The 144,179-nt window shown below is 40.9% G+C and overlaps 2 protein-coding genes, 1 non-coding gene and 1 pseudogene across 4 annotated transcripts; 1 reads left to right on the forward strand and 3 right to left on the reverse strand.

Annotated features, from left to right (window-relative positions):
* Positions 1–1,426: 1,426 nt before the first annotated feature.
* Positions 1,427–8,365, reverse strand: LOC133075125 (gamma-secretase subunit APH-1B-like; annotated as a pseudogene).
* Positions 8,366–18,346: 9,981 nt separating this feature from the next.
* Positions 18,347–18,453, reverse strand: LOC133076034 (U6 spliceosomal RNA). The gene has a single exon (XR_009697455.1). It is a non-coding gene; the product is annotated as a U6 spliceosomal RNA (small nuclear RNA).
* A 17,184-nt stretch (positions 18,454–35,637) lies between these two features.
* On the forward strand, positions 35,638–96,330 carry B4GALT6 (beta-1,4-galactosyltransferase 6). 2 transcript variants are annotated; one of them, XM_061169735.1, is made up of 9 exons: positions 35,638–35,752; positions 53,706–53,822; positions 60,830–60,943; positions 78,068–78,192; positions 85,039–85,155; positions 91,558–91,745; positions 94,941–95,063; positions 95,355–95,456; positions 95,974–96,330. In XM_061169735.1, the coding sequence occupies exons 1-9, from the start codon at positions 35,638–35,640 to the stop codon at positions 96,119–96,121; spliced, it is 1,149 nt and encodes a 382-aa protein (XP_061025718.1). In that variant the 3' UTR covers positions 96,122–96,330. The 2 variants fall into 2 exon arrangements, with proteins under 2 accessions (XP_061025718.1, XP_061025719.1); XM_061169736.1 differs by lacking the exon at positions 53,706–53,822.
* A 17,535-nt stretch (positions 96,331–113,865) lies between these two features.
* TTR (transthyretin) lies at positions 113,866–122,562 on the reverse strand. The gene is made up of 4 exons (XM_061169967.1): positions 122,494–122,562; positions 121,353–121,483; positions 115,236–115,371; positions 113,866–113,973 (listed from the first exon to the last, which is right to left on the reverse strand). Exons 1-4 carry the CDS (start codon positions 122,560–122,562, stop codon positions 113,866–113,868), a joined length of 444 nt encoding a protein of 147 aa, XP_061025950.1.
* Between the last annotated feature and the right edge of the window lie 21,617 nt (positions 122,563–144,179).

A 144,179-nucleotide genomic window follows, 5' to 3' on the forward strand; every position in this document is an offset into this window, starting at 1 on the left:
TCCTGTAGGACCTTCCTGGGATCCTTGGTCGGTAAGAGAATGCAAAGGGGTGATCCTTAGCTTATTTACTGTCTGCCCTTCTAGACACGCCTGGATTCCCAAGATCCAACAGAGGTCCAAGTTGCACTATTAAACAAAACAAAAACAAAAACAGAAGCACAAAATGAAAAAAAGCCCTATATAATATATCCTGCACTCTAGCCAGTGTTTGCCTCTTTTCTTCTGGGTCCCTGGGAAGCCTGAGAACTGCCTGAAAGGGTGGTCAACCTCCTGGTATATAAATGGGTGGGAAGTAGCACCAGGCTACTGTGAAAGGGCACCAGAAACCTGCTATCTATTGAATATCGATTGAGAACTATTGAGAAGTTCAATACCACCAGGAGGCATGTGGCATGGTAGAAATTCCATACTATAATAAAGTGTGAATAATGGATAAGACTTTCTAGAAAATTGTCTTGTGGCCCAAAAATAATGTAGGAGGCTGACAAGAAAATTTCCATTCTCTCCTTTTAGCACTTTGACCCTTTCTGCTGCTGCATGCCCCTGTTTTTTCAACTTGGCCATATAAAGATGGAAAAAAGGATTTGGGGGAAGAGTATAAAAATTAAGAATTTAAATAAATAAGTCTAATAGATATTATGACAATAAATAAAAATTTAAAATAGATTTAAAAACTGAAAGCCTAACAGGTAAAAGATAAAAGGTAGAACTAGAAAGATAAATTTTAAGATGAAAGCACAGCCTGTGAGATTATAAAGTTAAAAAAGTAAGGCAACCAAAGTTAAGAACAGGAAAAAAGAAAAGAAATACAGGACAAGAATTTTTTTTTTTTATCATAGTAAGTCAGTGCAATTTATTACTGTAGTTAGAAGCACAGCCTACCATGTTCTCATAAAACAGAGTACTAGTGAAGTACGAGAAAACAGTTCACAGAGATGATAGCCCTTTAGCCTTTTGTGACTTCAGAACTTAAAAAGACAAAGGCCAACTAGGACTTCTGTTTGACATTCAGATAGTTACTTGCTCAACACAAACTGAGTTAGGAGATAGCTAAACATCTCATTCTTATCTACTTATGGTGTTCTCAGAAAGTTCCTATTTGGACGTGGATAGTTCTCAACCTGGCTGCACATCAGAGTTTTCTCTAAGAAGCTTTAAAAAATTACCAAATGCCCAGACCAATTAAATCTGGAGGGTGGAGCCCAGAACATTTGTCTTTATGTTTTCCCAGGTGACTCCAACTTGCAGCCAGGCTGCACACCACTGATGCATCCCTTTCAGAAAGCCGTTGCATGAAAGCCATATCGTATCTAGATAGTACTGTTTATTCTAAATTTCACCAGGAAAATGGACTTTTAGAAGAAGACCCAGCTGCGCTTCTTCTGAAGGCGCAGCTTCCTGTTTCAGAAGCGCTGGTCCTTGGAGGTTATCTGGAGCGCTGCTTGAAGAGGAGGGAGCCCTAGTCTTGGCAGAGGAGGCAGAGTTTCAGGCTCCGGCAGAAACGAAGAATGTCCAGACACCCATGAGCACCAGGATGATGTATGCAGACACCAGCTTTAATCCATAACGAGGATTTATGAAGCTCAGGGCTGACACCAGCAGATAAGGGAGAAGAACTATAAGGAGGGCGTACCACTTTTTCTTCTCACAGGCATCCAAACACACAGTGCCCCAGAACACGTGCAGCAATATGATCACCAGCGTCATGAAAGCTGAATTTAGGAAGCACTGGGGAGGGTCTCGATGAATGCCCACCATGCCCGGCCCCAAAGAGTCAGACAAGGTATTTACAAAGGAAAATACTCCACTCATGATTCCAAAGCCCAAACCAGAGACATAAGCCATTAATCGCATAGAGGGTGCTGTCTCACCTGGGTTTATACTCTTCAAGCCCACACGGGCTTTTAAAAAAAAAAAGTTTATAATATGCAAAACGGCACATTTCTTGGATAAGGACTGAGACTAACTCTCCAAAGATCAGCAGATATTTCTGTATTGGTCCATCTTAGGACAAGAATTTTTCATTGGTAAGATTTTGTGTGTTTTTTTTTAATTAAAGCATCTTCTAGAGTTGTTTTATTCCTTTCAAACTAACCATTTTAAAACAAAAGCTTTCATTGTATGTGTGTGTGTGTGTGTGTGTACGTGCATGTGAGTGTATCAAACAAAAGAAAGACACGGGGGATGAGCGCTACCAGCTCCCTCCTCTGGCTTCTGGCTAAAGTCAGAGTTACTCCTTCCGACAAAGCCCAGACACAAGTGGGGACATCTCACTCTGATTCAGTTTCTGAGGAAACCCCGAAAAGGTGCAACACATTTACAAACCACTGCTCAGATACGGAAGCAAATGTAGGCTTCTCAAATATTCAATCACGGACTTAACGGAAAGTGGGCATGGGGACACACGCTTGTCAGTTCACTGATTTCAGTCCTTTTCAATTCAAATAGTCTCTTTCAACTCCATCTTCAAATTTCTTCTTCTCTCCCCATCTCCAAGATGGCATCTATGGGGTTGGGTTGGGGGAGCTTTAAGGGTTCTCATGGTGACAAGGAATTGAGGGACTTCTTATCCACATAGGAGAGAAACAGTCCTTCTGAGCCCTCTCTGGTTCCTGCTCTGGGGTTTGGTGTCCTCTGAAGGGTTAGTGACTGGTAATACCTGGCAGTGTTTGGTATTGTGATGGTGTCCATAGCCAAAATCCACCATTTGCCCATCAGTTTTGAAATGCTTGACATCTCTCTAACCCAGGCCTCAGAAAGTCCACTGGTCATCTCAGTGTTTCTTTGCGACTTCCTAGGGCACACACTAGTGTCTGGATGCACTGCACCCTCCACTCAGGCATGGGCAACCAGGCGTGGTATTTCAGATTCATCTACCTGTTCTCTTCCTGTCACATACGCTACAACCTCTTCTTGGAGGCTCTCAGCTTTCCCAGGTTCTATATGGTGAAGGAAACAACTAGCTCCAAGTTTCCCTCATATTTGTCTAGATACATCTACTTCTTTGTTCCCTCTGGAATTTGGTCTGGAGCAAGTTGCCAGAACACATATATCTTTTGCTCCCCTTTTCTCCTTTCCCTTTCCACCTTCTCTGGGAATGAAAAGTATAGTCTTTAACCTTCCTTTTCACATGGCAGGGATCCCCCTTACAGCATAGCCTTGCTTCTCCCTATCCCTGGCTTAATGGTAAAGTCGGCAAAGTCTGAATCTTGATGTACTAACTGAAGCTTAAAGAATTTAGAAAACCATTTCTCTTCCAATAAACCTTATCTTAGTAATTAATCTCTTGCTGGGGACTCAAAAAAAGGTACTTTGGTCATCAAAAGCCCAATATCTAGCTCTATCTTCTGGGAAGCCGTTGGTTATGAGGGTCCACAGGGAGGTTAGAACTGATCTCCCCCATAAGCAGTGCCTTCCCACAGGCAGGAATGGAGAGGAGCAGAGTGGAAGGTCACACCCACCCTCTTGGCCATTCACCTCTATCTAGGAGGATTCTGCCTGTACAGCTGTGCTCTCCTGACTTGGAAGTTAGGGCTGCCTCTCAGTGGTTTTGCAAGGCTGATTCTACAAGCATCACCCTTCCAGCTCTGTGGAGGCCACGGGGTTAGGTGCAGTACGATGCTGGTTCCCACAGGGATATATGGAGATGTGAATGTGAGGCAACTTCCGAACAGTTTGAAATAGTTCCTTGAGATTTCTGATGTGGGCTAATCATAAGACATTAAGTCAACATAGCATCTTCTCACTACTTCTTTCTTACAAATAGGTCCTGTCTTATTTCCATCTAGGTCAGAGTTTCTCAGTCTCAGCACTATTAACATTTTAGGTCAGATGGTTCTTTTCTGTGAAGGGCTGTCCTGTGCGTTGTAAGATATTAAGCAGCATCTCTGGCATCCATCCACTGTTTGCCAATATCAGCTCTCACCAGTTGTGACGACCAGAAATGTCTGCAGACATTGCTGAACGTGCCCTGGGGAAGCAAAGCAGCCCTGTTGAGAAACACTAATTTAAACCTTGGTCTTATTTTGATGTTGTTGTGATGTTTTAATTGCGTGCTTTTAAAAAATATAGAAATATTTTACTTATTTCTGATTCCTGAAGTAGTAAAACTCATCATAAAATATTTTCCACATAAGTTTTAACATTTTGACAGTTTCATCCATGTGTGACTTTCCCCCCCCATTTGTACCCATACAAATGTTTAAATAATTTTCTTTATAAAAATGGCATTTGCCATTCTGTTTTGAATTTTTCTTTTTTATTTAGTAATACTTGTGTTTCTTATTTTTGACTTGTCTGTTCATATCCTTTGACTTTTTTATGTTGAGGTGTTATATTTTTCTTCTTAACTTGTAAAATATATGTGTGTGTGGCTAAAGAATATCAACTTTTGTTTGTTATGTATGTTTCAAATGTTTCCCAGAATTTAATTTATGTTTTTCTCATATACAGAAATTTTAATTTTAATATAATCAAATTCATCGATATTTTCCTTATTGTTTTAACTTTTTTGGGGTCATGTTTAGGAAAACCTTTCTGATCCCAAGATTCTAAAAATATTCACCTATATTTTCCTCTACCTCCATTTTAGTGTGTTTAAATTTTTTGATTATTATTTTATTCTCCTTTAAATTTTTCTTCATTTCTGTAAATTTTTTGTCTTCTGCTTCTTCTAGCTCATTTTTTATTAAATTAAGGTAATTAATTTATTAAATTATTTTACATCTCTGAGCTTTTGCAGTTTCTGCTTTGTAGTGTTTCTTCATAGAGGCACTTCTCTAAGTTTAAAAATTCATGTTAAATGTTTGCTCACAAATTTCAAGTGCTTCATAGTCATAGTTTTCTGACAAGTGCACTCATCTATTATTGTTTTGTTGTTGTTTTTCACAATTTTTTCCTGTATTAGCTTTGTGTCAATGCTGTGCCCATCCTTCACCCAATAAAAATGGGCTATTTTAGGGCTTCCCTGGTGGCACAGTGGTTAAGAATCTGCCTGCCAATGCAGGGTACGCGTGTTCGAGCCCTGGTCCGGGAGGATGCCACATGCCGCGGAGCAACTGAGCCTGTGCACCACAACTACTGAGCCTGTGCTCTAGAGCCCGTGAGCCACAACTACTGAAGCCCGCGCGCCTAGAGCCCGTGCTCCACAACGTGAGAAGCCACCACAATGAGAAGCCTGTGCACTGCAAGGAAGAGTAGCCTCCGCTTGCTGCAGCTAGAGAAAGCCCGAGCACAGCACCAAAGACCCAATGCAGCCAAAAAATAAATAAATAAAATTTATTACAAAACAAACAAAACAACAAAAAAAGGGTTATTTTATGACCCATCAGTAAATGATTTGAGTTTTCCTAGAAGATAAGTTCCTGGGGGGTAGAGATTGGGCAGAAAGATCAGGCTAGTTGAAGGACTTCTTCGCAGCCTCAGAGAGAGTCCACCTCCTGTAGAGGGGGCCTGTGTGCCCCCATTTGCTGTGCAGCCCTACCCCCTTTCCTTCATTGGACGAGACATGGTTCAGGGAGACTCGGCTACCCCCTTACCCCATCCTCACCCTTTCTCAACCCATTTCCTCCACTTGCTGATGCAAACAAGGGACATGGGCTTTTGCCTCTAAGAGGGGCTCCCCATTTTCAAGAAATGTGTTTTTGCTATGCCCTGTAGCATTCTCCATGCTCTCTTCCCCAACACAGGCATGAGTTCTGGCTGATCTCTGCTGATTTTGGCAGATCTTACATGTTTTAGAGTCTGCATAGTATATCTGACTCCTGGTTTTGCTGAAAATGGAGTTTGTGGAATTTTATTCATTCTCCTTTTTGCTTTTATGTGACTTCCACAAAGTGAACAGGGAAAAATCCTAACTTAGGTAGCCATGTTTATCCTGGAAGTCTTGAGTTTAGTTTCTGGCAATTTTAAAAAGCTGTTATTCAGTCTAGTAGTTGTTAGTACTACTTCCAGATTTTAGAGGAAGCAGTATGTCATCTGCAAATAAAGATAATTTTCTTTTAATCAGAATTTTTTCTTTGGAGTATAGTTGCTTTACAATGTTGTGTTAGTCTCTGCTGTACTGCAAATCATTTTTGTCACTGCCTCTTCAATGTTTATAGCACTTAATTCTTTTCCTTGGTCTGTTGTTTGGCCAAAACATTTTGGAAAATATTGAGCACTATTGGTGATAATTTCCTTCTTTTTCTTATTCCTCACTATAAAAAGAATGCCTTGGGATTTCACCATTAAGTTTGTGTTATATACTAGATGCTTTGTTAGCTTCATGTTTGACCTTATTCTGCGTTCCAGCTCTCTCCCCTCCACACCCATGACAGAGGCACTCATCCATCATGGCACTCATTCCTGCTGAGCCTGATGGGACTTCATAGGTGACACAAAATCTGTTTGCCATCCTTGTTCTAAACAATAAGGCATTTGCATTTCATTTGAAGTAGGTCACCTGACTAAGACAAGGTTCGTGCTTCTAGAAGAAATAACAGTTGGCGAGAAGACTATTACAGCCAATCCCAACACGTATTTTCTTCTTCATCAGCATAGAGTTGGTATCATGACGGTAGACAAAATCACACTGGGCAGTGATTTTTATAAAGAGAGAAGTAAGTATTAAAGCTTGCGAGAAAATAAGTAAGCATGAGTTGGGACAACCTAAAGACTAGCATTTATCTCCAGCAAATATTGGGGCATCTATGCCCAGAGGTTTCTTAGAAGCCCTCCCTCCTTGCCCTTCTGCCTCAGTTCCTGATGCCTACCTCCCTAGAGGGCTATGTCCTCTGTCAGTCCTGTAGGTCTGACCTCTCGCCTGCCAGAGCACACGCTCTGTTACCTGGCAGCTTCGACTGCCACCCCTGAGACTAGCTGGTGACCAGTTGTCAGCATCATTATTATTCTTGGCGCAATATCAGAATGGACCTAGAGGGAAATTTTCCTCAAAAGAGATAACACATTCGTTATTTTCTTTCATCTCCCGTTTATGCCGATTTAGGGGTAGGAACACGTATTTGTTGTTTAAGTGTTTTATTTTGGTAAGTGTACATTTGCTCATGTAATATGGATCTGGAAATGAGTCTGGAAATAACTTCTAAAACTATCTGATCTCTAACCCTTTGATTTCCATGGAAGACTACTGTTAAATCAACTAGCACATAAGCTCATGGACCCATTTTTACCAACTCTGATGGCTTATTAAAAGCAAGAGCATGATGTTTTAAGCCTCAGTCAAAACAGAGAAAATAAGTTTTAGGTTGTTTTCCCTGTTTTTGGAGGAGGTCATTGAGAGGACATGACCGTCGGTTGACCTGCAAGCTGGACCTGGGCAATCAGAGGCTCCTCACCCCCTCCCCATCTTTGGAATGAATGTTCAGCCCACTGTTCCCACAGGGGTAGCTGTTCTGAGGGCACAAATGTGAGAGAGGAAGGTGTTGTTGAGACCATGTGGATGGTATACATCACAGAACCCCATTAAACCCTCTACATAAACTTCTAAGTTCTGGTGGGCAGGTGTGGAGATCTACTCATCTTGCAGTGCCCAAGACAAGCCACATCAGTAAGTTCCCTTGCTTATGAAACCTGCCACCTGCCAGTCTGGATGGTCTGTCTCTCCTTGCCCTCTGTGTACGGGGGCCAGTTTGCAAGCCAACACTTGTCAGGTGCAGAAAACGATGCTTTTAGGCTTCTTGTGCCTCAAACTCTTGGCATGCTTAGAAATTCTCAATCTCATCACCGTGAGGGAGTGAAAAAGAAAGCTGATTGCAAATCTAAGTATGTGGTGCCTTTTGCTGTGTGCAGTATCCATAGTATTATATATAATTCAGGAGCACTGTTTGAGTGCTTTGGAGGTTAATAGAGAAAGGTACTTCCAAAATGATTCTATGTCTGAGCTTTTCTAATAAGGGTCACATGTCTATAATAATAACTCATTCACTCTGCTACAACCTAATAAGGATGAATTGTTTAGTTATTAAGAATATTAATTGAGTTACAACACGGTGCTGAGCGTATGATCTCATCCCATGCTTGGTGTACTGATGGAGCACGATATCCAGCCTTATGTGTCTGTAGTGGGGACCTTTCAATCAAGCGTCAGTATTCAGGGATATTACAAGACTCAGTATATTAATAGCTCATAGAAAAGATTAAACACAAGGCATGTACTAAAATGGATAGATGCTGCTTCAACTCCTCTAATTCTTTTGGAAGTTCACTTTACCAATTGTATTTCTTAGAACTGAATGGATCTCTTCTGGTAGCACATTAATGTTGGATGTCATTGTGGATGTGTGATGACTTGCGGTACCTCCAAGGAATCGCTCTCAACGGCAGAGAGCTCAAGGAGAGGCTCTGGAGGCAGCTCAGTTTTCGCCATCCCCTCCGGGCATTCATTTGGGGTGGGGCAGTTATCTCTCCTATGTTGCCTAAGAGCCTAGGCTCATGGCGTCTCTCTACTTCCTCTCCTTCCCCAGTGGTAACCCCTCTCTGACCCTGTTTATGGCAGTGCAGCCCATAGGGTCAGATCAGGTGCAGAGCTAATCATTATGCTACTGTGAGGAAATTCTAGGGTATGAACTAGGTGGCTGAGGTTAATTGCAAGCTGAGTATCTCATTACTCAGTTCAACAATAGTACTGAGCATAAAACATTCTTTCAGGCATTCTCTGTCATCACTCTCATTGCTAGTCCCAAAGCCAATTTCTAGACCATTTTGATTGTTTTACTCAGTTCTGAATTCTCTCTGAGACCCCTAGATTCCTGGAGACTTGGGACCTTTTGAACTCTGGGTCCCAGGTCGGTCCCTTCAGCCTCCTAGTTGACTGGTGGTTAAGAGAGCTGTGAGTTAAGAGTGGTAACTGGTTAGTTAGCCATACTTTTGATGAAACATTTTCAGAAGCTTCTGTCTGAATTCCTCTCTCTCGCTGTGTCTTGTATTTTTCCCACCCCCTTTCACTCACAGCACTGATGAGTTGAATGAGCGTTGAAATTGGAACCAGAAGACTTGAGGTTGGGTCCTAGGTTTGCCATTTACTAGCAGTTGTGCCTGGGAAATTTCTTTAAGTCTCTGAGCGTCAGTTTTCTCATTGACAAAATGGAGAAACTTTTGCTTTTCTTACTTTGCAGGGTTGTTGTGAGGTCAGATTAGCATAATGAAGGCCACAGTCATATGTAGTTTGATATTTCACCATAGGAGGCTGTGATTCCATTAAAAAGACAGTTCTAAACATGACAGAGATTTGGCTAAGAAATGAAACACTACTGAGAGTCAAGTGAATTGACTATGATCAATGGTTCCTATATCTGAGTGACTTAGAATTAGTGGGGTCAGAAAAACAGTATTTTTATAAGAGCGCCATAGGATTTCCAGATAAAACACGCAATGCATGGCACATGGGACATCTTTATACTAAAAAGTTGGTCATTGTTTATCTGAATCTCAATTTAGCTGGGAATCTTGTATTTTACTTGCTAAAGCTGGTGATCCTACACGGGTAATTCTCATGAGCGAGCTGCTTTTGAAACTACTGACCCACATCCTGCGTAGGGCTTGATTGAAAGTGAGGGAAATGAGCTGACTGCCTCTGTGGAGGATTTCAGATGCTCCCGGGAGAAGATCATGGTCTTTTCTCATGAGAATAAAGACACAGACCTACTAGAGAATGGACTTGAGGATATGGGGAAGGGGAGGGGTAAGATGTGACAGGATGAGAGGGTGGCATGGACATATATACACTACCAAATGTAAAATAGATAGCTAGTGGGAAGCAGCCGCATAGCACAGAGAGATCAGCTTGGTGCTTTGTGACCACCTAGAGGGGTGGGATAGGGAGGGTGGGAGGGAGGGAGATGCAAGAGGGAAGAGATATGGGAACATATGTATACGTATAACTGATTCACTTTGTTATAAAGCAGAAACTAACACACCATTGTAAAGCAATTATACTTCAATGAAGATGTTTAAAAAAAAAAAAATCTAAGGAGGAGAAAGAAAAAAGGAAAAAAAAAAAGAGACTTCTGTTCCCTACCAAAAAAAAAAAAAAAAATGAAACTAAATGTCCACCAACAAGGAAGTTGTTAACTAAGTGGTTCTCAAATTTTGGTCTGTATTAGAATCTCCTCTGAACACTCTTAAAAATATGGATGTTTGAGCCAAACACTAGATCTTCTGAATCTAAATATGTATAGGCTTGGACACTGGCAGCAGGACAATCACCAAACTTCACAGGTGATCCTAATGTAAACTGAAATTTGTTAATTAATACATTAAATTACTTCATGATACAGTCATGAATACTATGACTATACTGCAGAAGGATACTATGCAGCCATCAAAAAAGATAATGTAGATCTATATGAATTGACAGTGATAAATGTCCATAATATGTGAGCGAAAAGGTCAGGTTAAAGAATAATACGTTTAAGATGATTTCATTTATTTTTGTAATAGATATCATACGTGTAATATTTGCAATATGTAGTATATTATGTAATATGTATGTATATAAGTATAATATCTAAAAAAAATAGAGCCAGTGTTCTATGGTGGTATTAAGAGACTTCTACTCTTTGTTCAATATATTTCTGTTTTCAAATTTTTATAATGAGTCTATTATGATCCATGGATAATTGGGGGAGAATATCAAAATAAGAAACTGCCTAGAAGCTCCTGTCCTTAAATGACAATGTCAGGGAGGCTTCTGCAAAGGATTAAGTTAATTAATACCATTTAAATAATTTACTACTGTGAAAAATGTTTTATTCATCTCTTTCCCGGCTTACTCTTTTCAAATATTCTAAATCACGGATAGCACATGTTTAACTTATCCCGTAAATTAACCCTTTCATCTAGAACAGGGAAGAATACAAAATTCTCTGCCCATCTTACTCATTGTGATAAAAGCAAAAACTCTTAATGAGGTCAGTTGATCAGCTTCTATGAGTGAGAAAACAATAAAATGGTCATCTTTCAAGGCAGATACACTGGGTCACAGGCACTAGTGAAGTATTTTACCATGTACTAACACTATAGTATCTTGGAACATGAGTGAATATTTTATTGAAGAGGGAGAAATAGATTCTGTTTTCCTAGGTGGCATTGAATGTTTAAAAAAATTTTTTTAATAAATCAATTGATCATTTCTCATAGATAGAGGTATAGTTAATCATTTTGGGTGCCTGAGTAAAAAGTTTAGGAAAAGTTGATTTACATATTTTTATTTGCAAAGTAAATAGCTTCCCAGACACTTTTCTGTGTTGCCACTCCTATGAAGAGAGGAAAAGTATGGACTAGTAGTGCTTATTTATATTTCTCTGTGCTGTTTCCTCCTGCCTTTTATCCAGCTCCCCTACACACACCAGGGCCACATGAATAAATGTCTGTTCAAGATGGAAGTTCATAAATAAGCGGCTCTCGTGATTTACTCATGTCACATGGTTAGTATTTCTCACGGAGCAGTCAGTGAGCGCCTCTTACTGAATTAGTACAGTTCTCAGACTTATCTTTATGGTACTGCTATTGTTTCTGATTTGTTCTGTTTAAGCACTTTCAGCTCAGGGATATTAAGCCAAAGACAGGCTTGAGTATATTGTTATTGGTTATTAACATTAATATTTTCTAAAAAACATTAAAGTCAGTTATAGTAATATGGAAATATGGAGGTTTCTTAAAAGTTATATAAGGTTCCTGATAGTAAATGTTTTACGTATATGATATATATAATAATATAATAGATGTATAGTATGGATGTATATATACACATACAACACATTTATACACACCATATGTGTGTATATTCCCTCTGTGAATAGTGTTACATTTTTCTTTTACAGGGTATGAAACTTAATAATATCTAATACTTATTGAGCACTTACTATGTTCTAGGTATGTTGTCTCATTTAACCATCATAAATAACTGTCTAAATATAATTTTCAAGAAGCTAAAGACATGATTATCATTCCAATATAGTATGAACACATGCTAAAAGGTTTATTAACTCATTAATGAGAGAGTCAGCAAGATAATAAAGCTGTTCAAGGAGTATTTTGAAGAACTGGGTATTTATAGGCATTTTAGAGGAATGTTAGAATAAGATTGATCAATAGGGCAATTTAAAAACCAAAAAAACCTTTGGGGTCATCTTTTCTACCCAACAGAAATTACTTGTGGTTCTGCTGTACCTACCTTCAAGTTAGCACTTATCTCCGAAGAGTCTAAGATCTTTTTTTTGGTTTGTTTGTTTACAATGACAGATAATTTATTATTTAACAAAAACTGAGGCATAAGGACTCAAGTAAAGAAATTAACAGAAAATATTTTACAAGGGACCTTGAAGACAGAGCCCAACCAAAACAAAATTAATGCTTTACCATATACTACAATAGGGATTGAGAAAACAAATTTTTCCATTCCACAAGGAGTTTAAGATCTTAATTCATGTAAAAATCATGCAAAAAGGGCTGTGCAAAAGTCAAACAAAGGAATGTTACCGTAGATAATGAAATAAACAGTGAGTGGGCTGATTAAACAGTGCCCCAGTATGACACTGAAAGCACATGCTGAACTCTGCCTTACAGACAAGTTTTAGATAATATCTTTCAACACACCCCGTTGTGTAAGTACTCTTATTATCCTCATTAATTTGGTAGAGTTAAGAAGATAAATCAGATTCAAATATGCTAAATCACATCTAATTTATAAGGCAGTAAAACAATCTGTTTTTTGGTTTTTTTTTTGATTGCGTTGGGTCTTCGCTGCTGCACTTGGGCTTTCCCTAGTTGCAGCGAGTGGGGGCTACTCTTTGTTGCAGTGCGCAGGCTTCTTCTTGCAGTGGCTTCTCTTGCTGCAGAGCATGGGCTCTAGGCGCGGGCTTCAGTAGTTGTAGCGCGTGGGCTCAGTAGTTGTGGCGCGTGTGCTTGGTTGCTCTGCAGCATGTGGGATCTTCCTGGACCAGGGTTCAAACCCGTGTCCCCTGCATTGGCAGGTGGCTTATTAACCACTGTGCCACCAGGGAAGCCCACAATCTGAGTCTGAGCAGGTCTGCTCTATTCTATATTCCCATCAATAAATTGAGAATGGCTATAGTCATAGAGTTTCATATTTATTATTTAGCTTTTGTCTTGTTTGTCTTGTTTGACTGATTTTGCATTGTTGTATCTGTGATTTTTTTTTTAACAGAATTGCTTAAACAATGTCATTTATTTATTTATTTATTTATTTATTCATTCATTTATTTATTTGCCGCACCGCACAGCATGCGGGATCTTAGTCCCCTGACCAGGGATGGAACCCATGCTCCCTGCAGCAGAAGCCCAGAGTTTTAACCACTGGACCGCCAGGGAAGTCCCTATCTGTGATTTTTTTTTTTTTTTTGAAAGGTAATTTTTAAATTTATTTATTTATTTATTTATTTATTTTTGGCTGTGTTGGGTCTTCGTTTCTGTGCGAGGGCTTTCTCTAATTGCGGCGAGCGGGGACCACTCTTCATCGCGGTGCGCGGGCCTCTCACTATCGCGGCCTCTCGTTGCCGAGCACAGGCTCCAGATGCGCAGGCTCAGTAGTTGTGGCTCACGGGCCCAGTTGCTCCGCGGCATGTGGGATCTTCCCAGACCAGGGCTCGAACCCGTATCCCCTGCATTGGCAGGCGGATTCTCAACCACTGCACCACCAGGGAAGCCCCCTATCTGTGATTTTTAAATGACAGGCCATGCCAAATTCTTTTGGTGGGTAAACAGAATATTAATATAGAGTTATATCTATAAAGATTTAACTTTGTATGCCTATGTACATTTCTCTAAATATCTCTTTCAAATTGTAAATTAATTACAAATCATGTGGCTCTTTTCACTTCGCCAAAACCCTGGGTCACTTAGCCCAGTTGATTATTTAATGTATTGTATAAATGAGGTCAATAAGGATTGCTTGACTTTAACATGAACAAACTCTTCAATGACCATTGCCTGCATCCCTAAACCGATTGGTTAATTCACAAATATGTATTAGTGGTGAGAAGAGAGCAAAAGCCTACATATAATGTTTTCTAAAGATGCAACCCATCATCACTCTTAGAAAAACAAATCCAGATACCTGACTTTATCAGATTTTATATATTTGGGATAAGGCATGTCAAAAACTGTACTAAGGATGGATACAGGCCTTTTTTGATATGAAAAAGCTCTCTTATGTCCCTTTATAAAAGATCTTGGTTATGCTTACCCACTTCTATGATTCCTATATATCTTTAAGTCCTCAGGGTTCTTCAGATTATTAATTAATTACAAAATTATTATTGATGATGACAATTATTTGTATTTGATGTTCTGATTTACCATTTACTGCAAAACTTGTAGGACTAGATTTTCACATTCAGTTTTCATTGTCATTAATGTTGTTTTTGTTGAAAATAGAGAAATCAAAGAAGGATTAAAGTCCCAGGCCTGGGTACATGATTTATTATGACAGAAAAGTTTTGATAGTTAGTTGTCCTGAATCATAAAGCACTGATTCTCAACTCTCAGAATAGTATTTAAATCTCTTAACCCTGCTGATACGCAAAAAAGCCAGTGCAAATTAGTTGCTCAGAGATTTACATATTTCTCCATATGGATTCTTAGACGTTTGCGGAACATACCTGAGTCAGGTCTGTCCTCAAATACACCTATTTGGCTCTTGTCTAATTCTATTTATATCACACAGCTTCCCCAGGTGTCCTCAGAGCTCTAGCTATTTAGACTCCCTCTTTTCTTAATACTGGCGTGATCTCCGACCTCAAATATGGCGAAAATCAGCATTCCTCCTACACCGATGAAGACTTTCTAGGGGCTTATGCTTTCCAAAGTCAGGTTCTGTCCCAGTTTGTGGTTTAGGATGAAATTCGTTTTTTATGTCTGTCCAATTGTAACTCTTCTTTACTCTCAGGCCTAACAGGAAGCAGGAAGCAGAGCTCCCGCTCCTTTAATCTCTCCCACCCACTCTAACCAGTAGCATAAGCACAAGGTTTTTCTGAAGGATTGGGGTAACACAGAACTGTGTGTACAGAGCCCATTCTTCAATCCTGCGTCGTCCTCATCTTCTTTCTCCTCAAGGCTCAGCTACCCAGCCTTTTCTGGGCCCCTGTATCTCTCCTCAAATTCTTCACTTCTCCCCACTTTCTATCCATTCCTGGGTTCCCTCGCCCTCTCCATTATTCTTAGTTTGTTATGAAAACAATTTTTTCTTTTGCTTTAAATCCTTTTTCTTTCTTTTTTGCTTTTCCAACACCCTTTTCTTCAGCCAGGATGACCTACCAAGAGGCTTTGCTAAACAAGAGTTTTCTGCCTAAATTCTGCCACCAGCTAGTTTTTAAATAATTTAAAAATATATATATATATATATATATATACACACACACACATATATAGTAACAAAAATTTCAACAATAAATAAATATAAAAATTTATGAATAAATTTATAAATTTATTTGTAAATTTATAAATAAAAATAAAATAAATAAATAAAAATTAAATACATAAAAATAAAAATAAAATAAATAAAAATAAAAAGAATGCAGAGAAAGTATGATTTCCTTTTATCCCATACTGCAAAGACCCCTATTCTTATATGATTCTCTTTCCCAAAGGCCCCTCATGGCAGATTTTTGGGTGCTTAAGTATGTGTATAACCCCACTTTTCAAAAAATGGAGCGCTGTGTATCTTCCATTTTCTCCTCCAGATCTACTCTCTACTTTCGTTCCCTGATCAGAGCTCCGTAATGGATTTATCCCTGGACTCCCTCACCTCTGGCTTCAGGTTGGAAGATCTAAGTGGGAGAAGAGAGAGGTGGGCCTCGGCCTGGCTTCCTAAGGTCCCCCTGGTGTCTCTCTCCAACTACCCTCTCCTTCCAGTTCTGGTAACTGGGCCTTTCCTTCACCTCTTCAGGCCTATTTGTGGTTACTATGCCTTGTAGTACTATCTCTAGAGGTTTCTCCACACCCCACCCAGAACTTATAAACAGTTTCCTTTGAAAACTCCTTAGATATTCAGTTTGAGTGTTGCCTCCTAGAATCCTAAAGATGTAAATGGGAGCACCAAATGCACAATTTTCTGGAGCTTTAGATGTCAGGCTGTATCAACTCATATGAAATTTATCTTAGGCCTTTACAAGCATAATTTTCAATTGCACTGATGTGATTTATCTACCCAATCCCTTATTGTTGGCAGTTAGGTTGTTTCCAGTCTTCCTATGTTTATAATGTTGCTGCAAACATATAGCCTTGTGTTTATATCTTTGCACATATGTACAAGTAGGATTGCAAGATAATTTTTTAAATTAGTAATTGCTGTACCAAAAACTATATGCATTTAAAACATTAATAAAATGCTGACAATTGCCCCTTTAGAGGTTTGTACAAGTTTATACTGCCACTGATAGTATCTTGCCAATACAGTTTATTCTTTGCCAAACCAGTAAGTGGAATATGGTATCTCATTGCCATTTTAATTCACATTTTTAAAATTTTGAGTAAAAGATAACAACTTTCTGTTTATTTAAAACTATTTTTTTCCATGAGAACTTCCTTTCCCTGTATCTCTTATTGATATGTAAGTGCTTTTTAATATACTAATAGAATTAATCCTTTGTTTCTTTTGTGCATTTCAAATATTTGTTTTCAGATTGTCCTTGATTTTTAACTTTGCTTATGGAACATTCCAATGGACAAAATTGAAATTTTGTTTAGCAACATTTCTCAATCATTTCTTTTAAAGTCTTAGTTAGAAAGACCTTCCTCATTCTGTGACAATCAAAAATTCACCTTTTTTTTTCTAGTATTTTTTACCATTTCACTTTTTATATTTTTATGTTTAAAACTTTAAACTCTGGAAATTTTTAGTGTAAAACATTAAGTGGGTCTAGTTTCTTCCAGATGTTAGCATTGTTCCTTCTCCATTTAATGACTAATCTTGCCCATTTTCCATGACTTGAAAAATGCTACTTTTATAGGTATTGAATTTCCACTTTCATTTGAGTCTAATTCTGAATTTCTATTTTGTTCCCTTGTTTTGTTAGCCTAAGTTATTAGTTGTAATAGTTTATGTTATGTTGTAATATAAATTATTCTTGAAATATCAGTTGATTAATAAAACAAAGGTTCATTTCTTGCTCAGACTTCATGTCAGTGTGGTTCGGTAGGTTCAGATGGGTGTGGGGTGGGACTTTGCTCCACAAGGTGACTCAGAGATCAAGGCTGATGGATGCACCACCATCTTATGACACCAGAGATAATCTCTGGAGTGTAAAATATGATCAATTTTATAAATGTCCCATAAGCACTTGAAGCAAAACCATATTCTTTATTACAGAGTATGGAGTTTCATATATATACTTTAGTTAAACCTATATTATTAAGTATATCATTTTGTTCCTCTATATTTCTATTCATGTCTACATGACTATCTTAGGCTTAGAAGAGCAAATTAAAGTATTTTTCTTCTCTTCAATTTTTCTTATTTCTTTAGTTTTGGCTGAATAATTTTTTTCAATAATTTTTAATTGAAGTATCGTTGATTTACAATGTTGTGTTAACTTCTGCTGTACAGCAAAGTGATTCAGTAAAATAATTTTTTAAACGTAACTTCTTTAAATTAAAAAAACTATTGAGTTATACATATTGTAAAGCACACACATATTAGGTGTAGAGACTGATGATTCTTTATGTATGTGACCACCAGGATCCCACAAGGCATTTTCTTGACCTCTCTTAATTAGTACCCTGCCAAAAGTAATCCCACTGAAACTAATTTTCCTGACAATCTATCACCACAGATTAATTTTGCCTGTTTTAAAATCTTTATGTAAATGGGATTATATCATTTCTCTTTCTACTTTATCATCTGATTTTGTTTGGCTAAATTATTAATTATTTTAATGATTACCTCTTTTTTGATTATTTTATTTTAAAAATATTTTTATTGGAGTATAGTTGATTTACAATGTTGTGTTGGTTTCTGCTGTACAGCAAAGTGAATCAGTTATACATATACCTATATCCACTCTTTTTTAGATTCTTTTCCCATATAGGCCATTACGGAGTATTGAGTAGAGTTCCCTGTACTATACAGTAGGTCCTTATTAGTTATCCATTTTATATATAGTAGTGTGTATATGTTAATCTCAATCTCCTAATTTATCCCTCGCCCCCCCTTACCCCCGGTAACCATAAGTTTGTTTTCTACATCTGTAACTATTTCTGTTTTGTAGATAAGTTCATTGTACCCTTTTTTTTAAGATCCCATATATAAGCAATATCATATGATATTTGTCTTTCTCTGTCTGACTTACTTCACTCAGTGTGACAATCTGTAGGTCCATCCATGTTGCTGAAAAATATGGAATGCTTCATGAATTTGCATGTCATCCTTGCACAGGGGCCATGCTAATCTTCTCTGCATTGTTCCAATTTTAGCATATGTGCTGCTGAAGTGAGCACAATGATTACCTCTTTATTTTCAAACACACTGGATCTCTATTACTTGATTGAACAGATTTTTTTAAAAATTCCATTTCTTCCCACTGTGAAAGATGGAAAAATGAATATACTTATATAATTACTGCCCATCTTCTCCTTGCTTCCTCCTACCACTTTTATTTAGTTGAGTCATTACAGTATACATCCAGTGGCCATAGTTTCCACAACTGTTTAGCTTTTGTTCTACATTTATATTAATGGTCACATCATTCCTTCCCCATCATTTCTTCATTCAGCTCTTTGATAGCTAAAGTTCCCTGTACAGCAAATTTTTCAAGAAAGAGCTCATGGGAAGTACATTTCTTGACTTCTTCCATATTTGAAGGTATCTCTGTGTTGCCTTTATGCTAAGCAATAATTTGTATGGGTATAAAATTAGTACATGGCATTTTCTTTCCCTGGTGACTTCTGAAAATTATTGAAGAAGTCAGTGTCCCTGTGGAGAAGCCTGGAGCCATTCTTTGAGCTCTTGTATCTTTCTCTATTTATATTCCAGACGTGTGTGTGTGTGTGTGTGTGTGTGTGTGTATATATATATAAACATTCTTTTTAATTAAAAAAATCTATATTGATCTTTCATAGTATAATCTTTCTGGTATGTGGTTGTTATCTACCTTTCTCACGCCATGTTCTTTTCCCTCCTGTTTCTCTTGTGTTTTATGCTGGTCCCTTCTTGATTAATCTTCTTTTGAGTGGAGTTACTCCCAGTCTAGTAGGGGTGAGGGGGCCAGGGCGTGCACCTGAGGAGGAGCTGCATGATGAGGTGCTGCCTTGTGAAAGCGTTCTTATGGGCACTTTGCCCTGTGGCGTGACTCTAACCCAGGTTAGGAGAAGTTGCGCTGCTTTTTCATGAGTCTCCATATAATCTAAGTTCCCCGTATCCTTACTTTTGGCTTAGTTTTCACCACTCTTCAGCTTATAAAAATTGGCAGCTCGGGTCTGCAAGGCATCCAAGGTTTTATCTCCACAGGCCACACTGATAGCCTGCTTCTTAGAGAAATGGTGTGTTTGTACTTGGCTGGTTGAACGCTTCCCCTGCCACGTTGTGAAAGGAGGTCAGAGAGGCTCTCCAGGCAGCCTGGACACCACCTCTCCTTCTGAAGGAGGCTGTTTTGCCCCTCAGGGCTTCAGGCCTCAGAGAACTCTGAGCTCTGACACCTCTGTCACAAATGTGCTAGGCAGGAATTCTCTACCAGCATTTTCTCTGACGGAGGATCATCTTCCCAGGCTTTCTTCAGGTAGGCTTGTTCAGAGTTTTAGGGCTTTTCCAGCAACTGTGAAGATTTTTCTTGTACTCCTTTTTATTTTTGGTTGATTTCAGGCAGGAGAGGTGGCAGAGTGTTTTCATTTTATTGGTTTACACTGGAAACTACTTTCTGCCAGCCTGGCCTTTAATAACAAGTTTTCTTCCTGCTACATGTGTAATGTTTTTATTGTTTCAGCCCCCTTTCTTTGTGGCAGTGGAGAAAGGTTTACCAGAATATTTTTCTTAAAGATAGGAAAAAAGTCACCGCCTACCTCATTTTAATGAAATTTAAATTTCATAGTAGTAATATTCCCTCCCCAAAATATAGCGTGGGTCTTGAGACTTGCCGTACATGATAAAAGCTCCTAGGAGATTTTAATGTTATTTAAAACAGGGTTGAGTCAAGAACTCAATCAAGAGTGTTTAAAATTAAATGTCTATTTATTAATCACCATGAAATTCATACTGGTAAAATTATTCTACCATTTACAATTTAAAGATATATGAGGTCTGGGGATGACTGGATGTAAAATGTGGAGGGGTACAATTTATTTCAGTTGTTTCAGACTATGAATTTACAGTTATGCATATTATTGTGGTAATGTGGGATTTGGGGTTAAGCAAAAACAGGGAGATTTTTTTATTGAAATAAGTTATTCTAAAAAAAAATTTATATCAGGACCAGAACCTAAATCAGCTATAACTCAGTAATAATGGCTAGTTGCTGTGCATATCAATGTGAACAAAAACCCTACAGATGCTTATCGTTTGACTAGGGAAGAAGATCTTACAGCAAAGGACTCTGAAGTCACTCAGGTCCTCTCCTTGGTACTTTGGCTCTTTCAACTCATTGGAAAGTTTGGAGAGACCCTGAGCAATCATTCTCTGTCTAGTACTCTATCCTCCTGAAGAGGTTGGTGTGTTTAAAGATGTCCAGTCTTGCTGGGGATGTATCTGTGCTCTGGGTAAGCAAAGGGGTGTTATGTTTAGTGCAAGCAATAATAATGCTTCCACCTAGGAAGGCAAAGTCTTGTTTTCAAGTGCCGACCCTCTCCTCAGACACCTTAGCTGACTAATTTGGAAATGCTTCCTGTTTACCTTACATCTCCCTGGAGGAAAGACTTCATTTATTTAAAGATAGATTAATCGTCTTTCTCACCCTGACGATAACCATATTTTTCATGCCTTGTCAGATGAACAATACTAGAAACAATTGGTAGTGACTATGAATATTGTTATATTACAGCTAGAGAGTTGTCTCTTGCCTTGGAAGCCTGCTTACTGCTGTGTGTCCTGTCTTAAAGCATCTATTTTTGGATAAGTGATTGTAACTCTCTAAGAGCTTGGTCATTCTCTAACATTCATGGTCACATTTAGGGAAAATCCATATCTTTATAATATTGAATTTCCCATCCTTTCCATTTTCAAGCCTTCTATTTGATCTCCATTTTTTGGGAAGTGAATTAATTTTAATAAAACATCTGATTTTCAACATGAATTAAACTTATTTTTAAATTGGCCCCTTATTTTGAAAGATTTGCTTCTTTTAAAATTGTTTTTTAAGAGCAATTTCAGGTTTGCAGACAAATTGAGATGAAGGTACAGAGACTTCCCCATGTACTTTCAGCTCCCACACTTTCACATCTTCCCCCATCATCAACATCCTCCACCAGAAGTGGTACAATCAATGAACCTACACAATCATTATCACCCAAAGTCCATAGTTTATATTAGGGTTTACTCTTGGTGTTGTAGAGTCTGTGGGTTTGGACAAATGTATAATGACATGTATCCATCATTACAGTATCTTATAGAGTATCTTCACTGCCCTAAAAACCCTCTGTGCTCTACCTATTCATTCCTTCACCTCTCCCCACCCCTGGCAAGCACTGGTTTTTTCACTGTCTTCATAGTTTTGGAATCATACAGTGTGCAGCCTTTTCAGATTGACTTCTTTCATCTAGTAATATGCATTTAAGTTTCCTCCGTGTCTTTTCATGGTTTGATAACTCACTTCCTTTCAGCCTAGAATAATATTCCACTGTCTGGATGGATCACAGTTTATGTATCCATTCACCTATTGAAGGACATCTTAGTTGCTTCTAAGTTTTGGCAATTATAAATAAAGCTGCTGTAAACAGCCGTGTGTTGGTTTTTGTGTTGACATAAGTTTTCAGCTTCTTTGGGTAAATACCAAGGAGTGTGACTGCTGGATCGTATGGTAAAAGTGTGTTTAGTTTTATAAGAAACTGCCCAACTGTCTTCCAAAGTGGCTGTACCATTTTGCATTCCCACCAGCAATGAATTCGAGTTCCTGTTGCTCCACATCCTCATCGGCATTTGGCATTGTCAGTGTTCTGGATTTTGGACATTCTAATAGGTTTGTAGTATTATCTCATTGTTTTTTCAACTTGCATTTCCCTGATGACATATGATGTGGAGCATCTTTGCATATCCTAATTTGCTATCTGTAATCTTCTTTGGAGAGATGTCTGTTAAGGTCTTTGGCCCATTTTTAACTGAGTTGTTTGTTTTCTTATTATTGAGTGTTAAGAGTTCCTTATATAGTTTGGATAACAGTCCTCTATTAGATGTACTTTTGGCAAATATTTTCTCACAGTCTGTGGCTTGTCTTCTCATTCTCTTGACATTGTCTTTTGCAGATCAGATTTTTTTTAACTTTAACGAAATCCGGTTTATTATGTCTTTCATGGATCATGCTTTTGGTGTTGTATCTAAAAAGTCATCACCAAATCCAAGGGCATCTAGTTTTTTTCCCTATGTTATCTTCTAGGAGTTTCATAGTTTTGCATTTTAATTTTATTTATTTATTTATTTATGGCTGTGTTGGGTCTTCGTTTCTGTGCGAGGGCTTTCTCTAGTTGTGGCAAGTGGGGGCCACTCTTCATCGCGGTGCGCGGGCCTCTCACTATTGCGGCCTCTCTTGTTGCGGAGCACAGGCTCCAGACACGCAGGCTCAGTAATTGTGGCTCACGGGCCCAGCTGCTCCGCGGCATGTGGGATCTTCCCAGACCAGGGCTCGAACCCGCGTCCCCTGCATTGGCAGGCAGATTCTTAACCACTGCGCCACCAGGGAAGCCCCCAGTTTTGCATTTTACATTTAGGTCTCTGATCCATTTTGAGTTAATTTTTGTGAAGGGTGTAAGGTCTGTGTCTAGTTTCTTTTTTTTTTTTTTTCACGTGGATGTCTAGTTATTCCAGCATCATTTGTTGAAAAGACTATTTTTGCTCCATTTTATTGTCTTTGCTCCTTTGTCAAATGTCAGTTTGCCTATTCTTTGGCAATTCTTTTCCTATTCTTTGGCAATTTCAAATTGCCTATTCTTTGGCAATTTCAAACTGTCTTGATTATCATAGCTTTATAGCAAGTCTTGAAGTTGGGGAGTATCAGTTCTCCAATTTTGTTCTTCCCCTTCCATATTGTGTTGGCCATTCTGGGTCTTTTGCCTCTTCATATAAACATTAGAATCAGTTTGTTGATAGCCACAAAATAACTTGCTGGGATTTTGATTGGCATTGCATTGAATCTATATATGAAGTTGGGAAGAACTGACATCATAACAATATTGAGTCTTCCAATCCATGAACAAGAAATATCTCTCCATTTATTTAGTTTTTATATTTCATTCATCAGAGTTTTGTAGTTTTCCTCATTCAGATCTTGTACATATTTTGTTAGATTTTATACCCAAGTATTTCATTTTTGGAGATGCTAATGTAAATAATATTATGTTTTTAATTGCAAATTCCACTTGTTCATTGCTGATATACAGTAAAGTGATTGACTTTTTTATATTAACCTTGTACCCTGCAAACTTGTTATAATTGCTGATTAGTTCCAGGAATTCTTTTTTTTTTTTTTTGGTAGATTCTTTCAGATTTTTTTACAACAATGATCATGTCATCTGTAAAAAAGACAGTTATATTTCTGCCTTCCAATCTGTATACGTTTTGTTTCCTTTTTTTGCCTTGTTGTACTAGGTAGAACTTCCAGTATGATGCTGAAAATGGGTGGTGAGAGGGAACACCTTTGCCTTGTTCCTCATCTTAGTGGGAAAGCTTTGAGTTTCTCACCACTAAGTATGATGCTAGATGTAGGTTTTTTTGTAGATAGTCTTTATGAAGTTGAGGAAGTTTTCCTCTATTCTTAGTTTACTATGAAGTTGTTTTTTATTTTTATCATTAATGGGTGTTGGATTTTGTCAAATGCTTTTTCTGTATCTATTGATATCATCAGTAATTTTTATTTTTTAGCCTGTTGATGAGATGGATTACATTAATTTGTTTTAAATATTGAACCAGCCTTGCATACCTGGGATAAATCCCTCTTGGTCATGGTGTATAAATCTCTTTAGACATTGTTGGATTTGATTTGCTAATACTTTGTTGAGGATTTTTGCATCTATGTATGTGAAAGATATTGGTCTGTAATTTTCTTGTTTTGTAATGTCTTTGGTTTTGGTATTAGTATAATGCTGGCCTCATTGTACAAGTTAAGAAGTATTTCCTCTGCTTCTACCCCTTGGAAGAAATTGTACAAAATTGGTGTCATTTCTCCCTTGAAACTTCGGTGGAATTCACCGGTGAACCTATCTGGGCCTGGTGCTTTTTGTTTTGGAAGGTTATTAATTATTAATTCAATTTATTTAATAGATATAAGCTTATTCAGATTGTCTATTTCTTCTTGTGTTTGTTTTGGTAGCAAGTGTCTTTCAAGAAAATGATCCCTTTAATCTAGGTAATCAAATTTGTGGGCATAAAGTTATTCATAGTATTCTTTTATTATCCTTTTAATGTCCATGTCATTTCTGATATTAGTAATTTGTGTTAACATTTTCTAATGGTTGCCTTAGAATTTACCATATACATTTATAACTAATCCAAGTTCACTTTCAAATAACAATATACCACTTCACAGGTTGTGTGAGTACCTTAAAATAATAAAATAATCCAAATTTCTCCCTCCTGTCCCTTGTATCATTGTTGTCATTCATTTCACTTATATATAAGCAATGTAACCAAATACATTGTTGCTATTATTATTTTGAACAAATTTTTATGTGTTAGATCAATTAAGAATAAGAAAAACAAAAGTTTTTATTTTACCTTTACTTATTCCTTCTTTGGTGCTCTTCCTTTCTTTATGTATGTATGGGTTTCTGACCTTTATTATTTTTCTTCTTTCTGAAGAACTCCTTTTAACATTTCTTGCAAGGTAGGTCTACTGGAAACTAATTCCCTCAATTTTTGTTTGTCTGAGAAAGTCTATTTTTTCTTCACTTTGGAAAGATAATTTCACAGGGTAGAGAATTCTAAGTTGATGGGTTTTTTTTTTTTTTTCTCAACATTTTAAATATATCACTCCGCTCTCTTCTTGCTGGCATGGTTTCTGAGCAGAAATCAAATGTGATTCTTAACTTTGTTCCTCTATAGGAAAGGTATTTTTTTCCTCTGGCTCCTTTCAGGATTTTTTCCTTATCTTTGATTTTCTGTAGTTTGAAAATGATATGCCTAGGTGTATTTTTTTTTGGCATTTATCTTGCTTGGTGTTCTCTGAGCTTCCTGGATCTGTGGTTTGGTGTCTGACATTAATTTGGGAGATATTCTCAGTCATTATTGTTTCAAATATTTCTTCTTCTCCTTTCTCTTTTACTTTCCCTTCTGGTATTCTCACTATGTATATGTTGTCCCACAGTCCTTGGATATTCTGGTTTTTTTCAGTCTTAGTTTTCTTTGCTTTTCAGTTTGGGGGGTTTCTATTGACATATCTTCAAGTCTAGAGATTCTTTCCTCAGCTGTGGCCATCCTACTAATAAGCCCATTAAAGGCATTCTTCATTTTTGTCAAAGTGTTTTTTATCTCTAGCATTTCCTTTTGCTTCTTTCTTAGGATTTCCATCTCTCTGCTGACATTGCCCATCTGTTCCTGCATGCCGTCTACTTTATTCAATAGAGCCCTTAGCATATTAATCATAGTTGTTTTAAATCCCCTGTCTGATCATTCCAACATCCGTGCCAGGTCTGTCTCTGATGCTTGCTCTGTCTCTTCAAATTGTGTTTCTTACCTTTTAATATGCCTACTAATTTTTTCTTGATAGCTGGACATGATGTACTGCATAAAAGGAACTGCTATAAGTAGGTTTGTAGTAATGTGGTGGTGAGGTGTGGGGGAAGGAGAAGTGTTCTATAGTCCTATGATTAGCTCTCAGTCTTTTAGTGAGCCTATGCCTCTGGACTGTGAACTTCACAAGTGTTTCTCAGTTTTTTTCCTCCCCCTTAGGTGGGACCAGATGACTAGAGCTGACTGGAGTTGGATAGTTCCTTTCCCCAGGTCAGTTAGGCTCTGATAATGCCCCAACCAGTTAGGCTCTGGTTAACTAGTTTCTCCCGAGGGCAGGCCTTGTTAAGAACAGAATGCTCTCCTGGAATCATGAGGAGATTTTCCTCTGATATTTATTATGAGAACATGTTTGAGCTCCTGGAGATGAAATTCACAAAAGTGTGGGGTCCTCGATGACTGGGTCCCCTGAAGTTTTTAACTCTCAGACTTGTTCATACTGAGCCTCCAGCAATTTGTCAGTTATGGTTCAGGTTCTCCTACTCCAGCACTGATTCCCTTGGTGGTTTCTGTTCACCACTTTCTGCTCTGGGAAGCCGTGGCTATTTCTCCAAACTTGGGGACAGCAGCTTGTCCTGTGTCCTCATCTCTCTTAAGAATCCAATAAGAGTTGTTGACTTTTTCCAGTCTGTTCAATGTTTTACTTGTCTTTGGGACAGAGTAGCAATTTCTAAGCTCCTTATGTGGAAACCAGAAGTCCTGTCTCCAATTTTTTTTGTTTTGTTTTTCTTTCATCTTGGTTTTGTGCATTTCCTTTTCAGTTTATTCATGGGTATTATTTACATATATTTGCTGCTGTTCTTGTGATCTTTTTGTTGTGGTTGTTTATTGTATAATCTCACAGGTTAATGTTTGTGCCAGGTAACTTTATCAAATTTTATCAATTTTGTAATATAATCAGGTAATTTATATCTTCCATTTGCTATATGTCTTATATTTTATTTTATATTAATTAATTAATTGTTTTGGCTGCACCACAAGGCTTGCGAGATCTTAGTTCCCTGACTAGGGATTGAACCAGGGCCCTGGCAGTGAAAGCGCCAAGTCCTAACCACTGGATAGCCAAGGAATTCCCTATCTTTATATTTTAAAAGATAGCATATGCTATATGTATAACAGTGAATTTATATATTGACTATTCTATCATATTACCCTATTACTAGGGTTTTTCTCTATGCTCTGAGTGCCATCATATGTTCGACCCATGAGGTACCAGTGGAATACACTGCTACCAAACATAAACAGTGAGTAATGTCCTAGCCATCCTGAGATGAGTAATTCTATAATGTGTGTTGTTTTCTCTGCTCTAGTTTCTCCTGGGATTTATTTATTTTATAAATTTATTTATTTATTTATTTAATTTTGGCTGCATTGGGTCTTTGTTGCTGTGCATGGGCTTTCTCTAGTTGCGGAGAGTGGGGGCTACTCTTCATTGTGGTGCGTGGGCTTCTCATTGTAGTGGCTTCTCTTGTTGCAGAGCACGGGCTATAGGTGCGTGGGCTTCAGTAGCTGTGGCATGCAGGCTCAGTAGTTGTGGCTCACGGGCTTAGTTGCCCTGCAGCATGTGGGATCTTCCCAGACCAGGGCTCAAACCCGTGTCCCCTGCATTGGCAGGCGGATTCTTAACCACTGCGCCACCAGGGAAGTCCATCCTGGGATTTATTTTGAGTTCTGGTAAATAATTCTGACACGAATTGACTTCCAAAGTTATGGTACCATAGCACTCTACCTACTACAGAGGAAAAGGGTGAAGGACCAGGCACTAGGTTAGAATACAAATTTTCTGGCAACTTGTGATGTTTTTAAGGAAATGCTTTAGGAAGCAGAGGATAAAGAAGATTAGGAGATTGGTAGAAATCTTTTGACATTTTGAAGGACATCCTAAACATTGTTAGAAGCTGAGATGATTGGGCAATTGCTTAAGTACAATGCTTAAAATACTTCTCCATAGGAACTATAGGGCTCTGTATAATTAAGTCCAGTTAGAGCTCTAATTTCTAGGAATGTATCTCCATGCTGAACTATGTATGTATATATATATTTTTGAGTGGCTCTTTATTAATCTCTCCTGTTAGATCTAATGTGTTTTCCAGTTAATGCTCTTTATGGTAATCATAAACTTATAAATAACAATAATTTTTATCACTTTCTTTCCACTATTTTTACCCTTTAATTTTATTTTCCAAGTGCATTGGCTAATTCCTTCCAATCCATATCTTTTTCATGATTCTAATGAGTATGATTCTACATTAATCATACCGATGCAATTTGCTTGAGATAGCTCTTTACAAAATAGAACATATCCTCAACCCTATTTTATGAAGAGTTTCAACATCAGAAATTGTTTAATTGTATCAAATGCTTTTCCAGCCTCTATGGGAGATACTGTATGCCAATAAATTTATGAAAAATTGCTCAATCCCACTAGCCCTCAGGAAAGTGCAAATTAAAACCAAAATGAGACACCATTATATTCTACCTGAAATGCTAATATTAATAAGGTTGACTATACTAAGTGTTGGTGAGGTGAGCATCTTGATCTCTCAAATGCTGCTGCTGAGGTTGTGAACTGGTATAATCATTTTGGGAAATTGTCTGCCATTATCTCTGAAAGCTGATCATGCACATATCATAAAACAGAGAATTTTGACTACTAGGTATATAACCAAAATGAAATTCATAATAAGTTTATAATATTTTTATTCATAATTGAGTCAAGCTGAAAAGCCATGTCCTTTAACAAATAATAAGATAGGTAAATAAATTGTCCTATATTTATACATTTACCTACTTAAAAAAAGACACTTGTTTTTTTTCTTTGACCTAATACGTTATGCTAATAATTTGCCTAATGTTGCCAGGTTCTTGCATTTCTGGGGCATTCCTTACTGTTCGTGGTGAATTGGTATTAATCATACTTTTCAGGCTGAAAATATTTTGGTTTCTTTCTTTCTTTTAGTTAGCTCTGAGGTATCTAAAGTTCTTATGTTTTCATGTCTTGTTACAATAACTTACATCAAGCTTGTGAATATGAACTTGTGGATTTTAGCAAGTCAGGACCTTAGTATTCCAAAATTCCCTTTCCAGACACAGAAACACTGAAATCCTTTGTCAAATTTACCTGAAACCTATTTCTCACTTCAACATTTACCCATTTAAGCTCTGAAACCAGTATTTTTCCCAGAGTGATTTAGTCACAGACTGAGAAAATCCTATGAGACTTATGTTAAATATGAAAATAAATGGATAGAAAATGGCCTACCAATGTCCTTCACTAAAAGCTATTCTATATCATAATTCCATTTCTTAAAATGCTTTTGTCTGCCACAGCTATAGGATTCTTAATGTGATAGAAGAACACTGTCATAGGATACTCCTTTCACCTACATATTTTATCCTCTACTTTTATGAGTCATTCACCTATGAAGATGGCTCTTTTGATAAAATGCTCTGGATGAGATAAGGTGAACTAACTTGTACTCATTGTTACACTAAACCCAAAAGAATATACATAATAGTGTAAAAGTTAAGACTGTGTTAATTAATTCATTCAATAATTATTTACTGCCCTGCTTTTGTACTAAGTTCTGGGAAACTACTATATATCATCAAAATAGAATCCTGTTCAGGAAATGACTTCTTAAAAAATCCAATGACTGAGGGTAGGCTATTTTGATTGTAACAAGCAGATTCTTTTAACTGCATCAAGTAACAGGAGTTTTTTTCCCTTCTTTTTATTATGGATATGTGTATTTATAAGAAAGATCTCTCTCAGAGTTACCTAGGACTAACTGCTGTTTAGAATTCAAGGCTGCTCTAGGAATGTGGATATTTGTTTTGTCTGTTCAGTAGCCAAGTTTATGGGCCTTCTCTCTAGGGTTGAATGGTCCAGCTGGTGTGCACAACACCCGAGGTGCCTGTGTATCTGCGTTACATATGTGCAGAGACTTTGATTTCCCTCAGCTTTCAGGCAGGCTGGATACAGACGAAGCCTCAAGCAAGTCAAGAGGCAGCCTCTCTGTTTACCCTGGAGGGAGCCTGAATAGCATCCTCTCCATGGAAGGCACAGGGCATGTGCCTGGTATGTGAGTCAACTACTCTTTCAATCTCCTATCTCTCCTTTTTATCGTCTTTTCCTCTACCCTCCAACCTCATAGTTTTCCGAACAGATTCTCATTCCATCGCCATTGCGCAGGCTTCTTTTTCCAGGGGGCAAGTCAGTGGCTAGTGCCCGGCAGCTCAGATTCTCTTGAAGGGGAAACTAGCAATCTGTTGAATATACCTAGCATTAAGCTGAGAAAAAGAATGGATGAAGCAAGCACAATCTATTCATTTTCTCATTTTGACTTAACAACTGATGACAAGCAAGAATTAAGACAGTTGGGGTTGTAACTTTATGTACCATGTAGTACAATTTATTTGGTTCCTGATACAGATGTCTGAGACAAAATTGGTAGAGAAAGTTTGAAAAACGGATTGCATGTATTTATTTCTGGAAATATTTAAAATATACACTAAATCAAATATTTGCCCTGATAGGCAAAGGAATCCGTGTGAAAATGAGAGCTGGTGTTGTTTGTGGAAAGGGCACTGAATGAAGCTGATGACATCTTGGTTCTCTCCTCAGCTCTGTTACTGATCACCATGTGACCTGAGGCCAGATATTGTACCTCACTGCGCTTTAGTTTCCTCATGCCCAAATGATATAATAATACTTACCATATCTCCCCCAAAGGGATGTTATGAAATGATAGGAAAGTGGTTTGAATACTTGAAAATGCTACAGGGCATTCTTATGATGTGGAAGAATGATCTTGGATTCAGGATGAAAGGATTAAGGCAATTTAAGGTGAGTATGAAATTTGGGTCAATGGCTGAACTGAGGATTGTTGGCACTACGGTGGTTTTCTTTTTCAAATTTAACTATAATAGAGTATTATTAAGTTCTGGATTATTTCATATATGTAAGATTATTAAAATCTCGCTTTAAGGTGATTATGTTTGATCTCAAATGTAAGAAATTTAAGATTTCTTTAATATAACTTAAACAAGAGATCGGGACCAATATTTTTTTCTCAGCAGAACTCTATATTTATAATGGAAATCAGTGGGAAAATGGGCTTTATTTAAGGGAAGTTTCTGTACCACAACAATATTTTGGAATACATATTCTATTTTATGAATCATGCCAACGTCTAACTCTTATACAATCTACGTTCCAATTATGTAAGTAAAAAAATTCAACTGTCTAAGCACAATCTATCAACCTAACAATATTCTTTAACTGAATCTCAGATGCTGAGACCATGTATTTAAAAATATAAAATTACTATATTTAATCAGTGATTATAATATGGAGGTCGGAGCCCTAAGCAATCATAAAAGTGAGATCTACGTGCTCTTTCATTCTCTTTGTTCCCCAATTCACAAGGAAAAAAAACTTACTGATTTTTATTTTACCAAGGTTACGAGCAAGTCCAAAACACTTAACAGATATTGTTTATCCTAGCCCAGACCAAGTAAAATGTCATCCATCTCATTAAACAAGTACATTTCTCTTTTTTAAAAAAAATTATTTATTTATTTATTTATTTATTTATTTATTTATTTATGGCTGTGCTGGGTCTTCGTTTCTGTGCGAGGGCTTTCTCTAGTTGCAGCAAGTGGGGGCCACTCTTCATCGCGGTGCGCAGGCCTCTCTTGTTGTGGAGCACAGGCTCCAGACGCGCAGCCTCAGTAATTGTGGCTCACGGGCCTAGTTGCTCCGCGGCATGTGGGATCCTCCCAGACCAGGGCTCGAACCCGTGTCCCCTGCATCGGCAGGCAGATTCTCAACCACTGCGCCACCAGTGAAGCCCCCATTTCTCTTTTTTTGTGGTAATTACAATCTCAGTAATGTATTTCTTTTTTAAAAATATTATTTATCTATCTATTTTTTAAATGTTTTGCTGCATTGGGTCTTTGTTGCTGCACGCGGGCTTTCTCTAGTTGTGGCGAGCAGGGGCTACTCTTCGTAGCGGTGCGCGGGCTTCTCATTGCAGTGGCTTCTCTTGTTGCACAGCACGGGCTCTAGGCGTGTGGGCTTCAGTAGTTGTGGCACGCAGGCTCAGTAGTTGTGGCGCACGGGCTTAGATGCTCCGCGGCATGTGGGATCTTCCCGGAACAGGGCTCGAACACGTGTCCCCTGTATTGGCAGATGGATTATTAACCACTGTGCCACCACGGAAGTCTCTCAGTAATATATTTCTGATTAATATAAATAGAAAACCATTAGTTGTAACTTATTCAGTTTGATACCCAAATATTTAAGAGCACGGGGTCTCTAGTGGACAGAAAATAATAAAAGGAATACTTGGTGTTACTAAATGTAGAACAGAGCAGGTAAATGAAATTTACTGTGTTTTGCTACTGTAAGTTACATCTTATGATTTTATGTTTAAGGTCTCTTTGATATAAAATGAAACTTAGTAGATTTCTGTAAGGTCACTCCTCTGCTGTGGGCCTTACCTGGCTCCTGAGGAAGTATCAGGTGATAATCTGGGCTTGAAAAGGTTTGGCTCTGAGTATTTCATTGACCTTTGCTTTACAAATGAACTGAGACCCCGAGGCATCCTTCAGACCGTTAGAGACTGAGACTTCATGGCTGAATCAGTAGGAAATTTGGTTTTTAAATAGGAAGAGACCAGCATAACTTGTTAGTTGGCAGAGAGTGATCTAAAGGAGAGATTAAAAAAAAAAAAAATTAACAAATATTCAAATAGTGCTTACTAGGTACCAGGCTCTCCCAAGCTTTTCAGAAGCATTAACTCATTCAGTTTAATCCTCACAACAACCCTAATAGGCACTATGGTTATCTTCTTTAGCTGATGAGAAAGTGGAGGCACAGGGAGCTTTAAGTAACTTTTGAGGTCACTTGACCTGAGTAACTGGTATCCAACCGCAGGCTGCCTGGCTCTAGAGGCGTGGCTGCCTCTCTCTGTGGCTGGTGAGCAACAATGCTAAAGGGTGCACCGACTAAACTGGTTTTCTGGTACTTGCTTAACTCCAGGGGAGAACTAATCATTTTTAACAAGTACCATGTTAAGAGATACCAATGGCAGTCATCTATGCCAGCCAAGCACATCTGTACACAGACTTCAGATTTCTTAAAATAAGATTAATCATCAATTTCTAAGATGTTAATACTTCCCACTTAGTTTCATAGTAAACTTTCTTTTCAAAAAGCCAATTTTTCCTTAGACGAATTATCCATTGCCAAGCCAGCACAGTGGTATTAGCATTATAAACAACAGTTGAACTGGTGCAAATAGAGATAAAAGTCAGCAGGGTCAGAGGCGGAAGTACTACAACTTTGCTCCCTCATCACTCATGGATTTCTTTCTCTTGCATACGTATTTTTTTTACAAGTGAGTTTTATCTCTTATTTAATATGTTGCTCCATTTTGTATTTCAGCTTTCCCTCAAGCATCTAAAAATGTTACAAAACAGTGTCATTTCCTTTCACATTAAATATCAAATTAGCCAGAGAAGTTCAGTAACCTGTAAGTACTCCAAAAAGCAAAATATTAAGAAATGAAGTTGAACTGGTGATTCCATCCAGTCAACTGTCTAAAGGTAGGTAAGGAAACCTCTTAGGTGCCAGACATCATGTTTAGCATTTTACACAGTTACCCGGTTTAATCCCATAGACTTGAAAGCTGGTATCACACCCACCATTTGAAGGCTGAGAAGAGAGGCTTGCAGAGGGTAGTGGCTTGGCATGAGTTTCACAGTTAATAAAAGGCCTTGGTGGAATTATAAACTCAGGTGTTACAGGCTCCACAAAGCATAGTACTATCTCAGAGACGATGGAAGGCATGGGTCTCTTGCTAAGAAGGTACCATATTTGCTGGCAATCAGGTGGTGTTCAGTACCGCTGCATCTGGAAATACTGAGCAAATAATGGCAGTAGGGGGCATCCAGCCACTTTCTACATGATTAGCTGCAAAAGAAACAACTGCAAACACACGTTGGAAAAATGCGATATAGCTAAGGACCAGCTAGTAGAAAAAAGTAGCTTTTGAACAAAGGGTAGACCACGATCTAGGAGGTGCATTAAAGCAATTTGCCCATTGAAGCTGGCTGGTGCTGCAGCGCTCAAGGGCCTATTGGCTGCACAGAAGTCTTTTCCGCCCCGTCTAAACGGATACAGCTAAAGTAGGGCTACCCAGTGCTCACCTTCAGATGGGAAGGCAAGTCCTATTATAGGAGATATACATAGATCCGTATCACATCCTGACAGTATGTTTCTATAGGAAGTGCGGGATGGGAGGTTCCATTAACCCAGTACTGGAAAACACCTTGTTCCCGGAGCGTGTATTTTGGGAGGAACGCACACCACACCACAGAAGCTTCCTCCTCGAGATACAGACACAGCATCTTTCATTATCGATCCCCAGAGTGGAACGTAACCGAGGCTCAAGACGCGTCCCTCAGCCTCCGGCAGCACTGGGAGCGCCGGGGTCCCCGCCCGGGCGGGGACTGCGGTGACGCAGGAGGCGCCCGGGGCGCCGGTCCCGGCGCGGGGAGGAGGGGGCAGGTTGTTCGGCGCGGTGCGGCGCGGGCCAATCAGGAGGCGCGGTGTTTCGGACGAGGGGAGGGGAAGGGTGGGCTGGAGCCTCCAGGTTTCCTCGGGGCCGGCACAGCGCCGCCTGCAGTTCCGAGCTAGCGCGTGGGGCCGCCGGGGGTCTCCGGTCCCGCCCGCGTGCCCGGTGTTTCTCCGCGGCTCCCCCGCCCTCGCAGGTCCGCCTCTTCTGCGACTCAGACGCGGCTCCGACGGCGTCTGGCCTCCCCGTCTTCGGACTCCTCGGCTCTGCCCGCCGCGCGAGTCGCCCCGCGGCTCTTCGCCTGGTGTCCGCGGGCCGTGCGGGGGCGGCGCCGGCGGGGGCGCCTCACCCCGGGCCGGCGGCGGTAATGCTGCTGCGGTTGCCGCCCTTGCGGCCGGGCGGACAGCTGGCGGAGGCAGGAGCCGGAACCGGAGCGCCTTCGCCGCTGGCCGGGACGCCGCCCTCGCCTAAGCTCGGCTCCCGCGGCCGCCGCGGGACGCCGGGGCCCGGCGCGGCATGAGGAGGAGGCTGCGCGCTGGCGAGCGCCCAGCTCCTCTGCCCCTAGGGCCCCCGCGGGCCCCGGCGCGTTGCGCGCGCCGGCGGCGGCCCCGGCGCCCACGCTAGCCCCGCGCAGGCACGAGACGCCGCGGCCTCGAGGAGGAGGCGGCGCAGGCCTGCCAAGCGCGGGCTGCCCGGACCCTGAGCGCAGGGGCTTCGCGACCTGGACCCCGGCGGGCGCGGGCAGCCGGAGCCGCGGGGAAGCCCGGCGTGCTGCAGTCGGCCGGCCCTCTCCGCAGGGGGGCCGCGGTGCGCAGCCCGCACCTCTCCCCACTTAAAGCCCCTCTCCCGCCGCTACCTGGCGTATCGAACGCGGGTCCTCGCCCTTTCACGGCCTCCTCGGGTCATTTGGTCCCCGGGGCCCCCCGCCCTGCGTCCCCTCCCCCCTTCCCGCGCGTCCTCCCACTCTTCCCCTCCCCCGGCTCCCCCGCCTCTCATTCATTCCGTCTGCTCCCTCCTCTCTCCTCCTTCCCGCTCTGGCCCCTCTATCCCTGATCCTCCCCGCGCGGACCCCGCTGCAGTCTCGGGGTTTTTAGCACATTCATGGAAGTTTAGGGCCTGGACGGTGCCAAGTCCGCCTTGAGAGCGCAGCCCGAGCTGCCGGCCGGGAAGAGGAAGATGTCTGTGCTCAGGCGGATGATGCGGGTCTCCAATCGGTCCCTCCTCGCCTTCATCTTCTTCTTCTCCCTCTCCTCGTCTTGCCTCTACTTCATCTATGTGGCTCCGGGCATCGGTAAGCACCGAGACACACCCTCACTTCCCACGGTCACAGTGAAGGAAACGCAGCATGTTACTTACGGGATTTGGAAGCTATAAACGGGGGCCCGGCAGAAAGCATTTTATTTGAAATGCGATTGCAGACCTGTCACATAAACTGCTTCGGGGCATGGCTTTGGCATGTGAGTTTTGTCAATGCACGTTTAAACAACTTAAAGACTGCGTTACATGGACAGAGCAAAATAAGGTGTGATGGCCCGAGATACCCTGGTCGCTTTCTTGAGTATTCATGACAGCTTTATCCATTTAATATTAAGTTTTTAAGCTTAAACTTAGTAATCGTAATTTTATTCAAACACTCTGAGCTATATTAACTGGTTGTAAAAATACGATGGAGAAATCCACAGTAGGGAATGTGATTGAGTTCAAGACTGTACTGTTCTAGTGTTCTAGGTCGCTTTTTTAGAATGGGGTCAATGAACATTTGTGCCACACTTCAGGAATTTTTAGGCGATGAGTTGTCTAGTAAAAACAATGCTCCATTATTTAGTGTGCTTGGGTCTGCTTTTCAAGGGTAGGTAGCCTCTGCTACCTGTTAGGATGAATTCTGAGATAAAATGATTGAATTAACAATTATGCAAGATAGTTTACAATTTGAACCTATTTACCATTTTTTCTTTTGGTTTCTAGTCCAAAATACACTTTTGTATAATCTGCTTGAATTAGCCTCTTTAGTAAACATCCTGGTTTCTCAGCCCCTCTGGTTGAAAAGGTGCCAGTATGGCATTCTCATGACCGAAAAATCTGAACTTCATATGGATATTAAAACATTGTATTTCCAGAACTTTTCTGAGTTCTTCCGGGTTATTATGTATTTAATGTTAAATTAGTTAGTAACATTGTGTATCTCCTATCATTTCTTCTTAGACATTAATAGTTTTTTGAACCAGTACCATTTCTCCCCTGAGTGAGCTAAAAATGTATGTATGGCCTCTTACAGAGTGAAAACACCTGCAAAATTTTAAGATGGAATTATTATCAGGGCATTGTCTCACATGGTAGTAGATTATTGCAGTGCATTGCAGGGGGGAGGGAAGAAACAGACCTCACCAAACCTCATCAAGACTGTTGTGTTTCCTAAAAATTATGTGACTTTTCTTGATTAAATTTTCAGGTTCAAGTAAGACGTATAAGCTCAGAATGATGCTTGAGAAGGCATAAATTGTCGAAACATTGATATCCCGAAATAGAAGTTTGGGGTTAAAGTTTGAAAAAAATATGAATATTTTAACATATTATTTTCTTTTAATGCAGTTTTTTTCTTTAGGCTAAATTGGATACCTCTTGAAGCCTGTAGTAGAAATGACAGTGATAGCTCAGTGGATTTGAGAGTAGTTAGCCAAAATATTCACCAAGCTTTTTCTTAAAATTCTCTGCCATTTTGGAAGTCTTATCAATTAACTTCTCATTCTACAGCAATTTTTACTTTCTCATGTAGCTCTTTAAAGGTTGGACATCTTTGGGGGATGTTATTTTATCAGATATTTTAACTTTGAGAGATTCTGGAGAAGTTTTTTTTGCACTTAGATAACAATTTTCTTACTTTCTTGGTATTTTGAGTAACATATTAAAATTATGTTACTCCAAAAGCTAACCAAAGGAAATCAGAATTCCAGCTTTCACTTGATAGCCATTTTTTGTTATTGCATTAATATATTATCTGTAGATTCTTAAAATTCAATTGATGTGAGATAGTAATATATCTTTCTTATTTCTATACTTAATGTTTGCCATAGAACAATCACTGACATGGCATAAAAATTTTGGCAGTTGTCTTCTAGGCAATTAGGTTGACATGATTTAAACTACTCTGTTCTTTTGGGTCTTCTAATTTGTAACTTAAAAAAATTGATTGAAGCCAGTAAGAAGAATGAAAACCAAAACTTGTGAAGTGTTAACAGTTTGTTAAACTGAATCTGTTTCTCAAACTAGCGTTATTTAGCAGCAAAAAAACCTCCTTACTTACCTTTTAATTATTGAGAAGCAGTTCTCCAAAACTCAAATTTTTGCTTGAAAGCTTGAATTTTGTCATTGGTAACACATACTGTCAGTTTTTCTTGAAGCGTCAGGCTCATTTTGCTCTTTTTTGGGGAAATGTAGGTCAAATACAGAAGTCTAAATGACCATAGTTTTTCAGTTGTACCTTTAAGTAAAAATGATGTTCCGTGAAAAAAATGTGGCTAGTTCAGCTCACAATGCAATGATCTATTGCACAATTTGATTTTCAAGACAACCACAGTACTTTGGTATGCTGCAGAAATGCCGTATGCATACTTCTCGTTTCATCACAGATTTCTTTTTCTTTTTTCGTTTTTTAATTAATTTTTATTGGCGTATAGTTGATTTACAATGTTGTTTTACTTCTCAGTTATACATATACATTTATCCACTCTTTTTTTAGATTCTTTTCCCATATAGGTCATTACAGAGTATTGAGTAGAGTTCCCTGTGCTGTACAGTAGGCTCTTATTATCTGTTTTATATATAGTAGTGTGTGTATGTCCATCCCAGTCTCCCAGTTTATCCCTCCCCCTGCTTCCCTCTTGGTAACCGTAAGTTTTGTTTTCTACCTCTGCATCACAGATTTCTTATGAATGAGACATACCCCAAACTAATTAGGTTCTTATAACTAGTTTACATGAGATATACATAGAATCTTTCTGAAATAATTCATATTTCAGCCTGAGTTACATCTTGGGGCAGAATTTTCTTATGACTAAAATACATGTTGTGTAAGAGAGCATTTTTTAGTTGATCTTAAATAAATGTTTCAAATCTCTTCTGTTAAAAAATCCATGTTGATCCTATCCACATCAACCTGTTTAGTAGACATCGATTGTATTTTCCTACGTTTTTTGCCCAGAGACCTATTTTTGTCGTGTGTCTTCCCCCAGGCAGTCAGTCCTATCATTTTAGTTACTCGTTAGTCTCCTTCCTCAGTGTCTCCTCTCCCTCTCTTCCTTCTGAGAAGATAGTACCACACAGTTGTAGACAGCAGAATATGTTTAGTTTCCAATGTTTTCTCATGTGGCTCAACAACTTTTTGACTCTTTGGATTTTAATCTGCAATGAATTCCAGCAAACTCAAAGCTCATTATTTTAAGAATAATTTGAAACACTTTCCTTGAAATTTCTAATTCATGCAAGAAACACAGGAACTTTCTTTATATTAGGAACTTTAGTACTAAGGGAAATTGGTCTGCAGACCACCTCCACCCTGGAAATCCATGGACACATTGCTCTAGCCCACCCATTGGAGGCTGGTGCCCTGAATTTTTTCTCATTCTCTTTCTACTTTTGTGCATGTTTGCAGAAAGGTGAGTGCAGTTTTCCCCTAAGGTCTTGCCTTGGCTGAATTGAAAATGGAGTTCCATTTAGTGTGAAACTGTTTTCAGTATAACACAACATAGTCATTTACCTGCTGTTGTATCAAAGGAGTAGGTGAACTGACTTATAGATTCATTCAGCAGACACGAATAGAGCACCTCAGATAGGCTAGACATTGTTTGAGGAAAATAGATGACCAAGACGGAGTTCCTTCCCTCATACGATGGGATGAGCGCCGTGAAGGGGCTGCATCAGGTCCTCAGAAGGCATGCTGTGGGGAGTGAGGGCTGGTTAAGGGTTTACAGAGGAGGTGAGGGATAGGATTTATCTGGACTGAGCAAAGGAACTCTAGTCAGAGGGAACAGCATGAGCAAAGGTGGGTTCCAGAAAATAGGAGTATTTCCATCTGGCTACCATCAAGGGCGTGGGTTGGTCGATGGGCCGGATTGGGAAGAGTCTCGGGTCTCCCCTGCCCAGCCTCGTGTTCTGGCACTTGGGGTCCCTGAACTTCCTGGCCGAGAGCAACTGGCCTTGGTTCACATAGCTTTACTAAAGCTGTCTGTGGTTAAGAGAGAAGTTGATGAGCCTTTAATCAGCGGGGCAGTATTGTGGGGGAGATTGCACAGCTCCCCTGGGAGTGGGAGATTTCACTGTCCATTTGACTCACCGACGGTCCTGACCTTTGCTAGACTTGCTCTCAGGCTGTTTTATTCTTTGCGTAGAGGTGGAGTCCGGTTGGGCCACTTTGGTGTGAATTCCTGTGGGCCCGTTGAGGAATCACCTGGCCACGTGCTTTGCTCTTTTGGGCCTCAAGGAGGTTGGTGCCCTGCTGGGTCAGGTGGATCTGGGGATGGGCGGGCAGGGCGTGGGGGTGTGTTGTGGGAGCGGGTGGCTTGGTAGGTCCTGGCTCAAAGTCTCCCCGACGTTCTGGCTGGGTTTCTCTCAGTTTGCTCAGAGCGTAGCTTGTTAGTTGCCTGCAGCTTTCTTATCGCAGCCCTTTAGCCTCCTGGCTGGGTGAGTCTGGCTGTGCTCTTCTGAGCTGTTACAGTTTGCTTTGTGTTTCAAAGGTCCTTCTGGTTTCTTTCCTCACCAAGTTCTCTGGTCACCGTGGCTCTTTTGGGGGGTTCTTTTGGTTTGGGCCACCGTGTTGGGTATTTCTTTTTTCTGGGCCTCTCTTACTGGTCAGGCTTCCCATGCTAATATTTTTGTCTTGTGAGTAGCAGGAAACATCAGAAGTTCTGAAAAGGGGGGTTGCTGGAATCCTTTGTTTTAGAGCAATTCTTCTGCATGGAGTGTGGGTTACAGAGGGTAGAGCCAGTGGCTGGGAGAACAGGTGGGAAGTTTTTTCAGTAGCTCAGGTGATAGACGATTCAAACCTGATCAAGGTTGTAGTTGGATCACGGCAGAGTGGAGAGGACGTGAATAGTGGGATTGAAGGAAAGGGAGAAGCTTGAAGACAATGCTTGTATTCTGGCTTAGACAACCAGGCTGTGGGTCGTAGGGACTATAGAAAGGCAGGTGCCTTGAGGGGGCAATTTTGGTTTTAGAGATATAGAGTTGGGATGCTTATAGGATAGCCAGGAAGAACTTGTCAGTAGGTAGGCAGATGGACATAAGGGCTTAGAGCCCAGGAGAAATGTCTAACCGGAGAGAGATTTGGGTGTCTTCGGCATATAGGTGAATGATACATATCTGTTTTCCCCCTCACACACCTGAGTTAATAAAACTAACTTGTGCAAGCAGAAGTGACTCACTAAGTTAGTTACTCTTAAATGTGGAATGATAGGGGTTAAATTGGAATATGAAGGAGGCCCAAGTGTAGTTTGAAGGGTTTCCCATGAGGCTCTGTTCCCTTTTTCACTCCCCAGCCCTAAATGGGAAGCAGTGTGATTGACACTGTGGAAAGTTTAGATGGCTACCCAAGGAGAGCTGGTGGAGGCTGAAGACAAGGTAGCCACAGATGAAATCCATCAGCCTAGGGCAAGTGGAGAAATAGGAATAGGAAAATGAAGGGAGAGCGAGATCATGAAAGTGAAGAGAGACCTTCGCAAAAATAAGTAAATAAATAAAAATGATGATCAGCAAAACAAGCATTGCAGTGGGATATATAGTTCAGTGGGGTAAAGTCTGGAAGGAGAATCATGGATTTGGTAAGTAGGAGCTCTGTGACAGCCACTACAGGAGCTGTTTTTGTGGTGTCATAGGGCACCAGCCAGATTGCCTAGCCTTGGATTGGATTGCCTTGGGTTGGATTGTAAATCAGAGGTCAGATGAAAGTGGATCAAAGGAGCCTTATAAGATGGGAAGACCTGAGCTTATGTGGATGCTTAGGGAGTGAGGGCATGGTTTGAAGATTTGAGGAAGGGAACAAATTACAACGTATGATCTAGGAAGACTTAATTCATTTACTTATTCATACATGTTTGTCTGTCTGTGGTTCTGCACTGAGCAGGAGCCACATGGTCCCTGCCTTCATAGAGCTTGTAGCCAGTGGGAAATTCGCGTAGTTGCAGAGCAACTATTCTGGAAAAGAGTGTGGAGTGCAGTTTGCTATGGGGCACCGGATGGGTGGATGGGGGCACTAGACTAGGCGTCAGGGAGAAGAAGGAGGTTAAAGCTGAGGCCAGAAGCTTAAGTTAGGTGATTAAAGGGTGAGCCTGGGGAAAAGTACTTCAGGTAGGAATGGGATATTTGAAGGCTAAGAGATGAGAGAGAAATGGAAAGTTTAACAAAAAAGAAAAAGGGTAGGGGGCTAAAGCATAGAAATCAGAGAGGAGTGTGGGCCGAAGCCAGAGAGAGAAATACGGGTCCAGTCATAGAGAACCTTGTAAGCTGGGTTTGAGAACTTGGACTTCAGCCTGAGGACAATGTCAGACCACTGAGCTTAAATTTTAAGTAGGAGAGTGACATGATCCAGTTTGCATTTTAGAAGTACTTAGGCTGTACTGGTGTGGATGGATTAAAGTCAGCAATTCTGGAATCAGGGAGACCAGGTAGAGGGAGTGGGATCAAGTATATGGGTAGATTAATTTTGGAGATGGGAGAGGAGATAAAGACGTTCATGATAGCAAAAATTAGATGCATGTGGAGAGGGAGGTTGAGGACATGCTTATCTAATAAGGTGGGTGACTGAGCTCTTAGAGTGAGCGGCTCTGTTTTACGTGAACAAATGTTAGTATAAACTGTTTCCTAGACTAGGTTAAGAGATTTGGTTTCTACCTTGGCGCATACTAGAGGCTTAGTGAAGAGTTGTTGAGTGACTGTTTCCGATTAAATCACTTCTCTTGGTATGGCAGCTCCAGTTCATTCTCTTCCCTGCCCACTCATCAATACCATTCTAGTGTTGGATGTTAGACACCTCAGAAGAATGTGGAGGGGCTGGCAGGGAATGAGGAACAGTGGAGAAAATGCCAGGATCGGTCAGTGTATTAGTTATCTATTACTTTGTAACAAATTACTTCCAAACTTAGGGGCTTAAACCAACAAACATGTATTATCTCATAGTTTCTGTGGCCAGGAATCTGGACATGGTTTGGCTGGATGCCTCTGGTTCAAGGTCTCTTACTCGGCTACAGAGTGTAGGTCGGGGCTGTGGTTGGAGGCTCCACTGGGGGAGGATCCACTTCCAAGTTCACCCACATGCATCTGGGCAGGATTCTGTTCCCTGAGGGTTGTTGGACTGAGGACTTTGGTTCTTCGCAGGTTATTGGCTGGAGGCCTCACTCAGTTCCTTGCCCTGGCGCCTCTCCATTGGGCAGCTCCCAGCCCCATTGCTTTCGCCATATTTTCTTTGTCAGAAAAGAGTCTCTAGGTCCAGTGCACACTCAAGGGGCAGGGGAGCCTTCTCAGAGACTGCTTACTGCCGTCAGGTTGCCATTCTTTTATTTTTATTATTTTATTCTCTGGTTGCCATTCTTAAGCGTATATGTTAACTTAGCTATATTGTTTCAGCATGAGTGAATCTAAATCCTATGACCTTGTGGGAAATTAGGTATTTTTGAAGGGGAGATAGATTCATTGAAATCTGACAATGCTAAATACCATTCTCCATGTTACTATTTTATAAGTAAATTTGACGTCTGTTAAACAACGTGGCAGAATGAGGTAGTGATGCATTTATTCTGCAGCATTGTTTATCATTACTGCTTTTTAATGTTTATTAAAGGTAAAAATAGCCGTGTCTGTGGATACCTTAAAAAGAGAAATGCCTAATCTAGGTTTGTCGTCTCTGTATTGGTAGGTATTCCAAATACTATTTGGAATTTGGTTGGGAACAGAATGCATTTTCCTCTCGGGGCAGTGTTACATGTATAGAGGGTGAGTAATTTCCTTACCCATCTTGTGACCAGCCTGTTTATCACAGGATGTACTGTGAAGCTTCTCGGGACACATACGCTTGCGCACATGGCGTTAGGCTCTGGTGGTTGCAGCTGTGGCTAAGCCTCTCCCCACCGGAGCCCCTCTGTCTGAGGGCCCCGGGCCATGGGAACTTTGGACACAGAGGCCTTGGCTCTGGAGCCAGAGCTGTGTGCAGAGAAGCCCCAGGAGCAAGATCCCAGAGGTCTGCTCTTGGAGCTCCACACCCCCTGCCCCATGCTAGGAGAAAGGCCTTGTTGTAAAGAAAGAGAAGGAAAGGCTCCTAAAGATCACCACTTGCCCAGAGTCTCACGCATTGTTGTTAGAAGAACTGAAGTGGATGATTTTTGGAAAAGCTGAACTGTGCCCCTTGGGATTTCTGTGCCTGAGTTGCCCTGGAACATTGAAGATTTGGGGGACATATGACCTCTGTCTTCTTCAGCTTTAAGGAATACCCCATAGAGAAGAGAGGAAACTCTTCTGGATAGTGTGAGAGCAGTGAGCGTAATTACGGGGCAGGTTTTCCGCTCTTTGTAAAGAAGCCAAACCAGACCATTCTAACTGAGCTGTAAACAACGTAATAAACGGCCTGATAAGCGTTCCTTTCATTACCTGTTCTCCAGCCGAGAGTAGATGGCCACTTGTTAAGGCTGGAGAAGGTGCTTTGCTTGGGGGACTGGACAGGCTTCTCACAGCCCCTTGTACTTGTTTTCTCGGTGCTGTGTTCATCTCTGCAGCCCTCTCGCTCTTCCCACTTCTACCCACCTGCCTTTGTGACTCCTTTTCCCTTTCAAGCCTGCCCCTCATGTTTGTCTTAACCTGAGTGAAAATGTGGAGGTGTTGAGAAGGAGGTGGGTTGTGGAGAGATTTTTCTAGAACTTGGATTTCCTAGGTCCTATTTGGGAGTTCTGGCGAATGGAGAGCCCCTCCGGCTTTGTGTGTTTACAGTTTTCTCCTTCCGGTCCATTTTCCTGGCCGCCTTAGACCATGCTGGCTCTTGTCACCACTGCTTGGACTGCACTTTTTTTTTACCAGTTTAATCAGAGCAGCCTGCCCCCAGCTCTTTCCCCCTTGTCTTCTCTTTTTTCTCCTTTTCCATCTGAATCTCTTTCTTTTTCTTTTTTTGATTCCCAGAGGCTCCAGTGATTGAATATTTATAAAGTCTTTTCTTTCCACTTCTGCCTTTTGTCAGGATAATAACAAAGAGAATAATATATGAGTAATATTGTGATTCGAGTTGAAGATTGGGTCCATTGAAGGTTAAAAGGTTTTCTGAGGATACCTACAATGCCATGGAAAATTGTTTACTCTAGTTATTACTAGGTATTTTTACTCATGTCTTGGGCCCACTGGAGAGTTTCAGGTAGCACCCCAATTTTATTTCTCTCTAGCATGTATATCCTATACTGGGCCGACTTAATTTATTCTGTTTCATGGGCATACTTGTTTTCCGTCATAGCAGAACTTGACAGAGTTCAGTTTAAACTACAGCAAAAACCCTCCTCAGTTAAAATAGGAAAGATAGCTTAAAGGATGTTTGTCAGTTTTATTTTTGGCTATGTGGCACAGCAAAATGTTTAGGAAAACATAACTTAGTGATTTTAAATCTCAAATTTGTAATTATTTGTTTTCATGATTAATTTTCTCGAGTTAGTAAAAGTCTTTGGCTCTACGAGGTCTTTGTGTTGTATGTTCGTTAGGGATGAGAAACATAGATTCTTCGTTGTCTGAATGAATTGTTCATAAATTAGAAAGCTATATAAAAGAGGATGTATTTGGTATAAGTTAAACTAATTATGAAAGGAAGCTTCTGCTTTTTTGCTTGTTACAAATGTTAATGATGTTTAGAGAATGGTTTTTCAATTTTCAAACATGAAGGTGCTTAAGCCTTACCTAAGGCAACCCAGGTCTTATCAACAGAGATTCTGATTGCGATCCTGGTTGATTTTTAATTAATACTTCAGGTAATTCTGGACCCTGGGAACTTATTTCTTTTCTTTCTTTTCTTTTTAAATTTATTTATCTTATTTATTTTGTTTTTGGCTGCATTGGGTCTTCATTGCTGCACGCGGGCTTTCTCTAGTTGCAGTGAACGGGGGCTACTCTTCCTTGCGGTGCACGGGCTTCTCGTTGCAGTGGCTTCTCTTGTTGTGGAGCACGGGCTCTAGGCGCGTGGGCTTCAGTAGTTGTGGCACGTGGGCTCAGTAGTTGTGGCTCACAGGCTCTAGAGCACAGGCTCAGTAGTTGTGGTGCACCGGCTTAGTTGCTCTGCAGCATGTGGGATCTTCCTGGACCAGGGCTCGAACCCGTGTCCCCTGCATTGGCAGGTGGATTCTTAAACACTGCGCCACCAGGGAAGCCCCTGGGAACTTATTTCTGACAAACACCCCAAATGGTTGGGAAATAATTTAGTGCTAAATAGTTTTACTTTTTAGACTGGTTATCTCATATCATTTGATCTTTCATAGAACTAATCTTACCTGTTAAAAAACGGATTAATTTGTTTATAACATCATGTTTTACTGGAGACAGAAATGGCTATCACGGTGAAGAATTTTTTTCCTCCAGAATGGAAATGGGCAGAATGGACAGACAGGTTGTTTAAGACAACCAGGATCATGTGTTTCTTTATGAGTCTGCACTGACTATGTGATTGAGTTATAGGTTGATCCTAAATTTGTTATTTAGTGTTTTTAATTATTAGAAAGATACACTGTAATTCACTTAACAAGGTCAGTAAAAGTTATTAAAGTACGTGGCCTTACATGTTAGCCAATGGAAGTAATTTCAAAACAAAAGACTTATAAAAGTCTTTATAATATTTTCATAGCTAAGCAGCTCTGTGAGGTTTGTTACTATACCATGATATCTTAATTGAAATATTATCTCTTTATTTTTAAATATTTGGAGCTTGCTAGTGTTAATAATTCTTTACTGAAATCATGTTATATATGTTGCCTTCTTGGTAATTAAGTTAACGGCTTAGATATTATGACTTCTAATAATAGTGCAATTTCCAGTTTGACTTGGAGGAAGAGAACTTGGACTTTATTTTCATTTGAATCAAGAGACCAATGGTAGGGACTTCCCTGGCAGTCCAGTGGGTAAGACTCTGCACTCCCAACGCAGGGGGCCTGGGTTCGATCCCTGGTCGGGGAGCTAGATCCTGAATGCCACAACTAAGAAGTCTGCATGCAGTGACTAAAAGATCCTGCGTGCTGCAGCTAAGACCCGGCGCAGCCAAAAAATAAAATAAAATAAATAAATAAAAATAAATCTTTAAAAAGAGACCAATGGTAGAGAATGAGAAGATGCCTTGTTTTTTGATTTGAACATATGCTCTAGCTTTGGAAATCTTTGAAATTCATTTCCCATGCTGTGTCCCCTTTCTCCTGCCTGTTATACTTACTTTCATGATTAAGTAAATTGAAATTATGAAAGGTATTTTAATTGTGAAAACACAGGGAAATTGGGGATGGTTGTAAAACATAGTTCAAATAGGTCTCCCTTTTATTTTTTCTCAAGATAGCATTCTTAAGTGGGTAGAGGTTCATTTCGCATTCACTTTAAATGTATTCTGAAATCATTCATTTTCAGCAGATTTATAATGTTTCCAGGATGTGTTTATTTATGGTTTCATCTTTTAGTCTGTAATTTCATTAGGTAAGGTTCCTTACTGATTAGATTAAAAATGTAATTGTCTGCATTTTTCCTTCCCTGATTCCCTCATTTCTTCCTGATTCTACTTTTCTCTAATGTGGTTTATAGCTCAACTCTTCAGGCTCCTGTCACGCTTTAAAGAGGCTCTGTGTTTAAGTGAATAACAGTGAATTAACAAATGACAGTGCTGAGAGCTATCGTGTGTTAGATCATGTGTTCAGAGTCTAGTTTTTGAATTTTCAGCTGTGTTTAAACTAGGCTGAACTGATGATTTGGTTGTTGTAATTCCGATGTTTTAGGCAGTTTATTCTTTTTCAGGATTTTGGTTTTTACAGAGGAACCCCCATGGCTTCTTAGTTTCTGGTACTGCTTGGCAGTTGTTAGTTATTCAACAAATATTTATTGAATAAACACATCTCTACCCTGAACGTTTTAATAAGACTGTTGGAAAAGTCAAATTTTATTCAAAAATATTTAACTTTGATCAGTATTAAAACGCAAGTAATACCCTCAAGTAACTTAAAACTGTTGAACTGCAGAGTGGAAGTGGTAAAAGTACCTGTTGGAAAGAATTTTTTGTTAATTTTTGGTGTCTACATCAGCAAAGCTTGAGCTGTTGGCTAAGATCTGAAATAGATCTGTACTGTATGTGATCATTGTATTCATTATTGCTTGATAAGGTGGATTCTGACCACAGAATTCTTTCATTCTATTTATTAGTCAGCCTGTGACTTACTGGAAAGATAGGGAGGAGGATATTATAGGCTAGTAATTATTTGCTCTGCAGATTTTCTTGAGCCCATACCTGACTTTGAATTATTATCACCATGGTAAGATACTCTGTTTAAATAGTGCTTTGACATAAAGGGAGTCATTTGTTTTACAGCCTGGCACAGCCTAGAAGTCTGTTTTTTTTGTTTTTAACTCAAGCAATACTTTGGTCCTAGGCAAAGTATGAACTATAGTTCACATGTCGTGTGGCCTCATCCTGGGGTTTACAGCATTATTATTAGAGATAATATATTTAGCTTTTACAAACTTGCATGAGTAATGTCTGGAAACTTGTTGCACAAGGGGCTAGATGTGGAAAGAAGGACACTTACAAGCATGTGAAATAGATTATTGTGAGTTCTTAGAAATTCAGAGAATACCTGATTCAGATATCTGTGGTTACTGTCAAGGGATGTCTATATGCAGTGTTTTGCCTTTTTCCATATTGTTTATTTCCTTACATGTTCTGTAGATTATATGGGAAACTGTTTTCTCTCCTGTGACTTTGAAGTACCCCTCTGACTTCCTCCTCGCATTAGTTGAAATCTGTTTATCCCTCCTATTGTCACTTCCCTCATAACTTTTTACATTGAAGATTTTTCTTTTTCTTAGCCCCTCTCTCTCCTCTAGGACTTTCAGCCATTGCTTCTTCCAAATAGCTGTCCCTCAGAGTCATTCAGACCAGTGCTTCAATCTTGATTTTTAAAAATTCCAGCTGTGTAACTTCTGAGTTTGTTTTCTGATCTCATAATGGGGAAAGTTGTACCTGTATCCTGGGGTGGTGTATTCGTTTCCTAGGGCTGCCGTACACATTACCACACTCTGAGTGGCTTAAAGCAGAAATTTATCACCTCACAGTTCAGTTGGCCGGAAATTTGAAATCAAGGAGTTGGCAGGGCTGTGTGCCCTCTGGAGGCTCTAGGGGAGAATCCTTCCTTGTCTCCAGCTTTGGGTGCCTGTTGGCATTCCTTGGCTTCCTAGGCTGGTGGCCAGATCACTCCAATCTCTGCCTCCATCCTCACATTGCTTTCTCGTGTGTGTGTGTGTGTGTGTGTGTGTGTGTAAAAATCTCCCTCTGCCTTTCTCTTGTATGTGCACTTGCCGTTGGATTTAGGGCCAACCCAGATAATCCAGGGTGATCTCCTCATCTCGAGATCCTTAACTTAATTACCTCTGCAAAGACTCCTTTTCCAAGTAAGATAACATTGACAGGTTCTGGGAATTAGGATGTGCACACATCTTTTGGGGGCCTCCATTCAACCTGCTACATAAGAATTAAATGAAATGTAATTATGTGTGTGTTTAAGTATATGTATATATGGCATTTAGCTCAGTGCCTGACGAATGTAGTTACTCAGTCAATGTTAATTCATTTCCCGTCCCTTTAGCAATCTATGCTCTCTAACATTCTGTCCCCCAGGATGCTTTCGGCAGTTATGCTCAATTCAGAGCATTCCTGCTCCACTTTGCCGCCACTGACGTCCTGTGGTGACCATCAGGAAGTCTGCTCCTCGTCTTCCATCTTTCCTTGCTTGGCCATACCTGGGTGTCCTCATGTCTGTGCTGTGCTCTCTCTCCCGACCCCAGTCTTTCTAACCTTCCACATCTGGCACTTTCTCACCTTCATTAATGTTACTTCTCATCTTCACAATGAGCTCTAGTCCCCTCATCTCCTTTCTGTTTTTTCACCCCATTTGTCCATTTGGACCTTTACAACTTATTTTCCATTGCTGCCAACACTATTCAAGTTGGATCGCTTATCCCTGTATATCCTTTGCAGCTGTGCACCTCAGAGCCTCTGCTTATACTGTCCCATCGATGGAAATGTTCTTCTCCCTCCTTCCTCCACCTTCTCTTAGTGCTTTCGCTTTAAATTTCATCTTTCCTCCTTCCACTCAGGCCACAGTCATGCTCAGGTCCCTCCTGTTACAAGAAAACTTCCCTTGACCTTGCTCTCACTTACCTGTTCTAAAACTGGACTGCTTTCACTTTATCCACTCAACTCCTTACTAGTTTCCTTTTGTTTCCATTATTTGGGTGAAACTGCTCTCTTGAAGGTTGACCATGATCTAATAGCATTTTTAAAGGCTAACTGGGATGGTGGTAAAGAGCTGGGTTGCTGGAGCTGACTGCAGGGGGTGAAGTCTAGCTCCACTACTTGCCAATAACTGTGTGACCTTGAGCAAGTCCCTTAACTCCATGCTTCAATTTCCTTATCTGTAAAATGGGAATATTAGTACCTACCTTATAGGGTTGCTTGTAAGGGTTAAATAGATTAGTTTATGTAAAGAACTTCTAAGGATGCCCAGTAGAGTATGCACTAGGTATTAGTTTTTTTTATTTTCTAAGCTATTGTGTTTTAGTCTTTCTTGTTAGCCTCTGTGGTGACATTTGACATGGTTGACCGTTCCCTTTTCTTTTGTCCAGTGACTTCTTCACCATGTTCAAGCTCAGATTAATTCATCTCGGGGTGTTTTATCTTTGTGTTTCCTATTTGTGGTCTGAACTTCACCTTCTTATCTCCTTTCTAGATAGTTTTTCCTGTGGTAATCCACCACCATGGTTCCTACTTTTACTTTTGTGTGAATGTCTCCCCAAATTGTATTTGTACCTTGTCTTTCTTAGCTCCAGCACTGCGTTTATAGCTGCGTGTGAGAATGCCTAACCAACACAGTCTCCCTCACAATCAGCTCTGTAGTTGACTTCTGGTTTTGTTAAAGGACCTGGAGATTGTGGCGATTAGAAACATGGATGTCGGGATCAGAGGGATGTTGTATTTGAGTCCTTCAGTACTCAGGAAGCCTTTCCAGATCACTGCAGACTGCACAGTCTCCTTGGCTTGAATACATAGCGTGCTTTCAATGAGCGAAGCTGCGTGTGGAAAGAGGTAGAGAGACACAGCTTTATGGCAAATGTACTCCTTAGTTTCATTAAGTTGAGAATGAGGCACGTTCATAAATCTTTCCTCACAAACCCAGGGTAGGATGCCTAGAAGCTGTTGTAAACTGTTGATTTTTGAAGTTTTTTTTCCTTAAGTTGTAGTTTTTCCCCCCTGGAAAACAGACTAGGTAAGGAAGTTAAATTTATGTCTCACAATGCAGAGGCAAATAGCAAATGAACTAAATTAGAGAACATGGCATCATTTTAATTAACCAGTGGTAGTTTTTAGTGTGTTTCTGAGTTGTCTTGAGACCAAAGGGCAAGGATGGGAAAGATTTCCCTATTTGTTTTCTGAAACGTAGTCTCTTGTAAGTTGGAATAGAAATTTTAGACAAGCATTTCCTGGCTTGCCAATACGATATTATATTTTATAGTAATGATAATTAGCAGGCAAGTATAGTTATTTGAGTGTGGGTTACTGTACTTTTATGATGTTTGGTAATCAGACAGTCTGGACCATTCAGTGCTGGTTTCTTGTGCCTTGAAACACTGACACATGGCCTTCCTCCTGTTAACAATGCCTCTGTTTAAACACAGCTTCATTCCTTAATGGGTTTTGATCTTTAGGGATTAAACCCGTGAGGACTATTAACCTAAGGAATGTAACTCAATTAGCTGTGAATGATTTAAAATAAACTAATAGATTTCCATTTGGAGAGCTTGGTGTCTCACTTTCCTTTATTTTTTCTCCATCCATCTAATGAATAGTAAATGCAGTCTTTTGGTAAATGATTCACCTTTGTCACAGGTGCCATCAGTAATACATTTTCTTAACAGTTTTGTTACCTGATATTTTGAAAGTTTTTAGGAAAATTTGACTTTGATTATCCTTTTCTATACTGGATATTTTCCTTGTTTCTTAAATTTGACTTGGTTTCAAGATTCAAACCATTTTCTTTATAAGAGTAGGTGTGTTAATTAAAAGTAAAAGCTATATAGTTTTTAAAAGTTCTGTTTCCAGGACAGACAGTGAGGCACATGTGTTCTCACCTAGTATATCCTTGCTTAGGCCAGTACTGTTTCTTCCAAGTCTGGGAATCAGTACTGGTCTTGGCTTAATAACCCTTGGCTCGGTCCTGCTTCTCCATGACAGGTCTTTTTTTTTTTTTTTCAGTTTGGTGCATAACAAATATTTAGGATATTTACACCACTGATAACAGATTTTGTGTATAACTTTAGGATTAAATGATCCGAGAGATTGTAAATCAATTGGCATTCATAATCTATTTCATTTTTTTTTTCCTGCATCATTTCACTTGAACTTGAGATCTTGGTTTAGGTAGAGTTGCTAATGTTACTTTGGCTTTTCTTGAACATTTTCCCACATTTTTGGTTGGCTGTTCTCTTTGTTTTCATTCTTCACATTGTCTCGTTTGTCTTTTAAAGTCCATTAGAAAGCAAAAATATAATAAAAACTTGTGGGGCTTGTAACCCTGGTATAATAAATTCAAGCCGAAACGAGTTAAATCTAATTATAGGACTGCTTTCTAGAGAGGATGTGGACAGTCTTCTAAAAATGATTGAGGTAAAGCTTATGTGAAACCTGGATTTCTGTTTCTCTCTCTTTTATGGCTTGAAGGTGAGAGACTGTTAATTCACTCTGCTTCTCTGCTCTCGTTACCTATTTTCTGTTCATTGGTACTTTGAGCAAGTTCAAATTTCAAAAAATGGGAAAGGAGGTAGCAAACGTTTTGCTCATCTCTCTGTACCATGTCGAAGAAGCAGAACTGCGCCCAGAAAATGAGTCGGCATTTTTGATTTTTTCATTCGGCATTCATTTTTCGAGAGTGTCATTACTGTGTTGGGAGACAGCTTATCTTAAAATTGAAAGAGCCATTAACTGAGCCTTGCAGTTTCTTGGTTTTGCCATGAATATGAGCTTCCTTCTCTTGTCTGAATGGAGTTTATGATTTTTAGCTTCATGCTTGGAGAAGTTAGGGTAGAAGGGGCTTTAGAGAAATCTAGTGCGGTACTGCCAGTTTTAGGTGAGGAAACTGAGATCCAGTGAGCTGCCCATGGTAGCAGAATCAGGACCAAAAAAGAAAAGGTCTTTTGACTTGACTTCTGTGCCTGTCTGAGGAGGCTTGCCATCTCAAAAGTCAGGGATTTTTGTAATCTTTGTCAAATTACCAGTTTCTCCCAAAGGAGGAGATTAGAAATTATTTTTGAAGCACTTACTCTGGAGAATTAAATTAACAGCTTGAAAATGCCACATTGATTTTGATTTTATCTGCTTTTACAGTCCTGGTAGGTAGATTTGTGATTGAAAGGGAGTGTAAAAGTTCAGCTATTTAAGAGAAATTACCAAAAGTGATATTGATTCTAGATCATTCTACACTATGCCCCACCAACGCCTTGAGAATTTGCAAGATCCATACCCATACTAGATATGGTGATTTATGATATATTTATGATTCAAGAAGGAATCCTTACCTTTGTGGAGTCTTTGGTTTGAGGGAATTAATATAGAATTAGAGAAAGTGAATTTTAGGAGTTATGTGGTTGAATACTTATAAAAAATGCCTCTTCGAAATTTCTAAGTATATTTTATAGTAGAAAATCATCTATGGATAAAGGAATTACGATATTTCAGTTTGTTCATTTAGTCTCATTCTGTTTGATGGATGGATGTTACTACTTTAATTTTTTCATTTTATTGTGTTTTTAAAAGAGTTGGTTTTTGTAAGTTTTTGATAATGGGAAATAGTCATTTTATATTTCTGTTTTCCCTTTGGACGTACTAATTGAGTCAGTTTGGGTCTATTGGGCAGTTCCTCAATTCTGAATATTATTTTTTAAAATTTTAAAAAAGTTTATTGAGTCATGATATTCTCTCTTTTTTTTTTCTTTTATAGCCAACACATATCTCTTTATGGTACAAGCTCGAGGAATAATGTTGAGAGAGAATGTAAAAACAATAGGACATATGATCAGGCTGTACACAAATAAAAACACTACACTCAATGGTACAGGTAAGACTGCTTCCTGTTTAATTTTGCTTTGCTTCCACTTCTTACCGTTAGAGTCATAAATCAGTAAACCAAATCTCTTCAGCTCTGGTTCTGCCTCCAAGTAACTTCCTGTTAAAGATGAAGGTCTCCTACTAAGTGCACTGGGAGGGTCTTTCACTGCTTGAGTTGGGACTGTCATGTATTCTAGGATATATAAGGGTATGATCACCAAGGTGATGAGGGTTTTGTATAAAGATACTTAAGTTAATTCTTGAAAACATAACTTAAACAAAATATTAAACACAGCTTGTACTTTTTCAATTTGCCTACTGTGTTGAAAAGAAATTAACCACAAAGAGAGTAATTTATTCATCTTAGCCATACTGCCATCTTCTTTATGCCCATTCTAATTCCTAAGATGGTTTTCCAGCTATGTCTAGAAAATACTTGTTTTTAGTTATAGAAGAGTCTTAATAATTGTATGGCCTTTTTAGGGGCTAACGGGAGAAATCATATAAAATTGGAAATCAATAGCTGCTCTTGTCTTTTTAAAATATAATCTGGAAGAAGAATCTCCATCAGAATCACATGAGGTTAAAACCTATGTAATAGGCCAAACTAATGATTTAATGATGTAAATAGATTCAACTGCTGTGGGAGGATGCTTAGTGCTCCTCTCTGGCAGTGTTTCCACATTGTCTTCCTGAAGTAGAATTGGGTGTTATTTTAAAGGGTTCAGTAGCTGATTATCAGTTGTTGCATCCACTGTATTCTCATTTTAAACAGTTAAAATGAAAGACTTATGTCAACAGTTCTTCATTCACTGTGCCACTGTAAATCACACACACATATCCCCACACCCTAATAGGAAGTCCCTGTCTCCCAACCATAGGTATATTTTCTTAAAATGGGTGTTAAGATGGGTAATACTTTTAGACCCTTCTAAAAATTCAAGACTGTGACATATTGATTCTTAATTTAATGTCACACATGCTTCTGCAAAATCTGTCCTAGGCATTTGCCTAATTTGTGTTATGATGCCGCCAATCAAACACTCTTAATTTTCTTCTTCCTTTTAACTTTAAAGAAATTTCCTTTAGAAAGACTGTCTCATCTGAGCTGATATTTTAATAGTATGGTAAAAGTCTCATGAACTGGTCTTCTGCATTAATTGGTCTTCTGAACAGTAGGTCAATTTTAGGAGAAGTTTAAACATTTTAAAAGCTTCGCTAGGACTTGTCCTGGTTGAATAAGTTGATGTGAAGGTATTCATTAAAAGTTCATTCAGCTGAAGTATTAAGCATCTTTAAGTTACTGTATTTGTATAAGTGAGTGCTAATAAAATCTGTGCCTAATCAGGTTCTTTTCCTGGAGTATGAATAAGTTTATATGTGTGAATGTTGCGTTTTTGATTAAGAGAACTGGTTACTTGGGCAAGACAGCCCTGCCCTCAACCCCACTGCAGCATCCCATAGCTGAAAAAAAGGAAATCCTCTCTTCCCCTCACCGAGTCATAGTTTCAGTGAAGACCGAACAACCAGTGCATCCTTTGATGAAAGTTTGCTTTTTATGAACCTTTGGAAGTTTTTCACATGGTTCCTTTACTGATGGTGCAACTCTTCTCAGGAGACCGTCAGTTATTGTATCAGTTAGGAATTAGGTTTGGTTGTAAGAGAAACCTGCCTGCAGTGGTTTAAACCCATGAGGCTTCTTGTACAAAAGAAGTCTGGATGGAGGACTGTTTCTGTTGTGGAGAAAGTCTTCACACGCTTTCCCACTTCTGCTCTGTCATGTAGCTTCACAGGCTAAGATGGCTGTGGGTCTCCAGTCTCTATGTTTGCCCTTGGGTCATTAGAAGGAGCGATGGAAGGGAGAGAAGAAGAAGAAATAGAGTGCCCCCTTTGTAAGGACCCTTCCCGGAAGTCCCACGTAGTAGTTCCGCTTACGTCTCACTATCCAGAACTTAGTTGTAAGGGCACCTGGGAATGATAGTCTTTGAGCTGGGCTCCCTGCTGCCCTGAATGAAATTGGGGTTCTGTTACCGAGGAAGAAAGGGAAAATGGAGTTTGAATAGGCAACTGTGAGGTTCTGCCTTGTTCATTTATCTTGAGTAGTTAGTGTAGGTATACTTAGCTAGATATTAGAGATACAAGATGAAGAAAAACATCCTCCTGAAACTGTGCCTTTAAACAGCATAGTCTTTCTTCCACGTTGTCACATTACCTCTTTTAGGGAAAATAATCTTGGAACTTTAGAACTAGAAGGACCATTAGAGATCACCTACTTCAACCCCGTTATTATACAGCTGGGAAAACTGAGGGCCCAGACGAAGTGATTGACCCACGGCTGCACAGCTAGGAACTAGTCAGCCAGGACTCGAGCTTGTCTTTCAGACTTCTGATGATCTCTGGTTTAGGGGTCAGAAGACTCTGGGTCTAGTACTTGTTCTTACACCACCTAGCTATTGTATATTTAAAAGATTCAGCAACCTTTTTATGACCCGCTTTTTCATCTACCCTGTTTCCTAGAACTATTAGAATAAAATGAAGATCTGGCATTTAGCATTCATTGTAAAAGGCAAATAGTACTATTCAAAAATAAAGGATTCCTACCAAAAGAAAAAAAAAAAATCCTCCCTTTACATGGAGATCTCTAGGTTTCTGAGAGAGACGGAAATGTAAATAGCTACTTATAATGCAGTGATTTATTTCTGCACAGACTTGTACAGATGAAATCTGCCAAAAAGGAGATAATGGACACTAAGGTTTATAAAGAGCTAATTGAGCTCCAGGGGAGAGTTGATGAACATGTATTGACTCATTTAAAATTTATCACTTGGACTTCCCTGGCGGTCCAGTGGTTGAGACTCTGTACTTCCAGTGCAGGGGGCGTGGGTTCGATCCCTTGTCGGGGAACTAGGATCCCAGATGCCACTTGGCACGGCCAAAAATAAAAAGAAAACTATCACTTAGATTAGATCTTAAAAATTCTCATCACAAGAAAAAAAACTGTAACCATGTGAAGTGATGGATGTTAATTAGCCTTGTGGTAATCATTTCACAATATATACATGTATCAAATCATTATGTTGTACACCTTAAACTAATACAGTGTTATATGCCAATGAAAATAGTTTGCAAAAAACATAATATTTAACACTTAGTGGCAAATTGTGATATTTCTAAGTACATTTGATTCCAAAAAGGAGTTTTTAACCCTGTGCCTGAACGTTCTGAAGCACCAAGTGTAAAGAGATGTATGTAGAATTTTTGTAAAGAAACCATGTTCTTTTATAATCAAATGGTGCCTTGCCTTGTAGCCCATGGAGTCAGTCAAATTAAGAAAACAAAATGTATTCAGTGAGCAGTTATCAAAACAGATGACAAGGGTCACGCACTGTTAGAGCTGGTAGGTTTGTTAGAAATAACCCAGCACACTTCCTCATTTGGTGGGTGCATGGTCGGAGGCCCTCAGACATCGCCAGACTGACACGACAGGCTAGCAGTAAATAGACTGGAACACTCATTGAGTTTCTATTACCTGCTTTAAGCCGCCTTCTGCAGGGAAACCAAAGCCCTGGAGAGGTCTCCTTTGGTCCTCTTCTCCTAAGGTCCAGTGAGAGCTGAAGAGGGGACTTGTCCAGCAGTTTTCATTCTGTATTTCCTTTTCGTTTGGTGTGGCTCTGGAAGGAAGAAGGCAGGGGCCAGGTCTCACTGTGTTTTCATCCATTCTCTAGATGAAATAATGTCTACATTTTACAGCAGTTGTGGTGGATCAGCCTTCAGTGCATCTGTCACGCATCACCTTTTAAAACTCCTGATTTTGAAAGCAGTGGGGTATACTCCATGGGCCTCACCACTTTTGTAGGAATAACGATTTTGTGGGTTTATTACATCAGAGTCTCCAAAAGTTTAAATCATTGTTGGCTATATTATCAGTTGTGAAGTGTTTATTTGCAGTAAGTTTCTACTATGTTGTAGGTCCTTTATTAGATGCTAGAAATCAAAGGCAATTTGATTTCAATTAAAAGAGGTTTATAGACTCATGGCAAGGGGGTGGATAGCCTTATATACATAATACTTTGGGATGACGTAACTACCACGGGACACAGTACTCAAGGGATACAGATGTTTTTATTAGTCTGGCAATAAGTTGAGCTCCTATGATCATTTGTAATGATGTAGCCAAGAATAACATGTTTAGCTCCAAAACTTTGTATTTAAAGGACATGAATATACTGATACTGCATGTCTTTAAGTTTTGTTTTGTTTTGTTTTTTTAACATTAGTTCTTTGAAAACTGATGAAAGTGATCCATGGGTTCTTTTGTAAAAAAAAAAATTCAATCATTTTAGCATGAGACTAAAAAGTGAAACAGTCCTCCAGCCCTGCTGTTGCCATGAGACTCCCCAAAGGGAGCTGCTGTTAACAGTTTGTGTTGCAGAGATGTCTGGAGAGCTTAAAATCTCTGTGAGTTAGGTGTGGATTTATAGAGTCATAGTGTGTGGCTAAGAGAAGGGGCCTAAGCTTTAATGACAAGAATTAATAAATTATGTACAGTAAGAAAATACGCTTATTTAAATTTACGTGACATTAAGAAATTAGGAATGCGTGAGTGTTAATGTTTATCTTCTTCAGGATTATATGAAAATGAGCACACACACTGCATTTGGAACACATAAAGGCAATGCACTCCCAGGGACAAGCTTATCTATCTTCTATTTTCAGCTCCTACAAATGCATTGTGTAGAGTAGATGCTTGGCTAACATAGTGGGAATCCCCATAAAAGCAGAACTTTTTTTTTTTTTTTACTATAACTTGAAATTTGACATATATCTAGATATATATTTTTAAAGGGATTTTGAAAAAAGAACCAGAACTTTATTGGACTTCCTTACACTTATTTTATGTTTAGTATCTTTAAATCTTTCAGATATCTATGGGTGAGATACAGAGTATGGGCTCCTAGAGGGGTTTCCGTGGTCTTAGTCCGTCCCTGTGTGTCTTGGCATACAAAACAGCTAATGTCCACTGAATCCCTCCCCCTCCTTTGTCTTAGAGGATTTACCTTATCAAAGGCTTTCCAGGGCTCCTCTGGAGAAAGGCATTGGGGAGGATTCTGTTACTGGGGCGTTCTCACTTCCTGGTGGAATAGGCCTTAGCCATTGTACCATCATTGGTCCCTATTTATCATGTTGGGGTTTTCTGGTAACACACTTACCTTAAAGCCTTACTGATGCCTTTCCAAATTCATAAGGTGTTTCCACTTATTCATAAGGGGTTCTGCTCTGCAAGGCCCCTTCCAGAAGGTGGGCCTGAAGGTGGGGTGTTGTCTCTTTGCTCCAAAGCGCCGTCCTGGCTCCCAGGCTGCATCCCCATCTACTGTATTTTTTTTTTTTTAAAGAATTTCTTCAGTTTACTTTATTATTTATTTATTTGTTTGTCACACCACATGGCTTGCAGGATCTTAGTTCCCCGACCAGGGACTGAACCCAGGCCCTTCGCAGTGGAAGTGTAGAGACCCAACCACTGGACTGCTAGGGAATTCCTGTCATCTACTGTATTTGATGATGAGTGAATATTTATGTTAGGCCAAGCCATGGACGGGAGGTGTTTAGTTTTCTTTGACTCTTCTCACATGCTTCATATTCAATTTCCAGGATTCTACGGTGAGAGGGTTTAGCTTTTACAGTTCAGTAAGGCTGTGATTTTGACCTTCAGCCTTTTGCTTGCTGGTCTCTGGCTGACAGGCCTCTCTTCTAAGTCATATGCCCGTTCTCCCCTTTTCTAACTCTTCATGCAGGCCAGTTCTGATAGGAATACCTCTCTTATCAGAGCAGATTACTGAAGACTAAAAGTCTTCACATTTTCCTCAAGTGTCTACTAGAACTTCATTTTCTGTGGGTACAGGGTTTGTGATCCAGAAGACAGACGGTAGTTTAATCAGCGGTTTCCATTTCTCATCTCTTACTCACTACATGTTGGTCTCATTCTCTCAGACCAGCTTCCTCTTACATAGCAGGAAGCTGGCAGGTCATGGTTCCCAGATTTGCATCTCAGAACTTTGTTCCAGAAAGGGACTGAAATGTGAGCTCCTTGGTTCCAAGTTTAAAATTCCCAAGGCTCTGACTGTTCCAGGTTGAGTCAGGGGCTTATTTCTAAAGCAGTCACTCATAGCTGAAGTTCCTGAATATGCATATGGGCTAGGGATTGTTCTGAGCACTTTGTACACTTATCTTTCTGAAATCTGAAAACGACAGTGTGAGGTAGGCGCAGATGAGAAACTTTGTTCTCTTGCTTTGTACCACAAAGCTAGTGCGTGTTGGGGCAGGATTTGAACTCAGCACTTGACTTTGGCGCTGTAAACCGTACCCTCGGTGTTCCATAATTTGCTGACTCTAAAGATAATGGACCTAATGTAATAACAGCTCCAGGGCTCTCCAGAAACTGCAGCCCACGGGTTGGGAATGACTAATTTAAGGATTTTAAATGGGCTGTATTACAAAAGTCAGTTGAGTGGGTAAATCGCAGTTTCTCAAGTGTGAGGTGGTGAGAAAACATTACTCCCACCCTCTGCTCTGTGGCTGTGGAAGCAGTGTGCTGTGGCTGTGTGGCTGTCCAGAACACCTTGGGCTGCTTGATACTGGCGAGGATCCCCTGGTGTACTTTCACTACCTCTTTCGAAGTGGCTCAGCTGGGGGAAGGGTGGGAGCACCTGTTCTCTTACAGTCGCAAATGGGCCTGCTCTGTGTGTACGCACGGATCAGGCCTTGCTGCTCCCCAAACTTGTCCCAGGTTTCCCCGGGGAAATCATGCTGAGAGGTCCCGTCTGGCAGCGGTGAAGGGTGAATGGGAGAGTAGTCACGACAGCTGTATTTTGCTTTTCTCTAGTTCTTTATAGATAATTGCTTTTAAGTACGGCTGCAGATTGCAGATTGTAGTCTTTACACAGTGACGGTGACACATTTCATACCAGGAGCAAAGCAAAAGGCAATTTTTTGGTTGTAACTTTTCTCTCTCTCTCTAAGATTATCCTGAAGGCAATAATTCAAGTGATTATCTTGTTCAAGCAACAACGTATCTTCCGGGAAACTTCACATATTCGCCATACCTCCCCTGCCCAGAAAAGCTGCCTTACATGCGTAAGTTTCATCTACTTTTGACTTAACTATTTGCTTGTATTATAATAAAATAAAATCGCATGGTTTGAGCACATCACCCTCAGGCCATTATTGGGGGAGCTCATATTCATATCACGTAGCATGTTATTTGACTTTTTTTTGAGAGGGGTGCAAAGCAGTTTTTTGGGAGGGGGAGGAGGATAGAAAAGCTAAAGAGAAAGCTTATGCCTTACCCAGAAGTAACCTCACCCCTATTGTGAGTTTGATGTGTATTCTTAAAATTATCCTTAAAATGATTTTAACATTATCTTTTACATAGATAGGAAATTAGAATGTTTCAAAGGTTTTAAGAAATTATATAAATGATTTTAAAATTACATTTCATTCTGTAACTTGCTTTCTTAATTATTTTTTGAGAATTGTCCATGCTGATACATAGAGATCAGTTTATTTCCCTTAGCTGTTCTATAGTGTATCTTTGAATAATTGAATAAATGTACCACATTTCATTTACCTTTTTCTCTGCTGATGGAAATTTAGGTTGTTTCCACTCTTTTGTTACCACAAAGCAGTGCTGTAAGGAACAGCATACAGATTTCCCTGTGCATGTGTGCTTGAGGGTTCATGCCTAAAAGTGGAATTGCTAGGTAGGCTGGCGTGATTGCACTCCACAGCAGCGGTACCAGTTTATATCCCCAGGGGCAAAGCATGAATGCACCACTTTGATATTGATGGACTTTAAAAATTTTGCTATTCTTATAGATAAAACACTTTTTGCTCTTATGACAAATCAAAAAAAGTATCTTGTTTCAGTTCTTACTTTCTTCATTACTGGTGGGTTTGAGTGACTTTTCCTGTGTTTGTGAGTAGTTTTGAGTTTTCTCTCCTGTGACTCAGTTACCGTTTTATCGGTTCCTTACTGGTTAATTAGATTTTTGTATTGATCAGTGGGAGTTCTTTATATATATTCCAGCAGTGACCTATTGCCTGCTATATGTGTTGCAATTGGCTAGTCTTTTCATTTTGTTTATGGAGTCTTTTATTTTATAGACGTTTAAAATTATGTTTCTAAGTGTATCAATCACATTATTTAAGGTTTTTGCTTGTTTTGGTCTTAAGAAAGCTTTCCTTATTACCCGAAAGCCATACGAATACTCTTTTATTTCCTTCCAATAATTTTACAATTTTGTTTTGAATTTTTGTGTATAATATGAGGAAGGGATCAAGATACTGTATTTTAAACATATTTTTTTCAAAATTATGAAGATAATACATTATCGTTTAAAAAAACCTCTATAATCACTCAGAAGCCACACGGCTGTTATTTTGCAGTTTTTTATTGTTTGTGTCTCCCTCCTCTGATTTTAAGCATACTTTGTACATATAAGTTAGTATCTTGATTTTTATGTAATTAAAATTCAAATAAACGTTATTTTGAATTGCTTATTTATCCACGTGTCTTAATGTCCTCAGTGTCTAAGGTGTGTTTTTTATGTCTTTATGTAACTTTTCTTTACTGAGGAAGTTCGTCTTTGCCTGTCATGTTTGTAGGATTTTTTCAGTATGTTGTTGATAGATATATCTGTAATAAAAAGTACGATTCACCTTTTATTATCACCTAAGGCCATGGTTCTCACGCTTTAGGGTACATGGGAATCACTGGACAGCCTTATAAAGCACACATTGCTGGACCCACCTTCAGAGTTTCAGAGTCAGTAGATGTGGAGTGGGGTCTGAGAATTTTCATTTCTTACAAGTTCCCAGGTCATGCCGATGTTGGTGATCCTTGGGCCACAGACCCACTGATCTAGAATTGATCCTGGCTGCACTGTAGCTTTCATAATTCTTGGACCCAACCCCTAAGTTTCTGATTTTATTAATTGGATGCAGGGCCTGAGTATTTAAAAAAAAAAAAAATCCTCAGCTGATTCTAATATTGTTATCTCCTTGCTGTCCCATAATAGAGAATGAAGCTATGGTTTTTGTGGCTATGTATTTGTCGTTACTTTGTCACTGCAGCCTTGGCTTTCTAAAAATGAATGTTTTTGTCTGTGTAGTACTGAAACCACTGGGTGTAATGTTCTGTTTATTGATTACAGTAATTTCATTTTTATAATTTGCATATTCAAGGATTTATAGTTTTAGGAAATCTTTCTGTTCTTGGTTTAGTTGCCATTTTCTTAATTAGTGCTTTGTGGGTACTAATTAAAGTCTGTTTCAGAGCATGTGCCTGCCAGGCCTTCCTGCTTGCCCTCCTCTCCCCCAGCCCCGTAACTCGTAAATGCTCCCATCACATGCTTGAAAGATTGTGTCACGGCTGCTCCTCACTGCCTTTCGCTGAATGTCTTGGTTCTCCTGCTTCTTCTCTCTGCTTCCATCAGTCTTGCATTCTTCTGCAAGAGAGGATCACACCCGTTTGGCCAGCTACCTTTTCACAGAAGGCCTCCTCATGGCTCTGCCGGCTTTGGGTCCAGCACCAATCCCTTGTCCAATTAGCTGTGGCCAGCCTGATGGGATTGTTTAGTAGAAAATATGCCCACATACAGGTAACTCCTTAGGAAGGGGCCTGGCACGAGCCATCCTGGAGAGCCCCCTCACTAGTCCTGTGACCACTGCAGAGTAGAGCCTCAGTTTGCCGATCTGTAAAATCTGGGATTATATGCCAGCTTCACAGTGTTGGGAGGATAAAGAGAAGCACAGTGCTTGAAGCTTGGTAGACGTTAATTTGCTGTTCCCTTTCCTTTTCCTCATTTCTTTGAATGATGGAGCCAGATTTTACAATGATCAAGGGAGTGAGAAACCTAGGAGAAATGTGTGGAGTTAAGGCATTTTTTACTTAGCTACGCATCCTTAATTTGTTTTTAATTAACAGAATTGTTTCCGATTGATGAAAGAGAACAGAATAATAAAATACCTAAGTATAAAAATCTTATTGTCATATCACACAAAATAATTAAATACCGTACCTCCCCAAATAATAGTCAAGGAGAGTCTGTGTAAGAAGATGATCTACTTAGATGAAAACCATTCAAGTATGTACGATACTGAATTCCTATAATCACCAGAAGTGAAGTTAAGGCCTAAAATTGTTGTTTGATTATCTAGCTGTAACTTCTTTTTGATTTTTGCTGGCACTGGATTACCATAAAGATGAAGTTTGAACTTCTCCAGTTGGAATTCACATAAAGTTGATTTCATGGATTTCAGCATTATTTCACATTCAATCAATTACAGTATAAAATCTATTTTAAATGTTATTTGTACAATATGAGTGAATACTTCTTTGTTACTGTTAGTATTTATAGATTCTCTGGAGGGCAAATCCACTTTCAGTGTTATTATATTTATGTGACACTCTCCGTGCTAACAGTTCACTTTATCTAGAGCTGAAAAATAATAAGTGCTTAGCATGGATGTTTTGATTTTCTGGATGAGGTTAGAGATGGAAAATGTCAGTTGTGCACTTTGCATTAAAATGAAGATGGACTTACCTGTAGATTTCCTATCTTTAATTCGCATTCAAATAGAGTGCATTCGTAATGACTTTTATATATTTTGTCCTTAGCATTTTTGGAGTAGTTGCCTTTGCGGTTTAACCCTGATAGTTTCTATAGTTGCTAGCCTTAGGAGCATAACAAAAGCTACAAGGACTTTTTGAGATGAATTTGTAAACTTCAGAGAAGCTCAGGTAATGCTTAATGTAACAAACCATCATGCCCACATTCATTGTAGAAAAGAGTGATGGGAGCCATTGTAGAGTAACCGAGCAGTCGTGACCCACCTGCAGCCGCCCCTGTGTTGTTCGCAGGGGCAGGCGGGGAGAAACACAGCTGAGTACGTGCCTGCCGGCTGGAGCCGGTGACACATTCGGAGGAAGGGCTGTTATGTGACGAAAGGGAGACAGCAGTTTCCTTCTGGAAGGAAAGAGAGACTTCAGAGAGAGGGGACATTGGAAGTGGGTCTTGCAGGACGGTTCAGCAGGTAGCTGAGGGGGCAGTGTCCTAGCACAGGAGGCCCTGTGTTCTGAGAATGGGGAGTGGTCCGCTGTGACTGGGGTGGGTGTGTAGTGGGATGTGTGCTGCGTAGGGAGGTGAAGGGCCCTGTGTAAAGGACTCACCAGCCCGAGGGCTGCCTGGGTTCCATGAATCTGTCGGCGTCTGTGAGGTGGGCATCAGAGGGAACGGAGCCCCTGAGAGTGTGTGCAGAGGGTTGATTTACAGCCCGGTGTGTATCTCTCTAAGATAAGGGCACATGGTTTTCCAAGGGTCTAGGGACAAAAAAGGGTAAAAACAAAAACAGAAAACACTGCTTTTTAAAAATAATTAATTAATTAATTTATTTTTGGCTGCGTTGGGTCTTCGTTGCTGCGTACGGGCTTTTCTCTAGTTGCGGCGAGCGGGGGCTACTCTTCGTTGCGGTGCTCGTGCTTCTCATTGCGGTGGCTTCTCTTGTTGTAGAGCACGGGCTCTAAGCACGCGAGCTTCAGTAGTTGTGGCACATGGGCTCAGTAGTTGTGGCTCGCGGGCTCTAGCGTGCAGGCTCAGTAGTTGTGGCGCATGGGCTTAGTTGCTCCGTGGCATGTGGGATCTTCCCGGACCAGGGCTCAAACCCGTGTCCCCTGCATTGGCAGGAGGATTCTTAACCGCTGCGCCACCAGGGAAGCCCCAGAAAACACTGCTTTAGGGAATGTAACCTTCATCTGCTTTAGGTAGATACATGGTGTGACGAGGACGGTAGTTTGGAAAGAAGATCCTGATGAGAAGTTGAAAATGGATGAGCATGGGGAAGTGCCGGGATCTGGAGGGGCCGTGAGGAGCTTCCTGCACGGGCCCCAGAGGAACAACGGGCACGTGCTGGGGCTGTGGCGCCGAAGAGAAGCGACGTGGTGACCAGCTGAGGGATCAGGGTTGCTTTCCAGGTTTCTGGCTCGGTGGCCGTTAACTGAAACATGTAATGCGGGGTAAACCTCACATTTGGAGAACGGGGAAGTGAATGAGTTCAGTGTTGGGCCTGTTCTGTTTAAAGCTCAGGGGAGTTCTTTTGGGGTCCGAATTTCTTCAGAGGGATCTGGGCTGGAGGTGAGAGGAGGTGAGGTCCTACGAGTGGACCCCTGGAGAACATCCGTGTCCGAGGGGCGAGGGGTGGTCAGCAAAGAAGGGAAGGCAGCCAGGGACATAGGGGAGTCAGGGGACGGTGTTCCAGAGGACAGCAAGGAGAGGGCTCCACCTTGTCACATACCTCAGAGCAGGTAGAATGAGGGACTGTGAAAGGCCATTGAATTGGGCACGAAGAACACTCACGGAACCACAGTCAGCACAATTCCAGTGGGGCGGCAGCGTGAGAAGCAAGATACACTGTCCTGAGAAGTGACTCAGAAGTCTGTAAAAACTAGTTGGTTTAAAACAAGGACGTTTGGGACTTCCCTGGTTGTCCAGTGGTTAGGACTCTGCCTTCCACTGCAGGGGGCCCAGGCTCCATCCCTGGTCGGGGAACTAAGATCCCTGCAAGCTGCATGGCGTGGCCAAATAATAATAATAAATGAATAAAACAAAGAAGTTTGGTGGGAAAAGGAAGGAGACTGGGGGGAAGGAATCTGTGGAGGAGGTGGGGTTAAGGGGAGAACGTTTTAGGAAGAGATGGACTTAAGTGAATTTTAAGCGCTGCGGGCATGGAGGGGAAGACTCTGGACGGATGGGGAGTGAAGGGAGGAGAAGGGAAGCATCCAGGGAGCCTGGATCCTGGAGAAAGTGACAGGACACAGAATGTGCTCAGGTCGAAGAACTGGCCTTGGAAAGTAGTAGGGACACCTCCTGCCCTGAGGCAGGAGTGACGTTCATTTGGAGATGAGGTGGGGAAAGTTAAGGGGGTTCAGGCCTGTTGCTTCTGTGTTCCTAATAAAGTAGGAGAGGCCACATATGTGTGAGGGGGCGGCCAAGAAGGATGGAGCAGCTTGTAAAGGAGGAGTAGATATTTTGAACGTTGTAGGGCATGCAAAGTGGAGTCAAGCAATCATACATGAAAAGGTGCTCACTAACCGGTTAGCCAAGAGAGCCCTCTCCCTACCCCCTGGGGGTCAAAATGTACAAAGAATATAACGCTTGTTTCTGCTGAAAGCTTACTATGTTTAAGGCAGTAAATTAGGTACTGTCACCTCAGTGGTGGGATTATGTGCTTACGTGATTTTCTTCAGTGGTATTTCTTGGGTGAAGAATTTGAGCATGGAAAATTGTTGATCAGGTGTGGCAGGTCAAGAAGGGAGGGAAAATAACAGTGTGTGTGAGTATATGGGTGGGTCTTAGTCTGTTCGGGCTGCTATAGCAAAAATACCATAGACTGGATGGCTTAAACAGCAAATATTTATTTCTCACAGTTCTGGCGGATGGACATCTAAGATTGTGCCAGCAGATTCGGTATTTGGTGAGGGCCTGATTCCTGCTTCATAGATGGCTGGCTTCTTGCTTGTATCCTCACATGGTGGAAGGGGTGAGGGATCTCTCTGGGGTCTCAAGGGCACTAATCCCATTCATGAGGGCTTCATCCTCATGATGTAATCATTCCCCAAAGGCCCCACCTCCTAAAACCATCACATTTGGGGTTAGGATTTCAAAATATGAATTTGGGGGGTGGGGGGAACAAACATTCAGTCCATTGCTGTGATTGGGTGAAACTCGTGGAGCTGGGTTTCTCTAAGTGTGGTCCAGAGATGGTCTACACCAGAAGCCGCGGGGATGCTGGTTAAAAAAACCTGGGTGGCCACGGAGGTCGGTTCAGAGGCTGAGCCACCAGAGCAAGGCCCAGACCACTCTGGGCAGCATCTCCTGTTGCCACTTGGCAGAGATCACAGCTCCGACCAGCCGTGCCCAGAGGTATCACTCCTTAATGCCAGAAGCTTCTGCCAGCACTTTTACTGAAAGGCAGTTTTGCAGAGTGCCCATGTCCTCATGTTCACTTCTGTTTCAGAGTCACCTTCGGGTGCATCTTGTCCCTTGACTGCTTCTCTTTGCTGGAGAGGTTGGGAGAGTGGAGAGGTAGCATCTTCCTCTGGGAGGCAGGACTCAGTGGCGGGGAGTTCAAGCCCCTGAAATGTGTTCAGGTAAAGCTGGGTGCCTATAAACGTGACCCACGCATGTCTACTGACACAGGGGCTTTGAGAATGGGCCCGGGACTTCCATTCTCAACAGGCAGTCCTGGTGATTCTTAGCCACTCCACCAAAATTAATCAGCTGCTTTATTAGGAGACCATAGAGACAGGAAAAATGTGGAGACAGCAGAGAGAAGCTGAAGCCAGAACTGACTGGCTTTCAACTCTGACACTGCCAGTCATTCTAGGTGACGGTGGTGCTCAGGGTGTGAATATGGAGCTGGGTGTTACATGCAGGATGTCCAGGGAGAGGAGCGCACCTCTTGGTGAATGTGGCTGCATATTGGAAGGTGGTTCGGCTGAAAGTTGTAAACTTCAAAGGAGGTAAATTTATGAAAGAAGGAAGTAATTATTTTTTGTGAGGTGTAGGTATGAGTCTGCAGAGTACCTTCTTATATGCCTCACCCCCAAGATTGTGGACCTCAGAAAGTAAGCACTGAGCACAGTTTGAAAGGAAGAATAGTGTTTCACTTAAGATGAGGAATGGAGGTGGTATTCTAGAAAAGACATTGAGATACAGTATATGGAAACTTCTTGGCAACTGAATGGTTCGAGAGAACACATTTGAAAAGGCCAGAGGGGTATGTGATATACCATATTTTCTTGACAAACCACATCATTGATTTCATAATGGCTTCTTGGAAACAAGAAAGAAGCAGTACATTAAATGCACACACTGTAGGGTATGTCCCTAGGTCAGAATGCTAAAACATGAATGACATGTGTCTCAGAACTGAGGAAATATAGTTAAGAGTGGTGGTGGGTTATGACATTAAAGGAGATTGTCATTTTTTCAATAGTCAGGGACTAGAGAACAATTTGGAAAAGTATAATAAAGGGTATGAGGCCTCCAGGTGTGGACCAGAGGTTCATTGGAGGGATTACAAGGCAAAGCTGGGAGCAGATAGCAAAGACTGTTAACTAGAGGTTACAGATAGTCATTCGGACTAAAGCAGTAGAAAACAGTGAGCCAGGGAGGAAACTGGGTGTTAGAACTGTGTGTTGTGGCCAAGATTAGGCGATGAGAACTTGGACTGTCCAGGAGGCTGGGTCATCTACATGTGGGACTTCTTTTGTACGAATGTCTTAAAGGCATATTTTAGCACCTCATGGAGTCAAGGATTGGAAATGCAGGGAGGAAGGAAGCAGAGAGAGAGGTGAGACGGGATTCGACATGGCCAGCTCTGCCATTCCTACTTATCTATTCATGCATCCATTCGTTCATCCATCCATCCATCCATTTATTCATTCACCCATCCTGTGTCCAAGCATTGCCCTTGGCATTGGAGATGTGTGACTAAAAAACCACTCTGTTTAGAATACTAGGATTTGGTCACTTCAAGAATAATTGAGTAAGAAGTTGTTTGTGTAGGTAGATGTTATACAATTCCAGAAGTTGAGAAGCCAAAGGAAAGCATTGGACATGGGCAGTTTCTAGTGGTGGCTTCAAAGGCGGCTGTGTGTGACTGGGGGCAAGATGACTCATGGAACCTTTCAGCCTCTGAGCTGCCCTCGGTCAGCCACCCAGAGGGTGGGGGAAGGGATGTGCCACCTTATCGTAAAAATCGTTTTCTGACTTTGGAAAAGAATTCACCTGAAGGGATATTTCTAGAGGAAATTCAGGGGTTTCTCTGACAACGTCATCAGGTCTTTAGGCTGTGCACACTGGGAACCCTGAGGGTAAAATACTGACAAGAGCCAGAGTATCCAGAATTAGGCTTTAGATACCAAAAAATACAGGTAGGCCCCAAACTGAGTGAAGTAGTCACTGAAACTTGTTGATTTATGGAGAAAACAGCTCTTTGGCTAGAGATGATATGCCTTACATTTTTTTCTTACATTTCAAGTAAAATTTAAATGCAGGTAATTCATATGTATTGAATATTTGCTATTTTAAGAATTACACTTTAATAGAAAAAATAATATCCTAAACCATGTCATGTGATATGTTGTAATCTACACAACCATAAACTTTTGATTTGGGCCTGTGCTGTTCCAAACGAATCCCAGGCCACTCAGGTCCCGCTTCCCAAAGCAGGAGGCATCGTTGCACATCTTGCCAATTCATGCTGAATTGGCATTAGAGTGCATGTGCCATGTAGCCAGTGGTACAACCAAGTTATTCCCTCCCACACAACACAGAAGGGGTTGGCATCCAGGCTTTGGTGTGCAGCCTGAGAGGTAGCTCACCACTGACTGTCTTCTTCCACTTTCCTTCTCGGTAAGTGGCAGCCTCTTGTCTCTTAGGCGTCCAGTTTTCCTGCTCTTTCCTTTCTAACCCTGGCCCCACCTTCCAAAGAGTGAAAATCACTATTTACATTGTTTATATTTGTGTGTTGAATGATTGCACTGCTGGGTAAATAGATTTCAGCCAATAGATAATGTTTTCTGACCTTTTAATTTCTAACTGGGGAGAGAGAGCATGTGTCCCCACTGGAACACCTCAGGTGCAGCACAGAATGGAGGTGGGGATCTGTCCCTGGAGCTCACTGGGTCCTTCCTCTTCAGTTGCCCTTGAAATATCAGCCGGTGAAGTAAAGGGGGCTGGCCTGGCTGATTGCTTACTTCTTTGCGAGTAAAGCAGGATGCCTCCTCTCCTGGCTTTAGAGCACTGGAATGCTTCCTTTTTTTTTTTCTTTGTTAAATTTTTATTTTATGTTGGAGTATAGTTGATTTACAATGTTGTGTTAGTTTCAGGTGTACAGCAAAGTGATTCAGTTATAAATATACATATATCCATTTTTTTTCAGATTCTTTTTCCATGTATGTTAATACAGAATATTGAGCAGAGTTCCCTGTGCTATACAGTGGGTCCTTGTTGATTTTCTATTTTATATATAGTAGTGTGTAAATGTTAATCCCAAACTTCTCATTTATCCTTCCCCCCACCTTTCCCCTTTGGTAACCATAAGTTTGTTTTCTAAGTCTGTGAATCTGTTTCTGTTTTGTAAATAAGTTCATTCGTATCTTTTTTTTTTTTTTTTTTTTAGATTTCACATATAAGTGATATATGATAGTTGTCTTTCTCTGTCTGACTTACTTTACTTAGTATGATAATCTCTAGGTCCATCCATGTTGCTGCAAATGGCATTATTTCATTCTTTTTTATGGCTGAGTAGTATTCCATTGTGTATATATACCACATCTTCTTTATCCATTCCTCTGTCGATGGCCAATAAGATGGTTTCCATGTCTTGGCTGTTGTAAATAGTACTGCAGTAAACATTGGGGTGCATAAGTATCTTTTCAAATTATGTTTTTCTCTGGATACATGCCCGGGAGTGGGATTGCTGGATCATATGATAGCTCTATGTTTAGTTTTTTAAGGAACCTCCATACTGTCCTCCATAATGGTTGTTTACATTCCCACCAACAGTGTAGGAAGGTGAAACACTTTCTTGAGTGAAAGCTGGAGGGGACACCTGGTAGGTAAAGGAGATGAGAGTAGCCTTAGTGGGTGCAGTAGGGAGGAAGGACTTGAGGTCCTGACCACAGGCTCACCTCGAGAGGTTCTTTCCACTGAGGGTAGTTTGGAGACCGTGTCACCACTAGTTCTTCTTCTCCGTGTCTCTTCCTGGCCACTCTCTATAATATGCCCCTTTCCCTTCACTTCCTATGCACAGGAAATAAGTATTCTTTCTAATACCATGTGTTGACTAGCTGGAGCTGGTGTATTAAATTAACAATATGCAGATTATGACCTGTTTGAATAAAGGGGCATGAGCCCCCCACGCACGGTTGGCAGGTAGCTCCCTCAGCATCTGAGCTCCCGCTTTGGGGAAGTGGAACCCACAGGGTTGTTTTGATGGAAGGTGCAGTTTCAATACACCCACACCAAGGAAGTAGAGTCATAAGCTTTCTTACTTACGGATCCTGGGAGCTGGGGAGGAGAGTGCAGAGAGCTGGTGGGAAGGGCAGTCTTCCGTCCCAGGAGATGAGAGCAGGGTACCAAGCACCTGTTTCTTATAAGGTGGTTGGGGCAAAGGTCACAAAGTTTTCTTGGCCTTAATTCTAAGTGGTTGTTTTAAAAGGTGCCTCTGGAAAAGCAAAGTAGGAACTTACGGCGGGAATCCTAAACTCAAGCCCTTATCTAAATGTCCAGACACTGGACGTGAGCAGGGTTATCGCACTGTGAAATGCCTAGGCAGCAACTCAGAAAAACAAAAGTTGTTTTCCTCCTCACAATTGATCCCGTGATGCCTCAGCATTAATCTTCAGGGAAAATCATAGGCACCGTCTGGACGGTGGAGATAGTAAAAGCCCCTGGCAGGGTTTTGATCACCCAGCACACGAAACATTTGAGCAAAGCAGAAATGCCATCAGCAATATCACTAGACAAATGACAATTTGAAATCCCATCTGTAACCACTCTCCCCGCATTAGTTGGGGTCTAGCCAAGAAGATAAATCAAAGCCCTTGGATAAGGTTAAGATAGGTATTTGATTTAAAACTTAGGTGAGATTGTGGAATACTAGTACCACATCTCGGGCCATCTTTCATAAATTTGTCTGAGTTTGTCCAGAACTATTAATATACACACAGCAGGTGGTGCCCCTTACAGCACGTACACCTCCTTCCTGGGCCAGTGAGTAATCTAGAGCTAAGTGGTTACCCAAGCTGTCTGTGCTGAAGAATCACACGGCTGCTGCTGCGCTAAGGCTGGGCTTTGGTCTAACAACCCAGAGTGCTCGGCCGGGGTGGCTCACAGGTTGGGGTTTGCTGTAATGACGTGTTGTTTTATGCTCAGTGCAGGGTCACCTCGAGGTGCCTCAGTCCTGCTGAGGGTAGTAGCAGACCTACTCCCAGTATAATGGGGGTGAATATGGCAGGCTTCGACATGAGGGGGCAGAGAGCTGAATTGGGGGGGATCTGTTCAGTGTTGTGGGTGTTCTCAGGGAGACTGAAGTGCCCTGGTGTGAGCAGACAGGACTCCGGGGTGCGGGGAGGTGGAGGGAAGGAGAAACGCCTGGAGAACCATGTGTGTGACGACACCGGGGCCTGGGACCCACAGTGGGCACAGGCTGCGGGATCAGGGAAGCCAGAGGAGTCAGGGTTCCCCCCCGGGTGGCAGAGCTGCAAGGCCCAAGATGGTGGGGATTATACTCCTTGGGACCAGGTGTGGGACCTGTTCCTCCATGTATGTGGTCAGGGCATCCATACCCATGTCAGGAAAAGGTAGGGTGAAGGGGCCACCACTAAAAGACTTTTAAGAAAGGTTGTTCCAGTAGTGACTTCTGCTATCCTACTTGCTATGCCTTGTAATTTACAGGGTGCCCTTCATTTATGTTTGGAGGGGTTCGGGGAAGCAACGTAATTTGGGCTCCGGTGTCAATGAGAGCATCCCAGTGGATAATTAGGGAAGTGAGCAGGTGATTGTCCCCAAGAGGAGGGACAAGCTCAGGGAACTGCAGGGTCCCTAGGACAGGGGCCTTGGTGGCTGTCACTCTCACAGATCAGGGTGTGGGATCCTGGGTTCTGCTGCTGGGGCGGGAACATTCTGAGAGGTGACAGCATCATCCTTTGGGATGGGACCACAGTCTCCTGAAGAGCCTGCAGCACCTGAACAAAGGCTTCTAATTTGCGTTCAGCTGTCCCGAGATTAAGTCATCAAGGACCCTGATCTCTGGAGCTGCCAGTATGGAGAGCTTGTTGCTCATCTTGTGAGGGAGGCCGAGCTTCTTCCTTCTGTCTCTGTGGGCTCGGAGGCTTGGAGGGGTCTCTTTCTCTGTAAACAAAGCTCGGAACCAGTTCCAAAGACCCCTAAGAACCAATCAGTGCCCTTCTCCCTCTTCTTTTGAACGAATTTTTCTAAAAAACCTTGCATTTCTATCATGGTATAGTTAGGTGTCTCTGTTCCTCATTCACACTGGCCATCGTTGGATGTTTTGGTATGATGGATTGTAACAGGGAAGGCCTGGGACAGAGGTCGCCTCTTCCCTAACTCCTGTGCTGCCACCTCCCATTCTAGGGGGTCCCAGTCAACTGCTGGGGGTCAGGGTCCACCTCCACCTCCACCTCCACTGGTGCAACATTAGCAGATGTATTTGGGCAAACTCCAGGCCCCGAGAATGTAGCCTTCACGACTTGCCATGTAGATATGCCACTGTGCTCCGTAACGCCCAAGCCGTGGGGGTCTCACAGGCTTCTGGTAGTTTTTTAACCTCCTCTGGGGACGTGGGAGGAGCCGGTCCCAAGCGTGTGGGGCCCCACTTTTAGCAGCATGTGATGCACTTGCCTTGCAGCGCTTTGCCTCCTGGCCTCCACGATGGCCCTGCTAGCACTGCCTCCTCAGGGGTTAGGCCGGCTCCCCAGGCTCAGCACCCGGTCCTGACCCGACACAGTGGGCCCAGCAGCTGGCCTGCCCCTCCGGCTCCAGGGCCCTGGGGAGCTCTCCTTGGCTCCCAGTACCTCATAGCCTGCCCCCCAGCCCTGTCCCTGTGTGGGGGAAAGAAGCAGAGCCTGACCGTCCAGGTTAGCTCGCCTTGGCCCAGTGCCCAGACTTGCATATGTGATGGTGCCAATCACCTCCACACCTGACACCGAGTGGGGTCTCCTTTGGAGAATAATGGGAGACAGAGCTGCTTCCGACTGGGGCCTGCTGGCTCGTCTCTGCAGTGGAGTCTGACTTTTTACAGCTCCAGCAGTTTAGGGTGGGGATTCTCAGCAGAGCCTGGCGGCACAACACACAACAGTGCAGCGCAGCGGCACTGACTGCCAGCCAGCCGTGGACCCTCCCAGGGAGACTGAGCGGTCTGGAGGGGGAAGAGAGCCACCCGCAGCTCCAAGGCGTCGGATGGGCGTACAGACTGCACCCACGATCCCATCCTCCTCTTCAACTGTATTGAGCAGCTGAAGCTGGTGTGCTGAATTAAGAACATGCGGATTATGACCTGCCGTGTGAGGGGGCACCAGCCACCCTTACTGGTTGGCAGGTAGCTCCCTCGGCATCCGAGCTCCCACTTTGGGGAAGTGGAGCCCAGCGGGTCATTCTGATGCAAGGTGCAGTTTCAGTACACCCACACAAAGGAAGTAGAGTGTCAGGATTTAGTCACGGATCCCAGAGGGGGCCAGGGCACAGTGAGCGGGGGGAGTGCCGTCCTCCATCCCCCGTCACCAGCCAGCAGGAGATGGAGAGCAGGACAGCAAGCACCTAGGACTTACAAGGTTGCCGGGGTGGGCAGGTCACTGACTTTCTGTGGGCTTAACTCTGAGTGTTTATTTTAAAAGGTTCCCCGGGAGAAGCAGAGCAGGCACTTAAATGGTGGGAATCCTAAACTCAAGTTCTTTATTATTTTTTTTTAAATAAATTAATTTATTTATTTACTTTTGACTGCATTGGGTCTTTGTTGCTGCGCGCGGGCTTTTCTCTAGTTGTGGCAAGCCGGGAGCTGCTCCCCACTGAGGTGCGTGAGCCTCTCACCGCGGCAGCCTCTCCCACTGCGGAGCACGGGCTCTAGGCGCGCGGGCTTCAGCAGCTGTGGCTCACGGGCTCCAGAGTGCAGGCTCAGTAGTTGTGGCGCACGGGCTTAGCTGCTCCGTGGCATGTGGGATCTTCCCGGACCAGGGCTTGAACCCGCGTCGCCCGCACTGGCAGGTGGATTCTTAACCACTGCGCCACCTGGGAAGTCCCTAAACTCAAGTTCTTATCTAAATATCCAGACCCTGGCTGTGAGCAGGGTTATCACACTGTGAAATGCACAGGCAGCAACTCGGAAATAAGTGGTGGTTTTTTCAGAGAAACAAAAGTTGTTTTTCTCATCACACCACCCCGCCGCCACCTCTACCTCCACTAATTAGTGTTTACTTTTCTTTCTCTCTCTTTCTGATCACACACTTGCTGTTTCCAGCGGTGGCGCTGCCTGTCCTGGAGCCTGTCCCCCATCCCTTCATACCCACCCCCAATAGTGATGTTGCTGTTACTCCTGGCGTGACAGCCTCATGCCACTGGGTCATCTTCGGCCTTCAGCCAGTAAGATATTAAGATTTCAGATCAAAGAGCAATAAGCACATAGAAAAGCTGCTAAGGGTCTCTGAGGAATGTGAATGGGGGGGCCAATGGAGAGGGAGGTGAGCTTCGGGTGCCTTGGGCATCAGGGATTGTAAGTGATGGACACCAGAGGCCCTGTCTATTGAGGAGAAAGATACAAGGCCTGCCTCTTAATTTGCTGGCACATGTGTGTTCAAGATGAAAATTAAACTGCAAATGATACTGGAGAAAACTGCTGACAATAATGTTGGTTACAGCTGTTGAAGCTGTAAAGCTGGAAAAAGGCAAAAAAATTGGTTTAAAAGTGCACAAGGAATACCAACTTCAGTTCCTTATATGAACGGCTTATTATTTAGCCTAATTACTATCATTTTAGGAATTATGCATACCATTAAATGCATCAGATTTATTTGTATGAATTTTGTCTTATTACAGTGCTAGAGTCTGTTTTGTCAGCTGAGTCATGGTAATCTGTATTCACATTGACTGATGGATCTTACATTTGATCTATCCTTTCTCTGTAAGTTCCTAGGTTACTCTTTAGGTAAATCTGACCTTTCTAAGATTAGCTACTTTGCATATCTTGTCACACTAAAGGATGGGTATTTGGTTATAAAAGGCAGCAAACATTGTCAGGAGAACAGGCAGACATTAGAAGATGGCAGATTTTTTCCTAGCTTACTCTGTGAAACCTAGGCATTTACATTTTGAAATACCTCTCTCTAGTATGCCTAAGTGCTTAGTGGAAGCCACTGATGGACGTTCCTGCCTACTTAGGATGAAGAGTGGGGATGGGAAGACGAGTGGCTGTGAAACCTTATAGAATATAGAATAGCAGGAAGAGAGGAAAGGAAAGAGGCTCCCTCGAAGAGGAACTGAGTGTTTTACAGTCATCCCTCAGTATCCAAGGGGAATTGGTTCAAGGGCCCCCAGGGTACCAAAATCTGAGGATGCTCAAGTCCCTTTCAGTCAGCCCTCCATATGTGGGCTCTGCATTCACAGATTTCGACCAACCTTGTGGATATGGAGGGCTGACTGTACGTGTGGAATCATGGCCACTGAGCTCAGAAGACTTGAAATGGGAAACCTCAATAGTTGTTGGTTTGTATTTCATGAGACAAGGAGGTGAAAGAACTTAGTTCTGTTAATCCTTAGTTCTCTTAATTCTTAGTTGATTTTGATTGAGGTAATGGAAATGGTTTTCCATCCAAGAGTCATTCCTGTTTCCATGGTATACGTTAGAAAAACTGTTAGTAAAAACATTTCTAGAAATATCATATATTTGTTAATTTGGAGAGTGAGTGCTTAGTAGACCAGGAACATCTTAGAAGTTTATAGTTTTTCAGTTTTGCCTGTCAAGGGGATGCATGGTCAAAATAAATTTGTTGAATTGTGTTTGTGAATTCTCTCTCTGAAGAAATGTCAGTAAAGTAGATGACAGTAATAGTAGCTAAATTTACTGAATGTGTACCTTTGTGCCCGTCGTTGTTTCATCTAATGGATACAACCACAGCGGGAGGCAGGTGTTACCATCTCCTTTTACAGATAAGGAAACTGAGGCACAGAGAAGTTAGATAATTTCCCCAATACATAGAAGCTAAGGTTCAGCTCCCCATCAAACTTAACTGCTTAATTAACTCCTACGTACTGTGTGTTCATTGTCTCCTATGTTGATTATGTTGAAATTAAAAAATAGTTTTTAAATACTTGAATAAATTGGAATAAGCTACATTGTAATGACATGCAAACATTTCCCAAAGAATATTATAATATTCACCATATTACTCAAAAGCAAAAAGTTTAAGTGCTTTGATTTTCTTTGGCTGATTTACCAAAGATAGTAGGATGACCATATAATTTATCATCCAAACTAAAACTGAAAGGTGATATTAACAATTATATGGTGATAACAGGAATAAATGGTACTGTCCCAGCAACTACATTATGCCATCACCCTACTGATTGTTGTTTGTCTGACTTCGTATTAAAACAATTCTTCACATTTTTGACCTTCTAGGGGGATTCCTCAATGTCAATGTAAGTGAAGTCAGTTTTGATGAAATTCATCACCTCTTCTCCAAGGATTTAGATATTGAGCCAGGAGGTCACTGGAGGCCTAAAGACTGTAAACCCAGGTGGAAGGTGAGGTCCATTTTTTCATAAGTAGTGTGACTGTTACTATGCATTTGAGGAAAAGTGTGTTTGATTCAGAATATAGAGTCAAATCCCTTTGTCTTGATAAATTTAAGACATCAAAATGTTTGTGTTTAATGTGTAAGTGTTCACAGTCCAAATGTGAGTTAGTCGTGTTACCTGTGAAGATGAACGGCACCTGTGCATATACAGATACCTGCTCCTGTGTTCAGTCTCTTGGAGATCCTGGTGATAAGTACCTCGCTTGAGATTGGCTTGGAAAACAGATGATTTTTCCTGTTTTGTTTGGAAGAGAGGCTGTGATTTCTTTGCTTCCCGCTGCTGTCCCTAGTGGTTACTGACACCTACAGGCGTAGCCCCACCAAGGCCTGGAAACAGCGGTTTCCAGTTGGGCCCAGCATTGGGGTTCCTGAGTCCCAGCATTCTAAAGACGCTGCTTGGCAGTCACTGCAGGACAGAAAAAGAAGAACTTTGGGCTCTTCTTTGCCTCTGTTTCAGAAGGCAGAGCACAGGCTTTTAATCTTTCTGATATATCAGAATCCTACTTTTAATGTTTTGTTTGAAAAACTATAAGGAAGTGGGCCTGCCCCTGCTGCTTAAAAAAAATTGAAAACCATGGTTTAAATCAGAGTTGTTCTCAGTACTGTGAAATTGGTTAATAAGAGCGTGTTCATGTAATGTTACATTTGAATAGGAAACAGCATTTATGTAATTCAAGTGAAAACTACATATGATTAAATCAGATATTACATCCTGAAGGATTGTGCTGTACCCTTAATCTGGAAACAGTTTTCAGTTCCTCTTTTAAATATCAGTATTTTGCTAAAATATTTGTCTTTTGGTACCAAAAAAAGTCACTCCTGGGAAGGAGAATTGTATGCTGTTAAGCTTATGATAAAAGCCCTCTGACTTAAATGGCCTTGAACTCTTTGTGTTTGGGGATGTTGGGGATGTGTATTATTTACGTCTGCATCCCGAATGTAGAGCTTATCCTCTCTTGTATAAAAGGGAAGCGCTAAACCCAGTTTTGTTGAGTTGAGTTTATGAGACAGATACATGTCTTGTTACAAATTATTAAATAAATGTTTGGGTTTTTTTCCCTCAAACAAGTTGTAAAGCTGCTGAAATGGATTCCAGTACAGATTTCGGCAACACATTCTGTATTGCAGTTGTTTTATACTATTTCCCAGATCAGATTCGGATAATAAATGAATCTTTTCCTATTTCATTATTGAGTTTCCTCACATTTGTATATAAAATATGGCCCAATTTATATAATGTTACTTTAAAAAATGTCCTGGGCAAAATAAATTCTTTTTCTTACTTGGGTGATGAGTATATACGTTGAACACTAACGGAAGAAAAAGCATACTCAATTAATCACAAAGGCTGTGGGGTAGAATGGAGGTTGGTTCTCAGATGTATGTTAATACACGTGATGTATACCTCTCACGTGTGCACTGTGTAGTATAGCAGTAGGATAAGTTGGGATCAGGAAAATTAAGTCTTCTCGTCCTTTCTCCAGTGGTCTATATCAGATGTTGGATTTTAAATTTTAGCGTTTGTTTTTGTCTCATTTTCTAGGGGAGAGGTATATCACACATAAGTAGTTTCTACTTACAGATTTCAGTAGACTGTAAACTCCAGTGAATCAGTAGGTAACAGTATTGAAAGGGAAGTTTCAGGAGCCAGCTAATTCAGGGATCTAAAAATTGGCTTATTTTATTTAGGAACTATATGGTACCGTTGCTCTTATTTCAGTTATGCCCAAACCCTTCTCAGAATATAGTCTCTAGTTCTGAGCTACGCAGCTCAAGGTATGAGAGGGAATTTGGAGATCGTTCAGAGGTGACCTATACCTGCTATACTTAATCAAATAATCTTTCCCCCACCTCACGCCTGCCACCTGTTTACATTCTAATAATGCTCCATTCTAATCTTGGAACTAAGTTGAGAGAGAAGGAAACAAGAAGTAACAAGATTTATGTGAAACATCTGCTGTCAACTTGATTCTGAATATTTGAGGATCTTTTTCTTTTTAAAAAAATACCAACTAAGTTCATCAAAGACCAATTAAGTGGAATTAATCTTCTAAAGTAAGTGATTTCACCAATTCCTAGGTATTTTGAGCATCGCAGGTCGCAGTGGAAGATGGAGGACAGGTCGGATGCCTTGTAGAGGCAAGATTATTTCTAAAAGGGAGGTTGGGATAGGAGGAAAGTGATGCTTTTCAGGTCATTAAAGTGAAGTGTTTACCTGTGATGTTGCCTGTGTTCCATTCAGAGTTCAGGTGGAGGCCTGAACCACTTTGGTCTAAAACCTAAGGCTTTAAAAGAATCAGGCAACTGCTTGATGGGGTTATCTGCTCGGAGCCCTGGAGTTCTGTTTCTAGTCCAAGGTTCCTCAAAGATGGGTCTTAGCCATCTGTTTCAGAGCTACCTGGGGTGTTTGGTAAAAAAGAAGATTCTTGAACTCAGTCCTCAGACATTCTGATTCTGTTGGTGGAAAGGGATGCGAACCTGCAATTTTTATCGTGTGCCTCCTGTTTGAGAAGCTCCTGTACGCACTGGAAGTGAGGGGGAGGGGGAGGGACCTGAAACACTGCAGGAGAATGAAGGCTTGGCAGCTTCTACTCTGTTCTGTCTTAGTCAGTGGCAGACAGCTCGTGCACCCTTAAAGGTAGGCAAGTCTGAAGCCATGTCATTTAGGGACATCGTAGCGGTGGTGTGCTTGAAGTTTGAAACTAGGACAAAATCTTGGTGGGGAAAATTTATGTAGTCAACATTTTTCTTGCTTATCTCTTCATGGTGAGTATAGGAGAAAATGAGCAAGGATGAAAAATAGGTGCATAAATTCAGTAAGATTAGTGGTTTTAAAGTGGGAGCAAAGTGCGTGTGGATAATTTTGCTTGAACAAGAGGTGGCGAGGAGAGATTCATGAAGATGACTCTTGTTTTTCCGAAGGTAACGACCAGATGTTTAGTTCTATCTCCAGTGGAGATGCTTCAACAGGAGAGTGGCTCCAACAGCAAATTAGGGCACATGTAAGAAAGAATGTCCTGAAACAAAGGCTATTAAACCTTGAGATAAATTACCACAGAATACTGAGATCTTCTCTTCCTAGGCAATAAATTGTAAACTGTTGACAGTGACATTCCACAGCCAAAGGAAGGGACATGCCAAATGAATTTTTAGATGCTATTTAGCTTTGTTTTAATAAAAACTTTACTTTAGGCATATTCAAAACCTTTGATAACTGTCTCATTAATATGTGGACATGCATTTGTTGTAAAAACGACAGTTTAGCTTCTTTGAACTTGCCATGACACCGGTCATTTCTTTCTCTTATAATACTCTCAGTTTCCATATAATATTAAGGAAAAATCAACTCAATATTTTAAATGTTTTATTGAAGAAATTACTGTATTAGGGGCCATGACTACCTTTGTTTATTCTTATATGTTCAACTGATTACTCAGCCTCATTGTATTTAATTAATATGGGCTGTCTTTAATATGGACTCTGCAGCTTTTTAATAGCTTCTTTCCTTAAATATCTATAATTCATCTTAACTGCTTTTATAGCCCATTTACATCATAAGCAGCCAACTTGTGGCCAAATTCAAAACCAAGAAGAGCAAGCTCGACCCTAATTTTGCTAGAAGTTATCACACTGATACACTTCAGATAAGGTCAGTGGTAGGGATTTGTACTTGCCATCTAACTCCTTTTTCTCCTTTCACTTTCATAGCAGTTTCCTATCCTAAGAGTAAACTTAGGGGTTCCTGAACTGCTTTGGGAGTTGTATAGATGTGGGAATTCTGTGGCGATGCCAACAATGGATACTGAGGCCTGTCAGCAAGTCTCCTCAGTCAGAAGGGAGTGCTCAGCACCAACCGTGGCCGTTGTGTGGGGTACAGGAGGGACTCTTAGATGTGGGTTCCGTATTGTTCTGTAGCCTCGTGGTCCTCAGGCTCATAAGCCAAGAGGCACCTTATGGAGCAAACCAAAGAAGAATGGGGGCCAGAGTGGGGCTGGCAGAGGCACCAGAGCCTCTTTGGTTCCTACCACTTACCGAATGTGAATCAATGTAGACATGAAAATATCAGCCTCATAACAGCCATTGTCTCTTTCTCTTTTCCACTGTCTCATCATCATTAAGGGAAAGTTAGTGGTGGAGTTTTTAGTTTAGACGTCTTCAGTTTTATGAAACCATGTATTGTTCTCTTTTAAAGTAAAACTATTTTAATAATTTAAAATTTTCTCTCGTGTACGATCCTGGTAATGTAAAATACACAGGTAAATGTTACTATTTTCTATTGACTACATCTAATGTCATGTCCTGATTTTACAAGTAGGATCAGATCCTAAACCTATGCATTGTCAATTATTTGCATTTCATTCATTAGTAAAATTTGGTATAGTTGAAATTTTAATAAGTCCTATGTTTAACGTTGTTACATTATTTTCTGTTTAACCAGTTTATTAGGCTGTATTTAAAAATCCAAAATATAGAATGACACATAGACATTGTTATTAGACATATTTTGACTCTTATGTTCTTTGAAAATCTAATGATTTTGGAATTTATTATTTTTTTGGCATTTTTAATTGAACTATAGTTTATTTACAACATTATGTTAGTTTCAGGTATACAGCAAAGTGATTCATTCAGGTGTACAGCAAAGTGAATATATATATATTCCTTTTCAGATTCTTTTCCATTATAGGTTATTAAAAGATACTGAATATAGTTCCCTGCGCTATGCAGTAAATCCTTGTTGCTTGCCTATTTTATATATAGTAGTGTGAATCTGTTAATCCCATACTCCTAATTTATCCCTCTCCTCCCCTTTCCCCTTTGGTAACCATAAGTTTCTTTTCTACATCTGTGAGTCTGTTTCTATTTTGTATATAGATTCATTTGTATCATTTTTTAGATTCCACATGTAAGTAATATCATATAATATCTGTCTTTGTCTGTCTGATTTACTTCACTTAGTATGATAATCTCTAGGTCCATCCATGTTGCTGCAAATGGCAAATACTTCATTCTTTTTTATGGCTAATATTCAATTGTGTATATATGCCACATCTTCTTTATCCATTCATCTGTTGACGGACACTTAGGTTGCTTCCATGTCTTGGTTGTTGTAAATAGTGCTGCTATGAACATTGGGGTGCATGTATCTTTTTGAATTAGAGTTTTCATCTTTTCCAGATATATGCCCAGGAATGGGATTGCAGGATCATGTGGTAGCTCTATTTTCAGTGTTTTAAGGAACCTCCATAAGGTTTTCCATAGTGGCTGCACCAATTTCCATTCCCACCAACAGTGTAGGAGGGGTCCCTTTTCTCCACATCCTCTCAAGCATTTGTTATTTGTAAACTTTTTGATCACGGCTATTCTGACTGGTGTGAGGTGATACCTCATTGTAGTTTTGATTTGCATTTCTCTAATAATTAGCGATGTTGAGCATCTTTTTATGTGCCTGTTGGCCATCTGTATGTCTTCTTTAGAGAAATGCCTGTTTAGGTCTTCTGATTTTGGAATTTATAATCTGTAGAAAACTTATTTGTTTTAATTTCAGTTTTTAGAAAATTCACAATTATAATAAAGAAATTAGCTCAGAAATTGCTAAGAAAAGCAGTGGTTTAGAAAACATTTTAGCTTTTTCAAGGGCAAAATCTGAATTGTAGGGTCACTTGACTTGGATGATGAAGTTTGGATCCAGGAAATAGAGGACTCGAGTAAGTGATGATTGATCATTATTCATTTATTCCCATATTATAGTAACACACTTTGTAAACAGTGATATTTAGTGTTGATTTTGAGAGTCTTGATCATTTTTTTTCTTATTAGAAGAAGGATTGATCTACTGAGAAACCATTTTAATTCCCGTAAACGTGGTTTGTTTTTTTTTTTTGATTACATAAGAAACACATTTCTTTGGTTTATTTAAGGGATGAATTTCTCTGATGCTTGTGCTTGTATACCGTATCTTTTTTGTTGAGCTTAACATTTTAACATAATTTTATTATCAATTTTAAACTGAATATTATCCTACCACTGAAATAAACATGTAGTGTATCAAAAATTTAATTGTGCATTTTGATTAGATGAAAAATATTATATTAATATAATTATCAAACTTCATTTATATTCCATGATATATCTGTTATATTTTTCAAAAATATCTCCAGACCAGGTGAGCCATGTTAGATACTAGATATTCAGGTGGAATCTCTTTTAAATTCAATTTAAAACCCATAAACTTATTATTTATGATCTACTTTAAAACCTAGAAATCAGTCTCGACGCATCCCTCTCCCTCACTCCTTATATCCATTCCATGAACAAATCCTGTTCATTTACCTCTTCAATGTTTCAAAAATTCATGTACTTCTCTTCTTGTCCTCCACCCCGCCTCTGTTCAAGCTACCATTACCGCTTGTCTTGACTTTGCATTAATTTCTAACCAGCTCCCTGAGCCCACTTTTGGTTTTCTCCAATCTGCTTTACCCTGCTCTTCATAGTAGTGTTTGCCATCACCAAAGCTGATTTTATCACTCTTTTAAAATCTTTCCACGACTTTCATGGTTTTCATAGGATAAGGACCACAATCCCTAGAACGGCCTTCAGAGCCCATTTATACCTCTCCAGGTTCACAAGAGCATAAATGGCACAAAGACAAGGGCCTTGTCTGTTTTCGCCCACTGTTGGATCTCTGGTGAGAAAATTCATGAGTAAGAGAATCTCAAGGGTCAGTTTTTATCTTTTACCTCTAGGGCTTGCTGCTGTATTTATTTACATATGTGACTCTTTTGTTTTAAAGGTGGCAGTTCTCATTCCTTTCCGTAATCGCCATGAACATCTTCCAATTTTTTTCTTGCATCTGATTCCAATGCTCCAAAAACAGCGGCTGGAATTTGCCTTTTATGTCATTGAACAGGTGAGAATATTTTTCAAAATGGTACCTAGGTGTACTAGAACGTAGTAAACTCTTAGATACTGTGTGATTAAAAGTGTGTAGTTTAAGGTTAATCCTTGGTTTTATATTTGGGTAAAATTCCATTTTGGACTGAGCCTGTTAATTGTGTATACCACATTTTGTTAATCCTTTTATCAGTTGATGTGTTCCTGTCATTTTAAATCATCTAATGTCTTACCTATTAAAGTGAAATATATATATAATCATATTATCAGCTAATTTTTTCTCGGTAAATACTTTAATATCAGTATTCCGTATATACAATTTCTTTCAGACTTATTTAAACCCAAATTTGGAGATATTTTCTGTACTTCTGTGTTTTTCTACTTCTGTCATCACCTGCTTTTGTACTTAAGGTGTCATCTTGGATTTCTTCCTTGGTCTCTCCCCAACCCCACTTCCCAAACACTAGGGTCCTTGCTGAATTTTGTCACTGATTGCTGTATAGTATTTCTAAAGTGCATTTTGTTCATGTTTAGAATACACTGTAATTTGGATACTTTTGGTTTTGACATTGATGACCTCATTTTATCCTGATCGGTCCTTCTCTTTACTAAATCTGACTAAAAATGTATTTCCTTATTTATCAGTAGACAGAAAGTGACCTAGCTTATATTAGATGCCTCTGGGATTTTTTTTGTTTGTTTTTGAAATATTAGAAAATATTCAAATTCTCTTCCTAAGATTGTTACAGTTAGTGTGTTTTCCCAAGTCCTTTGTGGCTGATTCTACATCTTTTTTTTTTTTTTTTTTTTTAATTTTATTTTTTCACTCTTAGCTTTTTTGCCTCTATTTTTCCCCCTGGAAGTACTGGGTATTTAATGTAACTTATAGTTCTCTGTGTGTAAACAGACCTTTTAAGGTCTGTTTCCTGTTCATATAATGATGTATTTAGGGCATATGTGCTTTTTAATGCAATCACCTATATTATGAAAATTAACTTTTTTTAACCTGATAGTAAATAAAAAATTTTAGCTACTTTCATGATAGCCATAGTTATAAACTTCTAGATCCGTTTTACCAACTGCTAGTTTCCTTTTTTGAAACTTCAGTCTTCATAATGTGTTGGGGGATGAGATATCTGCCTCTGTGTTTTTAAAGGCATTTTCTCCTGAGAGTCCAACACCGTTGAATTATTTTGTGTATGTGATGAAGAAGTCTGCAGAGCAGCTAAGGTCCATATTTTATAAACGTCTTAAGTCTGAATCTTAGCCTTGATCAATATTAATTCAAGCCTGTATGTTTGATAGTGTGCTGTGGTTTTGAGCTAGTAACATCTTTACCACATATGAAATAGAAGAGTCATTTTCCTGCTGGACTGGTGCCAGAATGGCTAAGCCTTTGACGAGCAGCTCAGAACTCCCAGTTAAATATGGAAGGGGGTACAACATATTTCCCCCTTTTCCTTTCCAGACTCCTAAAATGAATGAAAGAAAAAAACTTTTAATGAGTTATTAAACTATAAAGACAAAGAGATGGAAGTAGTTGAGCGATTTCAGCCCATCTCTGGGAGTCAAGAGGCAGGTGGAGGGCTTCCCTGGTGGCGCAGTGGTTGAGAATCTGCCTGCCAATGCAGGGGACACGGGTTCGAGCCCTGGTCCGGGAAGATCCCACATGCCGCGGAGCAACTGGGCCCGTGGGCCACAACTACTGAGCCTGCGCGTCTAGAGCCTGTGCTCCGCAACAAGAGAGGCCGCGATAGTGAGAGGCCCGCGCACCGCGATGAAGAGTGGCCCCCGCTTGCCACAACTAGAGAAAGCCCTCGCACAGAAACGAAGACCCAACGCAGCCAAAAATAAATTAATTAATTAATTAAAAAAAAAGAGGCAGGTGGAGTCCTGGCACGCCCTCCCTTAGCCCAGCACAGGGGGCTCAGACCCACGTGCTGTCGAGGGGGATGGTGACAAGGACTGAGTCAGTCTGCTGGACAAAAGCCCCCCTGCACATCTCAGCCCTTGAAAGACGAACTGAAGCACTGGGCTAAACTAAGGGATTGTTTAAAAGTTTGATTGCAGAACAGTCAGATCCCTAGTTTCTTAACTTGGCTTGTGCTGCCAGGTGATTACTCTGTTGTATCTTGTAGAAAACGAAAAGTTTCTCCTCGGAGAAACCAGCGCGGGTCCTGCCGGTGCTGATGCAGCCGAACTCTGGCACCTCAGTGCAGAGGCTTGAGTCGGGTTGCCTGCCGACCCCAAGCGCCCTCTGTCCTTCTCCTTGTCTGGCTGTTTGAAGCCTGTCGTTCGGTGTGAATCCCCCCAACCCCTTCACCTGAGGCAGGGCGTGAGCGGCCTCTTCACTAGAGAAGTAGCTTAGCCCCAGGGAGACGATGCCTGGTCTAATGTTGGGAAGTCTCCAGAGGAGGAGGCCAGTTCCTCACTTTATCACCTCCATGAAGCCCGCTTTCATTCATTCAACAAAGGGGAGACAGCAGGGGACAAGCCAACTGAGGCCTCTCGTTCTCGTGAGGGAAGGAGGGCAGTAAATAATCGTGTGGTATGTCAGGTGGTGCCCGGCGCTAAGAGTCGGGGCAGAGAGAGCGGTAGGGGCAGGGAGATGTGCTCTTCCCTTCAGAGTGTTTACGGAAGGCTCTCGGAGGAGGTGAGGCGGGAGCGGCCCTGAACAAAGGAGCAGCCTGTGCTGACGTTCGGGGATGCGTGTTCCAGGCAGGGCAGGAGAGCGCATGGTGTGTCTGTGCAAAGTGGTCAGTGTTGCTGGAGCGACGAGCGAAGAAAGACGTGAGGGAGGAAATCACAGGCGGGAGAGACGCAGGTAATGAAGAACCTGGGGGAGGACTTGGGTTGTCCCGCGTAAGGTGAGAAGGTGCTGGAGGCTTTTGAGTAGAGGAATGGCGTGATCTAATGGACTTTGGAGAAGATGACTGTGCGGACAGTAGACTGAGTGGGAGCTTCTGCCGCGGGCCGGGTAGGAGAAGGTGCTGACTCGGGCTGCGGTGGTGTTGGAGGGAGGAGGTGAGCAGTGGCTGGGTTCGGGCTACATTGCGTTTAGAAGTCAAATTATTTGCTGTTGAAGTGGACGTACGTTGTGAGCAACAGAGAACGGTCAATCAGGACGCAGGGTTTTTGTCTTGAAGGAGAGTGTTGCCATTTTCTGAGCTATGGCACACAGAGCGCTGGCGAGGAGGATGGGGGCTTCTGTTTCTGTTTCAGTTTGGCTTAGGGATTTGCTCGTGCACATGCGTGTGTGTGTATGGTGTGTGTGGAGCCAAGAGCGCTGTGCCATAACCTCACATACGTATGTGGAGGTTCCCCTCAGCTTTTTAGTGCCTTACTCTCAACCGTGAATGGGCGGCGAAGGGTTCCCACAAAAGGAGACAGAACCAATCCAACAAAAGGGATTATAGAAAACACAGACAGGGGAGGGAACAGAGAACTTTTTTTAAAAAAAGAAAAGAAATGAACAGTAATAAAAACTCATAATCACTATCCACAGAGAGTGAAGGAAAGATAATGCATCTGTGAAATGAAAACACCATAAAGAACAATCAGAATAAGAAAGTTATCCTAAAAGAAAACGTGATAAGTAAAACAAAACTTTCAATAGAATGGCTGGAAGATAAACTTAAGAAGATAACTCTTAAACTAGAACCAAAGCAGGAGAAATTAAGAAGTATCAATGCCTCACAGGGGTAACCACCTCCAAGATGGTCCCCAAGGATCCTTGCCTCCTTGTATGGTCTCCTGCCACAATGAGTAAGGGCTGACTTGTGTGGACAACCACACTGCAGAGTGACAGTGTGTGATTTTTGAAGCTAGGTCATAAAAGACATTGCTGCTTCTGCTTTGGTCTGTTGGATCACTTACTCTTGGGGAAACCAGCTGCCATGTCATGAGGACGCTCAAGCAGCCCTGTGGAGAAGAACTGACTTGCCAGCATCATCTTGCTGGCTGTGTGACTGAGTCCTCTTGGAAGTAGATCTGCCAGCTGATGCCCAGACATCATGGAGCAGTGATCAGGGATCTTTGCCGTGCTGTCAGAATTTCCTATCACAGGTCCTTTGAGCATAATAAATGACTATGGTTTTATTAGCCACGAGTTTTGCTGTGATTTGTTACACATCAGTAGATAACAAATACACTTACTAATCAGAGTTCTGAAAAAATATAGCAGGAAAAAAACGGGGTTGGGGTGGAGTAAAATGACCAAAGAAATAATATCAGAATATTTTCCAGAAGCAAAGACATGAGTCTTCAGATTAAAAGGGTCCACATGTACACATGAATAAAATATAGAGCTTTAAAGCATATTATTTTGAAACTTTAGAATGCAAATTAAAAAGGGAAGGGATCAAAAAGGTTCTGTAGGAAAAATTACCAGTGATTATGTATCAGAATCATATGAACCTTCTCAGCAGTGCTGATACCTAGAAGATTGTGGAGCCACATGCCTTTAAAATTCTAGGGGAAAGTAATTCTTACGTAGAATTTTTTACCCAGTCAGAATGTCAGTCAAGTGTGAGGGTAGATTGATGGCATTTTCAGTCATTCATTGGCTAAAAAATATATATATATGTATAATATCTATGTGTGTGTGTGTATATATATATATATATTTTTTTTTTTTTTTCTCCCATGGATCCTGAGATAGGAAGCTTCTGAAGGATGTTCCTCAGCAAATTGAGAGAGCCAAGTAAAGGACACAGATGATGTAGGGAATGAAAGAGGAGGCCCAGGATGATAGTTGCACATGGTCAGACCAGTCAAGACTGGAGCAAGACGCGAGGGCAGTGGCAGCTGGAGTTGGGCTTGGGGGGCGGCTGGAGGAGGAATCGATGTGTTTCAATGATCGCATCAGTTATTAAAAAATACAGGGCATGCCTGCTGGGGCTTTTGTACAAAGTAATAATAGTTATATAGAAAAGGAAGAAGACAGAAGACAGTTATGAATCTCAATTTGAGAAAGAAAACAGAATCATAATTTACTCAACAATCATATGTATACAATAATGCAAATACCATTGACTTAACAAAAAATTATGACATAACTCTGGTGGGAGAATGGATGGAGGGGCAGTGAATGGGGCGGGGGTATAAATCCTCAATGACCATGGTAAGAAATCAATAGTGTCTAAAAAGTTAATGAAGCAAGGGGATATCAAAACTCTCATTACCTTGAAATGAGGAGATAAGTACCAGAATAAACTACTAGAGGTGTGTAAATGTACTGCTTTTGGAAGATGAAGGTGAGTTAGACATAAAACTTCTTATTTTTATTATAAGCCATTAAGTATTATGTCCACATTTAATGAAAACAGTTCTTTAAATCTTAAAGGAAAGTCATTTGTTCAAACTGATGATGTAGCAGTAATAACATTATAATTTAACTGCCTTTCCTTTTTATTCTCCCCATTTCATTGGTGAGGAAAAGCTGTAAAAAGTAAAGTGATTTCTATTACCTCAAGTTAGTGCAGGACCCAGGACTAAAAATTAGTTATTTTTCACTTTTGAGGGAGCACTCTGGTGATGACTGCATTGTGCATCTCATTCACTTCTTTCATAATCCTTTTTTGTTTTATGTTTTGGAAATGATTTTGAGAAATATTGCCAAGGCATAGGTAAATTGCTCTTTAATTTTCTTTAGCTGTAGCATGAAACCTTTTATTGCCAATGCACCTTAATATAATTTTCCTTACAAGTAAAGGGAAGTGGTCATTATATAGGAAGTTGGGTTCTGTATAATAAGTTCCCACTTTTTTTGTCCCTTCAAATGCTCTTGGTCTTTATCATAAACAAAAATAATAAAAATAGAAACTGTTGTCTGGACACTTTATTTTCCCTAGTAATAAAGGAAAATGGTTATAATAAAGGAAATTGGGTTTTGTGTAATAAGTTCCAATTGTTTTTGTCTCTGAAAATGCCTTTGTCTCTATTATAAGCATTAGTAATACAAAGTTAGCCCTCCCTGGCCTTGTTATGTAAGAGAAGGGTTACTGCTTCTTGAGTCACTTTGTTTCCTGCTTCTTTTAGTCTGGACACCATATGGAAAGCTTTGCTAAAAAATACAACCTATATTATTTTCAATGGCTTTATTCTTTTTCCTGGTCATAAATAATCTATATCCTGATACATTTGAAGTAAAACAGAAACATGAATTATATCATTATATAAATTTGATGATCTCCCAGTGGCCCTGATAATAACAGTGTTTTCTTGTGTGTTACCAAAGTATAAAACTATGTAATAATTTAAATAGTATATTTGAAAATCCTGAAACATGTTTATTATTTTATCAATTTGGTTTGTATGTATTTATTATTAGTATTTGACCATGATTCAACAAGTTATAAAGGTATAGAAAGAAGTCATGGCAAAGCCTGAGTACCTTTCTGTTTTTCTCTTTGAGAAGACTGGCACACAGCCTTTTAATCGTGCAATGCTCTTCAATGTGGGCTTCAAAGAGGCCATGAAAGACAGTGTCTGGGACTGTGTAATCTTCCACGATGTGGATCATCTACCTGAAAATGACCGAAACTATTACGGATGTGGAGAAATGCCACGTCACTTTGCAGCCAAGCTGGATAAATACATGTATATGTAAGTAATGTACACTCTTCTTTTGCAGCACACCTGCAAAATCATGTCATTGAAATGGTAGCAGCGTTATGTGCCTGGATCTGAGAGGGCTCAAGAGCCTAGAGAGTATCTTTAACTCCAGCCCGTCCTCGCAGGGAGCCGGGATGTAGAGTCGCTTGTGGTCCATCCAGTTGCTTCCTCACACACGGGTTTCAGCGTGGGGTGGTGGGAAAGAGAGCCTGGTTTCTACGGTCCAGGAGATGTGGACCTAACTTCTGATTTTCACGCTTAGCAGTTAGAGGGCTTGGATTTGCATCTTAGGTCTTGGATCTCTGAACATTGGTTTCCTTGTTCAGGGAGCACTAGAGCCCATCCACGGGTTCTGCGAGATCCCAGGCGCTGGGCTGCCCCAGGTAGGAACACAGCACAGGCTGGCTCCCCTCTCTTCCCCTCCCCCGGGGTTGTTCCCGTGCAGTGAAGGCCCGCTCTTCTGCAGTATATTTTCTTCTTCCTAAGCTATGGATTCTTGACCTGCCTTTAATAATAAGAAACAGTTTTTTGTTCTCTGACTGGAGATGCCTTGAAATGATACTGTCATCGGAGCTGTGACAGTGACTTAAATTGACATTAAAGGTATGATTTGGGAAAGAGATCACAGCTTTCATTGACTCATGGAAGTGGAGAGGAGAGAAAATAGCCTGGAGCAGGGGAGGTGTTGCCTTCATCACTGTTTTGCCTGCTGCCTGACCTGTCAAGTTAGAGAAGCAAAAAGTCTCAGTGATGAGACCAGGTGAATTAACGCTGAAACAGGGAGAGTGCCTTTTTTTTGTTTTTTTTTTTTTAGACTGGTTGTTGTCATCATTAGAAAACCTTTTCCTTATTACCATGGTATCTGAAATCCAAGTCTGGCATTACCTTGGGAAGGTCATCCAGGTTCAGGATCTGATTGTTAGCACTTCTAGAAACTCAATTTTAGTCAGCCCACTAGAGTCAGATTAAATTTAGCATAATTGATTTTTACTAAAAGATGATCATAAATGTCATATAAACTAGGAATTCTAAATTAATTTTTTATTTGAAAATATTAATTTCTAATCAGTAAAATATTCATATCTACCTAGACTAATCCCAGGGTGCATAGGGTATCTTGGAAGTTGGAATAGAAATTAGAGAAAATGGCAGCAGAGCAGGGAACGGGCTGGACAGTGCATGGGCTGAAGTGTGATGAAGTGTCCCTGCCCACAGTGGTGCCCACGCCGCGAAGGCTGCTGACCAGAAAGCTCAGGTCCCCAGAGCAGTGTCTCTCTCCCTTTGGACAGTGTCAGGTAAACTCTACTAGATTTGTGATTGTCAAGCTTCCGTTTTCTGTTCTTCATCTATTACACCTTCATTTTATCTAATCTTTTTCTATGCTGGGTATAGTGCAGTTGATTGTTTCTGCTTTTAAGCAGAACAATAAATGGAATTAACGTGCTTGGCAATTTATACATGTCAGTGAACACACACACACACTTATCCATTTTTACCTATCTACTGATTTCAGGTTTCTCCCAAACCACTAGCCTGGGCAAGCATAATGCAACTGGTGTGGGAAACACAATGGTGCCATGAGCGCTTATTGGCCCTATTGGACCCCAACTGGTATCACAACTAGAATCTAACTTCCCCAGTGCAAGCCTCGTGAGGTACCCTGGGACACCGTGGTAGACTTTGGGGTCAGTATTGCTGTTACTGTCTTGGGGTGCCTTTGGCCCAGTGTGGGACCAGGATTGCTTTGTCCTGCAGCCTAGAGTTCTCTGTGGGAGGTGCTGCTCTCATCTTCTGTGGCCACACAAGGTCCCAGCTGGCACACAGCACTTCCTCCCTGCAGGGAGTGACTCCAGAGTCCTTCCAACAAAAAAGTGAAATCTGCCCCCTCTCTTCCTCTGAGGCAGCTTTGCTTTAGTCCTGGCCAGACTTCCCTCAGTGTGATTTTCAGAGGCTGCGTGTGGTTGTGTTTTCTCTGCTGTTCCTCCACATTGGCCTCGTCTATTCAGGGGCTCTGGCACGTGGCTCCCCAGTAGCACATGTGGGGCCACAGGAATTTATTCAGGACTGCAAGTCTAGGGATGCTGCCTCAACATCAGAAAACCCGTCTGTTTCTAAACAAACAACTTTGACAAATTCCATGGGGGATGAGTTAGAGAAAAGTAAGGAAAATAAAATCCAGATTTAAAAATATAGTCATTTCTCAGAGAAAGGCAAGTACGGTATGATCTCACTTATATGCAGAATCGAAAAAAAAAAAAACCCAGAACCTGTAGATAAAGAGAACAGATTTCGGTTGCCAGAGGCAGGGGCTGGGGGTGGGTGAAATGGGTGAAGGGGATCGACAGGTACAAAATTCTAGTTGTAAGGCAAGTCCTGGGGATGTAATGTGTAACAAGGTGACTCTAGTTAACAAATACTGTACTGTATACTTGAGAGTTGCTAAGAGAGTAGTTCTTAAAAGCTCTCATCACGAGAAAAAAGTAGCTATGCATGGTGATGGATGTTAACCAGACATATTGTGGTAATCGTTTTGCAATATATACATATATCAAATCATTATGTTGTACACCTGAAACTAATACAGGGTCAATTACATCTCAAAATATTGTCATTCTTCTAAATATTAGTGCATTAAAAATAAATATATTTGTAAATATCCATGAATATTTTGGGAGTGTAGTCCAAACAGAGAAGATCATTACAGGAATAGGCAGCTAGTTTTTTCAAAATTAAATGCTAGACTTGTTTTTACTAATTTATATTTATCCTAGTCTATATGATAAATAATGTATTTAATAAATTAAGATCAATTAATTTAGGAAATCAGCTTAGTAACATCTAACATTGCCTTAGCAGCTATTGATCAAGTCTACTTTTGGTGTGGAAGTAGACCATTTTTGAACACTAGGTCTTGAGTCTTATAAAGTAACAATACTAAATATTAAATTTCAATTACCACAAGTGTTTTGCATAACACAGTCAGATGTACTTGTTTCACTAGAATGTAAAGATGTTTTGTTTCTTGGTGTACTTTACATTTCCCAGAATATGATTTAATCAACATAATTGTTTATATGGAAGTAGGGGTATATTTTGTAAAGCATGTAAAAGACTGAAAACTCGATTTCATATGGCAAACAGTTTTGATTTCATTTTTAGAATGCTATATTCTGCTTTCTTTTTTAGTCTTCCTTATAAAGAGTTTTTTGGCGGTGTAAGTGGACTGACAGTGGAACAGTTCAGAAAGATCAATGGTTTTCCTAATGCCTTCTGGGGATGGGGAGGAGAAGACGATGACCTTTGGAATAGGTATGTTGAGGTACAAATTGCTTAATAATGGAATTTCTATAAATTTCCTTTCTATTAAGTAAACTATACTTTTCTGTTCCAGGAAGGGTTTCTTTGGGGTGGAACATTTTTGAGGTTCCTAAATCCTATGTTGTGTTTCTCCCTTTTTTATTGAGAGTAGTACCCTTTTGAAATTACTGACAGCGCATACATTAGAGCATTCTTTTGCATTTTAAATTGAACTCACATAATCTATTTTTATGTTAGATTTTATTTCTTAATGTATTTTCATTTCTGTATGTTGTATTGTAGGGTTCACTATGCTGGATATAATGTAACAAGACCAGAGGGGGACCTGGGAAAATACAAGTCTATTCCTCATCACCATCGAGGTGAAGTCCAGTTCTTAGGACGGTAAGTTTAATATCATCTTTAGATATCAAGGTTTCAAAATTATTTAATTATGAAAGATTTTTTAAAAATGCATTGCACTCCCCACAAAAAACTTCTGAAGGGAATTTTCTGTCGATATCATTTTTGTTTATAAAAGGAAAGCATTTTGTGCTTGTTTTGAAGAGATATGCATATACTACATACACACACACATATATGTATTCATGTTATATTAAAGAGCCCAGTTAATTATTTATGTAAAAATGTTTCCTTAACATAAAGCATAATGCATTTTATTTCTTAAGCATATCTAATGTTTAAGAGTGCAAAATAATTTTTTTCAGGTAGCATTTTAAGACTAGTAAAAATGTTAATTTAGAATAATGGTCTAGAAAGATTTTTAATTATGCGTAAGAACCAAAAATTGTAAAGAGCTTTAAGTGCTTTAATGATAAGAATGACCTTGAGCATATTCCTCATCAATTTTTCTTTTCAAACATGTTTCTGTTACTTTTAATTTTTTTCTCTAATGCTATAGGTATAAACTACTAAGATACTCAAAAGAGCGCCAGTACATCGATGGGTTGAACAATTTAGTATATACGCCAAAAATACTGGTTGATAGGTTGTATACAAATATATCTGTAAACCTCATGCCAGAGTTAGCTCCAATTGAAGACTATTAAAAGAAGTAGCTCTCATGGCAAGATAGACCACAATGCTGGATCGGGAACTTGGAGTGCACTCTTAATAGAGGTCAGTGAATGGATGTGTCACAGTGCCCTGGGTGGTGAGAAGAAGAGCCTGTGTTCTCAGTGTTTACTTGTGGGATTGTATACAGTCAGCCTTCTTCCACCCACCCATCCTCTATCCTGAGACACACCCCATGGCGAGCACTGCAGAGACCAGATGCTGTTGCTTAAGTCTGGCAGTCAAGAGAGCTCCCTACAAAGAGAAAATTTTTATACTAAAATCTATAATTTAATTCAAGAGAATGCTTTATTTCCATTTAAACATATTTTGTACATATGTGATATAAATTAATGTGTTCAAATTGTTGAAAAACAAGATGTGTTGCAGTTTTGCATGTAATGGGTTATGTATGCCTTTATGGGACTTTTATAAACATTTTTTTATTTGCATGGAATAAAACAATGTAAATTTATGTCACTAAACAAAGGTTAACCTTGTGTGAAATGAAGGAACTGTCAATTGACAGCCAACTAATACAGTACACTGTTATACTAGTTTTGAGCTTTATACCTTCAGCTTTTTGTGTGGAAGAAGTCACAGCTTCCTTAGGGTTTTAAAGGGTAAGAAGAAAGGACTTAGCTTTTCTTCCTACGGAGGATTACCTATTTTTTTTTCCTTGCTTGCAGTCTCATCAGATTTTGCTAAATCACAACCATATTGTTTATGTATATTGCATGAGTATTACCAAGAAAATCTTAAAAGTTATGATGTGACATGATATAAAGGACCTCTTTATGTTAGACGTCGCTCATGTACCTCTGGTGTAAGTGTCAGGGATTTTGTGCCTCAAAAAATGTTCCCAAGGTTGCGTGTGGTTGTACACTATATTTTTTTAATTCATAGTGAGCAGTGCTTTTATTATTTCCAGTTCAGAAGAGCCAAAAAAAAAAATCTTCGTTTAAAAAAAGCAAAACAATTTTTTAAAAGATTGAGTTATGGAAAACCCAGTAGTACTTAAAATATACAAATGAATTATACTATTAGGTAAGAAATTAAATGTTCTATTTTTATGAAGATAAATGCATAGTAGATAAAAACAAATTTTAAGTTTGATTATTAGACTCATAGGATTTCAAGTTTGGAAGGGATCCTTTTTAATGTCGGCCAATTTCATTCAAACTACATGTATTTTTTTCACTTTTAAGATATCACATCTCCGGTGTTAATTTCCTCACAAAAGCGTAAATTAATAGAATTATATTAAAATATATTATCAGTTATTTAAATGCATTGGTGTTATTAAGACACTTCTCTAAAAACAGGTTTCTCTACCTGACATCAAGTATATTACTTAATCTTAAATTTGGATGGCATTTTCATAGCAAAACCAAACAGTATCCTTACTTTGAAAATTATCAATTATGGTTAACCAAAGATTCTTTAAAATATCTTAAGATATTTTCACAAATTTAAAACAAAAAATTATATATCTATAAAGTGAATCTTCAACAACATGAGGAACAATAGAAATGGATTATTCACCTAACACAGAAATATGGTTATTTATCTCTCAGGTTGTAAATTTAATTTTGAAGTTGTCATTTTCTATGGCAAATATTGGTAACACAAATGACCGCAAACCAAATCATAAAATAACTGAAATTCTTACACTTTGAGAAAACTGATAGCTCTCTGTTATGATACCAAACAGAATTGTTCTACATTTATTTCTTAGAAATATTTCCAAAATATTTGTTTTTCATTTTTTTGCTGGTACTCAGAATAATGAAAAATCAAACCTTCTGAAAAGCAAGGTATTTGTTCTTAAATTGTGTATCTATTCACTTTCTGTTTCTCATAGCCAATGTAGTTTTTTAATTTGATGAAATGAAAGAAAGTAGGTTGGGAAAGTTAACATTTGTTGATCACTGACAAGATCGTAGGGGCATAGGAGCATAATTAACCCAATAATACTTAAATATTTTAGTCATGGGGGTAATTAGGGCTGTTTCTGAGTCTTATTAGGAAAACATATTTTTCTCTTTAATATGGAGCTGCCCACATTTTGGAATCTTCTCGTTTTGATACACATTTTTATAGTTTCAAGAGAACTCCGTTGTACTAGTATTTGTCTTATTTTCTTGGATTAAGTCTAGTAGTAATTTTTGTTTTAGGAGTGGGCCATGAATATTCTGCTTTTTTCAGTTTTGAATACGGTGTGTCATCCTGTGAAAGCCATCTCAGTAGTTTGCTTTATGTCTTTTGTTTGTTTTTATTTTCTTTTTAAGTGCAGACCTCAAATTGATTGTTGCCTATAAATAGTAACTTTTATATGTTTGCATATAAGTGACATAGCTTTGCCCAGTTATCTTCATTGTACAAAAGTAACTGTATTCCATAAAAATTAACAAATACATTGCAAATGCAAACTATCTTTATAGTTTGGTTGATTTATTAGTGAACATGTATTGATTACCTACTCTATCAGGTGCAATGCTAGGTATGTCTACAGAAAAAATATTATTTCATTTCTAAACAAATCAAGTCAAGCAAGTTGAAACCTTTCTAAAATTATGAAAACATCCTCTGATAACTTATGTGTTATATTTCTTAGTCTCAAAGTCAAGAAACGTATATATGTGGACATAGTTATGAGCTCCTTATGGTCCTACTGGGAAACCTATATAGTGCCTTTCAACTAGAGAAAGTAATAATGATTAATGGGCCTGTTTGTAGAAAAGAAAAGGAAAAAGTGTACACATTTGCTGTAACATTATGTCTCATTCACAGTGGAGATGGTCATTTAAGTCTTTGCCAAAACTGGGGTTTAATGAATATTTTTTTAAGTCTAATTATAAATTTCTGCCTGTATTTTGTGAAAAGGTGTTCAGTAAGAAAACCTTATTTGCAATATTATGTAAATACAAAAGTATGTATTAAAACTTGCTTATTCTCCTTTCCCAGCCAAGATGTTGATATCCATTTTAAAACAAAATGGGAAAATATCCAATACAATATTCTCCGTCTTTTGGAGGCTCTGTACACGTGAAAGCAGACTTTGTGTCATTGTATTTGGCCTTTGCTTATCTCTGTTGTATTTCGTTGTGTACTTTTCAGACAAATACTGGTACTCTAGATGTATTATCTTTTATTTGCAAATATGCCAATGAGAGAACTAAAATGGTCATAGTGTTTATCAGAAAAAGGAAGTGTACTTAAGATTATTTTATTTATTAAGATCTGAAAGGCTTCTATATAAATGCACTGAAATAAATGCTAGTAATTTCTTGTACTCTCATTTTTTTTTTTTTTTTGCTTCTCATGGAAATGTTTGTACTTTTTTATCATTGTCTTTTATGAAATATAATGTTCTAAAGACCTGGTGTGATGATGTAATTATTTTCTCTCGGGAACTTTTTTTGGATTATCTGGGGTTTTGTTGTGTTTGTGTTCCTGAATTCCAGGTGAATTGCTGGTGAATACCTTGGTTGCACTAGGATTACACCATGAGTATAAGGTGATCACATATGCCTTTGCAACAGTGTCTGTTAAATACATTTAGAGATCACCTCATAGCTTGGACCTCAGAAGAGACACCGTGACATTTAAATATTTTTCATCAATGCAATTAGTAATCTACTGTATCAAAATGAATATTTAAGAAGTCATTTTTAGCATAACTTTCTTCTCCCTGCACAACTTGAGTAAACTAAGCTGGTGTGTTGTGGGCAATTCCCTTCTTGTTTTTCAGGTATTAGGAGTCTGAAGATCTTTAAGGCAAATAGTCAAATCTCAAAAATACCTCAAGACTAGATTTGCACTTGGGACTAGATGGTGAGATCATGACTTTTATCAACTTTAATTATTTGTGTAATGAATTCTCAGTATTATTAATTTGTATGCATAGTACGAGCTGCCAGAATATTGTCCACTATATATCACAAATAAAGCCAATCATTAAGTCATAATCATGTAGTCATTCAAATCATGCAAAGCCATAAAATGGAGTTCGCTTAGTCTGCCCCAGGTTCCTACCTATGGTATTAATGTATCCTCTGATGAATCATGCCATGCCAACTTAATTTAATGGTTTTATAATTTTTTTGTTGTCTTTATTTTTTTCTTCCAGTTTTATTGAGATATAATTGACATACAGCACTGTCTGAGTTTAAGGTGTACAGCATAATGATATGATTAAACACCCATCATTTCATAAAGATGCAAAGGAAAAGAAAAAAAAAGTTTTTCCTTGTATGGATTTAAGGCTGTGGAGATATCCTGGACCAAAATTGTTTTATTTAGAAAAGGTGTTTCTTAAGGAGTACTCTATTGCTATTGACTTAAGTGACTTCAGAAAAGATAGTGCTATATCACTCAAAATTATACTACAATTAAAAGAAAAATATGTGGGTTGAAAAACAAAACTTGTATTTTTCTCAGCACATTCCTACAACATATTTTGGTGGGCCTGAATACCATTGCTAATTTAATCTTCCCAACTCCATTAGTTGAAGTCTGTGCTCTGGAGGATCTCCAAGAAGCATCAGACATTACCTACCCTCAAGGAGTTTACTGTCCTCTGTGTGTAAAACTGAGAGTGGAAACAGCTGAAAACCCACATCCTATCAAATGAGGTGCTCCATTGTGCCCTCTGCAAACTCAGTTTTATATTTCACTCATGCAATATTAAAGAGCCAACAGAGCATCTTGAAGGAGCAGCTTTTCTCCACGTGCAGAATATTTCTCAGCTGGAAACACTACGCTTCAGAAGGATAGTTGAGATCAGTGCTTTTCTGCAACAGACCTTGAGTATTTGCGGTTAATTCTTAGTAGAACTGTGTGGAAGGTGGTCGTTATAAGCAAAGACTCTGGAGTCAGACTGATCTGAGTTTGAATTCACAGATTCCCTATTATTGGCTGTGAAATTATAGCAAAATTTTAAACCTCTGTGGTCCTCAATTTCTTGGTCTCTCAATGGAGGACAATAGGAGCTACTTGAGGATTGTTCAAATGATTAAAGCAACTAATTCTAATAGAGCACTTAGCACAGTGCTGGATTCTGAGCAGAAGCTTGGCTTATATCAAGTCAGTTTTCAGCTTTAGAGTGACAAGTTTTTCTTTCATGCAAATTATCTTGGGTCATATTTTAAGAATGATACCACAAAATAAATGTTGTCACAAGGCACAGATACTGTGATGAAAGAGTTTGAGAGCAGATCCTGAAAACACCTGCTTGATTTATCAAGGAGAAGGTGTTAATTTACCTCTGAGACATCATTTCCATCTGAGGTCGTTTTTAAAGCATATTTAATTTCCAAGGATTCAACTTCTTTTACACAGTCCTTCCTCCCCTTCTTCCATTCCTTCGCCTGCTCTTCCTTCTCCTTTCTTCTTCTACCACCACCATTGTTAGAATCAGGAACCATCGTGGTGGCTGTTAGTTTCCCTGGAGTCTTAATGAAATCCCATGAGTGCTTTTGTTCAGGCAGAACAGGGTCACTATGGGTAACCAGATTTGCCCCACATTATTCCATTATCCCTTGACCTTGTATAAATGTCATTTTGTATAGGATAATTATGCAGTCTTTCAGCCTGTCTAGCAGCTTCTGGCAGGCTGGTCTCTAGTCTCTCCAACCCCAATATTTTAGGGCATTTATTTATTTATTTTTTAAAATTTATTTTTATTTTTGGCTGTGTTGGGTCTTCGTTTCTGTGCGAGGGCTTTCTCTAGTTGCGGCAAGCAGGGGCCACTCTTCATCGCGGTGCACGGGGCTCTCACTGTCGCGGCCTCTCTTGGTGCGGAGCACAGGCTCCAGACGCGCAGGCTCAGTAGTTGTGGCTCACGGGTCTAGTTGCTCCGCGGCATGTGGGATCTTCCCAGACCAGGGCTCGAACCCGTGTCCCCTGCATTGGCAGGCAGATTCTCAACCACTGCGCCACCAGGGAAGCCCCTAGGGCATTTATTAAGCACCTGCTGTGTCTCAGGCACTGTGCTGTTCTGGTGGCATGAGAGTGACTAAGACCCGGTTCCTTCCCCCAAGGAGGCTACAGCCAAGTAAGGGAGATGCTCGCCAAGGGCTTCTCATGGGAGCCAACCTCTTTTCCTCTGTCTTATAACCTACTTGGAAACCCAATAGAAAAAGGGGCAGAAGTCTCAGGCCACGTAGAAGAGGGGAGTTCCCAGAATTCCACCCACAGTCTCATCACCACAGAGGAGGTGGGGGTGGGGAGTGGGTGGGGCGATAGGGTTTGGCCACCACTGCTCCTCAGTGGGGGTGGGAAAGGCCCTGGCTCTTCTTAGGGTGCCCTTCTGGAGAATAGACTGTATGGTTGAATGGTGCCTGCTGGTCTGCGCGCCCTTCTAGGTTCTCAGGATGTGGAGAGCAGCCATTTCTTGAGGGGCTTTTTCTCTTTGGGTCAGTTATGGGCATTTCTGGTTGCTGACCTCTCTAGCACCCAGGCTGGGATATCAAAGAGGCAAGAAAAGAACTCCCGGGACTCATGGCTGGGTTGTTCCTCGAGTCTCTGTGTCCCTGGGCAGTTGGTCTTCCTTACCCCACCTTACCCCAATCTTCTGGTAGGCTTCATTTGTTGTTGTTGTTTGGTAATTAGTGGGAGAAGTTAATGGAATGCGTTTACCTGGTCACGTCCAACTCACATAAAAATGTCACATGAAAAGAAAGATAAGGAACTGTTCTGTACTTGACTGTGTGGATGTCAATTTAGTGGTTGTGACATTGCACTATGACTTTGTACCGTGTGACCACAGGGAGGAGGGCTGGGTAAAGGGTCCAGGGATCTCTCTCTGTTATTTCTTACAACTGCATGAGCGTCTACAATGACTTCAAAACTTAAAAATTAATTTTAAAAGGTCAAAGGTCCTATATGAAAGATAATCAACCCCACTCACAATGCAGATTCAAATTACATCAAAGTACCAGTTCTGACCTATCAGATTGGCAAAAATCCAGACGTTTCACCAACACTATTGGTGAGACAGTGGACAATCAGGCACTTTCATACGTAGGATGCAAAAGGTCACAACCTCTGTGGAGGGGAATTTAGCAATATCTAGCAAAATGACCCTTTGTCCCAGAAATCCTTTTTTAGGCATCTACGCTAAAGACACATCTCTACAGCTATGAAACCAACATATGTACAAGTTTATTCATTGAGGCATGAGAGTAGCGAAAGTTTGGGAGCACCTGAATGCCTGCAGAGGGACAGCTGGTTGAATTGGCCCTGGTCACCATGCCCTGGGGCCCTCCACAGACATATAAAAGAGGAGGCACAAATGCTGTGTTCTGATATGTACTGATTTCCAGACTAATAGTATCCTGTGGGAAAAAATAATAAGGTTCACACATATCTAAAATGCTACCTTTTGTGAATGAAAGAAAGGGAAGTAAAATATATATATATATATATATATTTTTTTTTTAAACAAAGCAGTGACTAGCAGGAAAAACCAGAAACTAATAAAATGGCCTGGGGGGAGAGGCTGGCAAGGGGTGGAGGGCACAGGGCTGGCAGTGAGACTGATTCTTTATGATTTTTACATAGTTAGGAACTGGAACCATGTCAATGTTTTTATATAATCAAAAAAGACAATTTAAAAAGCAAACCCTAAAATCGATCTTAAACAGAAACAAATTTTAAAAATTATTTGAGCAAAGCGGAACAAATGAGTTTATCCTTCATTAGCTAATGATCGACCTTAACAAGTAGAAAGATTCCTACTCAGTCATTGTTCTTGCTGCATTATATAAATGTCACTAATGCATGTTTGCAGGGTCTTGTTTTCTTCCCATTTTTACTGAGTGTTTTTTTTTTTGTACACAGTTTAGTTTGTATTGTTAAGGTCTTATAAAAGCCTTTCTAGAAACTAATTCCTGACTTTAGACTTTAACTTCAAAGTCCAACAACTTATTAAACTTAAAAAAAAAAAACTAAACAGCAAACATTGCTTGTTCTTCCAAGTCTGCAGTCTGAGGGGTTTTGCTGCTTCGAAGTTACAAAAAATATGGCATTGCTTTTATAGTGTGCTTTCGTAAGGGAAAAAACTATTCAAAGGCTTGTTAGTATACATCAGAGGAAATAATTGAGTAATTGTTTAATAAAAAATGTTAGTAGCTATTTATCTGAAAACTTCTTTTATGAGTCATTTACTGGGAGTACAGCAAATAGATTTTTTTATTCTAAGCCTAGTAGCTAAAGTATTATAATTCCCAATCCCACTGGGAGAACAAATTGAATAGGAATCATGATACCACAGAACTTTAGATCAGGAAGGGAACTTTAAAATCATCTAGTTCTGGGCTTCCCTGGTGGCACAGTGGTTAAGAATCCGCCTGCCGCAGAAGTTGTAAGGCATGGTGTTGGAGGGAGCGAGGTGCCCAGCTGAAGACAGAGTCCAAGTTCTTCAAGGAGCTAGTGAGTCTCCTGCCTCTGGGGAGCATTTATACCCCATCCCCAGAGGGTGTGGACACAGTAGGTAATGTCTTTTTTCTTTTTACTTCACTGCTTTTCAAATGGCCTTCCCTTCAATCTGTTATTGGCCTTCCTCAGAAGAGTCCCTTGTCCCATAAATTTTTTTACTTGGCTTCTTGTTAAGTCAGGACTCCTCTTCAGGCTGTGCACCCCTGAAATCAGAGTTCTGTGGTAGACCTTCAAAGAGGCCACACGGTCTAGCCCAAGTATCTGCCCTTGTTAATTGGGAGTTAGTCCATCTAATAACATTCTTTTGTGTCACGTGATCCGGTAAAACCATAATCAGACTCATCTCCTGGCCCACCTGGCGTTTCCAGGGAGGCACTAGGATTGAATCAAGGAACAAGTTGCATTAAGGGGCAGCAGTAGACTCCCTTTCCATCTGCTTTGAGAAGAGAATCCTTCAATGATTTAGCGTCCCAAACCTTGGAAGACTTGAGCTGGATAAGGATTGACTTGGGCCATGGCTGAGAAGGATGGACAGCTGTTTGTGTAATGTCACCTTCCTATTACTTAAAAGGACTGTAATGGGAAAAGAATGTAAAAAAGAGTGGAGATATGTATAACATATATATATATGTATATGAGTCACTTTGCTGTAGAGTAGAAACTAACACAACATTGTAAACTATACTCCAATAAAAACTAATATTAAAAAATAAAACTTTTTAAAAAGGAAAAAAAAAAAGAATCCGCCTGCCAATGCAGGGGACACGGGTTTGAGCCCTGGTCCAGGAAGATCCCACATGCTGCGGAGCACCTAAGCCCATGCGCCACAACAACCGAACCCACGTGCCACAACTACTGAAGCCCGTGTGCCTAGAGCCCATGCTCCGCAACAAGAGAAGCCACCGCAATGAGAAGCCCATGCACCGCAACGAAGAGTAGCTCCCGCTCGCCACAACTAGAGAAAACCCGCGTGCAGCAACGAAGACCCAACACAGCCAAAAATAAATAAACAAAAATAATCTAGTTCTTTTCTTTCCATTTCTTTTACTAGCTATCAATTTAAAAATATATATAAATGGAATTTACCACCCCTCCACTGGATAATTGTGACAGTCTTCAGGCTCCCCGCATTCAGTCCACCCCAGACACAAGACTGGGCTCTGAAAAAGCTGGGTCAGAGCAGATCATTTACCTTCACTAGCTTCCCCATTGCCTACCGGTCTTTAACTTTTTAGCATAGCCCTTCAGTCTTTTGCTACTTAGATATGAAACCTCCTAGCCTCTAACTAAACCAAATTGCTTGCCTTTCTCTGCATATTTAATGCACTCTCAAATCTTTGTCCCTCTGCAATTCAGTCTTCTCTCCAGAAATGGCTTTTTCCTCCTTATTTGCCTGGTGCCTCCTACTTAGCTTCTAAGGAGTAGCTCATCTGTCCTCTCCTCTGTGAGGCCTCCAGGCCCCCAGGAATCAGAACAAGTTTTTTTTCTATTATGCAACCACAGCATTTTAATATTTTTATGGCAATACTGACTTTCTTCCCTTCATCCTTCCTCCCTCCCTTCCTCCCTCCCTTCCTCCCTTCCTTCCCTCCCTCCCTTCCCTCCTGCCTTCCCTTCCTCCCTCCTTCCTTCCCTCCTCCCTCCCTCCCTCCCTTCCCTCCTCCCTTCCCTCCTTCCCTCCCTCCCTTCCTCCTTCCTCCCCTCCCTCCCTCACTTCCCTCCTTCCTTTCCTTCCCTCTCTCCCTCCCTCCCTTCCTTCCCTCCCTCCTTTCCTTCCCTCCCTCCCTCCTTTCCTTCCCTCCCTCCCTCCTTTCCTTCCCTCCCTCCCTCCTTCTCCCCCACTCTTCCTTCCTTGCCTCCCTCCCTTCCCTTCCTTCCTCCCTCCCTCCCTTGCTTCCTCCCTCCCTTCCCACCCTTCCTCCCTCCCTCCCTTCCTCCTTCCCTCCCTCCTTCCTTCCCTCCTTCCCTCCCTCCATCCCTTCCTTCCCTCCTTCCTTCTCTGTCTCTTTCATGCCTGTCTCCATTGCTAACAATGTGAGTTCCTTGCAGGCAAACCCTGTGTCTTAATGCATCCTTATAGCTCCAGCACCAGGTCTCAATCAATGTGTGTTGGGTACATCAATACCCGTATGGTATCACAGATTGAATAATGGCCACCCAAAGATGTCCACATGCTAATTCCCGGAACCTGTGCAAGGAACTTTGCAGGTGTGATTAAATTAAGGCTCTTGAGATGGATACATATTCCTGGATTATGTGAGTGACCCAATGTAATCAAAAGCGGCCTTATAAGAAGGGGTGAGGAGCCAAGGAGGCAAGTGACCTCCAGAAGTTTAAACAGGGAACGAGAACCACTTCTTGAGGCCAAGTACCCAGAGCAACACACCTCTGCCAACACCTTGATTTTGGACTTCTGGCCTCCGGAAGTGTAAGAGAATAAATCTGCGTTGTTTTAGGCCACTGAATTTGTGGTATTTATTGCAGTGGCAAGGGGAAAGTAATACACGTGCCTATATGAATTAATAAGTCACAGACATTTTAGATTATTAGACATACTTTAAAAACTTGTCTATTCATGGATGCAACCTAAATGTCCATTGACAGATGAATGGATAAAGACGATATGGTGTATATATATATATATATATATATATATATACATATATATATATATATATATATACACACACACATACATATATATTATATATATAATATTCCATTATATATAATGGAATATTACTCAGCCATAAAAAAGAATGAAATAATGCCATTTGCAGCAACATGGTTGGACCTAGAGATTATCATACTAAGTGAAGTAAGTCAGAAAGAGAAAGACAAATACCATATGATATCACTTGTATGTGGAATCTAAAGCATAACACAAATGAACCTATCTACAAAACAGAAACAGACTCACAGACATAGAGAACAGACTTGTGGTTGCCAAGGTGAGGAGGGAGGGAAGGACTGGGAGTTTGGGATTAGCAGATGCAAACTATTATATATAGAATGGATAAACAACAAAGTCCTACTGTATAGCACAGGGAACTATATTCAATATCCTGTGATAAACCATAATGGAAATGAATATGAAAAAGAATGTATATATATGTATAACTGAATCACTTTGCTGTACAGCAGAAATTAACACATCGTAAATCAACTATACTTGAATAAAATAAAATTTTTAAAAACTTATCTATTAAAGGGAATAAACAATACACATAAAAAATAAATACAGGAGAAATGTTCATCCTTAGTAAAGAAATAAAAAGTAAAGTAATCATGAGATATAATAATATATATATTAAAGTGACAAAACATTTTTAATAAGCAGAACTAGTAAGGCTTCGGTGAGATAGAATTTATGACATTAATGTGTTCATACTCTATTATTCCAAATAATAATATCTGCAGTTACAGTTCTTGAGAACTTAATATGTACTGTGCATTGTTTTAAGCCCCTTTACATGTCTTATGACAATTAGTCTCTAAAATAACTCTCTGGAGGCGGTGCTATGATTATTCCCATTTTACAAAAAAAAAAAAAAAAACCAAGGCAAAGAAAGTTTATGTAATCTGTCCAAGATCAAACAGCTTGTAATGGTGGAGCCAGGACTCTTTCCCAGGAGGTTTGATGCCCAAGGCCCCACTCAGCCTAAGAGTTATAAATGCCTAGAAATGTTAGGTCATTCACTTAATTCAACAGAAGGAAAAATCTGTATGCTTCATAAAGATGTTCATTACAGCACTAGCTACAAGTGCAAAAATTGAGACTAAGTATAATCACATTACGAGCGTGGTGTAATTAAACTGTAGTACATAAGGTGATAAATTTTTCAAAAAATAAAAGTTATAAAGATCACAGAAATATGAGAAAATGTTCATGGGAAAATAATTAGAGCATGAAAATAATTTCACATTATGGTTGCAACTTGAAATAAGTTTATCATATTCTATTAATAAATAACATTCTATTGTACAACTAGGGGTTACTGTAATTTTACTTTCTTGGACATTATTACAATATCTTTGGGAAAACTGCCAATTTTATTCTTAACAAACCATAGGATGAATTCTTTCAATTTAATGATATATGTGAGAAAGTCTCTTTTAGAACCATTCCTGACTTTTTTGTACTCTTTTATCAAGGGAAGGTGAATATTTCTACAGCTGTATCAACTGAGACATTCTTGGTCACAAGTAACAAAATAGCTAAATTAGTCAATCTAAAACTGTCCTAAAATTAGTTTGTTTTAAAAAAACAGTTTTAAAAATTTTGTTTTAAAAAAGTATATATCATTTTTAAAAGTCATTGTTCTAAATAAAAATTGATTTATAAAAACTGAGTCAAACTCTGTTGAAAAATAAGGAAACTACTGGTTAATGCCGTGAAAATTTGAGAAATACTAAATGCTTCAGCTGCTCCAGCTTGTCACCAAGACTGACCTGCCACATTTCTGGAACTGGCTCTCTCCTGAGGATCGCTCCCCTCATGGTCATAGATGGCTGCCAGCACCTCCCAGGGCTGCATCCTTCCAGGGAGTCACCTCATTTGATCTCACCATAAAAGAGAAGTCCTGGTTTTCCCTCTGAGTGGGCCATTTTAGGTCCCGAGGGGCCCTGGCAAAACACCAGGACAAAAATGATGAGATTTCACTGATTGATTTAGAGGGAGAAGCTCCCACTCCCCTTCTCCAGGAACTAAGGGTGAGAGCTTTTCCATTGCTACCCAATGGAAGAGGGATGGATGGAATGGTTGCTGGCAGTGTGGCTGGAATATTCATTGAAGAGCATTCATGGATTTTTGCTGAGTATTTGCATCTGCACAGAGGAAGTCCAGACAGGAAGGGTCTTGACTCCTGGCAAGGCCCCGACCCCCCTGCAGTGCCGGCCCCAGGCAGGACCCCCATCCCATGCTGCTTCTCTGTGGGGAGGCCTGGAATAGCAGAGCTTCTCTGCCTTTCAAGACAATGAGGCAAAATCCACTCAGTAGGCTTTAGTTGTAGTTTTGAGTAAAGGAACCCTTTTTTCTTTTGGCCCTGGGCCTAGGCAGTGGCAACTTTAATAGTCTCACGCTATACCAACTGAGCTAGCCAGGCACCCAATGGGACATTTTAAATCGACTGATTTTATGGTAGACATTCTCGGTGACTAAGTTCTTGAAATCAGTCCAAGGATGCAGATCCTGACACTGAATATTTGAACGAGGTTACTCCCAGGAGCTGGTAGGCTTTTAGTGTTTCCCAACAAACTGGTCCATTCCATGGTGCCATTTCTCACACGTCTATATGAGAGGGAAAAACACCCTGGTAAAACCCAAGGGACTTTAAGGGCTCAGATGAGAGCTATTTGTCTACCTGGATCCACCCTTTCCATTCATTCCTTTGGCAAATATTTACTGAGCACTGACTATGTGCTAGGGACTGTCCTCCACATACTTGGAAATATATTCCAGGGTATTTTCCAAACCACGCTCCTGAGGAAGGCTGTCGAGTCGTGTCCACTCAGCTCAGCGTGAGTCCTCATTTGGGCAGTTGCAGGGCTTGCGTGCCAGCCCCAGTGTTCTCTCCCAAGCCCACCGTTGCATTCCTGCCTTATACACAGTTTCCCAACCTTCAGCCTCCCGGGGAGTGACATTAGTGGCAGCGGCAGTGGGTGGGTGACTGCTGAGCCCCTGGGGAAGCTCCACATCTCAGAGTTTGTTTAAGCAGCTGCATGTAACCCCTCTCTCCTTGCTGGCTGACAGTGATTCCGGAACAGACCTTCAGCATTTGCACTGATTGCCAAAGATGAATTACCATCTGCCTTGGCTTTAAATTAACTGGGGCAGTTCTAACCCACAGAGAATGGGAAGCTAGGAAAATGGAATTGATTCTGAGCTTACTTCCATTTTGAAAGGCAGGAAGAAGAAGTCATGGGGCTGAAGCAGGGGTGGGAGTGTTGTGTTCTCTGAACTGAGAAGTAAAAGGAAGGAATGGTCATAAGACTGAGGGTTTGGGTGAGAAATAAAAGTTCTTAGAAGTGTCACCTTTGTGAACAAAATACAGGTTAAGGCATAAACACCCTAAATTTCCTTGTTTGGCAGGTGCTATCCAAATGTTTCAGGAGGTATTTTAATATTAGTGAGTTTTGTTTTCTGCCTGTATGTGTACACACAATGCTGACTTCCAAGGTATGAGATTGAAAACTGGCTTGATGACTTCAAGCTCACCATGGCTAAAATTGAACTCACCCATCGCTGACTACAAATCTGCCCTCTGCCCACAGTGGGCTCAGTGACTGGGTGGTCCGTTCAATCTGCTGGCCAGGACCGATTGATGCCTAACACTTCATGGACTCCTCTAATTCTCTCCCCTTTCACAGCAAAGCTATCACCACTATTTTCTGATTTTTTTGTTCTCAACAGCTCTATAGACATTGAGGAAGAGGGTGGGAAAGCAGCTCCTGGCATTCGGGAACTGGCCTCAAGTTTATTACAAGCTAGTTTGGGCCATTGTTTCTCTGTTGGATACGACAATCTCACAGAACATCAAACAAGGTCGGTCTAAGACCACGACAAAGCAAGAAAAAAAAGAAATCGCTGAAACCCACAAAATCCCAAACCTCCCTTTTCACTAAAAGGAGTCACTATTTCTGCTTTACCAGTCACAGCTTTGTGTCTGCTCTGGTCTGCCTTCCCTACAGATGAACTGTTGAGATACTCAGTCATAGACTTGTCCCCACTTTCTGATGGCATCCAATCTAGAGAGTGGAGTCCCACTTTCTTAGACTCTCCCCCAAGTCACCCAAGCAAAGCCCAAAGCCTGTGATAGGGTCTGTCTAATACTGTCTTAGTGAGAGTGTTGTGTGTTCTCTCTTGCCGGGATGAGTAGAAAGTCCAGCTGGTTCAGCTACACACGTGTTCCTGGTGGATTTGGGCTGGAGAGTACTGACACACTGTCCTCTCTCCATTTGTTGAATCTTGTTTTCATCACCAGCCTATAAAGCTACAACAACAACGTCATGGCTGTGTTTCCAGGTTCCAGGGTTCTTCCTCTCTGTCTCCTCTTTCTCGCTGCCATGAGATTTTCTTCCCACACACACCAGCACAATGCGTGAGACTTTCTGTTGATCAAAAACGGGGCATAGAATATGACGTATTGACATCAACTCCTAACTATAACGCACTCAGATGGACACTGATATCACTTCTGTGGTATTCTTACCAAAAACAATAATTTCAGTCCAATCCTGAAAAAAATGCCAGGTGAGTCCAGACTGAGGGTGGTTCTCCAAAATAACGGATATCAGTACTGTTCAAAAGTGTCAATGTCATGAAAGACAAGTGTTATGGGTTAAATTGTGTCCCCCTCAAAATATATGTTTAAGTCCTAACCTCCAGTACCTCAGAATGTGATTTTATTTTGAAATGGGGTCATGGGAGATGTAATTGGTTAAGATGAGGTCACACTTGTCACAAAAAGACAAATACTGTTTGATTCTACTTATATGAGGATCTAAAGTAGTCAAATTCATAGACACAGAAGACAGAATGGTAGTCCCCAGGGGCCATGTGGAGGGGGCAAAGGGGAGTTGTTGTTTAATGGGTATAGAGTTTCAGATTTGCAAGATGAAAGAGTTCTGGAGATCTGTTTCACAATAATGTGAAAATACTTAGCACTACGTACTGAACACTTAAAAATGGTTAAGATGATAAATTTTATGTGTTTTTTTTACCACAATAAAATGTATATTTAAAAAATAAAAGATGAGATTATAATCCAATAAGAAGGCAGCCATATGAAGGCAGAGACACATGGTTCTCTCTCTCAGTTCTGGAGGGTAGAAGCCCAAAATCAAGGTGACATCAGGGCCATCAGCCTCCACTCCAGCCTCATTTCCCACCACTCCCAACCCTACTGTGACAGAGATGGTTGTTGACCAACACAGATTAGTGCTTTTTTCCAGACTGTAGAGTTGTTCTGGGAAATGACTCTCAGCTGGGGACCATATTGCTCAGTGCATCTGAATGGGACCGTGTAACTAGTTCTGGCCCGTGAAATGTCAGGGAGAATCATGTGTGACACTTCAGTGCAAAGGCAGCTAATACCATAATTTCTTCCTCCAGTCTGCTGACTAGGTGTCCCTTGAAGCCACAAAATAAATCAAACTGGGGCCCTGAGTCACCATGTGGAGGAAAGCCACCTTGAGGGTCACCAGAACATGAACTTCTGCATTGGACTTAGCACTCATGAGAAATAAACTTTGTGTTCAGGCACAGAGATTTGGGGGTGTTTGTTACAGCAGCACAACCTAGTGCACCTCAATACCCCCTACAATCCAATATTCTAATCCCCCATCTGTTCTCTCAATTTATCAAGCTCTTTCCCTTGGCTTGCTCTTGCAATCTCTGCTCTCCTTACTTAGAATACCTCCTCCTTTTCTACCCGATAAATGACTAAGGGTCAAATTTCAAACAAGTGCAATTTATTCTGAGTCCCTCTCTAATTTCTCCAGGCTGTTTGCTACTCCCTCTTTCCCACCCTCCCACCAAGGTATGGTGCCTTGGGCCATAGCCCTTGTCAAATCACGTTGACATAGTTATCTTCTTAAAAGAATGTGAGCTCTTTATACGCAGGCACTGGATCTTATTCTTTAGGTTCAAAGCATCTAAAGGAATGCTTGGCGTACAGCAGTCTCTCAGTACATGAATTTCAGGTTACTCCAAGTGAGTTGGGGGTGCGAGGGTTCTCTGATCACATCCCCTAGTCAGCTGCCTGTGGGCTGTGGTCATTCTGAACCGGATTAGAGGGCTTGAGTCACTGTAAGTCTGTCCCGGTGGAGCTGGGCTACTCTTGAAATCAGCAAAGCACTTAAAGGAAATGCACACAATAAAGAAGAGGACACTTAGAATTTGCCTTTTGCTATTCACCAAAGGTGAGAGGAAAAGAAAGCTCTCTCATTTTCAGAATGTGTGTTTTTAAAAGCTGCGGACGAGGTCGAATATGTGCTTAGCTTGGAAAACACTGGAAATTTGGATTTCCCCCAGAGTTCAGCCAGAGATGTTCTTTGAGTTCCTTTGCATTTCTGTCAAATTTGGATTCTTTTTTTTATTTGAGAGGACAACAGGGGAATAAAAAAAGCAAGTTCAAATGGTGAAATGGGAAGTGCTTTAATAGGAATGTTTTATTGTCTCTGCCCGAGTTTCTAACATAGCCTATAAAGTGAAAGCACTGCTTTAATAAAAATGGAATGCTGTTGGTTACACGAAGTCCTGTCCCTCATCCTTCAAGTCCACCGAAGCAGGTGCCCCTCACTCCTTGGGGCCACTGATGAGGGCCGTGGTGGAATAGGTGTAGGGGCTGAGCAGGGCCATGATGTTATAGTGGCGGTGGCCAGACTCGTTGGCTGTGAACACCACCTAGGAGGGAACACAGACAGGATTGCTTTTCAGCAGAGCCTCCAAATGTGAGTCACAGACAGAGAGACCACTCTAAGTCCAAAGAAATTATTTTTACTTTCTTATTTTGTTTTCTGGAACAGTGTGAGCAAAAGGCAAAACTCCAAATATGCTGGCCAGCTAAGCCGCTGGAGCCTTGCGCAGCCCTTCCAACCAGATTCTTTACTCCCGCCTGTATAATCAGGTCTCTCTCTTTTTTTGGCAAATTTACACTAAAAATCAGGGTGGCCCTAACCTGACCAAGGGAAATCACAGAGCTCCTAATTGCTCATGCCATTAGTTGATCTTTAACGCTGACCGACATGTCTGGATTCTATTTCCACGGCAGCCATCTGTTTTACATGACTTAAGGAATTATTACAGACAAGGAAGATGCAAGGAAATTGGGCCCATGGATAACTCTGAGGTTCCCACTACCTCATAAGCAGAGGAATAGAGTGTGAACCAAGGGTTACAAATGTGGCTTTATTTTTATTATTTTTTTTAGCGTGACTTCTCACAGGAAGAAAGCTGAGGCACACCTTGAGGCTAAACCCAGCCTGGCACCTGGTGGTAAATATTACTGCTCCTCCCCTTACTGGCCCCGTGACCTTGACAAGTTATTTAACTTCCCCGTGCCTTACTTTCTTCACCTGTAAAATAAGGGCAATAATAGGAATGGCTCCAATGGGTTGTTTACAAAGATTAAATAGGTTAAATATAGAAAACAGTGGTAGTATATGCTTGAAAGGTGTTATCTATTGTGTTGCTATTATTATTATGAATTTACTGTCTCTGTATGCATTGTCCGAAATCACTTATCCAAACCTCTGGAAGCCAGATGTGTTTTGGAATGAAAAAATTGTCAGATTTTAGAGACGTAAAATGATGCACTTATTTTTTGCTGTATAACACCCTAAGTGGGGTCTGGAGGGTTGCCTAATAATCCAACATATAAATATTTCTTCAGCAGACAAACAATAGGATTCAGTGGAAGGAATGAAGTCTCTAAAGAGCATCTTGTAAGTTCAGGTCATGTTACTAAATGAGTTATCATCAAACAGAGAAAAAGTTTGCATTTCAGAGTTTTGTGGATTTCTGATTGTAGAAATGGGAAAGGGAAGCTGTGCTAGTCCAGTACATTCCTTCCGACTTTTCCAAGGTGTGCAAAGTGCAAACGGTGCATTTTCTGGGATTGAAAACAAACAAAAAATAAAAAACAACACAAGCATCCATACACTCACCTCTGCATATTCATGGAAAGGGGAAAAGCCAACTGACTTCCAGTAAGATTTGGTGTCTAATTCTACTTTGTATATTCCTTCTACAAGTTTTTCATCTGTTGTGAGCCCATGGAGCTCCCCAAAGTCACTGGTTTTCCTAGAAGGTGCAAAAGTCCACATTAAGTTAGGCATTGAGGGAATAAATGCCATTTTGAGGTGACACCACACACACACACGCACGCACACACACAAGTGCAGTTTGTGTATGTGATTATATATATATATATATATATATATATTTTTTTTTTTTTTTTTTTTTTTCTCAACTAGCTCAGGACAGGGAAAATTCTAGTAACTGTCTAAAATTAACTGACAGGAAATTTGTCAGGAATATTTCAAAATGCTCATTGTAGATTTTTTCTCTTATGAGGTTTCACTTCAAAAAAGTCATTACGCAAAAATACACTACCATGTGTCATAAATACACTGCCATGTGTAAAATAGATAGCTGGTGGGAACCTGCTGTATAGCACAGGGAGCTCAGCTCGGTGCCCTGTGATGACCTAGGTGGGTGGGATGGGGGGTGGGAGGGAGGTCCAAGAGGGAGGGGAAACAAATTGAAGGAGAAAAACCATATGATCATCTCAATAGATACAGAGAAAGCTTTCGACAAAATTCAACACCCATTTATGATAAAAGCCCTGCAGAAAGTAGGCATAGAGGGAACTTTCCTCAACATAATAAAGGCTATATATGACAAACCCACAGCCAACATCGTCCTCAATGGTGAAAAACTGAAACCATTTCCACTAAGATCAGGAACAAGACAAGGTTGCCCACTCTCACCACTGTTATTCAACATAGTTTTGGAAGTGTTAGCCACAGCAATCAGAGAAGGAAAAGAAATAAAAGGAATCCAAATTGGAAAAGAAGAAGTAAAGCTGTCACTGTTTGCAGATGACATGATACTATACATACAGAATCCTAAAGATGCCACCAGAAAACTGCTAGAGCTAATCAATGAATTTGGTAAAGTAGCAGGATACAAAATTAATGCACAGAAATCTCTTGCTTTCCTATACACTAATGATGAAAAATCTGAAAGTGAAATTAAGAAAACACTCCCATTTACCATTGCAACAAAAAGAATAAAATATCTAGGAATAAACCTACCTAAGGAGACAAAAGACCTGTATGCAGAAAATTATAAGACACCGATGAAAGAAATTAAAGATGATACAAATAGATGGAGAGATATACCATGTTTTTGGATTGGAAGAATCAACATTGTGAAAATGATTCTACTACCCAAAGCAATCTACAGATTCAATGCAATCCCTATCAAACTACCACTGGCATTTTTCACAGAACTAGAACAAAAAATTTCACAATTTGTATGGAAACACAAAAGACCCCGAATAGCCAAAGCAATCTTGAGAACAAAAAATGGAGCTGGAGGAATCAGGCTCCCTGGCTTCAGACTATACTACAAAGCTACAGTAATCAAGACAGTATTGTACTGGCACAAAAACAGAAACATAGATCAATGGAACAGGATAGAAAGCCCAGAGATAAACCCACACACATATGGTCACCTTATCTTTGATAAAGGAGGCAAGCATATGCAGTGGAGAAAAGACAGCCTCTTCAATAAGTGGTGCTGGGAAAACTGGACAGGTACATGTAAAAGTATGAAATTAGAACACTCCCTAACACCATACACAAAAATAAACTCTAAATGGATTAAAGACCTAAATGTAAGGCCAGACACTATCAAACTCTTAGAGGAAAACATAGGCAGAACACTGTATGACATAAATCACAGCAAGATCCTTTTTGGCCCACCTCCTAGAGAAATGCAAATAAAAACACAAATAAACAAATGGGACCTAATGAAACTTAAAAGCTTTTGCACAGCAAAGGAAACCTTAAACAAGACCAAAAGACAACCCTCAGAATGGGAGAAAATATTTGCAAATGAAGCAACTGACAAAGGATTAATCTCCAAAATTTACAAGCAGCTCATGCAGCTCAATAAAAAAAAACAAAAAACCCAATCCAAAAATGGGCAGAAGACCTAAATAGACATTTCTCCAAAGAAGATATACAGATTGCCAACAAATACATGAAAGGATGCTCAACATCATTAATCATTAGAGAAATGCAAATCAAAACTACAATGAGATATCATCTCACACCGGTCAGAACGGCCATCATCACAAAATCTACAAACAATAAATGCTGGAGAGGGTGTGGAGAAAAGGGAACACTCTTGCACTGTTGGTGGGAATGTAAATTGATACAGCCACTATGGAGAACAGTATGGAGGTTCCTTAAAAAACTAAAAATAGAACTACCATACGACCCAGCAATCCCACTACTGGGCATATACCCTGAGAAAACCATAATTCAAAAAGAGACATGTACCAAAATGTTCATTGCAGCTCTATTTACAATAGCCGGGACATGGAAGCAACCTAAGTGTCCATCATTGGATGAATGGATAAAGAAGATGTGGCACATATATACAATGGAATATTACTCAGCCATAAAAAGAAATGAAATTGAGCTATTTGTAGTGAGGTGGATGGAGTTAGAGTCTGTCATACAGAGTGAAGTAAGTCAGAAAGAGAAAAACAAATACAGTATGCTAACACATATATATGGAATCTAAGGGGAAAAAAAAAAGTCATGAAGAAACTAGTGGCAAGACGGGAATAAAGACACAGACCTACTAGAGAATGGACTTGAGGATATGGGGAGGGGGAAGGGTAAGCTGTGACAAAGTGAGAGGGTGGCATGGACATATATGCACTACCAAACGTAAAATAGATAGCTAGTGGGATGCAACCTCATAGCATAGGGAGATCAGTTCGGTGCTTTGTGACCATCTAGAGGGGTAGGATAGGGAGGGTGGGAGGGAGGGAGATGCAAGAGGGAAGAGATATGGGAACATATGTATATGTATAACTGATTCACTTTGTTATAAAGCAGAAACTAACACACCATTGTAAAGCAATTATACTCCAATAAAGATGTTAAAAAAAAAAAAAAGAGGGAGAGGATATAGGTATACATATAGCTGATTCACTTCATTGTACAGCAGAAACTAACACAACATTGTAAACCAATTTTACTCCAATAAAAAAAAAGAAAAGAAAAAAAAAAAACCACACTGACGTTTTCTAGAGAGGTACACTTTTAACGTGGGATCCTTCATTGCATTCATTATCACCTATTTACACTCCTGTAAACTGATGCTCCCAGAGTAACCAAACTTTAAAGCATTAATATAAACACGATACTTCTTTTAATTGCAATAGACACATTCTTAAGTCATTCAATCCAACAGGACCCATTACTAATAAACAAAAAACACATTTTTGGCCACTTCCCCATACAGTACAAAGTAGGGAGGAAGTAAACGGTTTCCTCAGCAAGGGGCCTTGTCCCCTCGGTGTTTTGAGGGGGAAATTGTAGATGAAAACCCTGGTTCCAGGCCAATGGCAGGAGATAGAGGAACATCTAGAAACTCAGGGAAGCGTTTGAACTGGGCCAACTTGGGGCTTGTGGGTGAGGCGTGGGAAGGTCAAAGAAGCTCTAACCATCATGGTGAGGGAGGAGGGACAGCCCAGGCCACTCAGGAAGGCAGTTACTGCAGCTGTGACCTCCCTGGGGCCCACCTGGCACCCAGGTAGCCTGCAGCAGAGCCAGCCTGACCGACGGGTCCATAGTCCCCGGGAACCACCAAGCACAGCTTGAGCTGACTGCCGCTAATTTGGAGGACTTACATGATGTGCAGTTTCAGGAAAATTTGTTTTTATTAACTTGTTGGATAATTTGATGTGACTGGATTTTGTTCATACGTAGAAAACTGAGAGGAGTTCTTGCTGTCAGTTGAAAAGACTGTTTGACGTTTTATTGCAATGGGTTTCCTTTCCCGAAAGCTAAAAATCTTTTCAACGTACTTCTGTGTCTACATGTTCCAATTTAGGTTTTAGTAAACTAACTGCCAGACAGTTACCATTAAAAAAAAAAAAAAAAAGAGTCATTACGATTCAGGGTTGGTGTTTGGGCGAAGGTTCGTAACTACCCCTGGAAGTGGCCATGAGCTTCTCTGACTGAGGTTCCCTTGACCCTGGGGCCTCACTTCTCTCCCCTGTTGTGTGAGGGTATCTTCCAGAGGAGGTATCATTTGTACACATAATGGGGACCCCCAAATACAAGGAGAAACCCATATCTGACTTTTTCATTGTTTATATGATTAAGCTCCTTGGTAACTCTTTGCCATCAACAAATACTAGGCAACTCCTTTTTGTTTTTAAACTAGGCAATTTCTATTTCCATGTAAGTACCTGCTCAATGGCTGGTGTTAGAAATCACTCTCCATTAGACAGCAAAAACTAAGAGAGGTAAAAATGGAAGTTGTCTTTACTGACTCTGTTCATTACCCTCCCACCTTTCTTCCTTTCCAGGAAGAAAATACTGGATTTCCCTTTTTGGTCTTATCATCAGAAAAAAAATTCCCACAAACATCTGAATGTTGTTGGGTTCTTTTTGCCTTTTTATTTATTTATTTATTTTCATCTGAATGTTTTTGGCATCCGTTCTGTCTCGTGCTTAGAATATTCTCTTAACTTGGCATTTCCACAGTGTTCTTGGCATTTTATAGAAACATAAATGAACTAACAAATAAAAACTCAGTTGAAACCACACTAAAGAAAATGACCTTCCCAATGATGGATGAAGAATCATCATGTGATTCTTGGGATTCAGTGAAAACCCACAGAAACTCTCTTCTCAGGGGACAGAAACACTTAGCAGTATCGCTTGGTACTGAGCGTTTCTTCGTTGTTCATTCTTTTAGTTGGTTGGTTTAGAGTTTACTAATGTGCATTTTCTTTGAAACTCTTGCTAGTGGAGGTGGAAGAACTCTGTGAAAGTTATAGAGCATCTGGTGAAGGTGAGAAGTCATTTGGGTTCCCAGCGGTGGGCATGGTGAGGCTGGTCTATGGCTGTGCTTGCTATCATGTGTCTTTCTCTTCTGTGTCTTTTCTTATGGAGCTCGGTAACTCCAGCCTCACAGAGTAGATGCTCCACCAGCATTTGCTAGACAACAGCCCTGGACACTGGATGATCCAGATACACTACAGACAGCCACCTCCTCCATGCAGCCCCTCGATTCCATTCCTTTCATTAATAAATCAACACAAATTCTACATCTTTCCTAACATTCCAAGACAAGGAGTGTTATGCAAGGGCATCAAGGAATCTGGAATTCCTGAAATTATATACACATTTTTGTATGTGTGTATATGTGTATTTTTCTGGGCATGGAGTTCATAGTTTTCATCACCCTTTTCATGTGGTTCATGACCCCAAAATGCGGTGAAGTGTAGTGGGGAGTAGGAAGCTGCCCGGAATGCTGTTCAGGATCCTGGTCACTTGCAGCTGAGCAAGGCAAGAGGGCATCCTTCTCAGAATCCACTTTCCCTCTGCCCACATTTTCAGTTTACTTGGTGGACCTTTAGTGAATGATGTTGTTAGGGACCCTTTGACCGAAACCGCCTGCCTTGGCCAGGTAGGATAACAACTGTTTGCATGAGTTGTCTCACAACAGGAGGTCCCGATAAGGACCACGGCACTGCCTCAGAAAACTAATCGGGAGAACCCGAGAGGGGCCAAAAGGAGGGAGGAGACGCCAGCCCATAGGTCCTGCCGACCTCCCAGAAACCCTCGAGCTAGAATCCATGTTGGCAGAGAGATGTGCCTGCCACCAGGAAGGACCCTGAGTCAGACCAAATATGGGCACAAGCAAGATGATTGGCCAGAGACAGCCGGAAACTAACCCCATTACCGTAAAACCTGAGACTGCGAGCCACGTGGCAGAGCAGTTCTCCTGGGTTCCCTTACCCTCCTGCTCTCCACCCCGGGCGCCCCTTCCCAATAAAGTCTCTTGCTTTGTCAGCACGTGCCTCTCCTCGGACAATTCATTTCCGAGTGTTAGACAAGAGCCCACTCTCGGGCCCTGGAAGGGGCCCCCCTTCTGGTAACAATGTGAGCCCCTCTCTTTAACAAGTGGCGGGGGAACGGGAAGGTATAACCAAGTCCTGTGTCTGGGTTCCCCGGGCAGCTCACCCAGAGGCAAATGGCTCCCAGGTATCGTCAGCAGCCTTTTTGAACACTTTCACGCCCACGTTCACAGCAGGAATGCCCTGGACGACATCTAGGACTTTGACCATCAGAGGACACTTGGATTCACCAGAGCCCTGGGCAGAGAGAAGACAAGTGACAAGTCAACAAAGTTGGTCAGAGGGACAGGATGCGTCCTTTGTGGTCTTCGATTTGGAGCGAGGCAGAAAGGACACGCGAATCCCATTTCCAGCTACGGAAGTGTTGATGGTTAATGAGCTTCCCTCACTCAGTGTAGCACAGACGTGATTGTCTCCAAAGAAGGAATGGTTTCTGCCTCTGGACATGCTGCGTTCCAGCGGGGGCGTGTATAATGAACTTGAAGGGAGAAAATAGGCCCTCTGAGAACAGTTGCTTCAGTAAGCCTCGTCATTTGAGTGGAATTACTGCAAAGATGTACTGTGCCATAGGAGTAAATAGTTTTTCCTGAGAGCATTTTACTCAGTTGTTGCTGTAGTGATTCCCTCTTACTAGTTGCTGTAAAATAATGTCAGATGATTTCATGACCCTTTTTATAGTTTTAGTTAATTCTTCTAGGGGATTTAAGAATTTTTTTTTTTTTCTTTTTGGCCGTACTGCATAGCTTGCGGGATCTTAGTTCCCCAACCAGGGGTCAAACCGGGGCCCGCAGCAGTGAAGGGGCCGGGGCCTAACCACTGGACCACCAGGGAATTCTCAGGATTTAAGAGTTAGATATCTGACTAGAACGTTGTCTGCCAAGCCTTTCAGAGATTAATCACTACATACTTTTTGATTAGCTAAAGGGAAATCAACTTTATCAAATGTCAAGCTTCTGAAAACTCAATAGTAACAGCTTCTGGAATATCGGATCTTTATTTCTACCATTTATCTGAGGAAATTGAGGCACCATTGCAAAGCCATAGAGGAGAGCACCCAGGATCCAAGCCCCAGTTCAATGAGCTCTGCAGAATTTCATTCTTTTTGAAGTTTGAATCAATGATGTTTAAAAATAGATGCTGGGTGCCCTGGCCCTACTAACAAAAGCTGGTTGGTAAAGCAGGAAGGAGTCACTTCTACTTCATCCACAGGAGACATATGAAAGGATTTCAAAGAGTCGAACACTCACCACAGGGCTAGCCTCAGACACAAGTCCCAGTCCAGCGAGGCAAAGGAGGAACAGACGGGAGGAAGCCATTCTGCCAAGGACCGGTGGGTCTCTGAGAAGGCTGCTCCCAGCTTTGGGCTTTTATACTCACTTCTCCCCAGCCAGCCTCCTGAGCCCTGCCAACCTGTCTCCAAACCTGCTGATTCTGATTACTGACTTAGTCAACAAAGGGAGAATAAGTAACCCACACAAATATGAAACTTGCCTAGACAGATTAGAGCGTCAGAACATTAGCTCTATGAAATATTCTTAACAGGTCATTTGACCAGCTAGATCACCAAAACAAAACAATCAAAACAAACAAAAATACTCTTCTCCATGCGTGGCTGGATGCAGCAGCATTCTTGGAGATTTTATTCCTCCCTACCTATTATTTCTATGCATGTTCTCCATTTTCTGTACATTTTATCATTCATTTTAAATGATAGATGCAAATTGTAATAACTTATTTCACATGGAATGACATTTGGCTACACAGGCTTAAATATAGTGCGTCAGAAAGCATCGTGGCACTCGAGCTATATCCATGAGTCAACGAGGAAAAACCTTTGGCACTGCTTACGTTTGAAAAACCTATGTTTCAGCCAAACTAAGTCATTTGGAAGTTTAACTTAGTCAGCAATTTCTCCATGATTTTTGTGTTCTTCTGAGACAAGGTTCTCGACCCAAGGAATAATGACACATTTCAAACTGGCATCCACGAGCCTGAAATACAAAGAACCAGATATTTTTTATGGCCTCTCCTGCACTGAATGTGCAGAAACAAGGCTACCCAGCTGGCTTTTGTCAGAATCAAAGTTTCTGGAAGGAAGTAGAAATGGCTGTGAGAACTAGAAACCATGGTTGACAAAAGATTCTCTTTCTCCTGACCAGTTTACAAGTCCAGCGATTATAATCATTGGATGATTCGTTGATCAAGTACCAGCTCTTGTGTGTATGTGTGTGCACATATGTGCATGTGGCTTTGTTATGGGTTAAGACAGGTTTTGTCCTGATAAAGACGTATATGTAGAAGACGCAAAGAAGATAGACAAAAATTTTGGACAATCACATGTCAAGGGTGAGTCCAGTTTGGAGCACAGAGAGTTGGGGGAGCATTCCTTTAGGTGACAGCTTGGAAGAAACTGAACAAGAGGTGGTGAAGGATAAGGGCTTTCAGGGGGTAGTGCAAGGGGCAGGAAGGCATTCCAGAAATACGGAAATGTGCAGGGGAGGAAACTGACCACAGGAAAACAACAAAGGAGCAAATCCAGTTCAGAGCATAGCTAGGAATGGAATCTCATAGCCTTAGAGTCTGACTCTGAAGTAGCACTGGAAAGAGTTTTGAATTTGAAGTTCGATGACCTGAGTCCTAATTCTCTTGCCCGGTTTCCAGGATGACCTTCTGTGAATTATGTAATATCTCAGATACTCAGCTCATGCATTTGTAAAACAGAAATTCCTACTTTTCTACTTCAAAGAAATATTCTAATCACTTTTTACATGAGATAATACAAAAGCTCTTGATAACCTGTAAGCCACTATTCTGGTATAAAGTCTAATTATAATTTAGTTCAACACCTCTGCTAAGGAGAAAATCCTTTCTCTTATATCTTTCATATATTGTCATCTAATATTCTCTGGACTATTTCCCAATGCTCAGAGCTTGGGTGGAGAGTCTTTTTTCTGACTGTGAATTCTAAACATTCGAATGTGCTCTCATGTCCCAAGTCAATCTTCCATCTATGCATCTTTGCACTACTTTCTGTTAAAACCAAGAAATGTGTCCCATAGACATCATGACCTGGCAACACTGGGCTGCCACCAGCCCATAGACATGTTACGTTTGGCCTGAGGAATCTGTCTTTAAAATTTTTTTTGAAATAGTTGTTAAAATTAAAAACTGAGACACATTGCATAAAAATGTGGATTTCTGGCTTCTCTTGAGAAATCAGAAAGAAATGTAGCATTAGGCCTATTCTCACATGTGATGATAATCTTTGGGCTGTCATTCTCAGACATGACAACGCCCACGCCTCTCCTTCGACTCTGAGGCTAGGTAACATCTCTACCTGAGGTGGCACTCTCACGCTTGAGCTTTTTTCTCTCCTGACACATGTCCTGTTTCTCTCATCTATGTTCCTGCCTGGCCTCCTGGAAATTTGAGTTTGAAATTGCCGGTCTCCTGACAGCCATTTGAGTGGAGAGTGACAGCTTATTTTCTATTTGCCAGATAGACATTCCAACTTCTTTGAATGATTCCTTTTCAGACACATTTCCCAGAATCCTTATCACCCAGAACTTCCTCCTCTGATACACTCCCATCGGTGGTCAGTGCTTCTTTTCAGATGTGATGCTCTGAACTGGATACGTGCTCCAGGTAGAATCAGGCCAGTACGCAGGACTTTGAGACAGTAACCTTCTTTGGAAGATGCTCTGCTGCAAATGATGCATCCTGAACGCGTTCGTAACTGTAATAGCTGCGACCACATTCCCCGCAACATAACACTACCCGTCATGACCTGTTGGTCGCAATGATCAAAAATCACCATATATTAGCCATCATCTCTGCTTTTTTCATTTATGAAGCTTATTTTCAACTTTATTGAGGTATAGTTGACAAACGAAATTTTAAGATATTTAAAGTGTACATAGTGGTGATTTGATATATGTATACATTGTGAAAGGATTCCCACCATCTAGTTAATGAACACATCCATTATCTTTTTTTTTTTTTTTTTTTTTTAGTGAGAACATTTAAGTTCTACTCTCTTAGCAGATTTCAATTATATAACACAGTGTTATCAACTATAGTCACCATGTTTTACGTTAGGTCTTCAGACCTTATTTATCTTATAGCTGTGAGTTTGTGCTCTTTTACCGAACTCTCCTATTTCTTCCACCCCTCAGCCCCTGGCAACCACTTTTCTATTCTCTGTTTCTATGAGTTCAACTTTTTTAGATTCTACATATGAGTGAGGTCATACAATATTTGTCTTTTTCTGTCTGGCTTATCTCACTTAATATCATTCCCTCGAGGTCCATCCATGTTGTTGTAAATGGCAGGATTCCCTTCTTTCTCATGGCTGAATAATATTCCACTGTGTACATACCACAGCTTCTTTATCCATTCATCCTTAGACAGAGACTGAGGTTGTTTCCATATCTAGGCTGTTGTGAATAATGCTGAACACGGGAGTGAGATATCTCTTCGAGATCCATGTTTCATGTCCTTTGGATATATAGCCAGAAGTGGGATTGCTGGATTGTATGCTAGGTCTATTTTTAATTTTTTGAGGAAACTCCATACTGTTTTCCATAGTTGCTGTACCAATTTACATTCCGTCAGCAGTGCAACAGTGCACAAAGATTCCCTTTTCTTTACGTCCCTGCAAGCATTTATTATCTCTTTTCTTCTTTATGATAGCCATTCTAACAGGTGTGAGGTGATATCTTCCTGCGGTTACCATTTATGAATTTTCACCTAAATACAGGAACCTGTATTTATGCCTGATCTATCTCCTCATGTTAGTTACACCCCCACTCCAGCCATTTACATCCCCTAATAGTAGATTCTGTTATTCACTGCAGTAGCACACCCTCCAAGCCTCATGCCCTTGGCCGCTTTGACTAGCTTGCCTTCTGAACTATCATTGACCTGGAAATCATTAGTAGAATTTGAATTTGAACAAGATAAGGAGGTAGAGAAAAAGTGAGAGTACAGGGAGCATCCCGAATCTGATTGTGGAATCATCAATAACTTACAGAGATAGAGATGATTTTTAATATAAAAAGAAGAGAAAATTCTGCCAGAGACCTAAAGAGCAAATGTAGATAAATGTGAAGTAAAAGTTAGCCTCAGGAGAAGAAGCTTATGGTGTTTTAGGTGAGAGAAGAGCAAAGCTGAGGAGAAAGGAAGAAATGAAGAGAGTGGGAATGCATTCTTGGTCAAAGGAATGCTGGTATGGAACAAATGGCAATGACAAATACAAGAAAAGTCCAATGCTTCTTGCCTGACAGGCAATTTGTGATGAAAGAGGGTTATAAGGATAAACATAAACTCCCAAAGATAAGAGGGCCTGCCTTTCCGTGTTTATCTGAGTTTGTGAAAGCTCTTTTAGAAAGATGGTGCACCAAGAGGGATGAATTAAGGTCAAGGGTCACCACATTCCTGGAGCCTTAAGTGGTTGCTGTAGAAACAGTGTTCTATAGAGCGAATATCAACAGCAATAGGATCAAGTGCCAGAAAACAAAGGTGCAGTAGTGAAACATTTCTGCTATAAATGTATGTCTTTTCTTAGCCATGTACTGTTTTTCTTCACATTCTGAGCATGGGGCTGAAGCCTAGATGTTTAGCTGAGGTAAAAAAGACTAATTTGATGATGCTATTCCTCCTTTTACTACAGAAATATGTGGTAGTTAATGAACAGCTCAGGACTGCTCTCTGTTTTTCTTCTGCCATCTCCCTTCTAATGGACAAGCTTATCTATTAATTTTTAAAAATATCATAGATAAATTCTTTCTTCTTCATTTATTTTCTGAGGGTGCATGTCAACTGCTAGCCAGTGATCTGTTGACCCTGAAATGCCCACTAATATTCTTGTGAGTAAGCTGATTAGCCAGAGTGGAGAGTTGGTTGACCAGGAGTTTGGACTGGGTCTCATGAAGGAAGGGGGTGGGTAGGGGGGGAAGACAGTGTTTTGGGGCCCTGGATCTTTGCAGCCTGAAGAATTCAATTTTGTCAGCTCCCCTTGAGGTGACTAAGCCCTGAGGATTCCATTAATAGTAAGATAATCATAAAAGATTCATTTTAAAACCATAATACCAATTTAATTAATAGTCAGATGGTTGCTGAGTAAACAAGGAATTAGAGCAAAGGGACTTGACTAATTTTTTGAGACTATTTCATCCAGCCTACGGGAGAGCCTAGAAAATTTCCTTACTTCACAACAGACTACACTTTTCTTGTGCTCGGAATGCTTGTTTCTGTCTTATCTAGTGTGTCTTTCCTCCGGGGATGGCTGAATAAATACGGAAAAAGCCTTTTCCTTTGTTTCCCATTCTTTCATTGCCCATGCAGGCAACCATATAAATGGAATCATACAGTATGTAGCCTTTTGATTAGCCTTTTGTAGCCTTCTTTGTGTTAATATAATTCTTTTGATCTTCATCCATGTTGTTGCATGTTTCATTAATTTCCCTGTTAATTTATGAGTAGTACTCATTTGAATGGATATACCACAATGTGTTTATCCATTCAGCATTTGGTGGATACTTCAGTTGTTTCCAGTTTTTGATGATTATCTCATACTTTTTACTTGTAAGAAACAATGTTCTTAAAAAGATGGAGAATGTATCTGAGAACTGTATGTAGTATATATAGACTGGAATGAATTGCCTGAAGAACTTAGAAACTGTGATGTGAGAAACACATTATAAAATCAGCATGTAATGGAATAAAGCAGAGACATGCCAAGTCATCTAAATAGGGATTCTTAACCTGGGGTCCACAAACTGTTGGTGTCTGTGGGTAAAATTCAGAAAACCTGTGATATTGGATGGGAAAAAATTACATCTTTATTTATTCAAATCCCTGACTGAAATTCAGCATTTCCTTAAATTATAAATGTAGACAACAAACCAAAAGTAGTTATTAGCAGTACCTGTGACTTTGTCACCAATAGAAATCACAGATATTTTCATATACATCTACTGGGTGGATGTCTTTTAAAATATTCTTTATGCTCATCACTACTTTGAAGTTATGGTAGTTATTAGATCCAGTGCTAGATTTTGTAATTAATAAAGATGCACACATATTATAATACAATTTGAAAAATATTTTAAAGTCTCATTTCAGTGTCATTGAGTTCCTTTGTACTGTATTTAATTTTATACACAATGAGGTTAAGAACTCTGAGGAAAGGGATGGAATGGACCCCAGGCCAGCATGGCATGGCTGTAATCTAATGGAATCTACTAGCATATACAAAGTGAGAAAATGGGAGTTATCCCTGAGATTGGTTAGCAGTGGAAGGAAGTAAAAAGGAAGTTGTAATATTTGTTGTTTGGTGTGAAGATTTATAGTTTTACGAACAGGATTTTCCCTGGTGTAGGGAAGAGTGTCACAAAGACTTCCCACAGAAATAGAGAAATTATCCGTCATTCTGGCCTGTGGGGCTGATAGGTTTTTTATGGGATGTCACTACACTGAATTCTTATTTATATTTCTGTGTTTGTGAGCTTGGTCGCGAGAGTCCATCTCTGAGATTTCAGATGAAACGGTGGTTCTGAGCCTGCACAGTTGACTTTGGACATTGGTCAGCCCATGTGAATTGGCGAATTCACCCAGGAAACGCCCCCTAGGGAGATGGCCAGCTGGGGTCCACCAGGAGACACCGATCTTAGCAAAAGCCCCTCTTACAATGTCAACAATAGTAGTCGGGCTGGTGTGGTGTCGCCTAGAAGGAAGGGACAGATACAACAGACAGTGCTAGGCAGGCAGAGACCAGAAGGACAGGGTGTTGAAGATGTAGTGGTAGATGATTCTCCAGTATTTAGAGCCTGAGAAGATCAGACAGGTGCTCCTCCACAGAAAGACAGAAGGCAGTGAACTAAAACAACAGCCGAGTAAACCCAAGGTCTCATTTATGGAAAGAGCAGTCATTTGAATATTTAAAGGCAGAGGCCAGGGAGAAATGCAAGTTTAACACACGTCAGATGTCCTAGCAGCAGCCATGTTTTCCCAAGACAAGGTCCTTAGTGTCCTGGAAGAGGCCATCCTGGACCACTGGGCCGTGAAAATGTAACAATGGGGGAATTCTTAGGTCGATCTGCTTCATCACTTAAAGATGCAGAAGTATGATTGATTTTTCCAGTTGACTTGACCTCGAGACCTACTACATGAGCAAAGGGGTTACCCTACAAACCGTCTTGCTCTCCTGCATCCCCACAGGTGCAAACTCCTCTCTCTTCTCTTCCTTTTCAGCTCTTCTGTTCACTCGTGCTCACTGCCACTTAGATCACACCCCTGCCCATTCCTTCTACTGAGTTTCAGAAAACTTCAATCCTCCTGTGCCCAAACTCCCCTTAGCTGGTGTCCCAAGTGCTCTGTCTACCTCTTCATCTTAACTGAAATCTGGTCTCTCCAGTGACTGCATTTCCCTTGAGCTTTCTTTAGTGGTACCAAATTTCCCATCTGACCAAGAAACCCTGGAGCCCTCATCACTCCCATTGGGGATGTGTTGCCTTCCCTCCCAGCCTGTGTCCCGTGGTCAGTCTTCAGTGTTTCTCTCACCAGGCACCCTAGATACCTCTTCTCCTTAATCTTCTGCCATTTCTCCATCCGAGTGTCCCCTCACCATCTGATTGGCGGACACCTATGGAAGGTGGCAATGTGCTAAGCTTGCTTCAGGGAAAAGTGACAGAATTATCTTGATCATGTCCTCAAAAAATTCATTTAATTCTTGTGTAACCCTCATTTCAGCCCTATTATTCTTATATCCATATCCAAATCTTACTGATTCCTTGTTGCCATTTCTAGGTATTTTTAATTTAGTGTTAAACTTTTAACCTTCATTTCTACTATGAGCTATTCCGTGACCCTCCTGCTTTCATCCCCCTATTCAGGAGAGAGTTCATGATATTTTCTAAATTACATCCCCCCCATTTTTCACCTTTCTAGACTAATGTTCCCACTTTGACCTTGATCTTATCAATTTGTCTTCTTCTAAGATTATCCATTACCTACTCTTCTCCCCACCTCTTTCCTTCCTTTATGCCTGTAAACTAACTCACGTCACCCAATGTGACACCTCTCTCCCATCCTTCCGTTCCCATCACCGCTAAAGAGTAGTCACTTCTCCCTTCTTATCACGCGCAACAGTGATGACAGTCTGGTTTCCCTGCTACTTCCCTCTTACAAGATCGTTTTTACTCCAAAGGTTCTTGTCATTACTAAACCCAGAGGTATCCTAGCAGCCTTCCATCTTGATCCTTTCCTCCACGGCTGCTCTATATCCTCTGAGTAAGAACATCCAACTCCATTTTCTGGCCTGACTCATCTGTCCCCTGATCTCCTGCCTCTCTGGGCATCCCAATAAGGCCTCCAACAACATGACTAAATGTGAGCCCCATATCCCCTATCACCTCTCTCCTTCTCCCCTCCCCCATCACTCTTTCTCCAAGTGACATTACTCTGCTCGGTTGGTCAGGGCTGAAACCTCAGGAGTTACGTTGAATTCTCCCCCTCTTTGGCACCAAACTTCAAAAAGTAATAGCACTTCTATGTCCAAAATATTTCCTCCATTTCTTACTTTCTGTTTCCACAGCTGCCAACTGAATTCAAACCTTCATTGCTCATCACATAGTCTTTTGCAAGTATGACTTAATTGGTCTCCTTCCTGCTAATCTATTTTCCATATAATCTTTTCTATAAGCTACTGCCAAATTAATCTTCTTAATGCATACCTCTGATTACATCACATCTCTCTTCAAAAGCTTTCTCTCACTCCCCATGGCCAGCTAAATAAAGTCGAATGTCCTTTGCCTGACATTCAGAGATGGCCAAGACTCAGTTCTACTCCATCTCCGTTGACAGCAATGGTCCTTCAAACACTAGCTGGACCTTGGACAGATCCTGTGACATGCTACCCCTGGGCCCTCACCCCTTTCTCATCCTGTTAACTGCCCAAAAGCGCAGACAGAGCTGCCCAGAGGCTTCTTAGTGTGTGAAAGGCAACCCACTAGGGAGGGGTGAGACTTGAGGCAGAGGTTTCAGAGAGGAGGTGGCCTCAGTAACACAGGGAAGTGATGATGAAGATAATGGTAATGGAGAGAAAAGGCCAGGTGAGCAACAGTGATGGAGGTAGAAATAAGAGATTCTGGTGACATCACAAACGGAAAATGGGTGAGAGGGAAGAGCCAAGGTCTACTCAAGTATTTTAGCTTGGGAGGCTGTTTAGAAGATAGAGTCATTGGCTTATTCAGTTAGAAATATGAAAGAAAGTGAATCTAGCTTTGGACATGTTGAGGTTGAAGGGTTGATATCCAGGCATCCAAGCCCTGATAACAGTTGGAAATGATAGCCTGGGAGATGGAGCTTGGGAGAAATCAGGTTGGAGATGGAGATTCAGGGTCACGAGCCTGTGGGGTGGATCCAGCATTTGGAAGTCACCGAGAGACTTTAACGGTAAGAAGTCTGAGGATAGAACTCTGGGGTAAAGTAGCATTTAGTTGATGATAAGAACAAGAGAAGCCTGAAACCTAGATTTTTCCTAGGCAGAAGTTACCTCTCTTCTTTCTGTTACTCCCTCAAACATTTATGCCATTTGTCAGAGCTGTGTATTCACCACTTCTCTTTCCTGGAGCGTTAGTGCCTTGAGAACAGAAGCAATGCCTTCTGATTTTTTTGTGTCCTAGTCTTTAGTTATTGCAGGGCCTGGTACACAGGAAACACCCCCAAAATGCTGACCAAATAATTCAGTAAACGAAGGAAGAGTCACCTCCAGTTGCAGGTAGGTTTTGCTTTCTCTCTCAGTGAACCAAAACTTGCATTGCCCTTCACACCCAACTTTTGGCATTTCTGATGGCAGATCAACAATCTAACTGTCATTTTCCTATGTTCTTTTTTCAAAACATGTTTTAAATTGAAGTATACTTGCTGTACAATATTATATGTTACAGCTGTATAATATGTTACAGGTGAATTCACAATTTTTAAAGGTTAGACTCCATTTATAGTTATTGTGAAATATTGACTATATTCCCCATATTGTACAATATATCCTTGTAGCCTATTTTATACCTCATAGTTTGTATCTCTTAATCCCGTTCCCCTGTATTGCCCCTCTCCCCTTCCCTCTCCCCACTGGTAACCACTAGTGTGTTCTCTGTATCTGTGAGTCTGCTTCTTTTTTGTTATATTCACTAGTTTGTTGTATTTTTTAGATTCCACATATAAATGATATCATACAGTAATTGTCTTTGTCGGACTTATTTCACTTAGCATAATACCTTCCAAGTCCATCCATGTTGCTGCAAATGGCAAAATTTCGTTCCTTTTTAAGGCTGAGTAATATTCCATTGTATGTATGTATCACATCTTCTTCATCTGTTGATGGACACTTAGGTTACTTCTATATCTTGGTGATTGTAAATAATGCTGCTATGAACATTGGGGTGCATGTATCTTTTTGAATTAATGTTTCTGTTTTTTTTTTCAGATAAATACCCAGGAGTGGAATTGCTGGGTCATATGGTAGTTCTCTTTTCAGTTTTTGGAGAAACCTCCATACTGTTTTCCACAGGGGCTGCACCAGCATTGTTCCATATTCTTGATTGCACATGTCAGATGGAGCCAGACTGAGTCTGAGCTCCAGTGCTCCTTGTTTCAGCCCCTGACCAGTACCTTTATTTTCCTGCCCACTCACATGTGCTCACCTGCCGTCTTCACCCTGATTATTTTCCATGGGCCTCTATCTGTCTTCTGCATTTGTCTGAGGATTCATTTCTTCATTCATTGATTCCAGACTCAAATCCAAAACTCCTTTACTATGGTTCTGCAGGATGGGCAGAAGCCTTTTCCCCTGACATTTCATTGCTTCCAAAATGTGCATTCTAGAAGACAATTTCACCTAACTTACTTAGCCCAGAACAGATTTGGAAACTGGAACGAACTGCTTTATTCTGAGTTTTTGAATGAATCTGTTGTGTCTTTGGGGTCCAAGGAGCAATTTCTCCTTCCTTATCACACATCTTAGATCAGTGGTTCTTAAAGTGTTGGCTCCAGACCAACAGTATCAGCATTCCCTAAGAACTTATTAGGAAGTGTAAATTCTAGAGTTCCACCCCAGAAATACTGAATCTGAAACTCTGGGGGTGGGGCCCAACAATCTGTGTTTTAACAAGGCCTCCAGGGGATTCTGATGTGCTCGAAAGTCTGAAAACCATTGTCTTGGATCAACTCACGCACAGGAGTGAGGTTGGGCCATGGAGTCCAGAGTCTGGTTTCTTTAACAGCTCTACCACCTCCTAGCTGGGTAACCTTGGCCAAGTTACATAACCTCCTGGATCCTTAGTTTTATTTTTAATAAGATTCAAATTTTGGGGTCAGTTGGTCACAAATTTGAGTCATAGTATTCTCGGGCTCTGTGAACACCTACAAAGACAATACAAATCCTCAATGGGTTCAGTTAACCAGAGTTCAGGGCTGGCTAGACACATTAAAAGGGCTAGGCTGGCTAGTGACCAGGTACATGGCTACCTTCCCCCAACCTTGCTCAGAAACAGATCCATCTGACCAGGTGTCTATGAAGCAAATAAGAACTTCCTTGCCTCCATACCCAAGTTCTCTGTTGAGAGTGGCTAAGCAAATGATCTATGACATGTGGCTACTATTGAATTAGGGAGTCTTTGACCTGTAAAGAAAGAACTATTTGCAGGTATTAGTAGCTTGGGAGGGCTGATGCATGAACAATGATCAACCCAGATTTCAACAGGCAAAAGTGTTACCCAGATAGTGGTTCAGTGCTGCCGTGTGTTATTTACTTATGAATTCAGCGGAGGAGCTTGCTCACCGTGTTCTCCATTTCAAGAGTTTAAACTCCAAGGTCACTCTGAAAATAAGTGCTGATTCTTCTAGGGAAGGAAACCATGTCATTAGCTGCCTGTATGGTCAATACAGCTCCCTTGGAACACACTCAGTTTCTATTCTTTTAATGCATATTCATGCCAACACTGTAATTCTTCAGCTGGGACAAATGTTCTCATAAAAGACAAAATACATTTATCCATAGCTTTATTTGAGTCATGTTTAACCCCGCTTAGCCTTCTCCCCACCGCTTAGTTCTGAGAACTGCTCCAAAGTCATCGTGAAGACAAGGGCTGCTGCTGGCTGATTTGAATAGAGCAGTGTTCCTAGTCGCACAGTGGCAGTCAGCTCACAGCGTTCAGTCTCTTATCCCCATTCTTGGGGGCATTGTGGGGCTCCAGGCAGCTCCCAAGACAGGTGAGCGCCCTGCCTGGCACCATGCCCGTCCATCCCTGGAGTCCTTCTCTGACTTGGCTTCCACCTAGAGACCTCAAGGGCTGTAGACATGGCACCTGCACTTAGAACCCCAGACTGGGCACTCACTGTCCTTTAAGAAAGTCACAAGTATGAGTAAGTGGGACACGTCTGCTCATATTTGGTTTTTGAAATCTCTTTGTTGTCAGGGCCAGTTGAGGGCATACAGATTTAAAAACCTGGCTGGGGCATGTGTGAAGGAGACAGTTTGAATTTTTGTGCCACCACTTTTTTAAAGCCTTCTAAGCATCTCCCCACTTTCTTATACTGGGGCCATCTCCAAATCTGCCCACACCCACCCTGGCTGTGAGGGCTGCTCGGCAAAGAAATACTATTTTATTTGAGAGGCAACGTAGCATAGTAGACAATGCATGAACTTTGGCGTCAGAAAATCTTAGTTTGAGTCCGACTTTGCTGCGTACTAGGTGATTTACCCGGGTTTTCTTACCCTTGAGGATTAATGTCCTTATCTGCTAAACAGTGATAAGAATAGCATAATCTACCTGTTAGGGAGGGTTGAATGCAATAATGGATAAGAAGCACAGCACGGTGACTGGCACACAGTAATTCATAAATGCTGGTCTAGTCGGTAGAGGCGGATGGGGTCTGGGGTTGGCTGGCCTGCCTTGATTTTGTTTAAGCAATTTAAACTTTGGCTCTGTTTGTTGCAAGTCCATGGCTGTCCGTTTCCAGTTCCCAGCTTTCAGGCTAGGAATCACTATATCATACCTCAGTTGAAGACCTGTTGCCTTTTTGCCCAAATGCAAACGTTGACATCATAAAATATGGAAGTCCTGTCAGAATTTGGATATTTATTAACTTGGTAGTTGCCTCTTGAATTATGAATCATGTAGAAATGTAAGTAATAGTCATGACATTCCAGTGATGTCCATTTATTTCAGTGGGATTCACTATGCGACATGGATATTACGCCAGATAGTTTGTAAAAATCAAGGTCATGGGCTTCCCTGGTGGCGCAGTGGTTGAGAATCTGCCTGCCGATGCAGGGGACACGGGTTCGAGCCCTGGTCTGGGAAGATCCCACATGCCGCCGAGCAACTAGGCCCGTGAGCCACAACTACTGAGCCTGCGCGTCTGGAGCCTGTGCTCCGCAACAAGAGAGGCCGCGATAGTGAGAGGCCCGCGCACCGCGATGAAGAGTGGCCCCCACTTGCCGCAACTAGAGAAAGCCCTCGCACAGAAATGAAGACCCAACACAGCCATAAATAAATAAATAAACAAATACTTCTTTAAAAAAAAAAAAATCAAGGTCGTAAATTAGGTCAAGGAGCAGGAGGAGCTCTGTTGCCTCTGTGGTTGCTGGGAAATATGAGGAAGCTTCGTGGTCCCCTCCTCCTGGCCATGCAAGGATGGGGCTCTGTTCTTTTTTATTTTTTTTAATTTTTAAACTTTTAATTTTTTGGCCGAGCGGCATGTGGGATCTTAGTTCCCCAATCAGGGATTGAACCTGTGCCTTCTGCAGTGGAAGCATGGAGTCCTAACCACTGGACCACCAGGGAATTCCAGGATGGGGCTCTAAATAATCTGCACTGGGGAGGGGGATGGGTTGGAGCCGGACCTTGTTGTTGATTGTCAGCTAAAATAGAATTGTTTCAATCACGTTTCTAGATTGTGTATGATTGCAGTTCCCTGCAAACAGGTCAAGGGTGACAGTTGCATCAGTAATATTTAAATTTTGCCCTGAGCTTTGGGCTTCTGTGCATTCAGAAGTGCTTCTTTGGCAGGTTCAAAAAATATTCATTCAGAGGCACTAACTCTGCAGCAGGTTGAGATCATAAATGGGGACTCGGGACCCTGGGCTCCGGTGAGCAGCGTGTTGCCTGACGGAACTGGGGGAGGCTTCAACGTTCAGTGTGTGGCTCAGGCGTTCCAACCCCTTCTAATATGATGTAGAAGTTCTTTTTCTAAGGTAAAAAAAATGTCTTGGACCTGAACTTCTAATATCTACCTATTTAGGAAAAAAACTCTATGACATAAAGTTAATAAGAGGTCAGCAGTGCCTTGAAATGACTTTGTCTTTTATAAATCAAGTGTGTGTGTGTGTGTGTGTGTGTGTGTGTGTGTGTGTTTGAAAAATAGTCATCTATTTCTGGATGAAATATCAACGTCAATCACCTTTAATGGTTGGGCTGTCAGGCCCTATCTATTGTCATTATCTATGAGGCCCCTGAATCTGCAGATGGTCCTGCAGGGGGAACTCTCGAGCATCCTTCTGCCAAAGCCTTCATCTAGGACAGGTGCTGGCAGAAGCCAGTGCAATTAGTGAGTCAACACACGTCTTGCGGAGAGGGTCTTTACCTGCAGTACTAGCTCTTAGCTGCAAGGGACGTTTCAAGCATAATCTTGTCCTCAAGCAACTGAAACCTCTTGCTAGGAGAGAGAGGAAACAGGTTTATACGCTTGAAACCATGTAATCAAGGGCTTGGCTGGCAATGCAGACTGAAATTGCCCATAAGCTTGGGGGAAAGACAGGTGCCAATGTGGGGTTGTGGCTGCGATGAAGACTCTGTGGAGGGGAGTTTTTTTTGCGGGGGGAGAGAAGAAAGACAGGCTTTCAATCCTGACGTTTCCATGAATCTTTCCCGATCTAGACCCCATCTTCACTATCCCAGCTTTCCTTCCTCTCCCTCCTCACTTTCCCCTCCTCTCTCATACCCACCTCTTGTCCATCCTGCTAGCTCAGTGTCTCTGTTTTGTGGCTGGCTACTACCTCTAGCAGAGAGTCAGGGCAGGTAACTCTCACAAGGGTATGTTGAGTCAGCCGCCATGTGCTTCCGGCTTTAGCTGGGGACCAGATTAAGGTGGGATCCTGGGGAGAGGGACATGGGGGACCATCCTGGTCCAAAGTCCCCAGGCTCTCTGCTCAGTGTTTAGGACCGTCAGGCATAATTGCTCTGGAAACCAGTCTGGCTCTTTCTTATTAGTTATTTCCTGGTTTTGCCCTACAGTTATTGCACTGGATGCTTTTAAATCAGAGATTAAGATCCAAACCTCGGAGGCAGCCAGCCAGGGCTCTGACCTGGACTCATGGGAGGGGGCTGCACTTCACCTGCTTCCTCCAGCTTGGCCTCCTTGCTTCTTCTGGGGCTGTAAGCACAGGTCTGTGACTTTCTGAAGAGGAATGGGCTTGAGAGTTGGGAGCTCTTGGGGAATATGGGAACTCCTTGGGGCCCTGGTACCATGTTTGGTTGGATTCTTGGCTTAGACTTGACATTCAAAGCCATCAACCTCTCTTTGCTTGTTCTTTCAATTTAGAGCTTGGGCTTTCTGGGAAAGCAGTATAAAAAAATGGTGCAAATGAGGTTGGGGGATTACCTGGGGATTTCAACAATGGTTGATTCCCTTTAAGAAGGATAATCTGGACTTGAATGTATAAGGGTTGCAATTTCAGGGCTTACACAGGCTGCGGGGGCCAAATTGGGCCAGTGAAAGCCAGGAAATATGAGGGAAGTGATGTCTACACAAGGGAGACATGTCTCGCCATTAGAACTCTGGAAAATTGGTCTTCTCATCACTGTTTCCTCGTAGCTCTAGGGCTGGAGCCACTGGATCAGCAGGAAATCAGGGCTGAGAGGCACTCAGAATGTATTCCTCTTCTCAAAAAAGACAGGACAGACTCTCATTCAGTGCTGTCTTGCTGGGGTGACATTGTGGCTGTGAACCTTCTTAGATATTCATATCTCTACTTCCCTCTGGGATTTCTCTCATTTGTTAGCAGGAGTCATTATGCTCTGTTCTTGCAGAGAAAATCTCCTTAGGCAATCACACTGTATCGTTAAGTTGTTCCCAGCATTTTCATGTCTCCCTCTGTCCCAAGTAGAAGATGAGGTGGGGAAGTATTTACGTAAGGGTAGCATGGAGTTGAGGAAAGAACATGGGCTGTGGGTCAGACAGACCTGTGTTCAAATCCTGCCTTTACCACCCTCTGGGTGAGTGGAGGGGTTTGAGGGGGCTTGGGGAGGATTGAAGGATACTAGGTACGGAAAGCACTGGCTTAACCAAGAAACTGCTCTCAGTACATGTCTGTTGTTTTCCTTTTTTTCCTCTTGAATGGCTTCTCATAACACCTAGTTTCACTGTATTGTCTTCCTTCAGCCAGACCTTAATTGTAGAAACCTAGACTGCCTGGCCTGGAAGGCGCCTTTGTAGTCCCCAGTACAAATTCCCACTTTACAGATTAAACAATGGAGGTTCAGTGAGATGCGTGTGGCAGCGTGCATAGAGTAACATCCAGCAGGCATCTATGGAGGGCTTGGGGTGAGCTAGGCAATGTGCAGCGAATCCTTATGACAGCCTTGTGAGAGAGTTACTTTTTTTAATCTACATTTTATAGATGAGAAATGGAGAAAAATTTGGGCATTTGACCTATACCAGACCACTCAAGGCCATACAAATCTTCAGTGAGGAAACTAGAGCTGATACTAAAATAGGCTCCACCTTCTTCCTGCGCAAGGATGCCTTTCCAACACCCTGAATGGGACAGTCTACCTCAAGGTTACGATGTGTTCTCTGAGATCAAGAAAGGCTTTTAACTAAATCCACGAGAGCATTATCTACAGGGAAACACCTAGGAATGTTTTTTTAAAAATAGAGTATTTTTAGAGCAGTTTTAGGTTTACCAAAAAATGAGTACAGACTTCAGAGAATCCCACACACGCCCTTCAAACTCCCCACCCCACAATTTCCCCTATTAATAACATCTTGCATTAGCGGGGCACATTTGTTACAATTGATGGGTAAAATCTGATACATTATTATGAACTCATTGTTTACATTAGGAGTCACTCTTTGTGTTGTACATTCTATGGTTTTGACAAATGCAGCGACGTGTATCCACCACTGTAGTGTCACACAGAATAGTTTCACTGCCCTAAAAATCCTCTGCGCTCTGCCTATTCATCCCTTTTCCCCCCAGTCCTGCGTAACCCCTGATCTTTTTACTGTCTCCATAGTTTTGCCTTCTCCCAAATGCCATATAGCGGGAACCATACGATACATCGCTTTTCAGATTGGCTTCTTTCACTTAGTAATATGTGTTTAAAGTTCCTCCATGTCTTTTCATGACTTGATAGTTCATTTCGCTTTATGGCTGAATGACGTTCCTTTGTCTGGATGTACCACAGTTCGTTTATCCATTCACCTACTGAAGGACATCTTGGTTGCTTCCGCATTTTGGCAATTATGAGTTAAGCTGCTATACACATCCGTGTGCAGGCTTTTGTATGGTAGAAATGGTTTTTGATTGTTAGCTAGAATGATTGGCTGAGCTTTAAGAATAATCTCAACTTCTCCAATTACACTTATTTATTTTAATCTGGTTTACTTCATCTAATACAGGGATTCCTCGGTTCCCCAAGCACATGTTTTCTTTTTTTTTAAAGATTTATTGACTGATTGATTGATTGATTACTATGTTGGGTCTTCGTTTCTGTGCGAGGGCTTTCTCTAGTTGCGGCAAGCGGGGGCCGCTCTTCATCGCGGTGCGTGGGCTTCTCACTATCGTGGCTTCTCTTGTTGCGGAGCACAGGCTCCAGACGCGCAGGCTCAGTAGTTGTGGCTCACGGGCCTAGTTGCTCGGCGGCATGTGGGATCTTCCCAGACCAGGGCTCGAACCCGTGTCCCCTGCATTGGCAGGCAGATTCTCAACCACTGCGCCACCAGGGAAGCCCTGTTTTCTTATTTAAAGAGGAAACATCCATATCATATAACTAACAGAACTCTGAAGCCTGGGAACCTCTCACACCCTAAGTTCACACAATGTCCCCGGGGCCCCCAGATTTGATTAGACTTAGGGGAACTTATCACTCTCAGAAGCAATCAGCAACCATGGAGTCTTAACCAATACAGGGTTCACATAGAGGATTCTGGAATGTTGCAGTCAATTCATGACACCTTGGTCACAGGCATGATTCTTCGTGACTTACAATCCCATTGTTCCTTCTTCTAAAGTTGCCTCAGGAAAGAACAGTTTCTCAACAGCTAATGCTCTCCGGAGTATAACTCAGGTTTAGAAGAGCAGATGTGAGAACCATTAGACCACACGTAGACCAAGGGGCAAATACCCGAATTTTAATGTTGTCCTGTTACTATTTAGGCAAAGGGGATGTGGAGACTGTCACACGTTTCCCAATCACCCTGCTGACTCAGCCCCGTCCCTTCCTTTTACTTGTGGGCTGAGACTTGCAAAATTCTCATGTTCTGTTTGCTTCTACTTTTACACACCCATTTCTTTTCCTCTCACCATTATTTGCTTCCGTAAAAAAGAACCCTGTAGAAAATCCTCTGGATAGCCATGCTAGTGATGATGGCACTATGTTTTGTTTCAAGCCATTAGGCTTTTCATTTTATTATTACTTTCCATTCTTTTTGGTAACCTTAGTCAAAACTTTAAATGAAAATAAAAATATGTTCCTGCAGTCATCTGGGAATGAATTTTTTGGGTGATGGAATTAACATACTCCTTTCTTTAGTTGCTAATACTGGAAATAAGGAAGGGATTGAGGTGAGAGGAGGGAAAAATAAAATGAGGTAGACTCATTTTTTTCATATCAAAGATGCCTTTATTTTTCTTTTTTTAAATTTTTATTGGAGTTTAGTTGACTTACAATGTTGTGTTAGTTTCAGGTGTACAGCATAGTGAATCAGTTATACATATATGTATCCATTCTTTTTCAGATTCTTTTCCCATGTAGGTTATTACAGAATATTGAGTAACGTTCCCTGTGCTCTACAGTAGGTCCTTATTAGTAATCTATTTTATATATAGTAGTGTGTATATGTCAATCCCAATCTCCTAACTTATCATTTCCCCCCCACGTTTCCCCTTTGGTAACCGTAAGTTTGATTTCGAGATCTGTGAGACTGTTTCTGTTTTGTAAATAAGTTCATTTGTATCATTTTTTTTAAAGATTCCACATATAAGTGATATAATATGATATTTGTCTTTCTCTGTCTGACTTACTTCACTTAGTATGATAATCTCTAGGTCCATCCCTGTTGCTGCAAATGGCATTATCTCATTCTTCTTTATGGCTGAATAATACTCCATTGTATATATGTATCACATCTTCTTTATCCATTCCTCTGTCGATGGGCATTTAGGTGGCTTCCATGTCTTGGCTGTTGTAAACAGCACTGAGGCAGACTCTTTCTAGTGTTACTGATGAAAGAGCCCTGGGGACGTGCATATTCTAATAAACCACATGTGAAAGTGCACTCATATGTGTGTCTACATTTATAAGCCTGGGTGTCCAGGTACAGCTTAACACTTGGAAATAAATACATAAAGGACCCCAATTAGAGGTGGAGTAGAGGGAGGGGAGGGGGTTGTGGCCAGTGGGAAGTGGGCCCAGGTGAAGGGGCAGCACTCAGAACAGCCTGATACTGATTCCTGGGGCCGAGAGGCGGCATATAGCCCTTGGCAGACCTACCTGCCCAAGCTGCCACCCTATGTCAGGAACAGGTTCAATACAGGTGACGGGAAAATGCTTGATGGCCTGGGCCTGTTCTCTGCATAGATAAGGACGTCAGAATAGTGAGTGTCCAAAGGTATTTAATGTCAGAGCTGAAGCCAAGACTGAGGTCCTCAACCAAGAAGGGTGATTAACAAAATTCATGCCTCAAGATCCTGTTTACTTTGTATTGTGAAGTACATGTATGCACAAACTCAAGGCCAATTGGATGCCTTACTTATAATTTATAAATAATGGCTGAAATTCGTGTTTAGCTTTGAAATAGGTGGCAGTGAAATTCTCACCTGCGCCTACAGTGAAAATTTGATTACATTCTCTGTATCGATAATGATAGCCTCTAGCACGAAGTAGGATAAGAATTATTTATTGAATGCAGTATCCATTGATAGGTATCAGTATTGCTGCAATAATTACAGCAGAAGACCGCCATGCAAACAAATACTTGATTAGAGTTGATACAGAAGAATGTCTAAGACTCTAATGAATTTGATATTATTCCTCTCGGGGCATTGATTTCTTCTTGGTACTATACCTGATCTTCAAAGTTCCTTCTTTTCTGGTGGACATACATTCAACTCTAAGGAATCACATAGGGGAAAGTATATTGTAATTCTAGAAAAATCCCACGAGGCTTTCCCACACACAATCCTCTGGGCCAAACCCCATGGTCTCCATTTACCCTTTTGCTGCCTGTGGGGGGAGGAGTGGGACAGGTTCAGTGGGCGTGTGGTGGCCCAGCCTGGAAGTATCAGGCCCGGGGCGTGAGGTTACCTGGGGTGCAAGGATGCTCTGGGCAAGAGCTGGAAGTCATATTCAGAAGGAGAACAAAGGTCAACATGTGTTAACACCCCTCAGGTCTGTGACCAATGTAAAAGACTAGCTGGCCAGCAAATCTTGGGCAAGAGAAAGCAGCAAAGCCAGGAGTCAGCAGAATCTGACCGGAAGAATGAGAGGAAAGCCTGGAGGCCCAGAGCAGGCCACTGGGGTCTTTGTGTGTGGCCCCTGGTAGCCTTGCTCGGATGTCCTAGTTCAGTCTGTGAAGGGCAGTGGATTCCTTGCAAAACTGGGAATGTTAAGATGGTATCAAGCTTGGGGGTGAGTCTGTGTGGAACGGGACACCTGAGCAAGGGTGGCCGGAACACACAAGCTTCTCTGCTCACCTACAAGGGGTCAGACGTAGGTGAATGCAGGTTGTCTCAACACCGCTCTGGGCCCAGCTTCTCTGCCACTTGCTTGGCTTTCCCTGAGGGCTGTCACCCACCCACTGGCTGTCCCCATCGTGTCTTCAGACAACAGAAACCTGAGCCGAAGAAGGGCATTTCTGCTGATTGGGAAGAAAAGCCTTCCCGTGACTTTCCCTCTGAGCCTGTTGGCCAGGTTGGAGCCACAAGCTCAGGACCTGGCCACAAGGCAGGGCAGTAAAGCTGGTGTCTGCCATTTTCGGCTTCTATCAGCCAGGAAAGAAGACGGTCCAAGGAGTGGCAATTGTAATTCTGCAGGCAGTGCCGGCTGCAGTGTTTTCACGCCCTGGGGTCTTTTAGGTCTCGCTCAGAAGATATAAAGTTCAACCACATGGCTAATTCCCATCTCAGCCAACCCATTTGACTGTGCTGCATCCTGGTTGAGAGAGGAGTTATAGACGCACCCAAACTATTCTTGAGAAGCCGAAATGTGAGCCAGACAGGAAGCGGGTATTTCCTATCCTCTTGTTTCCTGTATCCTGCTGCTGTTTGTGGAGTAATTGGAGACAGCAGGACCAGGTCGAGAACTCTCTGCTAAGGAAGAGTGCAGGTTTTTGCGGAAGGGTTGGTATCAGGAATGGAACATGGGTCATGAACAATGGGTCATGAACTATACTGCTCGTCAGAGAATCGGTCACACGCCAGCTACCACGTGACAGATATTCCATCTACAACATGATTTTTAGTATCAGATCCACCCTCAGTGTCAGCTTTTGTCCTGGCTTTCTCTGCATTCCACCGATTTCATTTGACACTGCTCTGTGTGCATGTGTCTAGTAAGCTTCAAGCTATTCCGTAGCAGGATAGAAATGTATACACAGTGTACTGGATTGTTCAATGGCCACACTTTTGCTTGAGGAACAGAATCCC

The sequence above is a fragment of the Eubalaena glacialis genome, chromosome 15 (genome assembly GCF_028564815.1).
Source record: "Eubalaena glacialis isolate mEubGla1 chromosome 15, mEubGla1.1.hap2.+ XY, whole genome shotgun sequence".
Classification (NCBI taxonomy): Eukaryota; Metazoa; Chordata; class Mammalia; order Artiodactyla; family Balaenidae; genus Eubalaena; species Eubalaena glacialis.

Coding starts and splice junctions, on each gene's coding strand:
- B4GALT6 (XM_061169735.1), top strand. CDS start 35,638: ATGTCTGTGCTCAGGCGGATGATGCGGGTCTCCAATCGGTCCCTCCTC. Junction 35,753..53,705: donor CTATGTGGCTCCGGGCATCG/GTAAGCACCGAG, acceptor TTTCTTTTATAG/CCAACACATATCTCTTTATG. Junction 53,823..60,829: donor CACTACACTCAATGGTACAG/GTAAGACTGCTT, acceptor TCTCTCTCTAAG/ATTATCCTGAAGGCAATAAT.
- TTR (XM_061169967.1), bottom strand. CDS start 122,562: ATGGCTTCCTCCCGTCTGTTCCTCCTTTGCCTCGCTGGACTGGGACTT. Junction 115,372..121,352: donor TGGGAGCCATTTGCCTCTGG/GTGAGCTGCCCG, acceptor TGCACCTTCTAG/GAAAACCAGTGACTTTGGGG. Junction 113,974..115,235: donor CTTTCCATGAATATGCAGAG/GTGAGTGTATGG, acceptor GTTCCCTCCTAG/GTGGTGTTCACAGCCAACGA.